General features: G+C 45.4%; 2 protein-coding genes and 2 long non-coding RNA genes across 5 annotated transcripts in view; 3 read left to right on the top strand and 1 right to left on the bottom strand.

Moving 5' to 3' along the window:
- Positions 1-18,814: 18,814 nt before the first annotated feature.
- On the top strand, positions 18,815-26,447 carry LOC132016162 (cytochrome c oxidase assembly factor 6 homolog). Its single transcript, XM_059397301.1, has 4 exons — positions 18,815-18,923; positions 19,487-19,622; positions 20,227-20,386; positions 26,106-26,447. Exons 3-4 carry the CDS (start codon positions 20,243-20,245, stop codon positions 26,199-26,201), a joined length of 240 nt encoding a protein of 79 aa, XP_059253284.1. The 5' UTR covers positions 18,815-18,923; positions 19,487-19,622; positions 20,227-20,242; the 3' UTR covers positions 26,202-26,447.
- A 6,571-nt stretch (positions 26,448-33,018) lies between these two features.
- TARBP1 (TAR (HIV-1) RNA binding protein 1) lies at positions 33,019-121,687 on the bottom strand. The gene is made up of 30 exons (XM_059397300.1): positions 120,005-121,687; positions 114,447-114,544; positions 113,003-113,072; positions 111,049-111,197; positions 110,210-110,262; positions 108,436-108,533; positions 105,512-105,647; positions 104,595-104,691; positions 103,375-103,464; positions 98,086-98,227; positions 92,977-93,076; positions 91,622-91,794; positions 76,697-76,794; positions 73,319-73,480; positions 72,123-72,310; positions 71,462-71,723; positions 71,183-71,371; positions 69,720-69,910; positions 69,468-69,539; positions 67,741-67,861; positions 61,419-61,529; positions 59,015-59,164; positions 53,185-53,271; positions 44,866-45,062; positions 40,372-40,453; positions 38,315-38,486; positions 34,927-35,118; positions 34,620-34,744; positions 33,705-33,841; positions 33,019-33,380 (listed from the first exon to the last, which is right to left on the bottom strand). Exons 1-30 carry the CDS (start codon positions 120,939-120,941, stop codon positions 33,212-33,214), a joined length of 4,848 nt encoding a protein of 1,615 aa, XP_059253283.1. The 5' UTR covers positions 120,942-121,687; the 3' UTR covers positions 33,019-33,211.
- LOC132016161 (uncharacterized) lies at positions 119,519-129,969 on the top strand. Its single transcript, XR_009403903.1, has 3 exons — positions 119,519-119,863; positions 125,688-125,849; positions 128,081-129,969. It is a non-coding gene; the product is annotated as an uncharacterized LOC132016161 (long non-coding RNA).
- An 8,310-nt stretch (positions 129,970-138,279) lies between these two features.
- LOC132015159 (uncharacterized) overlaps positions 138,280-144,179 on the top strand; it is a 7,734-nt gene continuing 1,834 nt past the window's right edge. The window contains exons 1-3 of one of the 2 annotated variants that reach the window (XR_009403569.1): positions 138,280-139,209; positions 142,464-142,699; positions 142,817-143,311. This is a non-coding gene — a long non-coding RNA (uncharacterized LOC132015159). Of the gene's footprint in view, positions 139,210-142,422; positions 142,700-142,816; positions 143,312-144,179 lie in introns of both variants that reach the window. The other variant, XR_009403568.1, reaches the window with a different exon arrangement.

The raw sequence follows: 144,179 nt of genomic DNA, 5'->3' as shown, positions 1-144,179 counted from the left end.
CACAGGGCTCAATCTCATGACCCTGAGATCACAACCTGATCTGAAACCAAGATGTGGGTACTCAACTGCCTGCACCACCTGGTGCCCCTACAGACTTCGTTTTAAAGTTTTTCTTGTCCTATAGGAGTATTGCTACCCCAGCTTTGCTTTGACATCCATGTGTATGATAGATGTTCTCCATCCGGTCACTTGCAATCTATAGGTGTCTTTAGGTCTGAAATGAATGTCTTTTTTTTTTTTTTTTTAAATGAATGTCTTTAAGCAGCATATAGACAGATCTTGTTTTCTTTATCCACTCTGTCACCCTATGCCTTCTGATTGGAGTATTTAGTCCATTACATTCAAAGTAATAGATAGATATGTACTTATTGCCATTTTGTTACTGGCTTTGTGCTTCTTTTCTTTGGTCCTTTCTTCTCTTCCTCTCATTCATGGTTTGCTGGTTTCCTTTAGAGATATACTTGAATCCTTTATTCTTTATTTTTTGCATATCTATTACTATTTTTTTGATTTGTGGTTACCATTTGTTTTCTATAGAACACCAGTCTCTATTAAACTGATGGTCGCTTCATTTTGAGTTCATGCTTCCCTCCTCTCCCTGCCATGTTTCAGATATTTGATATCCTACTTTACAGTCTTTAATTTTGTGCTTCTCTTGACTGGTTTTGATTGATATACTTTTTTTCCTGTGTTCCTTCCTGAAGGCAGATCCCAACCACTATTTCTGCTCTTCCTAACCTGTCAAGTGTGGCTTCCTCTCCACACCTAGGTATGGAGGTTGTCCTGGCAGGCTTCAGATTGCACTCTGGTTTATTTCCACAAATGAGTGATATCTAGTCATGGACGTGTGACATGGTGAGCTTAGGGTCTTTCTGCTCCACCATTTTCCTAAGCCCCTCCCTTTGGATTCTTGATATAGGTATTTATCACTATAAATTCCTCTTAGAATCCCCATAGGTTTGATATTGTATTTCCATTTTCAGATATCTCAAAGTACTTTTTGATTTCTCTTTTATCTGTTGGCCCATAGGTTATTCAGTAGTCTATTGCTCAAATTCCACATATCTGTGGATTTTTTCAGTCTCACTGTAATTGATTTCCAGTTTCATACCATTGTGCTTAGAAAAGATGTCTGGTGTGATTTCAGTCTTCTTATATTTATGAAGATTTATTTGGTAGTCTACCATGTAATGTAGCCTGGAAAATGTCAGATGTACTTGAGAAGATGTGTATTCTGTTGCTCTTGGATGGAATGTTCTGTATATATCTGTTAAGTCCATCTGTTTTAAGGTGTCATTTCTAGCTGATGTTTCCATACCAATTTTCTGTTGGATGAACTACCTCCAATGTAAGAGGAATTAAGGTCCCCTACTATTATTGTTTTGCTGTGTATTTCTCCCTTTATGTCTGTTAATATTTGTATTATATACTTAGGTGATCCTATGTTGGGTGCATAAACTACTCCATAGGTTAAATCCTCCTGTTTGATCTCTATATCATTATGCAATGCCTTTCTTTGTCTGTTATTAAGTCTTTGTTTTAAAGTCAACTTTGCGAGGATGTGAAGATGGGGAACCCTCCTACACTGTTCATGGGAATGTAAGCTGGTGCATCCATTCTGGAAAACAGTATGGAGGTTCCTCAAAAAGTAGAAAATAGAGCTACCCTATGACCCAGCAATTGCACTACTGGGTCTTTACACCAAAGATACAAATGTAGTGAGTCGAAGGGGCAACTGCATCCCAATGTTTCTAGAAACAACGTCCACAATAGCCAAACTATGGAAAGAGCCCAGGTTTCCAGATGTCCACTGACAGATGAATGGATAAAGAAGCTGTAATACACACACACACACACACACACACACACACACAGTGGAATACTACACAGTCATCAAAAATGAAATCTTGCGATCTTTGCAATGACATGGATGGAACTAGAGGGTATTACCTAAGTTAAATAAGTCAATCAGAGAAAGACAATTATATGATTTCACTGATATGTGGAATTTGAGAAGCAAAACAGAAGATCATAGGGGAAAAGAAGGAAAAATATGAAACGAGATGAAACTAGAGAGGGAGATAAACCATTAGAGACTCTTAATCATAGAAAACAAACTGAGAGTTGCTGGAGGGGTGGGTATTGGAGGGATGGGGTAAATGGGTGATGGACATTGGGGAGGGTATGTGTTCTAAGGAGCACTGGGTATTACATAAGACTGATGAGTCACAGATCTGTCTCCCTGAAACAAATAATATATTACATGTTAATTAATTGAATTTAAACTTGAAAAATTAAAAAATCAAAGTCAACTTTGATATAAATGTAGCTATTTCATCTTTCTTTAGGTGTCTTTTCCCATAACTTCCATAACTTTTCCGTAACTTCATAACTTCCATAACTTCACTTTCAGTCTGCATGTGTCTCTTATTGGCAGGATGTACATGTGTCTTGCTTTTTTAACCCATTCAGTTACTCATGTATTTTGATTAGAGAATTTAATCCATTTACATTTAAAGTAATTACTGATAGGTATAAACTTTTTTGCCATTTTGTTAATTGTTTTCTGGCTGCTTTAGAGTTACTTTCTTTCTTCATACTTCTCTTGCTCTCTTCCTTTGTGGTTTGATGCCTTTCTTTAGTGTTATGTAACAGTATAGTTATGTACTCTTAGATTCCATTTTCCTTCATGTATCTACTGTAAGTTTTTGGTTTGTGGTTATCATGAGTCTTCCATATAATAACTTATGTTGGGGCACCTGGGTGGCTCAGTGGGTTAAGCCTCTGCCTTTGGCTCAGGTCATGATCTCAGGGTCCTGGGATCGAGCCCCACATCAGGCTCTCTGCTTGGCAGTGAGCCTGCTTCCTCCTCTCTCTCTCTGCCTGCTTCTCTGCCTACTTGTGATTTCTGTCAAATAAATAAATAAAAATCTTTTAAAAAATAACAAAATTTGCTTTAAAAAATAACTTATGTTTATAACAGTCTGTATTCAATTGATAGCAGCCTAAGCTTAATGCATTCTAAAGCTCTACATTTTTATCCTCCTTCTCCCTACATTTTATATTTTTGATGTCACATTTTATATTTTTTATTTTGTGTATCCCTTAACTAATTATTGTAGTTAGCTATTTTTACTACTTTTATCTTTTAATCTTTATACTAGCTTTATAAGCGATCAGTCCACTCCTTATACTACATATTTACCTTTACCAGTGACTTTATTCTTTCATATGTTTTCTTATTACTAATTAACTCCCTTTCTTTTCAGCTTAAAGAAGTTCTCTTGACATTTCTTGTAAGACTGGTTTTGTGATGATAAGCTCCTTTCACTTTTGCTTGTCTGGAAAACTCCCTCTCCTTCATTTCTGAATGATAATTTTGCCTGGTCGAGTATTCTTGGTTGGAGGTTATTTTTCTTTCAGCATTTTGAATATCTCTCTTCTGTCTGCAAAGTTTCTGCTGAAAAATCTGCTCATAGCCTTCTAGGGGTTCCCTTTTATGTAGCAAGTTATTGTTCTCTTGCTGCTTTTAAGTAAGTTGAGTGATTCTTGTGCTGATGTGACCCATCATAAGAAGTGGTCAGGTCCAGCAGGCAGAAAATCAGTAAGGCCAGAGTTGAACTCAACAATACTATCAATCAACTGGCTAATTGACATTATAGGCTACTTCATCCAGCAGTAGAAAAATACATATTCTTCATAAGTTCATACAAAACATTAGCTAAGATGGGCACATTCTGGGCAATAAAACATACAAATTTAAAATACAATGTTATTATACAATGTCTGTACTTGGACCATAATAGAATTAAACTATAAATCAGTAACAGAAAGAAAATAGGGGGGAAAAAAGAAAATAGGAAAATCTCTAAATACCTGGAAATTAAACAATACAGTTTAAAATAACACATGGGTCAGAGAAGACATCACAAAAGAAATCTTATTTTATTTTAAAACATGTCATCTTGTCAATTAAAGTGGTTTTTATTTTTTAATTTTTTTTAAGATTTTACTTATTTTTTGAGAGAGAGTGAGAGAGAGAACATGAGATGGGAGAGGGTTAGAGGGAGAAGCTAACTCCCTACTGAGCCGGGAACCCTATGTGAGACTCAGTCCTGGGACTCCAGGATCATGACCTGAGCCAAAGGCAGTTAAACGACTGAGCTTAACCAAAAATGAGTCATTTTTCTCAAAATAAATGTTAGAATATTTTTGAACTAAATGAAAATGAAAACAGAACTTATTAAAGTTCATGGGATGTAGAATAAGCAGGGCTTAAAGAGAAAATATTGTATTGAATACATATATTGTATATAGTCAAGAGTAGAAGTTTCTGCCCTACACACCTCCGGAGAAATGCCACACTGAGGTCAGTATCACATAAGGGGGAGGTGCTGGGCCATGGCTCCTGATGCAAACAGCAAAGCCTAGGAAGGCAGGCAGTCATGGTGTGTGTCCCTAGAGGTAAGTAAGTCCCACAATGCCTGCTCACCCGAGGACTTACCTGCCAGGGAAGAGCTCTGTTCGCTCAAGATGGTGAAGGGAGCGGAGCTAAGCTGAGCTGACTGGGTGCCCTCGACCCAGAAAAGTTGAAGCGGGAAAAGCAATGATGTTGCTGATCCTGCCACATGGGTTACTCCCTGCAGACATTCTGACACGGGACACCTACCCATGGGCCTGGGAGAGCCCTGGCATGCAGAATCCCACTCAGCTATCATTACCATCCTTTCCCCTCAATCTAAAGGGGGTTCTGATTAAGACACATTGAGCAGGGATGAACATGAACAGACCAGCTACCAAGATTCACCAAGCATGGAAGCAAACCCAACACTGAATGAAGCGAGGTGACCCAGAGGTCAAAAGTACATCTACAGCAAAAGAATATATGAATGAACATAAGACATCTTTAAAATAAAGGGTGATTAATGTTTTTAGAGGATTGTCTAAAACAAGAACGGGTTGCCCAGTCCCTGGATCCAGTCTTCAGCTTGGGGTCTCGATCCTAAATATCAGCACTTGGGACTGGGTGTAGATCCTTGAAACAGACCTGAATATGATCTGAGACTGTATCCAAATGCTGTGAAAGTTTTGTGTCACTGTGTGGAGATCTGCAGACAGAAGTGCTGTTAAAGACAAATTCAATTAACTGCTCAGATCCTTCCTCTCGGGTACTGTGAATGCAACCAATTCTTGTATCACAAAATATTTTTTCCCAGGAATGGCAAGCCCCCGTTTGTGTTCCAATTAATGGTTTTGAAGATACTCACAGTTCAGTGTTATATTCATAACATTTGGAGACTAAAGAACATCATCAGTGTCAAGCAATTCACAAGCAAGATGTATGCATAGTGGTCAAGATTTAACACGGATGAAATGTGATGCCAATTTGTTACCCTGGCAATGGGATGACATTTGTACACTAAACTTGCAAATAGCTATAGTTTTATAAAAACGTTGGATAAATACTTAATTCAATTTTCAGAAAATTACATACAATTTAACTTTTAATGATATTTTTTGTTTGGTAGCCTTTGATTATTGTTTTGCCTCTTAAATATTAATAGATAAGTTTGAATATTTTAGAAGAAGCATACTATGTACGTAAAAATCTTCATTTTCAATTCTTTACATGGACTTCAATCTACACTGTTGTGAAAATATATTCAAATTTGTGTACTTTGAATAAATTACATCTACTTTTTCAAATTGAAGTATATTTGTTTCAGATGTACAAGTGACTGGACGATTCTGTATTTACACAGTGACCACCATCTGTCACCATATAAACTTGCCATCTATAATGTAGTTACCATCTGTCACCATACAACCTTATTAGAACATTACTGACTATGTTTCCTGTGTTGTACTTTTCATCCCCGTGACTTATGTGTTTTACAGCTGGAAGTTTGTCCCTCTTAAGCCCCTACACCTATTTCACCCATCCACCCTCCCCATCCCCTCCGGCAATCACTAGTTTTTTCCTTGTATGTATGAGTCTGTTTCCGGGTTTGTTTGTTCATTCAGTCGTTTTTTAAATTCCACATATGAGTGAAATCATACAGTCTTTTTCTTTCACTGTCCGACTTATTTCACGTAGCATATACCCTCCAGGTATTTTCATATTGTCACAAATAGCAAGATTTCATTCTTTTTTTATGGCTGAGTAATACTTGCCTCTGTGTGTGTGTATATGTGTGTGTGTGTGTGCACACGCGCGTGCCCGCCCACAACATCTCCCTTATCCGTTCATCTATCAGTGGACCTTAGGTTGCTCCACATCTTGGCTTTTGTAAATAATGCTGCAATAAATATGAGGATGCATATATCTTTTCAAATCATTATTTTTGTTTTCCAGCAATGAAATCACTAAATCATAGGGTAGTTCTATTTTTTAACTTTTTGAGGAGCCTCCATCCTGTTTTCTGTAGTGGCTGCCCTGATTTCCATCCCAGTGCATAAGGGTTCTGCTTTCCCTCCAACCTTGCCAATACTTGTTATTTTCTGTCTTTTTGAGACTAGTCATTCTGATTGATGATATCTCACTGTGGTTTTGATTTGCATTTCCCTGATGGTTTCCCTTGTAATGTTGAGCATCTTTTCATGTGCCGGTTGGCCATCTATAGAAAAATGCCTACCGGGATGCCTGGGTGGCTCAGTTGGTTAAGCAGCTACCTTCAGCTCAGGTCATGATCCCAGCGTCCTGGGATCCAGTCCCATATCGGGCTCCTTGCTCCGCAGGGAGCCTGCTTCTCCCTCTGCCTCTGCCTTCCACTCTGTCTGCCTGTGCTTGCTTTCACTCTCTCTCTCTGACAAATAAATAAATAAAATCTTGAAAAAAAAAAGAAAAAAAAAAGAAAAATGCCTACTGAGGTCTTCTGCCCATTTTTAATTGGACTATCTAAGAATTTTTTTGGTGTTGACTTGTATGAGTTCTTTATATATTTTGGATTGTAACCCCTTATCAAATAGATGGTTTGAAAATATTTGTCAAATGCTTCTTCTACTCAGTAGGTTGCCTTTTTGTTTTGTTGATGTTCTCCTTTGCCATTTTCAAAACTTTTCAGTTTGATTCAAACCCCAAATTTTATTTTAGCTTTTGTTTCCTTTGCCTAAAGTGACCTATCCAGAGTAATGTTGCTAAGGCTGGTGTCTAAAAGATTATTGCCTATGTTTTCTTATAGGAAGTCTATGGTTTCAGGTCTCACATTTAGGTCTTTGATTCATTTTGAATTTGTTTTTGTGTCTGGTGTAACAGAGTGGTCCTGCTGCATTCTTTTCTATGTGGCTGTCCGGGTTTTTCCAGCACTATTTATTGAAGGGACTGTCTTTTCCTCATTGTATTCTTGTCTCTTTTGTTGTAGATTAATTAATGTGGGTTAGTTTTTAATTTTTAATTTTTAACAAATGTGGATTTATTTTTAGGTTCTCTGTTCTTTTCCTTTGATTTATGTGCATTTGGGGTTGGTACAATACTGTTTACTATACAATTATTATAGCTACATAGTATTTCTTGAAATCTGGGATCATGATACCTCCAACTTTGTTGTTCCTTCTCCAGACTGCTTTAACTATTCTGGGTCTTTTGTGATTCCAAATCAATTTTAAGATTATTTGTTTCAGTTCTGTGAAAAATACTATTGGGACTCTGATGGGAATTGCATTGCTTTGGACACTCTGGACATTTTAACAATATTGTTATAATCCATGAACATAGACTACCTTTTCATTTGTGTTGTCTTAAATTTCTTTATTCAAGGTCTTAGTGTTTTCAGACTATAGGTCTTTCACTTCCTTGATTGAATTTATCCCTAGGTATTTTATTATTTTTGATGCCACCGTAGATAGGATTATTTTCTTAATCTCTCTCTCTCTCTGCTACCTCATTATTAGTGTATAGAAACACAACAGATTTTTATATTTTATTCTGTATCTTGCAACTTTATGGGATTCACTTATCATTTCTAACAGTTTTTAGTGGGAGTCTTCAGGATTTTCTATATATAGTATCATGTCATCTGCAAATAGTGGCAGTTTTCCTTCTTCCTTACCAGTCTGGATGTCTATTGTTTTTTTCTTGTCTGCTATGGTTAAGCCTTCAGTACTATGTTGAATAAAAGCAATGAGAGTGGCCATCCTTGTTTTGGCTCAGATCTTAAAGGAAAAGCTTTCCACTTTTCACAGTGGAGCATGATGTCAGCTGTGGGTTGTCATATATTACGTTGAGGTGTGTTAGCTCTAAATTCACTTTATTGGGAGTTTTTATCATGAACAGATGCTGAATTTTGTCAAATGCTTTTTCTGCGTCTCTTGAGAAGACCCACCCCACAACCAGTAAAAGGTTCAGCTGCTGGAACCGTAGATCCCCTGGTGTGGAGTTATCCCTGCCTCTCCCTCCAGCTTTGGAGTAGCGCTTGTCCCTGCAGGGAGTGGCAGGGCAGCACTGTTCTGGAGGGTTGCAGGCCTGCGTAGGTTGGATGGGGTGGGTCCATAGGGGAGTCCGGGCAAGTCGCATGGTGCTAGCAAGCCCAGTGGGGAGTGTTAGAGCTGGTGTCAACCAGTGTCTTGCTACCCAGGCTGGGGGAGGGGAAGAGAAAAGGCACCTACCAGCATTTTTGTTCTTGGAGAAGTCTCCTGATGATCCCTGTCCCTCCAGCACATGCCCTGAGATGAGTAGGTCAGTCTCCCTTAGGAATACCCAGGTGCTTGTCAAACTGCTGCTTCTGTTCTGTGTGTGAGGCCGGGTTATTTATTATGTTGGCTCTTAAGAGCATGGACCCTGAGGGTGCCTGTGTGGCTCAGTGGGTTAAAGCCTCTGCCTTTGGCTCAGGTCCTGATCTCAGGGTCCTGGGATTGAGTCCCACATCAGGCTCTCTGCTCAGCAGGGAGTCTGCTTCCCTCTCTCTCTCTGCCTGCCTCTCTGCCTACTTGTGATCTCTGTCTGTCAAATAAATAAATAAAATCTTAAAAAAAAAGAGCATGGACCCTGTTCCTACCTCACTCTGGCTCCCTTGGAGTTCAGCCTACTGATTTTTTTTTTTTTTTAAATACCCGGAGGTAAGCCCTGCCAATTTTAAAACTCCTGAAGTTAAGCCCCACTGGCTCCCAAAGACAGAGGTTATGGAGACCCATCTCCCCAGTGAGGCCCTTCGGGGCCTGGCATGCCCAGGGTGGGATCTGCTCCTCTTGCTTCTCTGCTTCTTGGCGCCTGTGGTGTCTCACCTGAGGGTTGGTTTCCAGTGGCAACTTCACCCCTGTGATGCTTTTCAATGTGGCCTCATCTCGATGACCACCCATGGAAGATCTGTTCTGCCAGAGCCTTCAGGCCATTTTCACAGTTTGTCGCTGTTCGCTCAGTGTGTCTGTGGAATGAGGCGAGCACAGGATTCCCCTCCTCTGTCCTCCTCTGCCCGTCTCTTGGGGAAATACTTATTTAGCAACATAATTTTGATGAGACGATGGCAAGGAAAAGGCATTTTGTAAAAATCAATATATACGTCTGTATAAATTAGTTAAAGATCACTGAAAGGTTTGCGTCCCCAACAAATTCATATGTTGAAATCCTAACCCCTCAGAAGTTGAGGCCTTTGGGAGGTGATTAGGTCACAAGGGTGGAGCCCTCATGAATATAATTGGTGCCCTTATAAAAGATCCCACAGAGCTCCTACCCCCTTCTGCCCCGTGGGGATACAGAAGCAGTCTGTGACCCAGAAGAGGACCCTTACCTGCCCTTGCTGCCACCCTAATCTCAGACTTACAGGCCCCACAATCATGGGAATAAATTCCCATTAAATTATTAGCCTGTGGTATTTTGTTATTGCGACCCAAACAGACACCCATCCACAGGCCCTCCAGATACGTACTAATGTAATTCAGCCACCTTTGACATTTTTGTGGCTTTTCGTCATATAAAAATGACAACTTTTAAATATATTTCGTAATGTTGCCCCTGCAAAGCTGCATCTGTCAAGGTAAAGAATAGAGCATATTTTGTTTTTAGCTTAATTCATAGCTTTTATGAGTCATATGGAACATGGGCTCCCATTTGTCCCGAATTACTAGAAACAGGCCAGGATAGGCTGGGATAATTTGAAATATACTCATAATCCTTATGAGTGAAAATATATTATAGTCACCCATTTAAAAAGGGATGCTCAGAGCTTTTAAAATGTCAGTGTATGCTGCGCACGGTAGGCAAAATGAGAACAAACGACAGGAAAAAGAAAGGTTTAAAGTGAAGGATTGAAAAACACATATACAGAGGAAATGTCACAAAAAAGGAGTAGAGAATATTAATATCAGATAACGTAACATAATTTGAGGCCAGAAGCTTTGAATGAATAAATAGGGACTTCATATTGGCAGGATATATAATTTTCTACACCTAACAAGACAGCTGTGAGCTATTATAATGGTTCTGAAGCCTAAAAAGAGAAATAGACAAATACATAACTATAGTGACATATTTTAATATGTTTCTCTGAGTAATCAAATAATTCAATAACAGAGGTGCATGGGGTTTGAGCGAATAACCCAGTATACGCTTAGCTGCCTAGATGAGTGTGATAGCTTTGTAGATACACAAACACATACATTAATGGGTAGGTAGCTAGATGGACGGACTGACTGATTTACCCAGGGAGGCTATAAATATTATAAACACCCATGGATTAATCTGAGATCTTCAATCAATTGAGCAAGAATGGAATGCTTGAGCTGGTCTTGGGAGAATGCAATGAAGAAGGTGGGGGAAGATTTCCATGTAAACAGGGAGATCTGAGTAGGATTTGGTGAGCAGTGACTAGGAAGGGAACAGGTGGTTGAGAGGAAACGTTCCAGGCAAAGGGACCCAAGGCACCAGCCGGCACAAAGGCTCTGAAGTAGGGAAGTGCTTAGTGAGTTTGAGGAACAGTAAGGCAGCCCCCAAGTCCCTTTGATGGAGCCAGGCCCTTCAGGTGTGTGTTCTTCTGCTTGAAACACCCCCTTCCCCCTTTGTAGCAGGAAAATGTCCATGCATCCTTCAAGGTGAGCTCAAAGTTCACCGTCAGTGGAGGTCCCGGGTTCTCCCAGGAAGAAAGTGTTTCTCTGTCCTTCATACTTATAGCACTTGGCCCATGGCTCAGTATTGGTGTTTATCATGTTGTGGCTTTTGGTTTTCATGCCTGACTCCTGCCACCCAGCTATGAACAAATGAAAGGCAAGGATTTAGCTCTGCTTCCCAGTGGGCCAGGCTCAATACTCAAAACATTCAGTAAGCGTTTGTGGATCCAAGGAGTGATGTCCTGTATTAAAAAGTGCGATTCCTCTTTTCACTACTTGTTTCCTGTCTTTCATGCTAATGTCCAGTGGGTTCCTAAGCGTCTTCCATGTGTCTGTACTATGGGGAATAATCGGGAAATTATCAACCCCTGCTCTGGGTAGATCTTGGAGGATCAGTACAGATGTGAAATGAGTGGAGAGGGTTAATTAAAGCTCTGTTAGGAAAGCACAAAATGGATGTGGTCTCCAATTCCCAAGGCTTCTAAAACGTTCTTGGTCAGCTAGGTCTGGCAGAAGGTACGGGATTTGCGGCTGAGAGGGGAGGAGGAAGGCATCAGGGTGAGGCAGAAGTGAGTAGTAAAGCCAGGGCAATGAGGGGGTGGGTGCAGGACCACGAGGGGTCTGACTGAAGGAGCAGAGAGGAGTCAGCCTGGCCAGGGCTGCTGGGGGTCCTATGGCAGAGGACCTCCCCCTCAAAGGGAGGCCCAGAGAGACCGTATAGCTGTTTGCTGTTGGCTGCACTCAGGCAGCTTCCTCAGGGGCTGCAGGGCCGCATGGGTGGGAGAGAAAACGAGGAGCCCAAACCACACAGGATCCATTACCCAAGGCCTGGGGTGCCGCAGGGCTTGACAGCACCCCCAGACAGGTGGCAGGGGCCACATAGATGTCTGTCCCTAGGTGAGTGAGCTGAACAAAAGGGTCAGAATTTAGAGGGCAAAAGAAGAGTTGAGATTGTTTCCAACCACAGGGCAGTAGGCTCCAGCAGTAGAGGGAACCAACCCCACACCTGAGGTCTCAACCAAGGTTAGCCATTTCCGGCTTTAAGAGACCTGCTCTGCCCCAACTCTGGACATTGCTATCACCTCTGCTCTGCCTGGAAGGTCCTTCCCTCATGTAGGGGACAGCCTAGGAGCACAAGCTTCTGGCAGGGTCTGAGCTGGAGTATCCACGCTGCCCTTCCACCCCCGGCCGGTTTCTGTCTGTTGTAGTACCTGCGCTGCACACTAGGGGAGCTGCTCACCGCGGGGGGGGGGGGGGGTGTTTCCAGTCCAAGCTTAAAAAAAAAAAAAAAAAAGTGGGTTTTCTTTCTTTTTTTCTTTTCTTTCTTTCTTCTTCTTCTTCTTTTTTTTTTTTTTTAATTTTTAAAAGTTTGTATTTATTTGTCAGAGAGAGAGCACACAAGCAGGGGAAGTGACAGGCTGAGGGAGAAGCAGGCTCCCCACTGAGCAAGGAGCCTGAGACGGGTCTCGATCTGATGACCTATGGATCACCACCCCAGCGGAAGGCAGACCCGCAACCAACTGAGCCACCCAGGCGCCCCAATGATAATATTTTAAATATATTGGGTTAAAGGAAATATATTACTACAGTTAGCTTCACCGAAGTTGTGCTTTGTTAATGTGGCTACTAGAAACTGCAAATTACATGTGTTCCTTGTCTAATACCTCGGTTGGATAACGCAGCTGTATACAATGCGGATGACAGGGTGCCCGCTCCATGGGTCCTTATAAAGACTAAATGTTTCGCCCCGTGCCTGACAAAGCACAAATGGTCAGAACAAAGAGGACTGCCAGGTTATGACTGCAGTATTTCATTGACTCTAACACTCCCATTTTTGTTCCCACACTTGTGCATCTTGGACACTAGGATGCATCCTGCAGTTGACAGTAGTCACCAGATCCCGGTTACAGAACATAGCCATCACTGCCTGTGTGCACAGACACACCCAGACTTGCAGGGTCTTAGGTGAAAATCCAGGTCATCAGAAGGGGGTGCTCTTCATGCCTAGGAAGCAAAGTACATTTGGGGGGAGCAGTGGGCAGAGGGCAACTGGAAAACGTTGAGCAACATCCCCAACATAGCAGTGAAAAGTCGGCTCCTTGTAGCTATTTACAAGGTTGGCTGCATTGCTCAACACCAATCCCTTTTGTGGGTCCAAAAAGTTTTGAAAGTCAAGAGTAGGGAAGGGGGAAAGAGGAAGACTTGGTTCAAAGTGCTTAATGACAGTAGATAAGACTGGTGGAGAACTGGTGACTGGATCAGAAAAGGATGCTGAGGACTAGAACTCTAAATATAAAGAAGCTTTAGGTACACCTTAATCAACTCCTGCTTTTTTTTTTCTTCTCTCTCTCTCCCTGTGTATACATATATATACACACACACACAATTTTTTTAAAAACTGATACTTAAATATGTCTAAATAAGTTTTATGACATTTCAGATCAGAGTCCTAGGCAAGAAAAAAGAATTCCATCATAGTTTAATTGAGAGTGCTTCTTTTCTTAGTAGAACATAAGAGTGCAGATTACTTATAATGTTTGATTTGATAAAACCATATTCTCTTTAGTGGACTTCTCTTCAAGTCCAAGATCAAAGGACATCTAAAATATAATATAACTAGCATTTATCTTTTTCCTTGTCCTGTAACTCTTCTCTGTCATACTACCTATAGAATTTCTTTGTTTGTTGCTTGTTGTCTGTTAGAATGTACATTCCATGAAGACAAGAGTGTTCATCTGGATGGTTCTCTGTGGTCTCTCAGGCTCCTAGAACAGTGCTTGACACACGTTGAATAATGAGCAAATGAATTAAATCCTTTCAAGTGCTAGGCACTGTTCCAAGTGCTTTGCAGGGATTATTTCATTTAACTTTTATAAGCAACCTGAGGTAGATACTATCAACCACATTCTTCATTGAGGAAACCAGTATGTGCAAAGTTCCAGGAACTTGCCCAAGGTCACACAGCTTCTCATTGCGGGAGGATGGAGTCAAGCCATTAGGCTCCAGAGCCCCTGCTTTTATCCACTCCACTTTGTTGCCCTCTCCTACAGTCTGTATTTCCCTTCTGGATTTCTTTGGGCAACCGCCTCTTCAAGCTCTCACTATACTTGGTGCATGGACCTATCATAGCTCTGAACTCCTGTTTGTTAAAGGACAACATGGCCTACGTCCTCCGCCAGACTGAGCTTCTCATCCATTGTTTTCCTCCACGGCCCAGCACTGTGCCTGGCAGACTAAGGATTTGTTAGGCCCATGAAAGGAGCACAGAACGGGAAGCTGTTCTGGAGAGAGGATGCTGTGGGTTCAGTTTTGAGCTTACTGGAGTAATGGAAGGACAGAGAAGTAGAGATGTCCAAGAGGCACTTGGAAAGAGAAAAGTGGGACAAAGTTTCCTTTAGGACAAGAACATAGATTTGTAGGTCTTTTCTGATAGAAGTGGCAGCTGAAGCTGGGAGAGTGAATCAGCTTGGCCATGGAAAACAGAGCAAAGGAAATGCAAGAGAAGAAAAAAATAAAGAAGGGAGAAGGACAGCTCCTTGGAACAGATCTGTAGTTCATGGGAAGAAAAAAGATCAGGGGCTGGCACCGAGATCTAAGGAAATTCAGAAGGATCTCTGTAGCAATGCTGAAGTTAGGGTATCTTTCTCCTGTTTTTGTACCCGCGTAGGTGTCTGTGCCACTGTTTTGTAAAACAGTACAGATTATAAATAAAAGTCTGTGGGCAGCAACAGAAAAACACCACCTACGTTTTTCGGTGCTCCCGGGTCTGTCTGGCCCCGCCCCGCAGTGGTTTGGGGATCTTCTCAGTTCAGACTGGAGATACACCCACAGGAAGTTTCCTCCAGCGGCACTCTTCCCACGTGTTCACACTGACTTCTCCCCGCCTCCTCTCTCCTCCAGACAGGCTGGGAGACTACGCTCACTGCCTTTGTGTCAAGACAACACATTGGAAATCATCTTTTGGCACCCCTTTCTTTTACTTGCCCACAGCCTTCTAGATTTCGTAAGGGGAATCTGGTCTTTGCAGTTCTTATCCTGCATTGTTTTTGGTTTGTTTGCCTTATTGACATCTTAAAATTTCCCTTTCCTTAGTTGCTTTTGCGCTGTTGGCTACATCTGTGTTTCTCAGTTGGTGAACACCGGACCTCCTTGGAGGTGAGGATGGGGACCGCTATTGCACTGTATTGACCCTCTTCGGTAATTCTTCACTGTCTACACCTTAGATGTATGGCTAACCTGCAGGAAGAGCTGGACTGCACAGGGGGACAGCATGAAGGACTACTGACTTTTGACCTAGAAAAGTGCACAAGATGCTAAATCTGTTAGTAATCGCCTTATAAATGGTCTGTATGATCATTATTTTTACCTTCCTGTATACTGAAGACTAAATAATTTCCAGACTAAACAACTACTCTCTTTAATAATTGTGACATATGGGGGTGTTTGGGGGTTCAGATGGTTGAGCATCAGACTCTTGGTTTCCACTCAGGTCGTGATCTCAGTGTTGTGGGATTGAGCCCCATGTTGCGGCGGTGGGGGGGGGGGGTCCGCATTCAGCAGGTGTCTGCTTAAGATTCTCTGTTCCTCTAACCCCTCTCCCAAGCTCGCTCACTCTCTCTCTCAAATAAATAAATCTTAAAAAAACTGTGACATATGTCATTCATACAGAAAACATTCATACACAAAACATTCTTGCACAGTTTATTTACAGAATAATTGTTTAACACCAAAGTCCAGAAATAAAATTTTATCAACAACTCAGAAGGTCCCTATTCACCTCTCCCCGATCACATCCCATTTTTGTTTTGTTAATACTTTAATACTATGGAGGAATGTATCCTAAACAGGACAGCTGAGTTTTGCCATGTATCTATTCTTTGGTTGATTTACTTCTTTTATTTAATACAGGATACATCATGTTATTGTGGATAGCTATAAATACTCCTTTCATTGCTGCAACCTATCTCCTAATGTGACCATGCCATAATTTATTCATTTATTGTTGGTGTAAGTTTAAGTGGTATGTTGTTTTTAGCTATAACAAAGACGCACATGCATAAGTGATTCTGTACAGTAGAATTCCGGAGTCATCCTGAATGTGTTGTATGGTTAACTTTACTAGATAATGCCACAAAGTGATAATCCAAAGTGATTGTATCAACTTATACTACCCTCTGTGTGTGAGGAAGCTTCTTGCTTCATCCTTCTCAAACTTGTTACTGACAGATTTTTTATAATTATTCTCGAGTCTTTTTGGTGTCTAATGGTGTTGCATTGGGATCTGATGGCTCATGTTCGTGGTTCCTAACAAGGACGTGGATATTTTCTTACACTGCTCATTTGTATCTCCTCTTTGGTGCTGTGCCTATTTAAGCCTTTTGCTTATTTTAAAAACTACATTGTCCTGTTCTTATTGATTCCTAAGTGTTCTTTATATACTCTGGGTACCAATTCTTTGTTTTACAAACTTCTCCCACATTGTGGTTTTGTCTTTTCTCCTCACCTTATGGTATTGTTTGGTAAACAAAAGTATTTTGTTTTGGTAAACAAAAATTTTATTTGGTAAAACAAAAATTTTAATGTAGTTGGATTCATTGATCATTTCCTTTATGGCTAAAAAAAAAAAAAAAAAAAAAAAGTTCTTGACCCCAAAGTCATAAAAACATTCTTCTGTAGGTCCACGCATTTTATATGAAATTCTTGCAGCCAGATGTATTTTGGAATACAGACTTTTTCAGACATTGGGAAGGCACAATGGAACACATACAGCATATTTTTGTAACACTCTCAACAAGAACTGGAAGAGCACCTCTACTCAAAAACCAATATTCATACATTATTATTTCTGCAGCAAAACATACATAGTCACCTAAGTAATATATAAATAATGACTATAAAGAACTTCATGACACTAAATCACATTTTCCACCTAATGAGTTCCAAAGAGTTTGGTGTTTCATAAGTGTGGGGTTTTTGTAATTAGTACAAAAGTTATGGAGGCCTCATACATAAGGACAGAATTATTTCAAAGGTTAGAGGAACTTACCTGTGGAGCCATGGACCTGGAATTTGTGTGGGAAGATTCTTTACTATTGACTTAAAATATGGTTTGAAAGATTCATATTTTCTATTCTTGAGTCTGCCAGTTGTGTTTTCCTTGAAATTTGTGCATTTACCTAAATTTTATTTGCACTGAACTGTTTGTAAGATGTCATAACTTTTTTGAAATATATAGTTTTGATTACTAATATAGGTTAACATCTCTCCTTGTATTGTTCAATACTAACAGATATTGATCAATTGTATTCATCTTTTCTTTAAAAAAAATCAACTTTTGGATTTTTAATCCATTGTATGCAGTGGTTCTCTAGTAGATTGGCTCCAAAGATAATAAAACACCAGCCTGTTTTTTTATTTCCATGGAGTGAATACTATCATCATGGACAATTTCAAGCCACTAATTTGAGATTAGTGGCCATGGAGTAGGGGAGAGGTATGCATAATCGTTCTCCTGTATCAGTACAGTCTCTGGCATATTACTTTTGATTCCCATTTCATTCATTCCTGCTCTTAATATTATTTCTGTCATTTTACTTCCTTTAATCTTGTTCTCCTTTTTCTGACTCTTGAAATGGATATTTAAGCTAAAGACTTTTTAGCCTCTTTCTTATATATTTTGGGCTATAATTTTTCCTCTAAGCCCTGTTTTAGCTGCATCACACAGGCATTGCTATTATATTTTATTGTTCAGCTCAACATATATTCTATCATTACGACTCCTCTGACAAGGGTTTATATGGATTTGTTATAATTCTTTATTGATTTTTAGCTTAATTGCATAATGGTCAAAAAACATGTGCTGAATGATTTCAATCTTTAAAATTTGTTGTGGGTTGCTTTACAGATAAGTCTGTGGTTGATTGCAGGATGATGCCATCTTTGCGCTCCAAAAAAATGTACATTCTAATTTTGGTAATGTTCTGTGTATGAGGTCAAGTTTATTAATCATGCTATTCACATTTTCTGTATCCTTATTGATTTTTCTTTTGTTTGTCTTAAAAATCACTGAGAAAGGCTTATTAAAGTAACCTGATAGGACTATAATTTTTTCTTTGTCATTCGGTCAAGTTTCACTTTATATATTTATCATTAGGTATGTATAAACTTAAAATTTTAATTGTATTTACTTTTTCAACTCTGAAGTCACCCAAGACTCTTTCCATCCTTTTACTATCTCATCGGTCATACTCAGGACATATTATCTTTATATAAACTGCCCTTGGTAGACACAGTGTAAAAGAAAGAATGAAGCATTCCATGCCTTACACAGTCCGCTGACCTCCAGGAGGACTGTCCATACTGTAGAACATATGTCTGGGGGAACTTGGCTTCACGCAGCTACTCTGGAAACCTGCATGTACTTAATTTGGACAGGAGCAAACACTGGCACTGACTGCAGAGCTGTAGGTCGCTCCGGGTGTTAGAAGCTCTTCAGCGGGACCAGACAGCGCATGTGGACTCTGTTGAGACCAAACCCCGGATGACTGACCTTTACCCATAAACGCGCTTTTACAGATTCGGCTCAGACACAAACTTGTTTGTTTGTGTATCAGAAATACCGTCTTTTCAGACCTACCCGAAGCAGCTCTTCTCATTCCTTTATCCCAATACCCTGGTGTTTGGGAAGTCACGAAAACCACGAGTAAGACTAAACAGAAAAGCAAGTATCTTCCTCCGTTCTCCTCGTCTGAACTACCCTCCGCAGATCTCAGAGCCAAGGGCACGGCGTCTGTCCGGGAACTCACCAGGCTCGCGTCTCCAGGGCCGCATCTCGGCCGAGCGGGCTCTGCTCCGCGATCTCACTGCGTCTCCCAGCACCCACCCAGGTGCGTCCACAAAGCCGCCAGGGCTAGCGGTCCCGACGCTGAGCGACGTGCGGGGACGAACCCTCGGCCGGGACCGGGAGCTCAAGGCCTCGGTTCACAGCCCGCTTCGCTTACTTTCCAGATCTCCCGGGTCCTCCAGCGCTTGCCCGCTCCGCCCGCCACCAGCCCTGCCCGCACTCACCTCCCCTCCCCCACCCCGCCCCCACTCCCCTCCCCTCCCCTCCCCTCCCCTGCCGCACCTTCCGACCATCTCCACCGGGAAGCCTGCAGCCAAGCTGTCACCCTTAGCGGGTTGTCTAGCGCTCATCCCTTGTCTGCAGATTTCCACCCCAAACCGCCTGGTCGGGCCGGGCTCGAAACTCAAGCCCTCCAGGCGGCGCGGGTGAGATGTGCACGGAAACAGAGAGTCACGAGAGGAGCGGGTCCCTTCTCGTGGCTGAAAGCCTCAGGGAAAGAGGCTCCGAGCCGCCCTCGAGGTTGAAGCCGCTCCAAGCTCCGACACAGCCCCGCCCACTCTCCCACCGCCACACCCCCAGGCCCCGCCTCCTCTCCCCTCCCCGCAGGTCCGGAAGGAAGTCGCTGCAACAGGTGAGAGAGCGGAGCCGGAAGTCCCGCCCTCCTCGAACAGTGAACGGGTTCCCGTAAGGGTCATTCCGAGCAGGAGGGCGGATTTGCCGCGGGACGTGCTTCCTTGGGGTGGTGAGTTCTCCGCTGCTCGAGCCCCTTCGGGCGAGGCGACCCTAAGGGTGCCAGGACTCGGCACCGGACCCCCCTTTCCCCCAGTTTGTTGAGTTTCATGACCCTTTCCTCCTGTCAGAGCCCAAGGGAACCGGGTCGCAGGCGGGCGAGAGGCCAGCTTGCGGGTGGGTCCCAGCGGGCGCGCGTGTTGGAGGCTGGACCCGGTGGTTCCGACTCTGCGCGTCTCAGGCTCCCCTTCGGCACGGCTGGTAGCTCCGCGGGCGCTGCCGGGTCCCGTCGACGCTTGCGCTTCCTTGTGGAGCGTCTGGTGTGCAGGCCGCCTTCTACATGGGCGCGGCTGCTCCCGTCTTACAGGTGGGGGGGACACGCGCTCGAGAGGCCCCAGGGACGGGACTGAGCGCGCCGCCCCCTGCGGGTCCCGTGTCATCACGTGGGGGATGAGCTCTGCCGGTGTCCGTTTAAAACTGGGTGACTTCGATGGCGCCATCAAAATCCCAAGGCGGAATTGTAGAAGGGGGCTGGGCGGGGAGGACGGACAGTGTCAGTGCCCTGCTGTCTCCGAAACGAGGTCGTGGTTCACACCCGGTGTTACTTTGGTCAACAGCCTGGGCCCACGAGGGATGGCAGCCCCGTCCATGAAAGAAAGACAGGCGTGCTGGGGAGCCCGGGACGAGTACTGGAAGTGCTTGGACGAGAAGGCAGAGGACGCGTCCCAGTGCGAGCAGTTGAGAAGCGCATTCGAATCCAGGTGTCCCCAGCAGTGGGTAAGGCACACTCGCCGGGTGTCGGTCACTGGGAGCCAGCACCGGGCTGAGAGGCTGTGCGGTGGGCTGAGGGGTGAAGCAGGCGGAGGCACGGAGGGATCCAGTTTGTAGAGCAGCAGAGAAGGCCCTGCCTGGTCATCCAGACTTGGTTTATGTTCTTAGGTCAGGCAGGCGTCTGGGAAAGGTCACTTGACCCTTTAAAGGTCACTGAAAACAAACCTGTAAATGAGGACCAGAAATTCCAACTCACTGAGTTGGTAGATGCCTCCAGGATCCTAAGAACACTCTTCAGTGTGGGGCAGGGGTTGGCAAATTCGCTGGCCTGGAGCCTCTCTCAGAAATGAAGCATTCTCTGTTGTGCTCCCCAAATCATGCGCTCATGTACCCAAACTATTATGAGCGGTTTAGGAAGTAGGAGGACGTTCCTATGATAGGTGCTGCCCCGGATGCGTCCCTGACCGCTGTCCTGCTGTGTGCTGCCTGCCCCTGATGTGGGGGTGGGCTGGAAAAGGGAGCTGACCGTGAGGGCTCCATGCTCGACACTCCTGCATCTGTGTCCTTTCAGAGGGTGGTTTGCTTTCGTTTTCTGGAAGAGTCAGGGCATTGAAGTAACTTGCTCAGCACTGGTCAGCAAGTGGCAGGATGGTAGTTCTAAGTCAGGCCTGGCTGGCTGGTATAAGATGGGAACCGGAATTTGTGCGTTTCCACTCTTCATGCTGCTGGGCAGAGTCTCTGTGAGAACAGCTTGTCTTAGGACGTGGCTTAGGGTCTCCCTGTCACACCTCACAGTTTCAGATGAGGAGCCGGAGGTGTGTGGGAGACCGCCAGGAGGGTGGGGGTCATGCTGGAGGGCTGGGCTGGAGGGCTGGGGTGCTCTAGGTGAACGTTTCATCTGTAAAACCAGCATAATGCAGCCTTCCTCACGGGATTCCTATGAAGACTCCACGTCAAACTTGACATATAAATAGAAACATGATCAATGTGGGGTTTTGTGATCAGATTGTTTAATGATTTAGGTGAAAACTGTTAGACATCCTGGTTTTCCCATTAGGGTTGATGCACTAAGAACAACTGGTTTACGGAGTAGGTGGAGAATGTGTAGCTTGGTCTGTCTCACACCTGAGTCCATGAGGGTTCTGGTTCCTTCACTATCTGTGCTGTCCCCTTCTCGCTGGGCTCTCCGGCCCTGCGGTCACTGAGAGCAGGGTGCAGCTGAGAACAGGGCAGGAGCTCTGGTGGCCGGGGTGTTGGTGGGTTCTCTTCTCATCCCACCCCTGGATTTTCTCAGGAGAATTTTGTCCCTGTGACACCTTTTGACAGCCTTGTCATGATTTTCCACTCAGGTGACACGTCATAATCATGTGGAGAGGTTTTTGAAGAGCTCTGTCCCAGACCTCCCCTCAGATTGACTGAAGGTCTGGAAATAGAACCCGAGCCTTTGACACAGCTCTGGTTCTACAGGTGATTCCAATAACCATGGTTGGGAATCCCGTCTTGGGCCCTTTGGAAAGTCACGCCTCTGTCCTGCTTTATCCTCCCTCTTTCCCTCTCCTCGAAGACCCACTACTTTCTCTCCAGTCTGGTGACTAGCAGACCCTCCCACTCCCCTTCTTTCACGCAGCTTCTGTTCTCTGCATCATAAAGGGTTTTTCTCTGTCCCTTCCACTCCCACCGGGACCCTGGCTGGATGCCACTCTCTCCAGGTTACTGTGTCCTGCTCACAGCTCATATACTGAGTATATGCTTGGAGCTCTTCAGACGTGCCCTCCACCTCCACTGTTCTCATGAGGGCTGTCACCTAGTTTTGCAGACAAAGACATGGGTGCACTGAAACAAAGTCACCTGTAAGGACAGAGCCAGGATTGGAGCTTGGGAGTGTGAGTCTGGACCCCATGCTTTGCCCTTCTCCACATCCTCCTTTCTCCTTCCATGAAAATAGCCTAGGGCGCCTGGGTGGCTCAGTGGGTTAAGCCGCTGCCTTCGGCTCAGGTCATGATCTCAGGGTCCTGGGATCGAGTCCCACATCGGGCTCTCTGCTCAGCAGGGAGCCTGTTTCCCTCTCTCTCTCTCTGCCTGCCTCTCCATCTACTTGTGATTTCTCTCTGTCAAATAAATAAATAAAATCTTTAAAAAAAAAAAAAAGAAAATAGCCTACACAAGTCTCATGGTGTTCTAGAAACTTAGTCATAACTGTAGTCTATTTCAATACAAAAGCCCCATCTCCTTGGGTGCCCGTATGACCCCCACGCCCCAGGCTGTCCTCCTGCTTGTCTAGCAGCCATGCCTGTTGGAGAGGTTTCCTGTGCGGCCATGAATGCCAGTGTGCTTCTAGGCTGTTCACTCTCCCAAGGCAGTCTGGTCTCAGGTGTGGATGCCTCATCCACAGCTCCAGCTTGGCCATTTCTCCAGCTCCAAAGGCACCCGATGAGCTGTTGCAATAGGTTTTAGATGGTCCCAGGACCAACCTTGACCTCTGCATGTGCAAGACTGAACTCTTCCCATGCTCCTAACCCCAGGGAAAGGCACCAACAGGAGCACAGCCCCAGAGCTTCAGCCTTCACTGTGGGACTCACTGGAGGAGCATCCTCAGGAGGGAAGTGGGACGGCACAGCAGCCCTGCAGTGGGGGCAGGTCCCGTGTGTTTAAGGATTAGCAAGGACAAAGCAGCGGACATTCAGGTCAGAGAGGTAATGGGAGCCTGGGGCAGTGGGCTTTACTGAGGGCTGCGGGAAGCCACTGGAGAGCTTGGAGTTCGGCAGGAAGGACAGCTGTGAAGGTACGAGAGGGAGTCTGAAAGGGTGGTGGGCTCAGTGGGTTTCAGCATTAGGGTCTTAGAAAGGGAAGAGGCAGGCGGGGGGTGCGGTGTTTGGAGAATGGGCTCTCAGAATTGGGATTATGGAAAGGGCATTCTGCTTTGATCCTGGGAGTAAGACTGGTTGGAGGACAAGCTCACTGAAGAGCTCAGGGAGCCACCCAAGCATCAGGAGAGGGGTCCTGGTGGAGAAGGGCACAGGCTACAGAGCTCCAGCCGACCCAGCAAAGGTGGTGGGGGGGGTGTAGTTGCAGAATATTCCAGTTGGCCTCTGTAGCATTTGACAGTGTTGTGCTAAGTGTTGACAACACTGTGTCCTTCTGCAGTGCCGTCCTTCAACCTGCCCCCTCCTCCTCACCTGTGCGCTTGGCTCAGAGACTGCATTTGAAGTCTTACCGTAGCCATCAACCAGGAACGGAAAGATTTTTCCAGAGCCATGTGAGAAGGTGGGGAGCTACATGGGGGAAGGGGGTCAGAAGAGGAGGTATCATCTGGGTCCATTTGTAGGAGGCATCTTTATTAGCTTTAATTTAGAGTTTTGGGAGTACTTGTGTGTCTGTTTTACACAGAGGGACCTAAGGCTCAGGTGAGATAATTTGTTCAGGATCAGCTGAGCAGTAAAGCAATAAATTCAGATTTGATATGTAATAAATATGCCACACAACTAAAATGCCAGGTGTCACCGGAATGAGTTACTTTTCTTGGCGCTTTGCTGCTTTTATGGTACCCAGCAGTACCCTGTGTGACGGGTCGACTGCAACAGTCTTCTGGCTCATGGCTGCGGAGGGCGTGGGGCTGAGAGCCATCCTTCATCCCAGAGTCATTCAAGAGACTGATCCCAGTATCAGTTTCAGAAGCTGTGTTTCGTATAAACCGTGGCAATGTTTCAGATCCCAGCGTTGTGGCATTTGCACTCCTGTCCTGCGTCTCCTGTAAGGGGGTGGAAGATGCTAGCACCCCAGTACAGTCCCCCTCAGTGAGTGCCCGTGGGCTTCTGAGCCTGGACAGGGAGAGCATGTGCCTCGTGCTGAGGATCCCCAACTGCTCCCCCAGGAGGGAAGGCTGGGCTGGGGCGCGGTTCAGGCAGAGGCCGGGAGGCACAGTGCTGGAGAACTAAGCATGTCCAGGACCCGGAGCAGCTCTCGACGGCCGGTATTTCAGGGGCCAGTGGCAGATTCAGAGAGGACAGACAAATGGGCAGAGATTAAGCCAAGAATGGCCTTGTTTGTCTCGCTGAGGAGTTTGGATGTTGACCTTACAGTCTATAGGGATGCCTGGAAAGATCTTCCAGCCAGGGACATGACCAGATTTGGGTTTTGGAAAGAGTATTTGGCTGCGGCATGACCGATAGATTGAGGGGAGAGAAGCCAGTTCCAGTCCTGGTGCAATAATTCAGGTGAGAACGGAGAGCTGTGGTGTAGTGGTGAAGAGGGAGTGGGACTGAAGTGGATAGGTGGACAGTGGTGCGGTCACGGAAGGAAGTATTAGACGAGAAAACAGTTGCAGAGGAGCTTGGTTTGGGTTTGCTAGTAGGACATCTACACCAAATTGTCAGGCAGGCAGGTGGAGATGTGACAGGGTCGGTCACAAAGATCTGGTAACACTGGGTATCTTTTATGCAGAGCACCCCCCCCACCAGGGGTAAATCTGTAGTCTGGTAACCATGGAGACCGTGACCCAGAGGAGCTGGGGTATCGCACCAGGTACAGGAAGGGAGTCATCTGAGGATTCGGGGCAGGGGGCAGGGTGGAAGTTAGGTAAAATGAAATCTCTCTGTGCTTGGCTGAGCTCAGAGCAGGGCTGCATATAAACAGATCGTCGTCGGCTCTGGACTGAGAGGGGACCCAGGGTCCGATTTTCAGAATGTCCCATTCAGAAATACGTTATTTGAGCTGCTGCTCCTGGGCTGGAAATCAAGGCTGCTGCTCTGTAAGATGCCTGAGATCCTCCAGGCAAAAAGGTAGGATGTTTCATTTTTATTGCTATAACCTCTTTAATAAAATTTCTGATAGTCTGTGGTTTTAGAGGACAAGGCTTCATGCTCAGTAAGACAGCTGCAGTCACTCGGGGGAACCAAGGACATTCCGTGGCTGTTGTATCCCTGGGAGAAGTGTTAATGCTGTCCTCTCACGCCAGCTGGAGACAGATGTGTACATTCTCGGTCTACTTTCCACTTAGGATTTAATTCTTAAGTTATGCAGTGGAGCCTAAAAAATCTTTTAACAAAAGAACTAGTTTTTTTTTATCCTGACCATGAAAATATGTGGGGTTCCGCCTTCACCTTGTCTGCAAAGCAGCTCAGATATCGACACTGTGACAGTTTTGTTTGTGACCTTGATTTTCTACTGTAATTTTATTGCTTCAGGATATGGGGCTTTACGATACTCAAATTCCTTATGGCAAGAGAAGGATATAAATAAGATGAAGTCTTTAATTGAAGTTTTATCATCCGCTCATTCATAGTTTTTAAATATAACTTTTAAACATCTGTTACAAATATGTATTTCTGGATGAGATAAACTTGATCATGGCTGATGAACTACAAAACTTACTGAATGTACAGTTGATAAGAAAAACTTGTACAGTGTCTTTCAAACATGAAGTTTTATGGCCTACGAACTCTGAGCCCACACGGCAAGATTCACATGTCCAATTCCAGGGACATTTCTCAAGGAGAAGGCTCATGGGTTACTTGAGTTCTCAACAGGATCTGTAACCCAGAGGGGGCTGGGGCTCACTGGTCTGCTCCTCTCTGGAGACTCTTACACGTCGTACGCCTTGACTCAGAGTGATTCTAGAATACAGTCACTTAGGCCACTTACTCAACTTACGTTGTTACCTTTAAATATGTGCTTTTGTTTAAGATGCAAAACTTGCCCTTATTTCAAACACTTTTTTTCTCAACAGATAAAATATTTTGATAAAAGAAGAGACTACTTAAAGTTCAAAGAAAAATTTGAAGCAGGACAGTTCCAGCCTTCGAAAACGACAGCACAGTCCTAGGCTGCTCCTGAACTTTCTAGAAGGTTTGACATTATTCTGTCTGAACTTGCAAAATGCTCCCCTGACTTTGGGACAGTAGTGGTTTGGATCATGTAAATAGCACAACTCGTTCCACATAAACGACTCTTTAAAATGATCACATAACAGAGATCTCAACATTCAGACTATGAAGAATCGAAATGCTTTGTTTTAATTTCGTAAGAAAGCTATATTTTAAGAAAAATTAAAGCCTATTATAAAAACCTATGGTTTTTTTTTTTGTTGTTCTGTTTTGTTTTGGTCGGAGCAACAGGTGACGATCTAACTACAGGCAGACCTTGGAGGCATTGTAGGTTCAGCTCCAGACTGCAGCGACACAGCAAACAGAACAATTAAGCGAGTCTGATTTCTCTTCGTATGTAAAAGTTACGTGTGCTATTCTGAAGTCTTAAGTGTGCAATAGCATTATGTCTAAAAATGATGTACATACCTTAAAACAAATGCTCCCCCTCATCTGTGCTTTCAGCGAGCCGGACTTGTGCTGGTGGAGGGTCTTGCCTTGATGTCGGGGGCTGTTCAGACTAGGTGCCTGTGGCCTTTCCTTAAAGTAATGACGTTTGCCATGGGTTGACTCTTCCTTTCCCAAGCGATTTCTCCTAATACCTTATGCTCGTTGACAGCATTCTGTCCACAGAACTTGTTTCAGAACTGGAGTCCGTCTTCTCACACCTGCTGCTGCTTTACCAACTAAGCTTATGTCATATTCTAAATCCTTTGCTGCCATTTCGGCGGTCTTTGCGATGTCCTCACCGGGTGTAGATTCCATCTCAAGAAACCGCTTTCTTTGCTCATCCGTGAGGAACAACAGCTCGTCCCTTCAGCTTTGTCATAAGATCACAGCAACCCAGTCCTATTGTCAGGCTCCACTTCTAGTTCCGGTTCTCTTGCTGTTCGCCACATCCACAGGGACCACCTCCGCTGAAGTCCCGAACTCCTCAAAGTCAGGCAGGGGGGCTGAATCCCCGGCTTGCAAAGTCCCGTTCGTGTTGATTATTTCCACTTCCCGTAAATCAGGCATGTTCTTCATGGCATCTACAGTGGCAAATCCTTTCCGGGCTTGCTTTGCCCAGATGCATCGGAGGCGTCACTGTCTCTGACAACTCTGGTTTTACAAGATGTATTTCTTTTTGTTCTTGAAAATATTATAATCCAGATTTACAAGATGTATTTCTTAAGGTCGAAATGTGTCCCTGATCCACGGGCTGCAGATCGATGTTGTGGTGGCAGGAATGAAAACAACAATCTGGCTGTCCATCTCCAGGGCTTGTGGCTAACCAGGTACATCGCCAACGAACAGTATTTTGAAAGGAAAAAAAATTTTTTTTGAAGAGTAGGGCTCAATTGTGGGCTTAAAATATTCTGTAAACCATGTTGTAAGATGTGCCATCACCCAGGCTTCATTGTTCCATTTCTACAGCAGAGGCTCTGATTTAAAGTCACCAGCTGCCTTGGCCCCTCAACAGACAGGCAGTCTGTCCTTTGAGGCCGCACAGGGACTTCTGTCTCTGGCTGTAAAAGTCTTAGATGGCGTCTTCTTCCAAGATAAGGCTGTTTCCTTCCTTTGCTACATTGAAAATCTGTTGAGTGTAGCCGCCCTCATTGACTAGCTTAGTAGATCTGGATAATTAGCTGCTTCACCTTCCACTTTGAGGTTAAGGAGATGACTTCTTTCCTTAAGCCTCATGAACCAATGCCTGCTAGCTTTAGACTTCTCTGCTGTAGCTTACCTCTTTCAGCCTTCATGAAATTGAAGAATTAGGGCCATACTCTGGATTAGGCTTTGGCTTCAGGGAATGTTGTAGCTGGTTTGATTTATCCAGACCACTAAAATTTTCTCCCTATCGGTAATAAGGCTGTTTTACTTTCTTATCATGCACGTGTTCAGAGGACTGGTATTTTTTTTTTTTTTAAGTTTTTATTAGAAAAAAAGCACAAGTGGAGGGAGGGAGAGGGCAAAGCATCTTCCCGCTAAGCAGGAGCCCAACATGGGGCAGATCCCAGGACCCTGGGATCATGACCTGAGCCGTAGGCAGATGCCTGACTGAGCCACCCGGGTGCCCCATGGGAGTAGCATTTTAAATTTCCTTCAAGAATTTTTCTTTGCATACAGAATTTGGCTGTGTGGCAAAAGAGACCTAGCTTTTGGCCTGTCTTGGCTTTTGATGTGTCTGCCTCACTAAACCCAATCATTTCTCATCTAAAGTGAGATGTAGGACTCTTCCTTTCACTTGGAGGCCACTGTAGGGTTATTACTTGGCCTAATTTTATTATTGTTTTGTCTCGGGGAATAGGGAGGTCAGAGGAGTGGGAGAGAGAGAAGGAACAGTACTGGTTAGTGGAAAAGTCTAGAAGACACACAGCATTTATCAGGCATGTTTGCCATCTATGTGGGCACAGTTCATGGTGCCCCAAAATGATCACAATAGTAACATTAAAGATCACAGATCACCATGAACCTACAAAATAATGTAGATGTTTGAAATATTGTTGAAAACTATGAGACAGACACACGGTGAGCCAGTGGTCCCAAAAAACCGAAAAGCTCCTAGAACTGAATCTTAGATGGCAAGAAATAAGGTCAGGATACAAAAGAAAATCCTATTCCTGTATTCTAGCAACAATAATTAGAACTTACAATAAGAAATGCACTAAATTTATAGTAGCACTAAAAAAATAAAATAAATATTTGGTGTAAGTCCATGTATAAGACCTATATCTGACAACTACAAAGCCAAAAATACTTAAAAGTCAGAGAGGATCTAATTAGATATACTGTAGTCGAGGATTCGAGAAATCACTTTTTTTTATAAAAAGATTTATTTATAATAAGCACAAGCAGGGGGAGAGGCAGAGGGAGAAGCAGGCTTCTCGCTCAGTGGGGAGCCTGATGCAGGCTGTGATCCCTAGACCCCAAGATTATCACCTGAGCCATGCAGATACCCCTTAATATTCTTAATAAACTGTTAAGTTCTCCCAGTTTGTTCAACACAACCCCCAAATCCCAACAAGCTTTTTTGTGTAGACACTATTGTCAGGCTGATTCTAAAATTTGCATGGAAAGGCAAAGGACCTATAATTGCCAAAACATTTTTTTTCTTTTTTTCTTTTAAAGAACAGACTTATACGATTTCAAGGCTTATTCTGAAAAAACAGTAATCAAAACTGTAGCACTGGCAAAAGGACTGATAGCTAATTCAGGGGAACAGAAAACAGAGTCCAGAAATACACCCACATGAATAGTCCACTGAGTTTGAACAAATGCAAAGGCAACTTAGTGAAGAAAGAATCCTCTTTTCAACCGTGGTGCATGGTGCTGGGAAGGGCACATGCATACGTGACAAAATGAAGCCCAACACACTGCACACCTTATTAAAGACAAACTCAAAATGGATCATAGAACAAAATAAAATATAAAACTGTAAAACTTCTGGAAAAATAATACAGAGGAGGTCTATATTTTAGGTTGGAAAATATTAACTTTTAGATCATGACATCAAAAGTGTAATCCATCAAAGGAAAAGTTTTGTAAAAGCTGAACTTCATAGAAACTAAAAATATTTTCTCTGTGAAAGATATCAAGAAAATGGAAAGATAAATTACAGACTGGGAGAAAATATTCACAAATTACTTATCATAAAGAACTTGTATCCAGAATAAAGAATTCTTACAACTCTAAAAAAGTACATCACCCCAGCTTTAAGAAAATGGATAAATTGGGGCACCTGGGTGGCTCAGTGGGTTAAGCCTCTGCCTTCAGGTCAGGTCGTGATCTCAGGGTCCTGGGATCAGGCCCCGCATCGGGCTCCCTGCTCAGTGGGGAGCCTGCTTCTCCCCCTCCTCCTGCCCCCTCGCCTGCTCACGCTCACACGTGCTTTCTCTCAAATAAAATCTTTAAAACCAAAATAGGCCAGCTTAATTTAAAAAGCTGGCAGTACCAAGTGCTGATGGGGCTGCAGAGCAGCAGAAACACATACTCACTGCTGGTGAGAATGCAGAACAAGAGGACTTGTTTTGGAACACGAACCAACCATCCACCCTGACCTCTTACAAAGTTAAGCTTATGCTTCCCATACGACCCAGCAGCCGCGTTCCCGGGCATCCCAGCAGATGAGCAGTGGACGAAGCCCGTGTGGATAGCTTCACTCACAATCACCAAAGACTGGAAACAACCCAGATTCCTATAACAGAGGAGGGAAAAGCAGGTCCATCTCTGCGACGGCATACCACTGAGCACTGAGAGGGGAATAACCTCATGAGTCCTGTGGCAGCACGGAGCAACCTTCTGTGCGCTTTTCTGCACGTAAGAAGCCAGACTCAAAAGGTGATGTATTCTGTGCTTCCATTTACAGGTTTCTGGGAAAGGCAAAATTAGTACAGAAAACAGGTCAGTGGTTGGCAATGGGGAAAGGTGTCAACCACGAAGGGGTCACACCAAGGGACTTTTAGGTGTTGAGATGGTCTGCTGTGGCAATGTGGTGGTGATTCATGAGTAAGCACTCCCCAAAACCCCAAAAACTGGACACGTGAGTGACGGGCTGTATGCACATTAAAGTCAGGTCAACGAGGATTTCGGAGGGATTCCTGTTTAGAATGTATACTGTGATAAATGAATCTAACTGTATTATAAATATAGGCCATTCTTCACTAGAAGGGGTGGATAAGAAAGGAGCTAACCTAGATAACTTTGAAAAATGGTGTTCTGACAGGATCCTGTCAGGCTGAAGACAAAAAGAACTTACAAAAATTGCTAAATTTCACATAGTTCTGGTTTAGCAGCTCTCAAAGTACACTAATGAGAAGCATGTTTAAGTCAGAAAAAGCAGTTAAAAATAAGAAGTGAGTGTCAGGATTAACTTTGCAGAGCCGACTGGTGCCCGAGGCCTCTAAGAACTCAATGTTCACCTTCACGTCTAGATACCGTGTGTGCACACACGCGGTGTAGACACTGAATTCCCTAGCTCCAGCCACTGAAAGGGCCACCGGTGCTCCCTGCAGAACTGTTGGCTTCCAGAACTGGAGTGGGGAAAATGAAAGCGCCTAGAGCACCCAGAGCTGCCAGAGAGAAAGGACGTTCTAAAAGAGAAATGGAAGAATGGGAGCAGGTCGGAAGGACACGAGCCAACCATCCACACTGATCTGAACAAATGAGTCAATCCGGGACTGGTGTTCCTTACAGAAGAATCCTGAGTCACAAATGGAGAAGTGAGGGAAACAGACCGTCACCATGAGCACACTGCCGAGGACTAGACTGAGTGGGCAACATGCTCAACAGAAAGTTCCCACAGAGCCTTCAAGTCGCTCTCCCACAATACTTAATAATTACCGTTGCAGTTTCAACAGCTGCCCCCCGTGTCTGGTCATCCTCCCTCCAAGAGGTGAAGCTTATATTCTACCTGGAGTGTGGGCAAGGCGTAGTGACCCAGCTTCTCACAGACAGAGCACGGAGAGCGAAAAGCAGAACTTCACTGAGAAGAACGAGGTGAACGGTGCCTTTGAGACAATCGGGAGGAGCTCACACTGAGATGTGATGACAAGGGCGCGCGTCAGCACTGTGGGGTCCTCCCAAAAATCCAGCTCTCATCCCGATCACGAGAAAACACCAGACAAACCCAGATCATGAGATGTTCACAAAATACCTATCCAGTACTTCCCAAAAGTGTCAAAGTCAGCAAAGACAAGGAAAGACTGAGACGCTGTCAGAGATCATAAGAGACTGAGGAGACCTGACCACCTAACGTGATGCAGCGTCCTGGAACAGAACGAGAAATCCCAGTGGAGGTCAGAGTGGTGGTCTGCAGCTTAGCGAACAGCACCGTTACCAATGTTCATTTCCTAGTTCTGCTATGGGTCCACGGTTCTGTAAGATCCTAACTGGAGGGGTTTGGGGGCAGACTATGCACTATCTTTGCAACTCTTCTGCAGAACAAAAACTATTAAAGCTACAGAAGAAAAAAAATACTGGCAACAGATTCTGAAATTCAAGTATTATTATCATTTTTTTTTAAGATTTCATTTATTCACTTGAGAGAGAGAACATGAGAAGGGAAGGGAGAGGGTCAGAGGGAGAAGCAGACTCCCTGCCAAGCAGGGAGCCTGATGCGGGACCAGATCCTGGGACTCCAGGATCATGACCTGAGCCGAAGGCAGTCACCCAACCAACTGAGCCACCCAGGCGCCCTTAAATTCAAGTATTATTAAAAAGGACCCACACATGATTGAAGTTCATTGCTAGAAGGGGATAAATGGTCCCCATTCAATACTGAAGTCTTCTCAATATCAAACAAAAACATCCTCAGGACAACAGAAATAGTAAATTAGACTGACTCGGCTCCATTCTTCCTCTTGGTGATGACACGTAAGAATAATTCACTGTCTTTGGGTTGATGTTGACGTCTTTCAGAATACAGACCATTACTAACCTTATCTGAACTCTCTGAGCAAAGGGAGTGTAGGGAAGTTTTCCAAAAAACTTCATATGAATGATAATGGCCTATTCCGTGGTTTTAAAAGGAAATTCAAACCTATTATTTGAGCATCATGGAAAGGGAAGCTCCCTCAACAGCTGGCCAGGTGGGTCTCCTCTCCCCTTGGGCAGGACCTCTGCTTCCACCCCACCACGGCTCCTGGAAAGGGAAGTGTGTGGTGTTGGCAGGTGACAGCTGCTGAAATTCTGCCTTACTCCTGTCACGGTCCACATTTCTGAAAGAAATTCTCTTCTTAAAATACACTGTTTTATTTCCACAACTGCTTAAAATATTTTATTAAAGAAGCAATGCAATTTAGCTAAAAATATTTATTTAAGGGGTAAACATAGTCATATATTTAAGGCACATGAAAAAGTTTTGGCATTAATTTGGCAAGAAAAAGGAATACAAATTATCCTGGTAAATTTTTGAGTTGATTTCATTAGTACAGTTTTTAAAACAAGGTTTCAAGAGCACCGATAACTGATCTCAGATAAGGCACAAAGTTCATGACTCGGCACCCCCATGCCGGAGCAGCTGCTGTCTGGTGTACTCCCAGATGAGCAGAGCCCCACTCACGTGGACGTTCAGCGAGCGGATAATGCCCTGCTGAGGAATTTCCACACAAACATCCAATTGTTGGATTAGATTTGCCGGAATTCCCTCACGTTCATTTCTGGTGAAGAAAAATGGAAAAAGAAAGGTTAGTTTTCTTGTAATAAACACATTTTTTCCTCTCCGATATCCTGAATGTCCCTCAGTCAGGTTAACAAAATAAAAAGTGAAGTCTGTGGCACCAGGGAAATAAGTAACACAGATTTATGGGTCAATCTGGGTTCACCCGATCATCCCAAAGAGGTGAAATAAAACAAAAACTAGGGGTTTTTCCATATACATTACAAGTCAAAACCCTTGAGGTGGGTGTAACATCAGGAGTGTTGGTGAACTGTTAGATTTCCTAAAGTTTTTTCTAGGCTGAGACTCAAACGAATCTTCTCACCCCAACAAGAGCAGAGATCTCTCCGGAAAGCTGTACTGAGTCAGGTCTACACTCTTCGCAGTTTGTTCTACACCAATGACAGTGTAACCTTCTGTTTTTTTCTGTTGCAGAAAATCGATGAGCTGAGGTGGTTTTACCTTAAAGTGAGTTTAACAAGAGCAGAATAATAAATTATTCATTTACAGCCTTACTTGGAGTAAAATCAGTTTCAAAAAAACTTCTATGAGACTAAGTCTTTTTACAAGGAATAGGAATTATAATTATAGTTGGGTGGCTCAGTCATTAAGCATCTGCCTTCAGCTCAGCTCATGATCTCAGGGTCCTGGGATCAAGCCCGACATCAGGCTCCCTGCTCAGCAGGAAGCCTGCTTCTCCCTTTCCCACTCCCCCTGCTTGTGTTACCTCCCTTGCTCTCTCTGTCAAGTAAATAAGTAAAATCTTTAAGAAATAAAAAATTTAAGAAGAAAAAACCTCCCCAACATCAAATATATTTATTAAAAGTATTCCTGAGTTGCAACAAGATATATTTTACAGAAAAGAATTCTGGGGGTGCCTGGGTGGCTCAGTCGGTTAAGCGTCTGCCTTCAGCTCAGGTCATGATCCCAGGGTCCTGGGATGGAGCCCCATTCTGGGCTTCCTGCTCAGTGAGGAGTCTGCTTCTCCCTCTCTTGCTCCCATTGGTTCTTTCAATCTCTCTCAAATAAATAAATAAAATCTTAAAAAAAAAAAAATTCCAAAAATACAACAAAGTGAAAGATAATAAAAGGAATGGGGGAACAGGGAGGGTATATTTTACTTTGAGTGTTAGTTTAAGCTACAATATAAAGTAGTGCAAAAGGACTAATACTTGAAGACAGAGAACCACAGAAGATTTCAGCAAATCAGCGTTTTACTAACAAATTACTTTCTACTCACCTCCACTAAAGGCAGCCACTGCTCTGCGGAGACGCTGAGGCCTTGGAACTGCTTGTCTCTGACGCACTGCAGGCTGCCCAGCACGAGGGCCGAGGCCCCGAACACCTCGCAGGTCCGGCACAGTCCTGCGCGCGAAGGATAATGGTTCCTGGTGGCAGTCCTCCCCCAGGCTCTCTTTGGCCACGGATCCCCCTGATGCTCCCCAGCAGGGTTAAACGAGCAAATTGGGCAAAATGGCAATGGACTCAATACAAGTTTTTAGGATCTAAAGATTTTAAGCAAGCCCCCTGGAAAACTGTAATTTTACCTCCTAAATTAGTTGGTTTATCAATGAGCGAGGCCACTACAATCAGTCTGCTAATTGACTTTCCAAGCTTGGCAACTCGATCCTGAAATACTAGCTCCAGATCTAAATCTGGAGCATTATTTTTCCAGGGGATAATCTTCTTCTGAACATCCGTCCACTCAGACTGGCTATCTGCTTCGCCCAAGTGAGAACCTGAGAAGGAAAAGGAAATAATCCCATATATGAAAATCTATTTATTTATTCACATACACACAGAGTTAAGAGTTAAAAATGATAGTTCAGAATGAGATTCATTAACAGAAAAACTGGACTTGAATTCAGACATGACTGCTATTTTCAAAAGTAATTAAAATGTTTTTTTAAAGATTTTATTTATTCACTTGACAGCGAGAGCATGAGCAGGGGGGAGCAGCAGGGAGAGGGAGAAGCAGGCTCCCCACTAAGCAAGGAGCCTGATGCAGAGCTTGATCCCAGGGCCCTGAAATCATGACCCGAGCTGAAGGCAGACACTCAACCGACTGAGCCATGCAAACGCCTCTTCAATAGTAATTTTAAATTTCCAAATTCAACTCTAACAACTAATATACTACAACATTTCATGAAAACAGAGTATGTGCTTTTGTCTGCATTTTAGCATATCCAAAACGGGAAGCATCTCAGACCTAGTTTGGTATGATTTTAGCATTTTTTTCTTAAAGGTCCATAAAGTAATGGTGTATCTTATACACAACAGTGTATTCCTGAAAACAAACATACACAGTCTTTATCCTAAATTATTTTACAGGTACTTAGGGGAATTTCCCTCAAATGAGTAATATGTGTAAGACTGATGAATCAGACTTGTGCCCCTGAAACAACACATTTTATGTTAAAAATAAAATGATCAACTGATAGAAAAATGATGATGCTCTCTGAGGCAATTATCCCTTAACCAATGCTACGAGTATGCAGAATGTTATTAACCTGTCTGATGCAGCATTCTGATCTGTAGCATAGGACCGAGACTACCCTTCCAGGCTGTTCCTCAACGGCTCTACCCCAGACTGCTGACTGAGCCGCTGGGGAGCACAGAGCTTACCTGGACAGACGAGACATGCAAATACCAGAACACGGGGCTGTAGCGAGGGATGCCATGTCTGTGGGAGGGAGGGACGGGCAGAGAGACCCAGGAAGGCTCAGGGAGGAGTGTGCAAACAGCTTGTGTGGGAGGGCAGTGCAGACCGTAGGGACAGGTGTGCATGTGCACAGGGCATAGGAGGACCATGACCCGGGCAGTGGCAGAACTCTGCTGTAGCTCACAGTGTGCCGTGGATGGAACGTGATGGTCCAGAACATAAAAAGATCATAAAAGACTTGTATGGAATGATAAAGAACTTACTCTGCAGGTAGGAGCCATTAAAGGGTTTTAAAAAGGAGGATAACAGTGCTGGTTTTGTGTTTTAGGAAAAACCCTCGTCAAAGTGAGGTGAGGATAAGTTGGGGCCTTTGTGCCAGTCCCAGCAAAGACAAAGACAGTCGAAATTAAGTCCAGGCAAGAGCAGAAGCAGCCAGATCTGGGAGGCAGAATCACCCCAATTTGGTGACATGAATACAGCACAGGAGAATGACTTCTCTGGTGACCGAGTGGCACCACTGACAGAAGGGGTTATAGAGGAGGCAAGTGTGGGCAGCAAGGGAAATCCAGTTCGAATATGTTGAATTTCAAGAGTTTCTGGGTATCTGTGCAATGTCCAGCAGGCTCAGGAAAGAGGCCAGAGAGAAAGATGAGAAGTTACATTATGTAGGTGGTGGTTTCAAGTTGGGGAAATGAACACAAAAGCTCAGGGACAGCACACAGAATGAGGAAACCAGGCCAGTGAAAACATCCAGGGGATACTAACGCTGAAGTCTTCCCATAAAGACAGCACTGCAACACTCCCTCCTTTTTCCACCAAACAAAACAGAGACCCCCTCAGCCTTTTCCCCACCCGAGAGACATCTGTTTCTCAGCTCCGCTCTGCAACCCAACGCAAACCAGCTGCCCATGTGTGCTGTCGTCCTCTCTCCTCTGTCTCTGCTCAGCCCGCCCCACTGGGGCCGTCCCCACCACACTGATGAAGCAGCTTGGTCATCACCTTCAGTCCCCGGATCTCCCTGTTTGAGGTCCTCTGTTTTGGGAAAGCTCTCCCTCCAGATATTCGCTCAACTGCTCTCGCTTCACCGAGGTCCTACTCAGTGTTGGCTCCTGAGAAAGTGCTCTTTGATCCTCTGTCACTACCTCCATCCCGCTTTGTGTCTATGGTACCTCCTGTGCAGAAATGAGTATAAGCTGCCTAAGGGCAGGGACTTGGCCTTCTGTCTGCACAGAGGAGGCAAGAAGTCTTGACTGAAGGAATAAATAAATTTAAGGTGATTATGTCTTAAAATGTATTAGTGAACCATCGGAGTATTTGATTTAAAAAAGGTACTTTTCCAGAACTTTCCTCTACACACACTGAATTAAAATCTAAGTATGTGTGGGGAGGGGGGGAACCAAGTATCTCTACTTTACACAAGTTGTCCAAAGAATTCTTGAAAACATTAAAATTTTAGAGCACTACAAGTATACAGGACAAAGACGAACTCCTAAAGAGGAGACAGGTCAGATGGAGGAGGAAAATCAGGACAGCAAAAGCTAGATCAATGTGCCATACAGGGCAGGTGTGCTTAGAGAAGAGCGCCCACTTAGGCTCTATGAAGGAGACAAAGACCGTTTCTGATTTTCTGAAAGATTCTCGGTGGTTCTGGGTCAGGGAGAGCCAGAACGAGGACCAAAGGAGTGGCCGCGGCGAGGAGAATGGGAGCCCGCTGCTCCACAACCATTAACACTCGTTGTGGTTTCCAGAACGGGCGGGAGACCCGGTCCTTGGTTTTCCAGGGGTCACTGGATTGTGCGGGGGATGGGGAGGAGGTGAGCAGCTGACGGAAATGTGGGTCCTTCAGAAAGGCGAAGGGGAGCAATGCCACAGAAGGTGCAGAAACAGGAGAAAGAAGGCCGAACAGACGAGCAGGTCCCACCAGACCCGCGGGGGACGAGAATCGAAAGCTCTGCTTTACTCCTAAATGGGCCAAGACATGAGATTTCATAATCGGACCCTTTTTAATTAACAGTAATATTTCAAGGAAAAGCAAAGTTACTAGCTTTATGTAATAAAGCAGATTAGGCTCTCCTTGGCTTTTTATAGTGAAGCCAAGCAATTAAAAATACCAAAGTTATAGCACCATTTTTCACAGTCTTTCCTCTAAGTGGAGGAGGAACAGACTTCAGCACATCAGTGAGAAGTGGTACGATCACCTCTCTGTTTTCAAGGACTGAAACGAGTAAGGCTAACCAAGTTAACAAGGGGAGAAAAAGGAAACACTTCTTTACCTACGTCCTGCTGAGCCCAGTCACCCGGCTTCAATTCACAGAGGTGAGTCGGTGAAAGGTACCACTGAAATCCTGCATCTGAGGGGATGTCTGTGAATCTGGTAAATTTACCAATGGCAATCCATTCTTCTTCAACCAGGCCTGAAAGGCGTGGAAGGTTGTAAAATATGGTCTGAAAAGAGAATTGTAAAATTTAAATTTTTTCCCCTTAAAAATAACAAAGAAATACATGGTAACATGTTTAAAGTACAACTTATTTACTCTTACTGATCTATTCTCCCCAACTATCACAGTGGCCATCTTATATACGTTCATTTATATCTGGGAGGAGCTGTCTGTCCACATTTCTCATCTTTTCTAAGCCATTGGGAGGTTAACTTAGGAAATGCTTGAGGGCAGGCAGATCTACTTGGGTGTTTCTCACCGTATGTAATAAACCACCGCACTCCTGAGAAAAACAAGAAGTGTTTTAGGACTGATCAATGTTAGCATCAGGCAACACTTATCAGTGCCCTTTGCTGAAAACCTGAACTCCTCCACAGACAATCAAGGTTCAGTTCTTCTGATGTCAAATCTTTCCTCTGGCTACCATTAGACAAATTTGAATCTGAACGTTGTCTCAACTGTGTATTAGCTGTGATGTCAGCTAGACCACTTAGCCTCCCTTGGCTTCAACCTCCTCATTGGTTAAGAGGATAGGATCAGGTTAAAGAGCCCCTTGAGGCTGTGTAAACCAGAGTGTGATGCCGCTGGGCATGGTAAACGCCCAGTTACTATGCAGGCAATCCTGGCCTTTTCTTACCTACAAACCAAAATGGAACCAGAGAGGAAGTCAGCGCAGGTGAAAAGGCGCTCACAGAACAGAAGCACAAGTAACAGGCGATTTAAAAACGACACAGAAAACGCGTGATGAGGCACATGTCCTCCCAATGGCCTCGGCAGTAAAGACTGGCTTTGTGCACACGGGCTCCACGTGACGACCGGCACGCGATGCGGACGGGGCCGGAACGGCCCGGTGCAAATGCAGAGCAAGGCAGGGTCCTCCCGGGCCGTCACGCTACCACCACGTGCAGCCACAGCTCCTGTCGCTGATGGAGGAGGAAACACCCCGAAGGGGGACGTGCGGCGTCGGGGACAGAGATGAAGCCAAAGGGGAAGAACGGACTTAGTTCTGCTGCAGGACGGAACAGGAGGGGCTGACCTGACCCTAGAGACCTATTCCGAGGCCTTCAGAAAGGTGCCCAACAATGCATTCCGGGTGCAGAAGAAGACAACTCTGCGCGTTAAAATACCTGAAAAATAAAATCCTGCATTTTTCCAGTAAAGCAGGACCTTCTGTAGCAAATACCTCACAATACAAGACTGATATTCTTTTAAAAGGCCAGTTTCTGAGTAACTGACCCCCCCGGATCGCGCCTGCACGGCAGGCTAAAGTTCCTGTGGAAAGGTCCCAGGTCATGTGTTTTAAATGCAAAGGCAGAACCTTACATTTAGAATCTAAAAAGAAAGAAAGTGATACGATTCACACAATCCTAATAATTGGTATATTAATTTTCATGCTAATTGTACTAAACATGTTTATGGTTCTTAAAATTACACGAACACCCTGGGCTATGAGGTGCTGGTGTGCCATGACCTACAAGATTTTCTCGTCGCCCAGAACCGAAACACTGCCAGTATCAAAAGACAAATCGTTTCGCTTTCGTTAGCAACGGGCTTCATTACGACAAAATCTACCCTGCACAAATGTTCTCATTCACTCCCTTTTAATGTCAGAACAGATTTCTGTTTAGAGTTAAATATCCCCCTTCCAGGGTTTACGAGCCAGACGGCCTGAGAAACAGAAAGTGACAATGACTCGCCCATTTCCACCCTTTATGAGGGAAACGCAAGTCGTCGCACGAAGGAACAAAATTAAACTTAGAACTTTACAACGTGAAGGTGATGTTGTAAGAGGAAAAAAAATCGCTTAATTGTAATTTTCCAAGAACTGTGGCAGAAAGGAGGCTCTGCGATTAAAGACAGAGTCAAGAATTTACAAAGGACGCTCCACTCACCTCCAGACAGTAATCCCGAACTGGGTGGAAACGGGCAAAAAAGAAATGCTCTTGGATGCGCTGCCAATTCTTCTTGGCGTTCCTGAGGGTGAAACGTATGGTATGAGGTACAGACAAGTGAGATGACGCGGAATCAACTAGATAATCACATAAAGGTACTGCAGAGTTTGGAAGGAATGGAAAATTTTGTGAATTTTATCTGAAGACTTATACACCCTTCCCTCCAAGATCAACATACTTTAAAAATGGACACTGAATTTGACATTTTGAATGCAAGTCCAAGACAATGAGAGGACTGTTTCACAGCTGGACAACGAGGAGCAAACCCTCCAGCAGACGGTGCAGAGGCCGGTGCTCTGTCAGAGGCGATGGGAAGCAGACAGGCCATCCGCGGGCACCGACGGCCTGTGGGACAGACGGCTTCCAGGCTCAGGGAGAAAGCATTCTGAAAGGGCACATGTAAGACATCTGGCATGGAGTCTTCAGGTCTCCATCCAGCAGTAAACACCTATCTTCTCCGAAGATCCATGACACACAGCCCAACTGAACCAGCATTCCCAAACCAGAGCAGGCTGTGAAGTCCCAACACACCTGCCACTAAAAAGCAAAGGCTGTAGGGATGAAAACTACAGAGCACCACTGGCAGGTGTCAGTTTAAAATCATGATCAACAGCCCAAAGCGAAGTAGCAATTTTGGGGCATTTTCCTACAAGACAGTTCTCCCATTGATGAGGGAGCAGGAGGCTGGCTGAGGACAAAGCAAAAGCTGGCGCCTTGCACCCCCCCCTTCCATCCGCTCCCCTCCATAGGTGTAGCATTCCTCAGGCACCCCTGACTGCCATAAAATGATAAATAGTTAACTTGCTGAGATCACAATCCTACAAGACAGGAGTCTCCCTTGGTTTGCAAATGTCCTTGAGATTACAACAAAGAAGTTACCTTATCAATAGCCCAATTTCCAAAGACACAGAACTCAGTTCCTCAAGCCTAATGTTACCCTCCCCTCCATAAAAACCGAAGGAGGTGGAGGTAGAAGGAAAAGTAAATAAAGTTAAATTTCTTCTAAACCTAAATCTCATTAACAAGGATGCTTGATAGCAGGAATGTAACATTCCACCAGACTCCCAATTGTCTTTAAACCTAAATCTCATTAACAGGGATGCTTGATAGCAGGAATGTAACATTCCACCAGGAGACTCTCAATTGTCTTTACTTGATAGTAACTAAGCCTTCAATATTCTGATAGTATTCTTTGCCCCAATAGCCCTTCTGAATACCCCTTTGTCCTCACCTACCCAACTCCTGTGTATATAACCAACCACTCCTAACAACCCGGGGCAGCCGCATCTCTGCCTGCCCACGGGTCCTGTCCCCGTGCTTTAATAAACTACCATTTTGCACCAAAGATGTCTCAAGAATTCTTTCTTGGTCATCGGCTCCGGACCTCAGCCCACCAAACCTCACCTAGGTTCTAGAACTTCATCACCATGATGGCCGCTGAGCCTCCCTTACCCGTCAGCGCCCCCCCACTCTGTGCCTGACCGTGGAGCCTCCGCAGCACTGTGGTGAGGAAGGGAGCCTTCACCTCTGGCGCCTCCTACCACCTACCCGCCTGTCCCCTTGCCGCAGGGGTCTCTGTTCAAGGGACACACCCGGTACCCAGCGTGTGCTCTGGATCCCGCTCCCTGAACTGTCCCGGCGCTGCTCCAGAGCCTGCTCAAAGGGCCATCTGTCCCATCTGACAAAGGAAGCCATGTGCAACAGTGCCCGACAGTGCCTTCGGGTCGGCGTGAGAGGGAGAGCAAGGGAGCAGCAGGCGGCTGCGGAAGAAAACCCCTCAGGAGAGAAACCCCTCTGGGCGCAGGAGGGATGGGGACCGGGGGCAGGAGATGGTCTGGCCTGGGTCTGACACCCTTCTGCGCCGCCCGACTTCCTAGCCGGGAACCCTGAGGGAAAACAACGGATGTGACCAAATGAAAGCAAAGCCTCCTCAGACAACACATCCACAACCTTCTTGCTGACCATCTCGGAGGAGGTTTGGAGGGAATTATCTATGACTTGCCTGTGTTTTACCTTCTTCATCAGCGTTTTTTTTTTTTTTTTAAACTAAAGACATGAAGTATTTCATAGATTCAGGTACAGAAAAGACATGAACAGACAGCAATGAGCCCATCCCCGGACTGAACAGTGGCATATCGTCCCACCACTTCTAAGCCACGTTAATTTGTGTTGGCCCCACCAGCGAGGCTGCTGACTGGGCTCTCGCTAAATCCAGTGGGTGCTTTTAGGCTCTCATTTCACTTCCTTAAACCCATCTGTTTCTCTGCACCCCACTCATGTAACACACGATTTTCTCCCATTATCTACGGCCAGCCTCTGATCTGCTCCTCTTACTTTAAAAAAATGGCAAAAGCAAACCAGGTGAGGTCATTCCTGAGTTTAAACCATTCGCTCCCCAGGAGCCTAAGCCCCCTGGTGTCCCACTGCCCACACTCATGGCTCTCGGGCCAGACCAGCCCCATTCAGTCGCACACGCCTGCCTCGGCGCTGCCCAGAGATCACCGTCCCCACGCCTTGTCTGCCTCCTTCCCACCATCCTTTATAGGGTACTCACAGGTTCTGTTACTTAGAAAAGAGTGTGCACTTTCTCACCACAATCTTTACTTTCCCACTGGAGGACCTGCCACGATCTAAGTTACTTTACTGGGGGACTTTTTACGTGCTGTCCTGTTCAAGCGATCGGGAGCCACACGAGGCCAGGGCATCCACGGGGCCTGCCGCCGAGGACCCAGGACTCAGCCTGCACAGAGCGATTCTGCCGTGTGTTCAAAGAGCAGCGATGGTCTAATGCCCGGGGTCCTTTTTTTTTTTTTTTTTTACTGGGTATGTCTCCTACCCGGTACTAGGATTTTAGAAGTAATGGTATTGCGTAAAAGGGTGTTTTACTGCTTAATAAAAAAGGAGCCAAACCAACTGTCTTCAGAAATCAACACAGAGCAACCAAGGAACTTTGAATAGCATCAACCACCAACCAAAACACTGCAACACCAAACAAATCACGGTTTTTGCACCGAGCAAACCATAAACTGACAACGCCTCTTCGTGTGTCAAATTGATTCAATTCCCCCATACGTCCTTCCACTGAGGGGCTGCAGTGTGTACACACCCACCCACCAAGGAGCAAGAGGTTGTTCAGGGTTGCCCGACAAGATCAGGAACTCCAGCTGCCGGAACATACCTGCAAGGGTGGGGATTCTAGGCACTGCCACGGTGAGCAACTAATTTTAATGATTAGCTGGGGCCAGAGCTTGGGTTGGCTTTCTAAACACCCAGCCGTGCACAATGTATCAGAGGCGTCCAGCCCCTTCCTCTGCACTTGTGTCCCTTCCCTGTAATCTATCCTATGTCCCCCACCTAACTCTCCTCTTTGATTTTTCTCTGTTGTAGCCCATGTAGTTATATTTTAGTATCTATATTTGCTGAATTGAGGCTCTTCCTCCTGAACCACCAAAACCTCTTCATTTAGGTGACTACCCAGTCACCTAAATGCCTCTTTTCAACTGATGTGTTCAAAGTAGAAGCAGGCAGAAGGGCTAGAAGGTAGTAGTTGTGGCCATGGAATCCTCCATCCCAACCCCACACAAAGCTTCATAAGGATTCACAGTCTCATTTACGCCACCTGTTACCTTGATGGTCAAGCAGAGACCCTCTAGGTTACTGGTTTCCCAAACACTATTTCGTACGCTTCATACACTGCTTCTCACCTTTATCTGTTTATAAAAATTAGTGAGTGCTTTGAGGGTCTGAAAGGAACCTCTTATATTGATGGGCAGTGTCTGGGTCTCTGAAAATTATAAAAATCTGGGCATTCCTGGATAGTGGTCATCAATAATAATAATAAAAAAGTAAAACAAGAGCAACCCCCTGACAGCCGGGGAAATCAGCTGATACCTGCAGATACTAGGAGATGCTGCCTGCCCTTGTGTGGCGGGAGCAGGGAGCCCAGCAGCCTTCCCTGCTCCGTCCGCAGCACAGCAGCGCACCTGCTCAACGGCGAGCATCTGTGTGGGACTCGCTCTGGGAAATAAAGACAGTCTCTAAGAAAAGGAAAAGAAAAAAGCTTCCGTCCTTAATTAGCCCAGCCGTGGGGCTGAGAGCATGTCTTTAAAGCCAGACCCTTCTGCTCCTCGGCACCTCTTTGACAAGAGAGGATGGTAACCGTCAGCCATATGAAGACAGCTATCTGAAGGTGTATACAAGATTATTTACAGAACAAGGACCAAGGATAAGAAAGCAAAGAAGGTGGTGAGGGAGCTGACCACATTAGAGCCGTCAGGAAACCACACAGCAAAGAGCGCCCTGCTCCCACGGGGCCTGGTCCGAGCTCTGCCGTCAGAGCACGACGGAATAATGGGAAGCTAACGAGGTCGAGGCCCCTGTCCATCCCCTCTGTGTGCTGCTGGAAGGAAGGGGAAGCGTGCGAGCTTTGCTTACCCTGTTCCGGGCATGTTTTCCACTTGGTTGAGACTGGATTCAATGACAGACGTCAACGCCTCAAGTTCTTCCACACGCAGCGCCTTACACATGCTCCAGACCTTCTTCAGGGCAGCCAAGGCATACAGTCGGATGCTGAAGTTGTGACTGAAACACCACTGCAGCACGGTGACAAGGGCTTGCTTCAGGACTGGTTTCTGGAAGGAAAGTGGGAAAAGTCTTCACATGGGCACGTGGACCATGCCACCAAGTGGACAGGAGCCCAGCTGCTCTCACGGGCTCTGCAGGAGCAGGGCTCCTCCTTCCTTCTCAGACCCAGGTGCGCTGGCATGAGCGATTTCCTCGAGGAAGAAAGATGCTCCCAGCTCCTTCGCTTCCATTTCCGAGGTGGCTGTGGTCCACGTTCCCCTCACAGCCGCGCCTGGGCTAGTGGACGGAGCCCCTCCATGCTAGCCGCCACGCAACCACAGTGTGCGAACAGCCCCCCAGGCTGTACACGTCACGAGTGTTCTCCCAGCCCCCACTTCTGGTGCACGTCCAACCGCTTCTAAAGCAGGGCCCTCCGACAGGGCTGTTTTCCTCCGGGTCTTTGTGGACAACAGTTTCCCTCATGATGCTCTTGGCCCCGCCGAGCGCTGAGCAGTGGCAGGAAAATTTAAAGTGGGGAGGAAAATAATAATAGTTTAAACTTCCCTGTGAATTCACAGGCTGTCCCATCTTCATAGCCTGCAGATTTCAGGCAGCAATGGTCTGACTTCCAGAACCACACAGGCCACAGACAGTGAAAGGCAAAGGAAGTGACACAGATCAACGTGCAAACCAGACAGATGGAAACTTAATAAAATGTCAGGAGCTCCCTTGATGTTCATGCCTAACGGCCCATCTGCAAACGTCTGAGGGGCTGCACCTCGCTGACAGTGCTGCGGTTTCCACTGACTAAAACCCACTGAGCTCATGGAAGACTTGACCAATACTCTGCACGCATTTCAATCTCCCCAAGCCTCTGTGAGGACAAAATACAGACATGCAGGATCCTATTTAGTTCTTTATTCAAAATACAGTCAATATTCATCCAAGGTCGCTGCACTGTCAGCATCCCAAGGACACCAGGGGGAGATACACGTGTCACCGTCACAAACGCACGACCATGCCCGCGTAAGGAGAACCTTGAACCAACACCGGAGCATGCGAAGCTCGGCCAGAGGCAGGAGCTAGGCAGGTGAGGGCCAGCAAAAAGGCTACGGAGGAAGAACAACTTTCAAGAAGGAAGCAAGGAAGGCTGAGGGGCATACCAGATGCGGAGCTGGGAAAATGTGGATTTACTTGGCCAGAAGGAAGACAGAAATGTCAGGTGGCGAAGGAAAGTGCAACTTCTGAGTGATACACGAGTAAGTATTTACTTGTATTTTAAAAGCTGGAAACCAAGACAGGTTATTCAGAACACCTGAAACACCATGAGAAGAGGATTTAAAAAGAGGAGGCAAAGAGTATTATTACTAATATTTTATAGTTTAATTTTATATTTTACAATTTTATGAGGCACATGTGAGAGCAGCTAAACATACATTCCATCGACAGTGTTAGTCACAGGCCACAAGTGCCGTGTAGGTTGTCTGTAATACACACAGCTCCACAAGGACTGGGTGAAGAGGAGGCAAACCAGACAGTGTCAGTGAAAGGATGGCCATCCCAAACATGACCCGTTCAAAACTGAACTCGCGAGTTTTCCTATAACCCCCAGGAGGGAGCGAAGGGTACTCACTCCCCTGACCCTCCCCCTGCCCTTACTCCGTGCCAGTTGCTGACTTCCAGGCAGGATGAGCCCACTCACCTGTGGCCCGCACCTGCTGTCCCTTGGCCTGGAAAGTGCCCTGGACCAATGTGTGGTCGCTCACTCCTCACTGCTTTCAGGTATGTGCTCAGGGTCACCTCCTGGAGAAGGTCTGCCCTGAACCTACCTCCCAAAATACCCATCCTGCCCTAAATACCCCGTTTCTAACTCCTTATTCTGCGTTTTCTACAAACCCTGTGTCACCACCTCGAATGCCTGGATGGCTTAGGCGACGAAGCATCTGCCTTCGACTCAGGTCATGATTCTGGGGTCCTGGGATCAAGTCACGTTGAGCTCCCTGCTCAGCGGGGAGCCTGCTTTTCCCTCTGCCCGCTTCTCCCGCTGCTTGTGCTCTCTAATAAATAAAAATCTTAAAAGAAAAACCTGCATCACCACCTAACAGTGTAATGTCTGCTTGTCATCTCTCCCCACACCAGAATGACGGTGGTGACGGTTTTGCTCACTGCAGAATTCCTAGGACCGGAACCATCCACCCAGACACACAGAAGGTGCAGGACTACACTGGAGGGAGGAGGAGGGACGACTGCTCAGACACCCCTCCAGTGGGGCCTGTGCTCAACCACCTGCACCCCACACCCCATCTCCCCAAGGACAAGTGCTTCCCTCTCTTCTGAGCAGCTCAGGCGGCTCTCCCTGCCTTTCTAAACCTTTCCACGGAGGCCTCAGAGCCCTCCTCCCAGGAGGGTCTCCAACCCCTAACCGTTCTCTCCCACCTGCGAAGCAAGGAGATGGTCTGCGCCCGTTCTGATCCCCAGCATGATTTGGGTCATCATTTCCCTGCCATCAGAGAGACGGCCGCATAGGTCTGCCAGAGCGCAGCCCTTGTCACAGAACCCGTAACTGTTCTTTCTAAAACCTTTGAAGCAGGTATTCCAACTTTTTAAAAAAGTTATCTACTTATTTTAGGGACGCCTGGGTGGCTTGGTCATCTGCCTTCAGCTAAGGGCATGATCTCCGAGTCCTGGGATCGAGCTCTGCATTGGGTTCCCTGCTCAGCGGGGAGCCTGCTTCTCCCTCACCCACTCCCCCTGCTTGTGTTCCCTCTCTGTCAAATAAATAAATAAATAAATAAAATCTTTAAAAAAAAGTAAAAAAATAAAGTTATCATTTGTTTTGGAGAGGGACGGGAAGGGGCAGAGGAAGAATCCCAAGCAGGCTGCCCACTGAGTGAGGAGCCTGACACACAGCTTGATCTCCCGACCCTGAGATCATGACCTGAGCTAAAGTCAAACGACTGAGTCACCGAGGTGCCCCCAGGTATTCCAACTTCTGACCCCAAGTGCCAACCTCAGTCTGTCTCCTCCCCCACCTGTCTCGCTCCTGTGCTCCTCATGGAGCTCGTCCCGGTCGCAGGCTCCCTGCTGCTGGAAACTATGGATAGAGCCCCTTTCCTGACCTCTACGGTCTCCTGGCCATTCTCTCCTTGAAAATATTCTTCCCACGACCTTCAGGAGACCCCGTTCTTCAGGTGGTCCCCTTCGCCCTCCTGCTTTCCTCCTCAATCTCCCCCTCTCCTGGGCCAGCGCTGCTCTGGGCTCTGTGCCCGGCTCCCTCTTCTGTCCGGCTGCGCTCCCTGCACAGGCTTTCACGGCTTCCGCCAGTCAGGGCCCCCGAGCGGGTGAGCCTCAGCTACTTCTCTTCTCCCAGCTGAGGTGCGGCCGCGTTTGCTGCAGACTTGCACAGCTGTAGGAGGTCATATCGAGGGTCCCTCCTGCTAGCATGGGGCAAATCACAGCAGGGCATCCCAACCGGGGCACGGTCACGGACACAACCTACGGGTGCAACTGGGGTTTCCCCAGCATTCCTTGACCCCATTTGAGCACAAGGTGTGTCTGTACGGAGTTCTAGACCATTCTATCACATGTGTGGGTTCACAGAGCCAGCATCGCCATCACGAAACTGGACAGTTCCCACACCCGAGGACCCTCCTGTTGTCCTTTCATAACCACCACCCCCCGCCTCCTTCCCACACTCCTCTCCCCGCAGCCACTTTTTATACAACTGGCAGTGCTGTGAAGCCGTCAGAGGTGAGCTGTGGGCATGGAACCCGGTGGGAGTGCAACAGAAATGGTCTTTATCACAGAGTCACCGGAAGCGCGAAGAGACGGGCTCTCGGCTCACGGCTGAGGGCTACACCGCGGAGCCCGCACCCACCACTCTTCTCCCCGACAGCATATGGAGCCTCCTCCATGCATGCCTCCCGTGGCTGGCACAAGCAGAGCGATGAGCTGCGCTCCCAGAGCCAGGACCCTGGGCCCGAGCCCACCTGGTCCCAGAGAAAACAAACAAGCCGGCTTGTCAGCAGAGGCCTGCTTCTGCTTCCAGGTCCGGAGCGAGTGCAGACACCCTGAGCCCCTGGCGACACGGTGTTTCCAAAATAGGCTTCTGTGCTCCAGGCTCGGCAGCAAGAAGGTGTGGTGAACCCTGCATCTCCAGGAGGAGACCAGAGCACCCCAGTTCATCCCATCCGCAGTCCCTCCACGCACCCTGAGCTACGCTAACAGCAGCAGCACTGACCCTCCACACCTGCCCCTTGAGGTTTCAGAGCCGTGGTCCCCAAACTGATGCCTACGTTCAAGTCATGTTTCCCGTCTGGCCCTCTTCCTGAGCCCTAGAGCCCTACGTGCACCTGCTGCCTCCCAGAGCCCTAGGGTTCCCCAAGGGTGACAAACCCACGACCCATCCACTCGTCACCACGCCCTCCGTCTGTTCCTCCCACTGCCTCCCGCCCAGTGAGAGGCGCCACGGACCCTGGCAGCCCAGGTCACTTCCCTGCTTCCCACCTTCTCGCCATCACTGCCATCCACCGAGCCCTGGCGGTCCTTGCTAGCGCACAGCTGTCACATCCGTCCCTCTGCCGCCTTCACACCACACGCCAGCACGGCTCATGGGACAGCACGGAGATCACCGCGAGAGGTCCCCAGCGGCTTCCAGTGCCCCATGACTGATCGTACACAGTACACTCACGGCACACAAATCGGACCACGTCACCCTCTGCAGCACCTCCCCCATGCCCTTTGGATAAAGTCCAAATTCCTCACACGGAGCATTTGCTATGTGTCTTTCCACTGTGGAGCTACTTGCCCAAGTTCACACAGCAAGCAAGAGGGGGCGCTTAGATGGGATCCCAGGTCCCTTAGAGCTAGGACCCCCGACTCACATACTGGGCTAAACCTGCTTTGTAAAGGCCCTTCTGCACTGGGCCCTGCCCGCCCTGCAGCTCCCGTCCATCTCCAGCGTCTCCCCGCTCCCACTGTGCCCTGTTCCTCTGCCTGAGGCTTCTGTGCTAAACCCGAAGTCCTCCCTGCGGGCCAAGGTTTGAGATCTCGCCGGTGCCCCGCAGCCCGCTGCACTTACCCCACTGCACACCCCCAGATGGAGCTGCGTCCTGCTTCCCTGATCTCTGCAGTCCAGGGCAGTGCTCAGTAGAGGAAGCACTAACACCAGCTCGAGTGAGTGACAGAGGGCTCGGTCCCTGAATGGCACAGGCATAGTGAAGGAAGAAGGATGCTTCTGAGCAGGAGAGAGTAACCTCTGTGTTATTCAGTCCTTACAATGATCCCGTGAGGCAGGTAGTACCCCGTCCGGTTTACAGCAGAGGAAAACCAGAGGAATCAAATCCAAACGCCCACCTTCCCTTTCAAATTTCTCGCCACTCTCGGATAACCTTAATCCTCTCTCCACGCTTTACTCAGACTTCCTTATTCTGTACAAATGTCCTTGTCCTGTTCCTAATCCAACCAGGACATGTTACCTCTAGTTCTCGAGTCCCCTCACCCTCCTCCTGGCTGTGACAGTTTCTCAGACTCGGCTTGTTTTCGATGACCTTGTCAGTTCTGAGGAGCAGTAGTCAGGTCGGCTGGGATCTGGGTGATGTTTTTCTCATGTCTAGACTGGGGTTACGGTGTCGGGGAGGGAAACCACGAGGCCATTTCCATCACGTCCTACCAAGGGCCCGGGCTATGGCATGACTAAGCGCTCTCAGGGGCTCCCCTTCCTTACTCTGCTCTGAGGAAGGACATCACTAGGGCAGCCCACATTTTAGGACTGTGTGGTTATGTGCCCCCTCCTTGAGGCCAGAGTGACCACATAAATTATTTGTAAGTGTGCACAGGTTTGTTGACTTTCCCATTGGTTTATTTAATCATTCACTTAGATCGGTATAAACTCATGAATATTTATTCCATTGGGTTGTAACCCAGTGTTACTGTATTGTGTTGCTTGTCTCAGCTTTAGCCACTAGGGGGACTCTCGGGGGCTCCTGTGCCCCTTGGCAGATCTGCCCCACGGTACCCTCCATCCTACCCCGCCCTGGCACTTCTTTTCTATTTACCTTGTGTAGTTTCTGCCCTATTTCTAGAATCAGCTGTTTTTTTCCAAGAAGCCCTGGTTCCTTTTATGAGAGAACAGTATTAGAAAACAGTATCTGGGAGCTAGGTACAGATTACTTGTAAGTACAAAAAATAAAAATAAAAAATCCAGTGTAATTCTCAACAGGAAATATGATTGTTTTATGAATCCTATAGTCAGATATGCTGGTGCTGCCTGCGCTCATAAGCTGTGGCCAGGACTGAGACACCCCGTTCGGGACTGAACCTGTGATGCCATCTCCTATCTGCTAACGAGGTCTAGACACACAGAACAAGATGACAGGACAATACACAACCATGAGCACACTAGAGAACAGTGTTTTCCCTCTGCTTTCAATCTCCATAGACATTTAGTGTTCTGCCCTCGGTCCTGTTTGGTGGTAGTTTTGAATCTTCTCTGACCACTTAGCACGGACCTGTACAAGTGCAAATATTTCCATACTTTGAGGAAAATGGAAAGTCTTGAGTGACTGTTTCCATAAAGTCTTTAAACAAAAACATATTTGTCAGGTAACAACAGACTTTCAGCAGACACTGTGAAGGACTTGGACAGACTAACGAAGTATACTAGTCTGGTCTGGTCTTAGATCTCTCCATTTAGATTTCTTTTTTTCAGAAGATATTGAAACTGAGATTATTCTATTCCACTAATCAGCATTCCTTCTTTTGGATGCTTTGAAAATAAATAAATCTAAAATGTATGATATACAGTGAGTATAAACAGGGCTGAATGGGAAAATAACCTGCTATTGGGGCACCTGGGTGGCTCAGTCAGTTAAGCGTCCCACTCTTGATTTTGGCTAAGGTCATGATCTCAGGGTTGTGGGATCAGCCCCATGTCGGGCTCTGCACTGAGTGTGGACCCTCCTTGGGATTCTGTCCCTCCCCTAGACCCCCAGAACACCTGTGCTCTCTCCCCATCTGATAAATAAATAAATGATAACCTGTTACTTATTCCGGATCTAGTAGAAGCATCTGCTAAGATAAGTTCATTTTCAGAACTTGTCTGAATGGTTGTGAGCTATTTCAGCCAGCCTGACAGAGGACAGTTCCTTATCTCCTTGCCTCTCTGCTCTCTGCAGATGGCAAGCAGATCTCTTTCCTGCACGTAATTAAGACAGGAAGGTAACACGTGATGTTACCTGAGGCTAGAGTTTGCCTGATTTCAGCAGAAGCTGTGAACTTACGCCTTCAGGGAACGGGAACTCTCACACTGCCATCTGGCTGACAGACGCTGTAAGGTGCCCTGTGACTTCAAAACCTCAAGATTTTAGGAGCTAAATTATGGTGGGGGAAAAAGATCTTGGTCTTAGAATTCATGAAATAGGTTAACAACTAAATTTGACTATTACCACCGTTTAAAGACAAGAACACTTGGACATACTCTAGGAAACCTCACTTCCCCTGTAGTTTTCTTTTACTTTCAACACCAAACAGCACTTCTTATCCCGTATATCCGGGTCTCTCCCAGAGTTCACAGCTCAGCACTCTCTCCCCTGTACACTCAGTAAGGAAGAAGCTTGCTCTAAACCTCATGGGCAGGTTTTCCTGAATTCTTAACAGCTCCGCCAAAGCGATTAAGCAGGATTAGCTACGCTCTCTACTTGCCTGTGGGGTAAACCACTAGGGAGATGGTTTGAAGCCCAAGAAAGAGGGCAGAACTGCGGCCCACAGCACATCAGCCTCCAATTACCCCGCATCTCTTAATACTCAGACCGTCAGCATCTTTGCGCGAGCCCGTGTTCAATAACTACGTCAGTCAAAGAGCAGTTAAACGAGACACAGGAGGTCTGACTTAGATCATCTTATGTAACTACTTATAGAGAATCAAGAATCTACCACTAGAAGTTGCCCACCGGTCTGTCCACAGATGCAGGATATGCTGAGGCACATGTACCTCGGTGTGTGGGGGGTGCTGTTCACGTGGGTTAGTGCCGGCCTGTGGATTTGTGTCTAAGTGCGTGTGCACAGTGAGTGAGTAGTAGGAGGGAAGAGAAGAAGAGGTAAAAATCGTAAGAAATACTCAACATTTTAAAAAAATTAGTACAAACATACAATTCTATTTTGTAGGTTTAAACTCTTCTCATTTGAACTCACCTTTTCTGGAATGTTTTGAGTGATGATGTCCAAATGTGACAAAACGGATAAAAATGTACAAATGCTTGTTTTAAGGTTTTCTTCACCCTGAAAAAAAAAATCAGATAAATCAAACAGTCACTCGAGGCTTCCTGTGCCGCTGTGAGGCCCATGACAGAGCCCCACGTGAGGCGGGCTGTGACACAGCCCCGGCCTGGGTGGGGACCTGGGATCGCAGACACAGAAGGGAAGTAACTTCCAGTGGCCAAACACCGACACCCCTGTCAGCAGACACCACAAGGCAGGATTAATTTAACTGTGGAGTAAGTGGTACAGCCAAGGGTGTGCTCACTCCGAGGAGGCACAGGTGGCCCAGGGGAGCCCGAAGGAAACAGAACAGGCGAAAAGGGAGTAAGATGCACAGAGAGGGGATGGGAGGGCAGAGACAGGCTCCGAAGTTAGACCGGACCTTGCAGACAACTTTAGAGCCAAGGACGTAAAGCTGTGTAGGTGTTCAGCTGGGATTCAGAGACCTTCCCAATTACAGGGATTTGGAAGAACACATCGTTCTAGTGACAATCAACTGAGGAGCCCCAGACAGACCAGAAAGGAAAGAGACTATAGACACTATCATCCGGAAACCAGTCCAAAGGCTGATCAGATGATTTATTCAGCTACTGAAGGTCTTCTACGTGCCAAGTACTGTGTCAGAAATCGTGGAAAACAAAATTAGATAAGGTTCCTGCCTCCAAGGAGCTTATTCTAGTGGGTTGCAACCAAATCCACAATAAGTTAAATTTCCAATTATACCAAGCACTATTATTCACATGCTACAAAAACCTCTAATAAGGGGATCCAAACCACCCTTCCTTTAAGAATTGACACAAAGGATGTGTGGACTGAGATCCAAAGGGAGGGAGACAATTCTGCAGATGAAGAAGATAAAGGCCATTTTAGGTACAGGGTATAGCATGTGCAAATGGCCTGAGCCAGAGGACATTAAAGGAATGTGAAGGCTCAGGAAAGGTCAGACAGCCACTGCGGCCTCTGTGCCTCGAGGGACCCCGGCCCCTCCCACCTTGGGAAGCTGGGTCACACCATCTGCTTTGGCCCATGAGACATCAGCACGCAGGACACAGCCAGAGGCTGAGGAAGCACGTGCATACCATGACGTGTCGTCCTGAGATGCTGTTGCTGGGGATCCTGAGGCACCAACACAGAGGTCAGCCGCCCTGCTGGGCACACGGGGAGAGAGCCCGGCCACCACTGCTCCTCCCCCAACTGCCGCTGGGGTGACCAACGCGGAAACCGTAGCCCCAGCAGGCTCCACGCAGTGCAGAACCACCCAGCGGGGCCCATGCAACCCAGAATCGTGAAAAACATTAGAACACCACTTTCTACACTCACGGGTTCTGGACTGTTTGAGCAACAGAAAGTGGAGCCTGGCACAAGAGAGATGTGCAGACAGGGATGGTGGCACACAGAGGGGCTGGTGAGGCCTACCATCACCCGAGACCGGCAGGCCATTCTGAAGACCCTGGGTCTTTATTCCAGAACAGTGTGTGAAGCAAGCGGATAACCTGACCAGCCGTTCACTCTGAAAACCCTGCTCTGGCTTCTGTGCGGGGAACGGACTGAGATGGAAGCAGGAGTGGAGGCAGGTAGCCCGAGGGAGAAGGCCACAGGGGGAGGCAGGGGCCGGAGAGAGCATGGGAAAAACCCTCAGACGTGGGGGTCATGTGAAGCACGAAAAGCCGTAGGATGTCCGGGCTGTGCGACTGTGAGGGAAACGGTGGGGCTCGCCACACGTGGGGCACCACGTCTGGGGAGACAAGAAGGCCCCTGGAGTTCTGGATGCTCTACAGCCATTCCAGGAGGAGGTATGCCGCAGGCCAGCTGGCTTCTGGAAAGTACCAACAGTAGATATAAACGTGGCTCTACAGGCTGCACAGTCTCCGTCGCAGCTGCTGAACTCGGCCGCTCGGCACACACTGGGCCAGACCCCAGGCGAGCAAGCCAGCCAGGCTCTGCTGTACCCAAACCACGAGGTCCAGTCTCGCCGCAGTTTGCCGGCTCCTGACTTCGCCCGCAGAGAGGATGTCCGGAATGGAAGCAGAAGTCGGGGAGCCACTGCTTCAGGGAGGACAGGAGTCCTGGTGATACGACAAGGACAGAGGAGGCCTCGCCGGGAGAAGCACAGACATTCACTAGCTGAGAAAAGGCTGGAAGGACACGGAGAAGAGGGGACAGAGGGACAAGAGGACCCCAGAGAGCACGTCACTGAACCGAGATAAAGCAGGTCGTCGAGACATCGAGAGTGTGGATGGGCCGAGAGAAGCAGCCTGACCACGGACCCCGGAGCGTGTCCTCCGCGAAGGACAGTGCGGACGGCAGGGTGGGTGGGAGGATGCGGAAGCCTCCAGCAGGAGGTCTGACCAGGGCCATGACGTGCGAGGCACGGGGCGGGGCGGGAAGCGCGGGGCACATGTCCAGCAGCAGCGGAGGAGACGTGGGCACGTGGAAGCCACAGGCTGAGGAGAGACGGGGCACAAGGGACGCTGAAAGCACAGGGTCCGAGAAGGCCGAGGCAGAGGAATCGGAGGAAGGCAGGAGAGCGCTCTTCGACACAGGACCTGGGTCTCTATGGCACATGGAGGGAGGAAGTCTCGGACGGATACGGACACGGGCAGACACGTGTGACCACTACGGAGGAGGTAGAGGTGTTCCTACATTTGTTTTCTTAGAAAAGTAGAAGTCGAGGTCATCTACTTCTGATAAAGGAAGAAAAGGGTGTAGTGTTTGCCATTTTTTGGGCATCCATCCTGAACCCCTTCCAAGTTCAGAGAATTCTCCCCCGCTTAGAGGTCTGTGGGAAGCTGAAGATACCGGGTACATCCCTGTTCCCAGTCTTTGTGCAGCTGAAGGGAAGGCACCAATGCTTGGATCAGAGGCATCTACCCTGAACCGCAAACTGTGAGGGGCAAAGCCCCCCGAGGCGGCAGGTGGACACGGATGGTGATGGTACCCCCCTCCCCCGTGAAGTAAAGCAGCATCCCTACCGGGCCAGCTCCACAGTAGGGCTGTAGCTGCAGCCCTGGGAGCCGCTGAACCTCCTTTATTTCCCAAGCCTGATTCTGCCCCGAATCTGGGCATTCTGCATGCCTCCCCATTCGCTCCTGCACTGCTTGCTTTAAGGATCCCTTTCTGATTCATTCAGAAGCTGTTTCATTTGTTTACAAGGAATACCCTTGAGAGGTGCCTACAGAAAGGATCTGAAGACAATACACAAGGTCTGAAAGCTCTTTAGGAGAGAGAGACTGAGCTAAGTAGAAAAGCTTCACAGAGTAGGGGCATTACTGGGGGATACAGGAGAGTCAGGACGTCTCAGAAGGACACCAGAGTCAACCTGCCGTTGCTGAGACATTCTGGGGCAGTACCCCCCACTGGGGAGCAGACAAAACAGATGACATTAGTGAAGGAACAGATAGGAGCAAGTCAAGGAAAAACAACAGGAGTATTTTTCTTAATTCCATGGACACGAGAAGGGGAAAGGGGTATCCGATAAGGAATCTTGGAATAGTGAAAAAGAACACAGCTGTGGGAATGACACGAATGTCATTTCTTACCACTGTGACGAATCACTCCCTGTCTCTGAACCTCAGTGTCTTCATAAGTAAATTATAAAACAAAACAAAAAACGGGCTGATCTGGCGTTCAGGATTACCAGGAGGTGGCTGGAGCCACGGCTTTACAGGGCAGCCAGGTTTCAAGCGTGGAGACTGGGAGAAAGGGCGACGGAAAGGAGCCCAGCGTCAGGGGAAGCTGCCCTCATCAGTCCGGCTGCGTGTGGGGATCTGCAGGGGTTGCATGCGAAAGCCGGGCTGCTGGCCAGGGGAGCAGGCAGCCCCGACAGGGTCCCCGAAGCAAGGGGACTGCAAAAAGAGAAGCACTGGGGCTAATGGGTGATTCTTCTTGTTTTCATACCGATAGAGATGAGTCTACTACAATACAGACAGAGGCATTCTTGGATAGATCTCTTTTTCATTAGAATTTTTCTTACTTGAGTACAGCTGACACACAACGTTGCACTAGTTTTAGGGATGCTAGTTTGTGGTACCACAACAAGTTTATATGCTGTGCTGTGCTCACCACAAGTGTAGAATGAGTCTTAAGATCAAACCCAGCATGAGGGTTGGGAAAGGAAAGGGAACCCCGTGAGAGGGACAGGGACGTCATCGACCTGACGGGGAGGGGGCCGCGAAGGGCATGGCAGCGTGCACCACATCAGCTGCCAGCGTGAAACGTCAGGAAGGGGAAGACCAAGAAAAAGGCTGTGTGTCGCTGCGATAACATCCTCACCAGCGACCACAGTGGGTTAAATAAAGTAAGAGAGGAAGGCAAAGACCACTCCTTGCGAAGTTTAATATCGACACACCTCAGAAATACAGTTCTGAACCGTCCAACAGCGAGTATTAAAAGTGAGTCAAAGGACTCTTGCCTTTATGATGGACATGAAAGTGACATTTACTAGACTGGAGGAGACCAGTAAGTGTTCAACAGAATTATGCCTTGAATGCAATGAGAAAAGCTAACCATCATCTGAGCTTTTGACAAATCATAATCACTGATCACAGACCACCATAACAAATAATGAAAGTGTTTGACATATTGTGAGAACTACCAAAATGTGACAGAGAGCCACATCGGGAGCACATGCTGTTGGAAAACTGGCACCAACAGACTTGCCTGACTCAGGGCTGCCCCGAACCTCCCACTGGTCAAGGACACAGGGTCTCCAGAACGCGGTCAGCAAACCATCACAAACGCTGTGGTGGCGCCAAGACACGGCTGGACAGAAGAAAAGTCAACAGAAGAGTAAAGAGCGGAGAGTAAAGTCCCCAAAAGAAAATACAAGTAAGGACACAAGGACAGAAGGGACAAAGACAACATCTTCTGATGAAACAGGAAGGAAGACATTCAAGAGGAGATACTTGGAGGAAGGAAGGGTCTTCATTCTCACAGCAGCAGAAGGCGAGGTCGTTGATGTGAAGAAAGGGAAGGGTGTGTCTGGGAACCAACAGAAGGCATTCAAGGCAAGTACGCAGAACACGTGTTTACAAACACTTCACCATTTGCCAGGAAGCTGCAACTGCAAACCCTATCGCTTATCTGTTCCTTAAAAATGATTTTCAGGATATAAGAAAAGTTGGGCAAAGGGCAATTAGGGGTGCGGATGAGGGTACAGACAAAGTGAGACAGGTTCTTAGCTGGTGATCCGAGCTCCCTTTGAGTCTCTCGCCTGTGCTTGTCTGAAACTTCCCTACTAAAAAGCTCTCTGAAATGTAAAGATTGTATTTAATTTGTCATCATTCTTATTTCTAAAATCAAACAAAGACATTGCTTGGTAAAAAAGGATAGAGAAGGCTCTCGTTTCTTTTTCTTTTTCTTTTTTTGAGGGAGCAAGCGAGCGAGCACACACACAGGGAGAGAGAGAATCCCAAGCAGGCGCCACGCTGGCTGTGAGGCCCAACATGGAGCTTGAGATCGTGATCATGACCTGAGCTGAAATCAAGAGTCAAACATGTAACCAACCAAGCCACCCAGGCTCCCCTCTTACTTTCTAACATAAGCCTTTCCATCTTTATTTTCTTGGAATAGAGGCTGATAACACAAGACGAATGCCAGGAATTTCTGCCTTTTAAATTAACTCGGATCTTGCACAACAGAACTTAGGAAGTCAATACATGGGAACAGGACAACTGCCAATCAAAAACCAACTATTAAAATGAAACCTCCCAGCATAACCAAAATATTTTAATTCCAAAAATTCCAAAAAATCTCTTTTACTTACATAAGAAAAGCAATCCCAGAACTTCAGCAGAAATTGAGGAAATTTATGAAGAATCAATATAATAATCCATTCTATGAAATATTTTATGGATGCTTGATTATTGATGAAACCAGCCTGGAAAATCTTGTCAATAATTCTATTCAAGAAATTCTGAGAAAAATAAAGTTCATAAATTAAACTGGTAGGTTAGGGTTAATAACTTCTATTTCATCAAGCTACAAATCATCATAGAACACTGTGTAAGTCTAAGCTGACCACCCTGTTGATCTGATACACTCACCCATCACAGGAGGATTCCCACCAAAGCATCCCCTGGGGCACATCACAAGATGATTTCTTTTTTATGGTGGGAACAATAAAGATCTAGTCTTGCAGCAACTTTGGAAAATAGTTCCTAATTATAACTTTCAAAAGTTTTGGGTTTTTTTTAACTTTTTGTTTTAGTTTTTTTTGTGTGTGTTTGTTTGTTTGCTTTTTTTTGTTTGTTTTTAGGGAGCTCTATGCCCAGCTTGGGGCTTGAACTCACAACCATGAGATCAAGAGTCACCTGCTCGACTGAGCCAGCCAGGTGCCCCAAGACAGATTAAAGTTTAATGTAAGTAATTATCAGATCTGTAACTCTCTCAACAACCCTAAAATCTGTTTACTGAAATACAATGGTGAGGTACTGGGTACTTTACACTTTCCTTGGACATTAATTCTATGAGGAGGGTTATTACTCTCTGTATTTTTACAGGGGAAAGATTCAGAAAAGTTAAGTATTTTCCTCAAAACCTAGCAGGTGGCAGAGTCCAGATTCTAACAACCATCTGCCAAAATGTCACGAGCTTAAACCTGGAAAAGGAGACTGCGAGGAGACCAGCGAGGCCCGGGAGAAGTGGGTGGTCGCCGCCCATACAGCCCCCAAGACCCGGGGCGCGCACGTCACCCTCCTTGCCCCAGGCTTCTGTTCTGGGGAACTGGACATATATCCAAGTACCACGTAAAACTACGTACATAAGATCTAAAAACAGTACCAGGTATACTCTTTATTTTCAAGAACAATCTATCTTTTAACAATTTCTAACTGGCAGAAAAGGAGCAGAGCAGCTCACCTACAGGCCTGGGCAGCGCGGTAAGAGGTGGCGCGGACTCAGGGAGGCCCGGTTTGTAACTCCAGCTGCGCGGGCCGTGTTAGGTCACAGGCAGGCCCCCAGCTCCCTGACTGCGGAGCCCGTGGACAAAAGAGCACCACCTGTGCCTGCCTTGAAAGGCCATGATGGAGGGGAAATGCAGACACCAGATATGACAAGGTTCTCAGCACCGGTGGCTTGGCCGGACAAGCCGGTGCTCAACTTCCTGACAAGGTGCCGCTGCCGCAGGCCCCCACCGGCCAACACGACGCTCTCCCCGGGGCCTCCCCAGTCCAGGACAAAACGTGCTGTCAGTCATTGAGCCAAACGTCCCTAAAGCACTGCTTTCAAATGCATTTCAGAGTCTGAGTGTGACATGTGCAGGATTTAAAAAATCAGATAGCATGACGAGGCGTCTGACAGAGATCAGCAGCCGCACACACTCACGAACACTCCTCCCCAGGAAGAGCGCGCTCCACCATTTCTTCTTACGTTTGCCGAAACAACTGATCTGGCTATACTTCTGTACTTGCAGTTATTGAACTGTTTCTCTCTTACAGATAAGGCCTCGTGAATTGTATTAAAAAAGAGTTTGATATGTTTTTAAAATTCTCTGAAACATTTCAAAGAGCAAGAAACTGAAGTCCACGGGGGAAATTTCTGTCGTCAAAAATGCTTTTTAAAATTGTGTGAAATTCACATAATGATCTATTTTCTTACCAGGAATATTAAGCAAACCTGGTTAGAGAAATCAGACAGTTCATTCCCCTGTTCCTTGGCTCCTCAGGGAGGAGAAAGGGGAACTCTGGGCAAAGACCCTGTTGTAAGAGATCAAGATCTCGGCCTTGGCTTAGCTGGTTCACACACCCACGGTACTCACAAATTTAAGGGGGCACAAACAGCTGCGGGAAATGACAACCTCACCTTTATTTCAAAAGCACTCTGAAATAACTCAGCTGTGCAAAATGAGCAGCTCATGTGTGGGTATTTTAACCAAACGGCACACTAGACATTCCACAGCTAAAATGTTACTTACATTACACAAAGAAAAGAAGAAAAAAAGGATTAAGTGGTGCCCTGTAAACCAGTTTCCAATTTATTTCTGCAACACCTAATTGCCTTAGGATTCTTTCTACTAAAAAAACACTCCTAGATAACTTCAATTTTAAGAGCGAAAGTATACATTTTAAGCAGATTACTTTCTCAGTTTTAAGACAGCATGTGCCAGTTTCTGCTCGTTTCTTCCGTAGAAAGCACGGTGCTCGGAGGGAGCAGCAGAGTCAGGGTGGTACCTGATCAAAGCTGGGGAAAAGCACCAGCAGCGTCTGCCACACCCGGTTCTTCAGCCGGTGCTGCTGGGAGTTCACATAGTACCGAGTCCTGGACTTGGACACCGACTCATCCTGGGGTGGGGAGAGAAGCAGCACTGAATTACCTATGGGATCTGTGATCCGTGAAAGCAAAACCAATGACAACCACAGATTTAAAAGCTTTAAGCCGAGTACAGGAGCTTATTACCCTCCCAAAGGCAGAACCCAGGATAAGAAAGACACGTTCTTATAAGCATGGACTGTCCTTTCAAAACAATGAATTCAGTTGCTTTTATCTACTCTATCTGCTTTTAAAATTAGTGCAGGAAACATAAAACTGTATTTGGTGCAAAAAGGATTTGGAAATGTCCGTCTCTATCTTGGTGACCACTTCAGGTGGAGACAAGAGATCACCAGGGCAAGAAGAGATGAGAAATGGGACAGCTTTTGCAAGGCACCAACGTGGGCATGTCTCACTCGCTGCCCCTGTGTCCCAGGAAAGGTGGCAGTGATGTCAGTTTGAGGTGAAGCCCACTCAGGCAAGAGCGTGGGAAACACTGTGATCAGCACCTTCACCAGACTCAGACAACGGCTGCACAGAGCCCTCCCCAGCAGCAGAGCTCCCTCTCTTGTGGTGATGGTCTGTCCCGTCTAAACTCAGCCAACTGCCAGGCTGACTTGTGTTCTCTGCTAGCGCTTAGCCACTAAGTTATGATAGCACCAAAGGGTGTATCATATTCAAAGTTCCTAAAGGCAGAAGAATAGGTCGTCCACCATCTCCAAAAATGCTGTCACCTAAGGTGGAGAGTCCTCATTACCTGGGAAATTCTATGATCTTTCTTCTGTGCTCCCATTCTAGGCACTTCCATGTGTGTAAAATTTTACAACAGCTAAATTAACGTCAGTTTTAATGAAGCCTCACCATGATTCAAGTCTCACAACCTCCTCTCTCCCGTTTATTTCTTCGGGGACATTTTCTTTTGACACAAGTGTTTCGGGTGTCCCCTCCTGCTCGGGCTCGATGCAGCTACCAACAGGATCCTCACAAGGGCAGCAGGCATGGGAAGCATCTGCACCCCGGTCCCCCGCCCTCAGGGCCTCAGCGGAGTCACTGTCCTGACCCCTCTGCAGCTCAAAATCCACTGTCCTCTTACTTGTCCTACCCACTGTGCTCTCTTGTTCAGAAAGATCTTTCTTCTCTCTACCTATCTACCTCACAGACCCAACCTGCATCCCAAGAATGTTCTCCACGATCTCATCCAGAGCACTTTCCATCCTTTTCACTACAGCCTCCAACCCAGTTGCAAATTCCCTTCTTCTGAATCAACCTTAAAGAATCGGATCCTCCTTTCAAGCTGTCAAGACCGCTGAAGAGAAACCACGGGGCCCCACGGACTTCATTAAAAGCACACATTCTAGCTTTAGCTGGCCCTCACCGCCGCTAGACCAGGGGTCTCCGACTCTGTAGTGCTCAGAATCAGCTTGAGGGCTCGTTAAAACAGACTGCTGACCCCCCCCCCAGAGTTTCTGATCCAGGAGAATTGGGGAGAGGGCCCAGGAACCTCCATTTCCAACACATTCCTGGGTGATACTGCAGCTGCTGGTCCAGAAAACGGAAGTTAAGAATAAGATTCCACTCGTAAATGGAATCTTAAAAAAAAATGAACAGGCAAACAAAGCAGAATCAGAACCATCGATACAGAGGGGAGGGGCAGGAGGACGGGAGAAATGGATGAAGGGGACGGAGGTGCAGGCCTCCGGTTAGGGAAGCAGCAAGCCCCAGGTTAAAAAGCAGAGCCCTGGGGAACACAGTCAGTGAACTAGGACAGCGAGGTAAGGGGACAGATGGCAGCTATGCCATGGTGAGCTGCCAATCCACTGTGTTGGACACCTCAAGCCAACGGAGCGTGTGTGTCAACTACACTCAAGAAAGAACAAGCTACTGTGCCAATCACTTTGCTCTTCTCGGTCTTGTCCCCTTCCTCTTTCCACAAGGAGAATCTGAAATCTTGACTATTCTTCTCATGGCTTTAACCCTGTCAGTCTCTTACTCTGGCCACACGATCCTCCCAACTTCAACAATCTTCCTTCACCTCTCTGATTCAACCTTCTGTCTTCAACCTCCATCTTCCCCTATGGGAGGAAGGTCCTATGTCCCTTTCGCATATCCATCAGATCAGTTTTTAAGAAGTCCCAACTCTTCCCTTGCACTTCTGCTGCCCCTTCGCTCTACTGCGCACTGGCCGGACCCTGACGTGCTGCTGAAAACCCAGAAATGCCTCACAGCTCCTGCCCCCCATGCCCAACCTGCTCTGGGCCACAGTGAACACCACTGCCAGCAGCCACTGAGACACAGCTTGTGGGGGAGGGGGCAAGAGCAGGCTCTGAGATCAAGCTTTATCATTATGGACAAATTCATAGAGGCTCCGCTGCTGAATTTTCACAGATAAGACTCTCCAGTGAGCTAAGTGATGGCCCAGAACAACACCAGTCCAGCACCATCCGATTCTGGGTCTAGTCTCGCTTCTCAAACCTTTTTCTCCTGATCTTCCTCTGGTTCTTTTTGCTACCGTTCTTTTTGTTCTTTTTTGGTGTTTCCTAAATCCCCATTCTCGGCCTCCCTCCAGAGTCCTGTCCACATTCATCACCGAGCATGGTGGCTTCCAGGTCTTTCCTAAATATATTCCAACTGCCATTCCTGGGCAATTCCACAATGATGCCCAACAGCAAGTCATGTTCTCAGATCTTCTCTTCCACCTGCCTAAAACCGGGGTAATTCAAACACTAATAATAACTACAATGGACTGAACCCCATACGTTTAACCTTAAAAAAAAAAAAAAAAAAAAAAAAAAAGAAGAACCACTGATCACCTTCAGAAGAAACTGGAGGATACTAGGAAGCCAATTCATTATTTTGAAAACTGAAAAATAACAGGAAAAGAAGCAAACACTGATCCTGTCTTTCCTACAGGAAACATATCCCGGGGTATATAAATACATCATATTTGGGTACAGACGAGTTTCAGCTAATAAATGAAAAAAGAGTACAAGAATTAGAGTATCACCATTCTGCTGCTCCCACAGAATTAACAGAATGAGGCAATTCCTCAGAGACAGCCAAATCTTCTACACTTCGTGACGGATGGATACTTTTGCCCTACCTCTGTCTCCAAAAAGGAAAAGCAAACCTACCTCTGATCAAGGCTCTAGATCTCAATACCATCTTGTCTAAAATCGGGGATCAGAGAAACATCTTAAAGGGCACCATGGAAATTCAAACAGCAAAATCCAGACTGAGGAAGTTCCTAAGATGAAAACAATCTGGTTTCTCCAAAAAATACATTTCAGGTTTAAAAAGAATGAGGGGAGTCTGTAGATTAAGAGAACTTAGGGACATCTCAACCAGCCAACGGCAGAGAATGGACCTTATCTGGGTCACATTTCAAACAAAGAAACTGAAAAAAATGTAAAACAATCAGGTAAACTTAAACATTGATGGGATATTTGATAATATGAAGGAATTACAAATTCAGGTGTGAAAGTTGTATTGTAGTTATGGTGGACAAAATAATTCTTATCTTTTTGAGATACCTACTGAAATATTTATAGATGAAAGTGATGTTGGGATTGGCTTCAAAATAATGTGGGTTGGGGGGAATGTCAGAGGTAGACCTCACAAGGTTGTCCGTCACTGGAAGCTGCTGAGGCTGGGCCAGGAATGGATTCCTTTTAAAGTTACTTCTATAAACAAGTTTCCGGTAAAAAGCAAACAAAAACCTATCCCTCCACCCCGTGCCTCACTAAAACCTAAAGAACAGAGAGTGGGGAAGACCCCATGCGCCTGGAGGTCCTTGAAGGTCGCTCCAGCTGGCCACCATCTCCACCTCCTCCTGGTTCACGCTGTCGACCCATGGACTCAAAACAGAACCTCCAAGGTGACACGTCAGACACACAGCACTGAAGCCATGACACAGCAGTGTGTAATCCCCACCCCCACAGCTTCTGCACTACGGTGGGAAAGAACGACTTCAAGCACTACCCGATACTAATTCTAACTGAGATCACTGCTACAACTTTAACCTTCCCCTCGGTCTTCAGTGCCAATGGTGTTCCTGCCTCTTCCCTCTAGAAACAACCCTGCTTCCTGGCTCAGAACACAAGGGTCCCCAGTGATCCCTCCCTCACACCAACTCGCCACCACCCACCTTGCTCTTTTCTAGCTCAGAGGATGAGGTCACTCCTGGCTACGGTGAGCCGGCCCATCCACTCTGGATGAGACCCTCTTCCATTTTCTCTAGGATTATTCTTTCATTTTTCTTTCTTTCTTTTTTTTTTCATTTTTCTTATTTTCAAATTACCCTTTCATTAGTTGCTCTGCTCGATTTTCTTCAACTTCTAAAAACAACTGCTTGGCCTGAGCCAGTGTCTAAAACATAACTTTTCTGTCTTTGCTTTTCTATCTTCTAATGAAAGCCAGAACTTCTATTGGACATTGGAGCCAATCTAGACTATTAAAAGATTTTTTAAAAAAATACAATTCACGTAGCATAAAAATCACCATTTCAAAGTGTCCTACTCAGTGGGTTTGGTATATTCACAGAGCTGTGCAAGCGTCGCCACTATCTATTCCAGAACATTCCCACACTCTGAGAAGGAAACCCTGTGCAATCGCATCCCGATCTCGCCTTGCCCCAGACCCAGCAGCACGAATCTATTCGATCTCTACAGATTTGCCTATCCTGGACACTTCCCACAAATCACACACCATGTGGCTCTTGAGGATGGCCGTCTTCTCACCTAGCATAATGACTTCAATGTTCACCAACGCTGGTTATCTTCAGCCTGTTTGCTGTAACAACCATCCCAGTGGATGTGAAGTGGTTACTCGAGGGTTTCACCTGTGTGACCACTGCCAGCCTCTCTAAAACCATCCCTTCTCCCTTCTGTTGGATCACTTCCTTCAACATACAAACATGTCCCCTGCAGACCCATCCCAGCCACTCCCTCTCATCCGAGTAAAGCCTGTTCTCATGGTCTCCCCTGGCTCCCCAGCCACACTCCTCTCAGCCCTTCCACTGAGGTCCTCATTCTCACCATCCCAGGAAAAGGTCTTTGTAGAGGTGACTACACACCACCTTCTTGCCAAATCTCAGGGCCAACGGGCAGCCTCATGTCCCTCCCCACCTCCAGACAGCACCTCCCTCATTTGCCTGGGGACACCAGCCTTTCCGGACATTCTCCAACCTCACTGGCAGTGCACTCAATGGCACTGGTTAGAGAGGCCCTCCCTGACCCTCTATATAGGTCTCCCTCCTTATTCTGCTTTACTTTGTTTCCAAACACTCATATTTTGTAACATGCATCGATATTCACTATAATACATCTTTGTATTCTAGCATTCATCCTTAGGGAATCCATAAGCACTATTTCCTGACATGTTTTTTTTCCCCTGACTCCAGTGGTGCAAAAGGTGGGGAGATTTTTACATTAAAAAAAAAAAAAACCAAAAAACCCAAAAACAACTTCCCAGATTGTTTATAACTGAAGCTGATCTGCTACCTTCAGAAAATAAATGCATGATGAACAGTTATTTCAATACAAGTGGCTTAAGTGGGGGCTATGGTCATTAGTTAACTTCCCAGTGGAGCCCAGAGGTGAGAAAGTAGACCAGAACTCCACCTGTCCCAGGTTCAAATTCAGAAAAGAGCAATGTATTTGACTTTACCACTTCCTAGCTTCTCCCCAGATTTATAAATGATTTGGTAGACCAAAAAAAAAAAAAAAAAAAAAAAAAATCAATTATTTACATTATGCCACTTCCTATGTCTTTTTATTCCATTTCTTACACAAAATAATGTATGGATATATCACTCTAAACACAACTGCTTTTGACTGGCCCTAGGATATACACCGAGCAAAGCTTAGAAAGCAGAGGGAAAACATTCTTCTCTAAAATCAAATGAGTTGGGTAATCACTAACCAAAACTTAACTAAAACTAGGGAACATAAACCTCATGTTTCTTCCTGATAAAAAAAACTGTTTAGGGTCCTGAGTGGCTCACTTGGTAAAGCATCTACCTTCGGCTCAGGTCAGGATCCCATAGTCCTGGGATTGAGCCCCACATCAGGCTCCCTGTTCAGTGGGAGGCCTGCTTCTCCCTCTCCTCTCCACTTGTGCTCTCTCTCTGTCAAATAAATCTTTAAAAAAATATGTTTAGATTACATAATGTGTCAACATACAGAGCAAATGTTGGATTCTGACTTGTTAGTTGCACAGAAACAAAGTAATATAAGGCATATTTACTTTATCTAATAGCTTGATTGCAAGATCTTCCATAAACAACTTATGAGACATATTTGAGCCATGTAATAAACACAGGAATTTGACAGCACAAATTCTCACATAGTGGTCTTCTCTTTTAGTACTAAAAAAATGTAAAATGACATACTATGTTAATATTTTCAAAACAGAAAAATATGTCAAGCATTTGTTTCAAAATATCAAAACCCTCCAAGGATTTCAAAACTTAAAAGCAGTTCCCTCCTTAATGACAGTAGCTTTTTCAATTCAGAATGACTGAGGATAACAAAAGAATATCTTAAAAGGAGAGCCTTACAGAGTCAGAGTAAATTCCCCTGGACTTCTGCCAGACCCAGGCCAGTGAGTGCTTCTCTGTAGGCAACAATGATCGTAGCTCAGGAACAATTCCTTACAGAAGAGCACAGACACCTGACACCTTAGGTCTCTGCTGTGCAAGACACCGGCACCTTCTCCAGGTGCAGGGCAGACCTGGGAGCACCACGGGCTCTGAGCCTCCCGGTACGCTCTGTGTCCAAATGTGGGAAGATCAATTCAGTGAAACTTAGTATTCCCAAAGTTCATGCCAGCTGCTAAAATGTGAATAACAGTCTAACAACAAAATGTGTGTCTAGTAGAAATCAAAGTATTTTGGAACCATCAACTAAAAATGTTCACTTTTATTGCTATACTAAATCTGCCAAGAAAACAAAAAATCAAAACAGTTAACAATGAAAAATGTATAAAGGTAATGAACAGTGGCAAATGATTTAAAACACAACTATGACTCTCAGATGAACATAGCTATATAGAATTATCACTTATATATCTTTTTTATAAACATCTAAACACAAAAATTTTAAAAAATTACATGGAAAAATAAAAAGAAAACTAGCTACTCCACAAGCTCCGAAAATATTAATTTAGAGGTTACATAAGAACAGTCTTATCCTAGAAATGAAAACGTTAATGTAAGATCCTGAAAGAGCCTTTAAAAGCATGGTAGGGGTAATTTTGCTTCTGTGTGTGGTATACGGACTTGTCGAGTGGTGAAATGTGACACCCCCGAAAGAATGACCTGTGTGTGCTGACCCTCAGCCCCCACCTAAATGAAAGAGAAGAAAGGGGTTTTATTTTCCCCAAAGTCATTTTATCTTTTTTTCTTTTTAAAGATTTTATTTGCTTGACAGTGGGGACAGAGAGTAAGAGGGGGAAACAGCATGAAGGGGAGTAGCAGAGGGGGAGGGAGAAGCAGACTCTCTGCTGAGCAGGGAGCCTGATGTAGGACTCGATCCCAGGACCCTGGGACCATGACCTGAGAGGAAGGCAGACGCATAACCGACTGAGCCACCCAGGTGCCCCTGTCATTCTCTTATTTATACTGGACTTGGCACTAAAACTTCTTCCCCCAGAAAATTTTCACTTATTTCCATCAAGGAGGTAGTAACAATGTAAAAAAAAAAAAAAATTCTTCCAATGTCCTGTTAGAATTTCTTCTCACTTTTTTCATCTTTAAGGAATTATTTAAGGTTATCAAATTTTAGCAAGGAGTTTTATATCAAACATTAGCACGGGAATAGGATTTCTAACATGCTTTTTGAAGGTTCTTTCAATATCTTATAGAGATCACTAGTAAACATATATTAAATTTAAACAAATATAGGACATCTCTCATCTGAAGTTAAATTTTGAATATTCCATTTATATCGATATGGAAAATCTACCATACTTACTTTTCAATAACCGTGTTTGCTGCACAATCGTGTCCAAGATTTTCTATGTAGGTCTGCACATCCTGAGTAAGTCTTCCCATAAAAAATATTTGACAAAGAACAGGTTTTAGATGGGAAAAAATTAAAGTCCCAAACTTAAAATTAATTAACATTTTATATGCTTCTAATTGAAAGCCTAAAAATAAAGACTTAATTCTACCGAGTAGATACTTAATATGAATTATGACAAGTTGAAATAATGGCATCTTTTACCTTTGATCACGCCTAAACACAGTTCCAAATACACAACCCTCGAGGATAAGTTCGGTATAATTTTTAGCACTTGACAAAGACACTTGGGACACATCTGAAGCAGAAACTATCCAAGATTTGCAGCAATAACTTATCAGTGTATTGAAGACTCCGGTTTTTATAGCAGACATTTCAATCATCTTGTACATAATCTGGAATGAAGTACAATGGTCATTTTATTCTTTGGCCCATTTAGTTAAGGAAAAAAAAAGTGTTGCTGAAAACTTACTTGAATGGCTTCAAATGACAATTTCGACACAACCACATAGTATAAAAAATTAAAAATCTTGATTGTTAAAATTTTGTGAGATGGTCAATAATCACAGAATGCTACTTTTTCATTTTTCAATAATAAAACTAAATAAAATTTTACTGATAGTGATATCCCTCCAGGACTTTGCAAGAGAAACGACTGCCCAAAGTAATAGAACGAAAGGGAGGAAAAACATTCCCCCTTGACATTTTCAGTCCTCTCTGCATTTTGCCCGTGCTCTCCACCGCCCCTGCCTTCCCCGAGGCAGCCAAGACCCTGGGTCTCTCGCGTGCCCTGTGCACAGGGTCAGCGGTGCAGTAAAAGGACTCTACCTTCCATTCTCCCTTTGGGTAACGAGGCATACAGAATTCCTAGCCATGACGCCATCCACCGCGCCAGGCTCCCTACTATCAGCGGTTGCAAATGCAAACGCCACCAGGAACCAGGAGGACCTTTTGATAAGGTTATGTTCGGAGAAATATTTCTCTATACAAGAAAAGCAACAGCACAAATGTGGGGGGCAAACGGCACCTGCCGTCTGCCTTTGGTATCCGCGAGTCAAGGACCTACTTGCCCTTGAGCGAGGAACTAGGAGGGGCATGCCCTCTCTGGACAGGGTGGCCAAGGCATCCAATTCTCCAACATTCCGAGAGAAGGGGAAATACAGATTCGCTTGCAAATTTCCCAATTCTTAAAAGTTGGCAATTAATTTTAAAATGCTTAAGCATCATGTGCATCCAGTGAGTCCGTGTGGCCCCCAGCTGCTCACTCATCAGACAGAGCTTATTGTCATTCACAGCCCTGAAGAAGGTTCAAAGTGTTTGTGGACTAAAAGAATGAATACACAATAACAAATCTAATACATAATTACAAATGTAACTCTCTTCTTCCTCCTGGGCTACAGATCACACAAATTAAAAAGAAGACAAAAAGTGATCTCCTTTTAATCTCAAGCAGGCAAATTCATAGAAACAGAAAGAGAATCGTGATTACCAGGGGCTGTGGGAGGGGGGCAAGGGAAGTTGTTTAATGGGGATGGAGTTTTAGTTCAAGTTAATTAAGTTCTGGAGACCTGTTACAACAATATGAACATTCTCAACTCTACTGAATCACACACTTACAGATGATAAGATGGCAAATTTACATTTTACCCCACTGTGAAAAAAGTTACCTCTTTTATCTTGAAGTACGCCTGGCCCTTGATTTTTGCAGCGATGGTAAGAACTTTGGTATCAAAAACAAACTGAACAAAAGCTTTTAAATTAGACCAGAATATCAGCTGAGTGTTGCTTAAAGCAGATATAATCTTCCAAGCCATGTCAATAGACTCTACACAGAGTGATTCAGAGGAGGTCAAAAGCTGGAAGGAAATATGAAAGAAGGACTTCATTTCAGAAACTGATCTCTGGTCCTACAGTTACCCCTCAGTTCCTGTCTCACCGAAACGTACCTTGGGAACCAGAACTTTCATGCAGTGGAACACAGGCAAGACTTGGTCTGAAGGCAGGACTGTGAGGGCTCCCAGCGCGGACTGCAGGGTCCTCGCTGGCATCTGAACAGCAGGCAGGACGGGATCCGGAACGTCACCTTCCAATGACGGGATATGGGTGTGGTATTTTCTCAACAAGAAAGAGAGGCAGACCCACTGATCATGAATATATTGTGCGACTACTTTCCCCCATCCTTGGGAAGCTGCCGAGTCTTCAGAAAAACTGAAACAAAACAGACAGTTATCATCCCTTGCTCCCTGAAGTCGGGCTCTGTCCCCTGTGCATGGAATAACGATCCTTACAAGGAAAAAAGTCACAGTTGCTCTTAAAGATCCTGTCCCACAAAAAGCAAGGAGACCACACGATCTCAACTTCCTAACTACTCTCAATGTAGGCACTTCCCTTCCCTGTAAGTGGTTAACTGAGAACGGCACGCGGTAAAGTCTGCAGCTGTCCAGCCAACAGAGATGCTGGAGTACATTATCACCTTCAACTTCCCAACATCCTGTGAACACGACCGGGCAGTCACTCATCATCTCAATGATGAAAACAAAAATGAAATTTTGAACGTCAGCAAACAGGTGCCGTTCCCACGTGTGCAGCCCACCGGGGCGGACACACCTGCTGTGCTCCTCCGGGTGCGGCTTCTGCAGCATGTGATTGAGCGGGAGGGAGGCGAGGAACCTTTCCGTGGGTCCCGGCTCCAGGGAGTCGAGCTGCAGTTCCGGCTTTTGGTCAACAGCCTCACACACCATGGCCAAGGCAGCCATGCTAACGACCCTCTGGATCTGCCCGGCAAGGGTCGGCTCCTGCGGGGGAAACGCACCAGTCTCTTACTTCATGCGAGCCAGTCTTAACCATGGGGACCCAAGTGCCCTGGTGAAGAACACCTCCGGCCTGCCTTCCCCTCTCCCTGCCTGCTACCGAACGTCAAAGGCAACAAAAGGAAACCCCATACTCCAAGCCCATCAGCGTCACCACCTCACGTGGCAGTGACCAAGTTTAAAGTGGCAATAAAAATTCAGCTGTTCCGACTAAGAAGACCGCCTGAGCGTGTCAGTGGGGCAGGTGCGCTCCTGGAAGCGGTCTGTGACACAACAGCTGCCTACTGGACCTCCGCGTATACGGGAATCTGTACATCTCAGCCTTTTTCTTGCTCACATGCACATTTGGATACATTTCTATGAATGAGCCTTAACTGTTTGGTGAAGTTTTGTTAAGAAAAAACAAACAAGGCTCAGGCATCTCGTATATAACTCCTTTGCCAGCTGTACGCCATGTCTGGAGAGGTGACAGAGCCCAGCAGCTCGGAGCCCCTCACGAGCCTCAGGGACGAGGCTGTGCCCCGGCTCTGCATTTACAACAGTCTGGCTGGGGACACACTGCAGCACAGTGGCACTGCAGGGAGGAAAGGGAGAAGAGAAGAGGCAGCAGAAGACCAGGGCAGATAGCAAGGTCAAGGATATGGGTTGCTGGATGTATTAATACACACCATGTGTTACATATTGCATATGTGTTATATGTCACATATCACATGCATGTTAGGGGTCATACATGTATTTAGACATGTTAAAGTGTCCCTTACTGGTATTTGGGCAAAGACTCAGTTCAGTGCAAATCCACTAACTGTATCTGAACAGTTTTAAGACTTAAGTCACCATACCTTTGTCATATCCCATAGGAGTCCGAATCTTCAAATATTATGAACAAAGAACACTATCTTAAATTTCAGCTGATGCTTTTCATATCAGAATGTTAATAAATCCAATCTGTATTCTATGTATGCCTTATTCATTATGCCTTGAATAAAGGATTACCTGTCCACTGTCTGTATCTTGAAGATGCCGGATGGATGCATTTTTCAGAGGAGAAATAACTCTCCAAATGGGGTTGCCTCTTTTCCACCCAACCTTCAAATGGATATTTATAAGCTCAGTTAATACCATCAGGTATAAATGGCAACGATCCAGATCCAAAACCTAAAGACAAACAATAACACTTAACATGCAGGGTCTGTAATTTTTACTGAACTATGAGAGTTCAGATAGGAAATAAATAACCTTATTTAAAAGTACTAAAATAAGAATTGAGAGAAAAAGTCATTTCCTCCAAGAAGCCCTCCCTGACCTCCCCACGCAGAGCTAAGAACCCCTTCTCAGAGCAACCCTGCATTCAGTGTAATGGCAGCACACGTCAGATCACTCATCTGACTCACACTCTGACCAGGAGACCCGGGATGTCAGAAACTATGTCCTACCAACTCTTACATCCCAGGGCCAACAGATCCTCAGTAACAATGAGCGCAAAGACAACTGCCTTTGCTTTAGTCATTCTCCATTTTACTAGGAAGGTTATGGCCCTATTTTCCCAAAACGACGACTAGGTTTGGGAGAGGTCCAACAGCTCTGCCAGCATCTCAGGGCTGGTAAGTGGGAGAGACGGAATTAAACACAGGTCTTTGTGAGTTGGACTTGACGTGGGGTTCAGTCCAGCACTACCACCCGCCAGCTCTGTGACCCAGCCTCTGCAGGCCTCAGATCCCTCATCCACAAAACGGAGAGGGTAACAGCCACCCACTATGGGGTTTTTCAAAGACCTGAGACGAAGTATGGTCAGCAGACTAGCCTTGAGTGGTGGTGCAGGGGATTATCAGTAAACCAACTACTGTATCCTCGATAGGCTTTCAGGACACCAGGAGGCACATGACTCCTGCATTTAATCGGTGTTTACTGAGCGATCACAACATGTTCGGCACGTAGCCAGGTGTCAGGACACAGCGCAGATGGGGAGTAACAACCGCGGGGCCTGGTGAAGACGGACCGCCAGCGGTGCAGGCGAGGATTGAGTGCAAGAGAAGACTCCTAAATGTGGGGCTGGACGGTGGCAGAGTCCAGAGAAGGGGACGGTAAGAGGGTCAGTTCTGAACGGCTTCAGTGTGAGAAATGCAACTGGAGTTGTCCAAGAGCACCTGGCTGATGGGATGGTGAGCTCAGGAGAGATGCCTGCGGTGGAGACAGATGCGGAGTCCCCGGCACAGCTGAAGCTGGGGGTACAGCCAGACTGTCTCGCACGGGAAGAACAGTAAAGAGGAAGGGCCCAGGCCATGCTTTCTACAGTTCTGTTGTCTGGGGCTCTCCAGTGGAGAATGCACATTTGAAGGGAAGGTGGGGGTCATGGCAGAGAGATGAGGCCACCCAGGGACACTCGGGCTGGCTGGTGTTTTGAGGGCAAAGCAGCTGGTGTGTCCACTAGGGTTGAGGAGTCACAAAAACCATGGTTTGAGGGGCGTGTGACTGACTCAGTGGGTTAAGCTCAGGTCATGATCCCAAGGTCCTGGGATCGAGCCCTGCATCGGGCCCCCTGCTCAGTGGGGAGCCGGCTTCTCCCTCTGCCTCTGCCCCTCTCCCTGCTCATGTTCTCGTTCTAGCTCTCTCTCTCACCAAAAAAAAGAAAGAAAGAAAGAAAGAAAGAAAGAAAGAAAGAAAGAAAACAAACCACGGTTTGAAAAGTATCCATCAGGTTTATAACAAAGGAGTCATGGACAGCTTCAGAGAGAGCCACTTCCAGGCTTGACCAGAGGCAGAAACCAGATGAGAACGGAGCTGGGGGTGTGTTTATAGATTCAGCTTACAGGGAGAAGGAAATGAGAAGCTGGAGGGCCCAGGGAATAAGAGAGTGGGTTCCTCGAGATAAGGGACTGTCAAAGCTGTTTTGGGGCTCACGAAAAGAATCCAGGAGACACGGAAAGGCTGAGAACATGAGAGAGAAAGCGGGGGTGGGGGGGGGAGGCAACGAAACTGGCAACAGTCAGTCCTGGAGAGATGGAAGAGAACACAGGCCACACCCCGCAGCACCCAAGGAGGCCAGGAGACAGGTTCAGAGTGTGGCAGCTGCCACTCCCTGGGGGGCCGGGGACAGGTGCCCCCAGAGTAGCCTGCAGCAAGCACCAGGGCCCGTCCTCGCTCCCCGATGCTGGGGCCTCATGTCTGTAGCTTGAAATCAGCCATGGAAATGGACAGAAACCACAAGCCAGGTCTTTCCTCCCTGAGAGCAGTTATTAAACAAAATCACATGAACCCTTCCCCTTTTCAAAGCTATTCTTAGCATCAAATTCCAAACAAAAACAGTTATGTTCTATAATGGGTATATGGAGGTTCATTATACTTCTGTGTGTGTCTGAAAATTTCCCTAAAAAGGAGGTAAGATAATACTGATGATAATAAAGTGATGTTGAAGCAAAACAAACCAGAAGAGTTATTTATTAAACGACTTCTTGGAAATGTAGGGGTAGCGAAGCCATGATCAACAACTGTTACAGCTGACACTCCCCACGCCAGAGGACCGTTTCTTCATAGGCTCCTGCCTTCCTACCGCCACAGCTCAAGGCCTTCAGTACAGAACTTGCCTTTTTTGTGTTTTCACACCTGCTCACAAGCCTATCAAACACTTGTACTTAACTGAGTAGTCTAATAAAAATTAAAGTAAGTGTATTTTCATACCTTATTAACAATCTACTGATTTCTAAAGTTTCAACATTTGCCCCTAGAGATTTCAACCAAAAAAAAAAAAAAATTAAGAATAAGTTTTTCTATAATGATCAGCATTTTGAAAATATTCTTGAGAAAAAGGAAAATTCTTTTTTTTTTTTTTTTTTTAACTTCCAGGGCAGTTAACATGCAGTGCTCTATTAGTTTTGAGTGTTCTCAGCTGTCCTAGAGGGAACTAAGCACATGGAGAGTGCAGACGACAGAAAGATGACAGACGACAGAAAGGGACACTCCCTGCAGACCGACTACTATCTACTCTGTGTTTCGGAATCGCTTACGGAGCTTTAGAAACAGACCCGAGCTGACACCTGGTCCCATCTCAACCCTGCCAAATCCCACTCTCTGGACGCCAGGACCAAATGCCTGAATGCCTGAAGCACCCCAGTGAGGTCAGACCCCGCAGACCTCTTGGCGCCTGCGGAGTGCATGTATTACCTCCACTTTGTGGACGAGAAAGCTGAGACTCAGAAAAGCTGCCTGACTCTCCCAAGGCCTCGGCGTGACCCGGGGGAATGGAACGAGGAGACTCCTAAGGCGGCTTCTCCAGAAAGTATCACATTGATTTTCTCAATTTCATACAGTGCCTGCCAGTAGGTAATCCCTCAAATACGGATGAGAAGAAGGGAAAGTGACTCCATCAGTACTTACACTACTGAGTTCATTCATGGTAAGCCGTCGGAGGATAAAATCAGAAACGCTCTCGGTAGCAGACATGGCAAAGCTCTGGAGAAGCGTGAACACCTCATCTGTATGGGGGGAAAAAGTGTATAACTGAAATGACAGAAATTTAAGTTACCTGGTACAAAATATGCCGGATTTTTTGGTAAAAGTAGAACTCTGTGAGGCATATGCCGTGAATCACTTACCAAAAATGAATCCCAATAATGAACAGTCATTAGTACCATAGGGCAATCTATAATCCACCTTAAAAATCATTTAGGAGTTTTAGTTCTGGCTAAAATGGCACAGGGGCAGCCAGCCTCTCCCTATAAAACTAGACAGAAGATCCGAGTGTCTACGCGGAGACCATAAAAGGTACAAAGCAGCCGACAGGTTCAGAGAGCGTAACACCCAACAGCAGCGCATCCGCCCGGCCCTCCACAGACTGACACCCGGCACAGGGCAGTGTGGAAGTGGGCAGCACAATGGGCCCCAACTTTCTGATCAGACACTGGAAAAGGAGGAACCCCAGAAAAGCAGACAATGAGCTTTTAAGAGGTTCTGGAGGGGCAGACACTTGGGAAAAGGGCCCCAGAGCGTGGTTTGTCAAGCACCTGGCTCCCTGCAAGCCGCTATGCCTGGACCTGCCCCAAAGACTTTCCAAACTGATCGAAGGGAGACAGCGGCCCAGGCTGCACACTGGCCCCCAGAGGGATGACGGGTGGTGTGGGTCAAGACAGCCCCGCACACTGAGGGCGGAAGCAACATGCACAGGAGCTGGGACCTCGGGGATGAAGACCTAACCCTAAGCTGAGCATCTGTTACACTAGAGAATCAACTTCTCCACGGGATTTAAACACAACCCAGAGTCTCATGACATAGAATTCAAAATATCTAGGATCCAATCCAAAATAACCGGGCACGTGGAGCATCAGAAAATTCCTAGCTCACAAGGGGAAAGACAGCCGGCCAATGCCAACAGTGAGATGATGCCCACCCCAGGAAAACCCGATTCCAAAGAGCTAATGGTGAAAACGTGTCAGCAATCAATCAACACACCCTCTCGGAACATAGAGGAAAACAAAGAAACGTAAGATACACACAAAAACCAAATGGGAATTTTGTAACTAAAAACTATAAGGACTGAAATTTTAAAAACTCACCAAATCGAAAGTGCAACAGAAAGGAGAAGCAGGAAAGGAGTCAGTGAACTTAAAAACAGATCAACAAAATAAAATAAATTATATGCAGCATGACATAGTGTAACCAAACCGCTGAAAACTAAACACAAGACACAGTCTTGGAAGCAGAGGAAAACAGCATATCACGTAGGTGGAGAACACACTGAATGACTACACAATTCTAATGAGAAACCACGGCAGCCAGAAGCGAATGGAATAGATTTGAATTGCTGAAAGAAAAGACCCATCAAACCAGAATTTTATATCCAGTGAAAATACTCCTCAGGGGAAATAAAGGCATTCTCAGATGAAGGAAAACTAAGAAAATTCACTGTCAGCAAACCTGTTCCAAAAGAAATGGTAAAAGCTGCTCTTCAAATGTAAGGCATAGGTGTCCCAGGAAAGCAGGGCGTGTCCGGGATGAAAGAAAAGCAAAAGAAACTGCAAACATCTAGGCAAATACAATAGGCTCTTCTCTTGTGATTTTTTTTTTTTCACTGTATCAATATTTATTTTTTTTTTTAATTTTTTATTTTTTATAAACATATATTTTTATCCCCAGGGGTACAGGTCTGTGAATCACCAGGTTTACACACTTCACAGCACTCACCAAATCACATACCCTCCCCAATGTCCATAATCCCACCCCCTTCTCCCAAACCCCCTCCCCCCGGCAACCCTCAGTTTGTTTTGTGAGATTAAGAGTCACTTATGGTTTGTCTCCCTCCCAATCCCATCTTATTTCATTTATTCTTCTACCCACTTAATCCTCCATGTTGCATCACCACTTCCTCATATCAGGGAGATCATATGATAGTTGTCTTTCTCTGCTTGACTTATTTCGCTAAGCATGATACGCTCTAGTTCCATCCATGTTGTTGCAAATGGCAAGATTTCATTTCTTTTGATGGCTGCATAGTATTCCATTGTGTATATATACCACATCTTCTTGATCCATTCATCTGTTGATGGACATCTAGGTTCTTTCCATAGTTTGGCTATTGTGGACATTGCTGCTATAAACATTCGGGTGCATGTGTCCCTTTGGATCACTACATTTGTATCTTTAGGGTAAATACCCAATAGTGCAATTGCTGGGTCATAGGGCAGTTCTATTTTCAACATTTTGAGGAACCTCCATGCTGTTTTCCAGAGTGGCTGCACCAGCTTGCATTCCCACCAACAGTGTAGGAGGGTTCCCCTTTCTCCGCATCCTCGCCAGCATCTGTCATTTCCTGACTTGTTGATTTTAGCCATTCTGACTGGTGTGAGGTGATATCTCATTGTGGTTTTGATTTGTATTTCCCTGATGCCGAGTGATATGGAGCACTTTTTCATGTGTCTGTTGGCCATCTGGATGTCTTCTTTGCAGAAATGTCTGTTCATGTCCTCTGCCCATTTCTTGATTGGATTATTTGTTCTTTGGGTGTTGAGTTTGCTAAGTTCTTTATAGATTCTGGACACTAGTCCTTTATCTGATATGTCGTTTGCAAATATCTTCTCCCATTCTGTCAGTTGTCTTTTGATTTTGTTAACTGTTTCCTTTGCTGTGCAAAAGCTTTTGATCTTGATGAAATCCCAATAGTTCATTTTTGCCCTTGCTTCCCTTGCCTTTTGCGTTGTTCCTAGGAAGATGTTGCTGCGGCAGAGGTCGAAGAGGTTGCTGCCCGTGTTCTCCTCAAGGATTTTGATGGATTCCTTTCGTACATTGAGATCCTTCATCCATTTTGAGTCTATTTTTGTGTGTGGTGTAAGGAAATGGTCCAATTTCATTTTTCTGCATGTGGCTGTCCAATTTTCCCAGCACCCTTTATTGAAAAGGCTGTCTTTTTTCCATTGGACATTCTTTCCTGCTTTGTCGAAGATTAGTTGACCATAGATTTGAGGGTCTATTTCTGGGCTCTCTATTCTGTTCCATTGATCTATGTGTCTGTTTTTGTGCCAGTACCATGCTGTCTTGATGATGACAGCTTTGTAATAGAGCTTGAAGTCCGGAATTGTGATGCCACCAACGTTGGCTTTCTTTTTCAATATCCCTTTGGCTATTCGAGGTCTTTTCTGGTTCCATATAAATTTTAGAATTATTTGTTCCATTTCTTTGAAAAAGATGGATGGTACTTTGATAGGAATTGCATTAAATGTGTAGATTGCTTTAGGTAGCATAGACATTTTCACAATATTTATTCTTCCAATCCAGGAGCATGGAACATTTTTCCATTTCTTTGTGTCTTCCTCAATTTCTTTCATGAGTACTTTATAGTTTTCTGAGTATAGATTCTGTGTCTCTTTGGTTAGGTTTATTCCTAGGTATCTTATGGTTTTGGATGCAATTGTAAATGGGATTGACTCCTTAATATCTCTTTCTTCTGTCTTGCTGTTGGTGTAGAGAAATGCAACTGATTTCTGTGCATTGATTTTATATCCTGACACTTTACTGAATTCCTGTATAAGTTCTAGCAGTTTTGGAGTGGAGTCTTTTGGGTTTTCCACATATAGTATCATATCATCTGCGAAGAGTGATAATTTGACTTCTTCTTTGCCGATTTGGATGCCTTTAATTTCCTTTTGTTGTCTGATTGCTGACGCTAGGACCTCTAGTACGATGTTGAATAGCAGTGGTGATAATGGACATCCCTGCCGTGTTCCTGACCTTAGCGGAAAAGCTTTCAGTTTTTCTCCATTGAGAATGATATTTGCGGTGGGTTTTTCATAGATGGCTTTGATGATATTGAGGTATGTGCCCTCTATCCCTACACTTTGAAGAGTTTTGATCAGGAAGGGATGTTGTACTTTGTCAAATGCTTTTTCAGCATCTATTGAGAGTATCATATGGTTCTTGTTCTTACTTTTATTGATGTGTTGTATCACACTGACTGATTTGCGGATGTTGAACCAACCTTGCAGCCCTGGAATAAATCCCACTTGGTCGTGGTGAATAATCTTTTTAATGTACTGTTGAATCCTATTGGCTAGTATTTTGTTGAGTATTTTCGCATCTGTGTTCATCAAGGATATCGGTCTATAGCTCTCTTTTTTGGTGGGATCCTTGTCTGGTTTTGGGATCAAGGTGATGCTGGCCTCATAAAATGAGTTTGGAAGTTTTCCTTCCATTTCTATTTTTTGGAACAGTTTCAGGAGAATAGGAATTAGTTCTTCTTTAAATGTTTGGTAGAATTCCCCCGGGAAGCCGTCTGGCCCTGGGCTTTTGTTTGTTTGGAGATTTTTAATGACTGTTTCAATCTCCTTACTGGTTATGGGTCTGTTCAGGCTTTCTGTTTCTTCCTGGTTCAGTTGTGGTAGTTTATATGTTTCTAGGAATGCATCCATTTCTTCCAGATTGTCAAATTTATTGCCGTAGAGTTGCTCATAGTATGTTCTTATAATAGTTTGTATTTCTTTGGTGTTAGTTGTGATCTCTCCTCTTTCATTCATGATTTTATTTATTTGGGTCCTTTCTCTTTTCTTTTTGATAAGTCGGGCCAGGGGTTTATCAATTTTATTAATTCTTTCAAAGAACCAGCTCCTAGTTTCGTTGATTTGTTCTATTGTTTTTTTGGTTTCTATTTCATTGATTTCTGCTCTGATCTTTATGATTTCTCTTCTCCTGCTGGGCTTAGGGTTTCTTTCTTGTTCTTTCTCCAGCTCCTTTAGGTGTAGGGTTAGGTTGTGTACCTGAGACCTTTCTTGTTTCTTGAGAAAGGCTTGTAGCGCTATATATTTTCCTCTCAGGACTGCCTTTGTTGTGTCCCACAGATTTTGAACCGTTGTGTTTTCATTATCATTTGTTTCCATGATTTTTTTCAATTCTTCTTTAATTTCCCGGTTGACCCATTCATTCTTTAGAAGGATACTGTTTAGTCTCCATGTATTTGGGTTCTTTCCAAACTTCCTTTTGTGGTTGAGTTCTAGCTTTAGAGCATTGTGGTCTGAAAATATGCAGGGAATGATCCCAATCTTTTGATACCGGTTGAGTCCTGATTTAGGACCGAGGATGTGATCTATTCTGGAGAATGTTCCATGTGCACTAGAGAAGAATGTGTATTCTGTTGCTTTGGGATGAAATATTCTGAATATATCTGTGATGTCCATCTGGTCCAGTGTGTCATTTAAGGCCTTTATATCCTTGCTGATCTTTTGCTTGGATGACCTGTCCATTTCAGTGAGGGGAGTGTTAAAGTCCCCTACTATCATTGTATTATTGTTGATGTGTTTCTTTGATTTTGTTATTAATTGGTTTATATAGTTGGCTGCTCCCACATTGGGGGCATAGATATTTAAAATTGTTAAATCTTCTTGTTGGACAGACCCTTTGAGTATGATATAGTGTCCTTCCTCATCTCTTATTATAGTCTTTGGCTTAAAATCTAATTGATCTGATATAAGGATTGCCACTCCTGCTTTCTTCTGATGTCCATTAGCATGGTAAATTCTTTTCCACCCCCTCACTTTAAATCTGGAGGTGTCTTCGGGCTTAAAATGTGTTTCTTGGAGGCAACATATAGATGGGTTTTGTTTTTTTATCCATTCTGATACCCTGTGTCTTTTGACAGGGGCATTTAGCCCATTCACATTCAGGGTAACTATTGAGAGATATGAATTTAGTGCCATTGTATTGCCTGTAAGGTGACTGTTACTGTATATGGTCTCTGTTCCTTTCTGATCTACCACTTGTAGGCTCTCTCTTTGCTTAGAGGACCCCTTTCAAGATTTCCTGTAGAGCTGGTTTGGTATTTGCAAATTCTTTCAGTTGTTGTTTGTCCTGGAAGCTTTTAATCTCTCCTTCTATTTTCAATGATAGCCTAGCTGGATATAGTATTCTTGGCTGCATGTTTTTCTCGTTTAGTGCTCTGAAAATATCATGCCAGCTCTTTCTGGCCTGCCAGGTCTCTGTGGATAAGTCAGCTGCCAATCTAATATTTTTACCATTGTATGTTACAGACTTCTTTTCCCGGGCTGCTTTCAGGATTTTCTCTTTGTCATTGAGACTTGTAAATTTTACTATTAGGTGACGGGGTGTGGGCCTATTCTTATTGATTTTGAGGGGCATTCTCTGAACCTCCTGAATTTTGATGCTCGTTCCCTTTGCCATATTGGGGAAATTCTCCCCAATAATTCTCTCCAGTATACCTTCTGCTCCCCTCTCACTTTCTTCTTCTTCTGGAATCCCAATTATTCTAATGTTGTTTCGTCTTATGGTGTCACTTATCTCTCGAATTCTCCCCTCGTGGTCCAGTAGCTGTTTGTCCCTCTTTTGATCAGCTTCTTTATTCTCTGTCATTTGGTCTTCTATATCACTAATTCTTTCTTCTGCCTCATTTATCCTAGCAGTGAGAGCCTCCATTTTTGATTGCACCTCATTAATAGCTTTTTTGATTTCAACTTGGTTAGATTTTAGTTCTTTTATTTCTCCAGAAAGGGCTTTTATATCTCTCGAGAGGGTTTCTCTAATATCTTCCATGCCTTTTTCGAGCCCGGCTAGAACCTTGAGAATTGTCATTCTGAACTCTAGATCTGACATATTACCGATGTCTGTATTGATTAGGTCCCTAGCCTTCGGTACTGCCTCTTGTTCTTTTTTTTGTGTTGAATTTTTACGTCTTGTCATTTTGTCCAGATAAGAGTAAATGAAAGGGCAAGTAAAATACTAAAAGGGTGGCAACAACCCCAGGAAAATATGCTTTAACCAAATTAGAAGAGATCCAAAATCGTGAGTGGGGAGAAAGGGGATAAAAAGAGGTTCAAAAAGGAAGAGAGAAAAAAGAAAAAAAAAAAAAAAAAAAGAAAAGAAAAGAAAAGAATTTTAAAAAAAGAAAACACCTTTCAGAAAGTGGTTGATTTTCTGTTTCCAGAATTGCTGTTCTTCTTCTCTTCGATCTGCCGATGGATTTTCAGGTGTTTGCAATCTTTAGATAAGCTATCTAGCTGATCTCCGGCTAGCTGAAGCAGTCTCAGCTTGCTACTTCTCCGCCATCTTGACTCCTCCCTCTCTTGTGATTTTTAAAATCTCTTTGATGATAGTAAAACTTGTAACATTGCTAGTTTTCAACAAATGTAGATTTAAGACAACTGTAATACAGGGGGTAAAGGGTAAAGGAGTCCATACAGTGGTAAAGTTTCTACGTTCATTTCAAGAGGTAAAACATTAATTCCAAACAGATTGAAAAGTTAGGTGTGCATACTGTAGTCCCTAAGGCAATCACACATGCGCGCACCCACACACACACACACACACACACACAGTATTAGATATTTAGTAAAAAACACAATAGGTAAATTTAAATGGAATGCAGCTGGGGCTCCTGGGTGGCTCAGTGGGTTGGGCCTCTGCCTTTGGCTCAGATCAGGGTCCCAGGGTCAAGCCCCTCACCGGGCTCTCTGCTCAGCAGGGAGCCTGTTCCCCACCCCCCCATCTCCGCCCGCCTCTCTACTTGTGATCTCTGTCTCTGTCTCTCTCTCTCTCTGAAAAATAAATAAGTAAATAAATCTTTATTTGAAGAAAATGGGATACAAAATAATGTTGAAACTGCCCAAAACAAGCCAAGAGAGGGAAAGACAGAAATGAAAAACGGAATAAAAAAAAAAAAAAAAAAAAAAAAGACTGGAATCAAAACATATATGTAATTATATTAAATGCAAATAGTAAAAAATCATGACCCAGTTACATGCTATCAGAAATTTGCTTCAAATACAACAATCTAAATAGAATAAAAGTAAAAAGCTAGGAAATACTACTATGCAAACTCTAATCAAAACAAAGTGAGAGTAGTTATGTTACTACCAGACAAACCAGACTTCAGAATAGAAGAATAACCCGGAATAAAAAAGGATACTGCATAAAAAGGAAAGACAACAAGAAAACGCACTATCCTAAACACACAGGCACCTAACAATAGAACTGCAGGACAGGAAGCCAAATAATAAAAATAGAAAGAGAAAGAGATAAACCCAAACTCAAAGCTAGAGACTTCAACACTCCTCTCTTAGTAACAGAGTAAACAAAAGACAGCAAGGACATAAAACTGAAAAATACCATGAAAATCTTGGATCTGGTATTTATAGGACACTCCACCCAACCACAGAGTACAAGGTGTTTCCGAATACACATGGAACAGTATACACTTGATCATAAATAACTCTTAATGAAGTTTCAAAACCGGATACTCTACAAAGTATGCTGACTAGAGTTGAATGAAAAATAACAGAAAGATAAGGAAATCTCTAAACACACTTCTAAGCAATTCGAGAGTAAAAGCGAGTATCTCAAGAAAAGTTAGAAAATACTTTGAACTGAAATACAACATACCAAAAGTTTAGGATTAAATTAAAGCAAAACTTGAAAAAATGTATAGCACTACAGGTCATTTTCAAAAAGAAGATCTGAAATCAACAACCTAAACTTCCCCCTTAACTTCTTCCTTAGAAAGGCAAAATAAACCAAAAGCAAGCAGACAGAAGCAAACAAAGACAAAAATCAATGAAACTGAAAAAAAAAAAAATCAATGAAAACCAAAAGCTGGTGTTTTGAAAAGGTCAGTAAAATTCATAAACCACTAGCTGGTCTTAAGAGAGGCAGAGATAGAGAGGATACGAATTATCACAGACCCCCGACGCTGCACACATTAAAAGGAGAAGGGATTACCGTGGACAATTCTAGAAATCTAAATATTCCATCTATAAAGAAAGACCCCAAGGATTCTATTTAAAACAAACGAACAATAAACAAACAAAACAAAAAACCCCTCATAACAAGAGCTTCAGTGAGGTCAGAGGATACAAGGTCAACACACGAAAATCAATCACATTTCTGTATACTGGCCATACAGAACTGAAAACCAAAAATTTTTAAAAATGTATCACTTCCAGTGGTTTCCCCCAAAAGACATACTTGGGCACAAATCTAACAAAACCTGACAGGATCTATATGCTGAAAACTAAAAAGCTCTGATGAAAAAAATCAAAGACACCCTACATAAACTGAGAGACACATAATGTTCATGATCAATTGTTAAAATGTCTATACTGCCTAGCGCAATCTATACTTTCAATGCTATTCTGATCAAAATTCCACCGGTATTCTTCAAAGAGCTGGAGCAAATAATCCTAAAATTTGTATGGAATCAGAAGAGACCCCGAACTGCTAAGGAAATGTTGAAAAACAAAAATAAAACTAGGGGCATCACGTTACCTGATTTCAAGCTTTACTACAAAGCTGTGATCACCAAGACAGCATTGTACTGGCATAAAAACAGACACATAGACCAGTGGAACAGAGTAGAGAGCCCAGATATGAACTCTCAACTCTACGGGCAAATAATCTTCGACAAAACAGGAAAAAATACACAGTGGAACAGCAGGGGCTGTTCCCGTCCTCCTCGCTCTCACGGTGCTTCCTGTCAGCCGCCCCATCCAGAAGACTCCCCCAGGCCTGCAGTCACTGCCACCTCCCCTGACTGAGCAGCTCCTCATAACACACAGACTGTGCAGACAGCTTCAACCAGAAGCAGGTATATGTTTTTGCTTCCTACCCTCTGCCTCCCATAAGCAACCGTAGCAACCAGAATCCCGAAAGTGGTACCAGAATTGGTCAAAAGCTGTCTCCTCAGTCAAAACCACAACGAGATCCCGCCTTGCACCATCAGGATGGCCACGACCAACAGACGGACAAGCGAGTGAGCACGCGGAGGACCTGGACCCGCGCACTGACTGGACGCTGACTGGAACGTGGAAGCACACAGCCGCTAAGGAGACAGTATGGCGATTCTTCAAAACGCTAAACACAGAATTACCACAGGATCCAGCCACTCCACTTCTAGGTACACAACCAAAAGGAGAACTAAAGGCAGGGATGTGAGGAGCTATTTGTACATTCAATGTTCAAAAGCAGCCTTATTGGGGTGCCTGGGTGGCTCAGTGGGTTAAAGCCTCTGTCTTCGGCTCAGGTCATGATCCCAGGGTCATGATCCCCGCATCAGGCTCTCTGCTCAGTGGGGAGCCTGCTTCCTCCTCTCTCTTTGCCTGCCTCTCTGCCTCCTTGTGATCTGTGTCAAATGAGTAAAAAATAAATACTTAAAAAAAAAAAAAAAAAAGGCAGCCTTACTCACTCGGCCAAAAAGTGGAAGCAGCCCGAGTCCCCCACGGTGACTGCACAAACTTGCACGTACCATGGGCTATTCACCTCCAAAAGGAAGCCAAGTCTGACCACGCAGTGCGGATGAACCGTGAAGACATGACAGTTTGTGACGTAAGCCCAGTGTGAGGCGACAAACACACATGATCACACGGATCTGAGGTCCCTGGAACAGTCGATTCACAGCGACAGAAAGTTCAAAGCGGTTGCCAGAGGCTAGGGAAGCGGGGGATGAGGACCCAGCCAGCGCCCGGCAGGTACAGAGGCTCAGTCTGGCACGACAAGAAGTTCTGGGGACCGATGGCGGCGATGTGAATGTACAACGGGAACGGCACCAACTAGACACTGAGAAACGGGACAAGTGTCTATTTCAGGTTACGTGTATTTTGCCACAATTAAAAAGAATAAAAGCTACCTCGGGAAGGAAAGGCCAAGTGGACACGGTAAGGCCACCAGAGGAGCATTACCACAAACGTAAAAATAAGCAGCACACAGTTACCCCGAGGTTTGGAAAAAGGACAGCTAGCACAGCATTTCACGACAGCTCCTCGGCTCATGCGTCTCATGGATGCACCAAAAGGAGCATCTCAACCTGAGTCCGATCCGATTAGATTGACAGATCAGGCTGGAGGTGAACGGCCACAGGCCCGTTCTCACCCCGGCTCCCTGCGCACCCTCGGGCTCCCCCACAAGCCTGCAACAGCTCCGCAGTCTGCCCACTAATCGTCCTTCCCAGGCAAATGTGCTCCCCCGTCCCTTGGCTCCCTCTTTTGCTCAGAAAACACCAGTTAGGAAGGGACGGTCGCCGTGCCGGCCTCTGCTCACCCACCCACATGTGGCCCCCCTCAGCGCCCCATCGAAGTCCAGACCCTCCGCTGGTACCCCGGACCCCAAGCACTTTCGCCTCCTCTCAGCCACTGGAAGCAGACGTCCCCTCCTCATATCTTCAAAACTCCCCTCTACCGAATTTGTTTATATCAGCACAAAACACCGCTATTTTCTCCCCCAAAGGAAATAAAACTTCTCCCATTCCACAGCAGCAGTCCCCTGTCTCTGCTCCCCCACACACAATACCCCTTGAAAGACGTGCCCAGACTCCAAATCTCCTTGCCACCCCTGAGCTGCCCCCCACCATGCAAAACGTTCTGTCAAGGTGACCCCCCATTTCCATGTTGCCAAAACCACCCTCGGCTCACCAGTAGTGTCTGGTGCCGTTACCACTCCTTCCTTCTGGCTTCCAGACTAGCATATTCTCCTGGTTTTTCTCTTCTCATGCTGTAGTGAATTCCTCCCAAGTGTCCTCCACCAGTTCCTACCCAACCCCCTAGACACAGGTGCTCCCCACGCACCTGGACCTCTTCTCCGTCTACACTGGCCCCCTTGGTGTTCTCATCCAGAGTCGTGGCTTTAAATACCACTGCTAGGCTAGGACCCGCAAATCTGTATTTCCAACCCACGCTTCTCCCCGAGTTCCAGACTCAGAGGCCCAAACCAGCTCACCGGTTCTACCAGGACACCTAACGGTGCCCCGCACTTAATCTCCCGGAAGCTGAACTGCCTATCTTTACCCCAAAACCTTCTCTGACTCCAGTCTTTCTCGTCTCCATTAAAGGCAACTCCCACCTGTCCACCTTCTCCAAAAGCTGAGTGACCTCTGGGTTCTCTCTTGTCCTCAAAGCCCACATCCAAACCCATCAGCAAGTCTTGCTGGCCGAACGGTCCAAACACAAAGTCCTAGTAACATTCAGCGCACCCACAGCTAGTAGTCGTGCAGGCCTAGGAGCACGTCTCCGCAGCCCGGCCCCCGCCCGGCTGGTACTCTCTCAACACCAGGGCCCGGGGACTGTCCTCAACGTAACTCAGAGATCAGCAACCCCCAGCTCCAATGCCTAGTAAGAGCCGCACCTTAAACTGGCCCAGGGAGGGAGTCCTATGTAACTGACCCCGCTTCCCTCTCAAAGTTCAAGTCCCAGTATTCTTCCCTTGATGCCTCCTGACTCCTGCCCAGCAGCCAGCTCCCCCGAGGGCACTGCCTCACTAGCCGGGAGCTCTCCCGGGGGTGTGCGCAGGGCTCTGTCCCTCAGCAGTTACAGTCTTTGCTTGACGGGCTGTTCCCTTCATAGCGAAGTCTTCCTCCACCAGTCAGTGGACCTGTAACCCTCCACCTCCATCCCACCCAGCACGTCCTGCCCCTTCCCTACCTTGTTTTCCCCCAACACCTGTCCGACTACCATATACTGTACAGTCCCTGCTCAGCAACCCTCTGCCCACCACACGCCTGTCCTCCCTAGTACAGGCGATCTCGACAAGGACAGGGATCTCCTCTATCTTTCCACGCAGACACCCTAGTGCTCAACACAGTGCCTGACATACAGACCATCTGCACTTCTTCACTGAATGCATTCCCCAGCCTCAGCTTAAAAGCTCTCCACAGTCGCCCCCCATTAAGAAGGAAATAAGTTCAAACCTTGAGGATCAGCACAGTAACTGGTGCAGGCTAAGGGGAAGAGAAGGGGAAAAGGCTTCTGGACAGACAGTCCGCATACCCAGCCTCTTCCTCCCACAGCTCTTCTCCCCACGTGCCCACACGCCGTTCCAAGGTTAATAGGTTAAGGAAAAAAAGGAGGACAAATGGAAATGACAACAGTTGTACTCTCTCAGCACAACACAGGAAAGACCGAGGTTGAAGCTGCTGTGGGAACGGGGGATTTATTATGATCTCTCCATTTTTCTATATATTTAATGATTTCCATAATAAAATACCGAAAATTAAAAGAATTTCAAACACAACAAGGCAAAGTTGCCCTAAACAGCTGCATACTGCCGAACCTCAATGTATTTCTGACTTTACCTGGTACGTCTTCACTGACCTTGGAACTGGTAATTAATTCCCAGACAGCTTCCTCATTTATAACAGGGAAATAACTAGTTGCTATTTTCCTCTTCTCTCATCAAAGACATCTTTCAGGATGGAGAACTCTTACAGATAATTAAGCGTGACATGGTTTACCAGTCACACCGACACCAACGGCTGTCAAAATTCAACAGGTCTGCCCTTGGCTCTTATCTGGGGACATGAAAAGGCCTGCGTGAGGTGCTAGAGGAACTCTTGGGTTTTGCTGCTGCTAAGAATAACATGTGTACATACTTTGGAACTGAAAGATGGAAAAACAATTTTCATTACCTTATAAAACTGAATGCGCGCAGACCCTAGGAACCAACACACGTGCTGGACACCTGGGCCCAGAAGACATGCAGACAAGTGTTCGTGGCAGCACGCTCCGTCACAGTAATTAATGACAATCCCAAGTCCAGCACCAGGGAAAATGTGGTGTCTTCATGCAAAGGAAGATTATACAACAGGGAAAATAAGTCGAAGAAAGGACGTGCATGAATCTTAGAAACACGTGACAGTGAGAAAAGCAGAAATCCCACAGTGAAGTAAGTTTTCTACAGAGCTCAAGAGCAGGAAAACAAGACTCTACGTTGTTGAGGAATATCAACAGATAAAGCAAAACCATTATTTAAAGTGCACAGACATGAAAAAGACAAAAGTCAAAATAAGGAAGCAAAAGGAGGGAACTGAGGAGTAACAGGTAATTTGCTCTTAGGCTGCATAATATGTTCATGGGTATTTGATTATTTGGCATCATAACGTATGTATAACCATCACACACTGGTGTGTGTGTGTCAAATATCACAATTTTCCAAAGGGCACCAATGACCCAGTACTGCTCCTGAAAGCACTAACCCTAGTGAAAATAGTCAAAACATGTCAAATGAACCCATATTTGTGCCCTTAAGGAGATGAAAACCTTATGAAAAGTGACTGTTACATGTATAGCATTGGGTTCCATTGCCATTTTTAAAAATATCAGAATCTGGAAACTGGCTTGAACATTTCCTAAGCCTATATTAAAATCGAATCCCATCAGTGTTATCCTCAGGGTGAGCCTAATACTGATGCTTCCCTAGGGTTCTCAAACAGCAGCTTTCTAGAATTCCAAGTGGAAGCGGGGGGACGGGATTGGGAGTCAAGTCTCTTCACTGAAGAGTGTCTTTAGTGTCCATGGTTTCCCACTATTGTCGCACAAGAGTCTCGGTTTAAGGAGAGAACAAAGAGCTCAATGCTTCCACCACTCCACTTTCTGCAGGAAGTACATGCCACTTAAGAGGGGCTCAGAGACGAACGTATTCGAAAACAAGTCATTGGGAAATGACACCATCGTGTTTGAGCTTACGCTCTGCCACGTCTAGCAGGGTGGTCATTAGAAACGGATCCTGCTTAACCATACATGAAACAGGGAGCAGCTTCATGTCTGGAAATTAATGAGCGAGCATAAATGGAAAAAAAAAAAAGAAGAAGAAGAAGAAACAAACAAAAGGAAATAAAATCACAATCCACAACAGTAACCAGCACTAGTGCACACTAGATGCCAGTTCCGTGAGCCTGTACCGCGATCTCCCCAGCACCACCGGGGGACACCTGGTCAATGTTTGCAGAATGCGTGGGGGAATCCTTTGTTTTAAAAGGTCAGGAATTTCCTCATTCTAACCACCAACCATGCACCAAGCAAGACACCGACAGAAACTGCGTGTCCTCACCATCTCGGGCACCGGAACCTGTCAACATGCAAGTGTGCAGTAGCTTCAACAGCAACTGGAGGCATCTGTCCGCTCTCAGCACGGGCATGTAGGCATTGGTGCCCAACTTCAGAAGGGAGTCCAGGAGAGGGTCTAAGAATATCCTTAATACATTCTGTGTTCTCCTCTTTTCACTAGGTATTAAAAGACATGCCCAAATCAAGCATTGCAAAAGCATGAAGAAATTACTTTCCATCTCTAACTCGTGGAACTGGGGAGCTACTGGATGCGACTGGACAGACTCGGTAGCACAGACGCTGCGGACACCTGGTGCCTACTGGGACTGATCTGCCCTCCAGCTCTTCGCTGACCTCACAGTCTAGGCTTTCTCGGTAGATTCTCCGTGCGCTCGCGAAGGAAGCACAGGGAAGAACATATCACACTCGACTCCAGGCACAAGTAGGAAGGAAATCCGATACCCAATTTATTTGTAAATTAAAGTGCTGAGACCCTGATATCATAATTCAAAACAAAAAGAGAAACAAACCAAAACGTGTACTAGTCAAGGAAATGAGATGCTAATAAAAAATAAAAAGAAATTAAGGGTTTATAAAAAACCAACATAACCAACTTTCATACTAAAATTCTGTCTACAGAAGAGATTTGATATTAATCAAACCAACCACATATGCAAATAGACCAGTAAATGATGCTGCTTCTTGCAACAATTATACTCTGGTGAGAACTGATCTGTGCACATTCTTGAAATATGAATGAATTTTATCTTTATTACATTAAAAAAACTATACATTTTACAAATGGGTCAAATTCCTGAATTTCTTTACCTAATCTTATGCTAGAATCTTATAACCTATTCTTTTAATATTCTTTTATAAGGGGCACGGCGCCTGGGTGGCTCAGTGGGTTAAGCCTCTGCCTTCGACTCAGGTCATGATCTCAGGGTCCTGGGATGGAGCCCCACATCGGGCTCTCTGCTCAGCAAGGAGCCTGCTTCCCTTCCTCTCTCTCTCTCTGCCTGCCTCTCTGCCTACTTGTGATCTCTGTCTGTCAAATAAATAAATGAAATCTTTAAAAAATATATATATATTCTTTTATAAAACCAGTGATTAGTATATATAGTTTTTCTCTAACAGTTGAGCCTTCCTCAAAAGATTAACAAGTCCCTATTCTTACCAATTTATTATTAATTTTAGACATTTCTCTAGCCTACCACCACCAGTGCTCTGGTTTCTCCCTTTCATATACTGTGTCAATTCCACACCCATCATAGAAAAGTCTGAACAGGGACCATACATCTGATTAGGCTTTTTTTAAAAAAAAAAAAAAGATTTCTTTCCAAGTTTGGAAACACTTACCTGTACTGTGTCTTCATTCCTTCCACATCTATAGCCAGCAAGACCATCATAGCAACGAGCTTGGCTTCAAACCAGTCAGGCATAAAGCAGTCTTCTCCTGCTTAAATAACAAGAGTTGAGGTTTATAAGGCATTAACAAAATCCTTCAAAGATGATGTTTCAAGAAGGAAACAGCTACATGGGTATGCCTTATCAATATCAAATTAGAAGCATGGAGGTGTGCAGAAGCACGCTCCCGGGCATAGCTTACTGTTCCGATTGCTGCGGTAGTGAGCGGTATAAAATGGCACAACGGGGGGTGCGCACTAGGAGGCCATGCCCTCATCTGTCTGGGGAATAAGAGAAAGTCCCCTGAGGAAGGACAACTGGGCTGAGCACGAAGGCTGGCAAGGAGTACAGCAGGTGCAGGGCCGCAAGGCTTCCCCAAGGAAGGCAGAACACACCGAAGGTCCTCTAGAGAACGGGGCATGCCACATTCCAGGGGACAGAAGGATGCCCGTGCAGCAGGGCACGGGAGTGGGAGGGAGTGCCAGAGTCGAGGTGACACAGACACCCAGGGAAGAGACCAGGGGACTCAGCGGGCCATGCAGAGAATTCCTGTCTGACCCTGCAGGCTGGGGGAAGCCACTTCAGGTTAAAGTGAAGGCTCAGCGAAGAAAAGGAAACATCTGTAGATCAAATTAGTAGTTTAAAAAGACTTCTCCGGGTACAATGCAGAAGAGGGACTGTACAGGAAGTAAGAGGAGATTCGAGGTGAGGTATTAAGAGGCAAGTCTAGTTATTTCAGCTGAGAAAGGAAAATTGCCTAAAATGTAAGCAGCAGGAGGATGGAATGGGTATGGGCCCAAAGGCTCTGGAGCCTCGGACCTGTGTCTGAGCCCCAGTCCTGTGCTCCTTTGCTGTGGGACCCTGCGACAATAGTTTATCCTCTCAGGTCTGCACTGTAACTAACATAACACTATGCAGCAGCTACACTCAAAGAAATAAAACAGAACAAAAACCTCAAAAACAACAAAAAAAGAAAGTTTAGCTCATCTTCTGTGAAATAAAACTAATAAAACCTATAACTTGGGTTTATTATAAAAATTAAATTTGCTCAAAAGTTTCTAGAATAAGTTTTGGAAAACAGAACATGGTTAAAAGATAGAATGAGTATTTTACCATCTCTAAAAGCCAATTAAACAAAAATAAGCCATGAACGGATTTTTCATTCATGGTGTATTATTATAGCAAGATGACACTTCTCACCTCAATTCCCAAGAAAAATTTAGGCAAGAGATCTAGTTTTCCAGCTCAGTAGTTTAAATACTTGAACCATTTTCTTAAATATGCTAATATATTTTGGGGGTAATTTCATATATTTTAACATAAATTTAATGGAATACTACAGAAGACAAACCCAGTTAAAAAACACAACAAAAGGATGTTTTATATTATTTTTTAAATGCTATAAAAGCCACTTTGTTGCCATCAGTAAAAAAAATCTGCTCATATATTTTTTTTTAAATCCCAGTGTCGGTCTTATCCCGGAAAATGGAGTAGGCTAAATCTGTAAGCGTCGTAAAGACGAGTTATTGAAACTTGTTCTTGGAAACATTTTTCCTCACATTACCGCTTCCTACCACACACTTATACGATGTCCTTCATAGGCACAGACTAAGATGCTGTCATTCGCGGGCTGTCCTGCAAGCAGACACCCTGGACATCGCAGGAGCTGGGGGTGGGAGGCGCGTGCCACTCCGGTCGCGTTCCCACAGCATGGCAGCAGGGAGCCCCAGCCTCAAGTACAACGCGTGTGTGAATGACCAGCACACACAGCGGGTCCTCAACGCGGCTAACGCGACGGTTCTCACTTCCTTCAGCAAAGCACAGCAGCATTCTAGAAACACGGAGCCTGCTTGACATCCTAGGCTACTGCTCACCTTGGATACTGCAAGGGAAGGTTATTGATCTGAAGTGGAGTGGAGTTTTAATGGAATTTTAATGACTTCTGATGTCAAGGGATGCCACGGGTCCAGACCAGAACAACAGAGCACCTTGCTCCTCCAGTGTAAGCCACGCTCCGGCAGGTGCACCTGCCACAGGGCGCTCCCTGAGGACCTGGCCACCACATGAAGCAAGTCCATTTTACAGAGTGTGGCTCTCAAACCTGCGCCTGGTGCGGAATCCTCTGGAGGCTTCGCCAGTACAGAGGGTAAACGCCACCCGCCTCCCTGAGTCTGATTCAACAGGCCTGGCACAGAGTTGGAGAATTTGTTTTCCAAAGAGTATGCAGGTGATGCTTGTGTTGCTGGTCTGGAAACCATACTCTGCAAACCACTGAGGGAGAATTCCCCATTTCACTCACTGAAGCTAGAGAAGTGGAGGCAACAATGGTTTTAAAAGAGACAAAAGAATCATTGGCTATGACTGATCACCTGAATGAATTTTAGCCCCAAATCATGGTCAAATCTTGCTACCATGAAGTTCAAACACTGAGAGTAATTCTGGAAAATGCAAACTAGTCTGTGATGTTAGAGAACATACAGGGCTTGTCTGGGGTGTGGAGGAAAGGTGAAGTGGAGGGAAGGATTAGAAAAGTCATGAGAACACTTTTGAGCCTGACAGGATAGGCGCGTTACGTCACCATGCTGGTGGGTTTCGACAGACGTAGGTCCAAACCCATCACACGTTCAGCTTAAACATGTACAGTGTGATGCAAGTCAATCACACCTCAACGCTGTTTTTAAAACGTGTTGTACAACTGCAACATACTATTTCCGGGCTAGTCTGTATCTCTTAAAAAAAAAATGTAACCAAGAAATCTAAAGATTTTATTTATTCATTTGACACACAGAGAGAGATCACAAATAGGCAGAGAGAGAGGAGGAAGCAGGCCCCCTGCTGAACAGAGAGCCTGATGAGGGGCTTAATCCCAGGACCCTGAGATCATGACCTGAGCCAAAGGCAGAGGCTTTAACCCACTGCACCACCCAGGCACCCTCTTGGTTACATTTTAAGTAGGCATATCATTTAACTACAAATGTCCTTTCCATGGGACCGCTTGATTTAAGTATACATTTCTTCAAATGTATTTCCCTTTCTGGTTAATCTTAGCACGTCCAAGGTCTGACCAGCCTTCAGGGCTACTTCCAAACTGTGTTTCACTTTCCGTGATTCAGAAAGCCTGCCCCGAAAGGTCTTCGGCATCTGTTTGTTCACAGGTGATGCTGGTTGTGTTGTGGGTTTTGCTGCTATTCATTTGTTCTGTTGTCTTTGGTACCAGGTGTCCAACAGGTTGTGTGTATGCACGTTTATGTGTGTGTATGTGCCCCATATCCCCCTTTCCACCTACCATTCCTTCTTGGGCTCCATGCAACAGACAGAGGACAGATACATAAATACACAGACAGACGCCTCCCTACTTTCAGCTCCCTGGATGCAAGTTCATGGAAGCCTTGTGGGACACTCCTTCCCACTTTTCACCTTCATTTCTACCCAGCGGTCAGATGTCACTCATTGGGTGACCTCCCTCTACTTCTGCTGGTCTACCCATGTCAAGCAGGCACTGCTTACAGAGGTTCCCCAGCCTGGTGCTTATTACATCTTTTGAGGCATTGTGCTAAGATTATCTGCTTACCCATCAACCTCCTTGCTAGATGACGCTCTCTCTGAGGGCAGGGGATACAGTTTTTATCTCTGTGACTCCGTGCCCAGCTCTTAGAAAATACTCGATATATGTCTGCGGAATCGACAGTGCAAAATCTATCTGCACCAACTATGCCAAAACCCAGAGAAAAAGCTACTTTAGATGTAGAAGCTGACTGAAAATAGTGTTTTGGCCACTAAGTCCCTATATAAAAACAAAACTGAATAGTACTTTTATGTTCAGAAACTCAAGCTGAATTTTGTTTGCTTTGGAACTTATTAACTTGCTCTGAAAACTGCCCCAGTAATTGGTAATTAAACTTTATAAAGGCACTCGGCCAAGGGCATTAAAAGTCAAACAAAAATATTAAAACACACACAAACACCTCTTTTGCACCGAAAATCAAGTTTTAATTTTTTAAAAAATTTAGAATAGCCTATTAAACCATGTATTTTAAGCCCTAGAAATATTACAGAAAAATTCTAAAAATATTGTTTCATATGATTTTGAATATTTACTCAGCTCTGATGCTGATATACTCTAAATTACAAAACAAGTTCTGAAGACATTTTAGGGACTTTATGTTTAGTCTAGCAGGGATGAAAATTTATTTACTTTTATAGGCCTAACAAAAGAATCCTCCCAAGTAACAGCACAGAGAATTCATTACAGGGGAATAAAACAAGAAAGAGAAATGTTCTAAGAAAGAAAAACAGATAAACTCATGTATTTCAGAAGAATAATTATCTGATCATTTAAAGCCTATTCTAGGATCAGGTTAGAGAAATCAGTACATGAAAATGACTCGGTCTGAGACAAAGCTGGGAAATTTAAGACATGTTAAATTCAAAGATGCAAATTATCAACTAAAGGCTTTAATGAAGAAGCAGCATTAGAAATGTAAAAAGAACCCTAATTAATGAATCTGCTAATAGTTCTTCCCTCAGTGCAGTCTTACCCATTTCCCTAAAGAAGCTGGAAAATGGATCTTGACTGAGTATCTGGTAAAAAGAAAAAAACAAAACCATCCTTTCAAATGTAATTTTTCTCTAAAACTACTTTTCACATGAGTTTATACTACATGTGATGTTCTGAAAACAAACACACAAAAGATGCAGTGATTTATCTACAAATACTTCCACTTACAGAGGCTTTAAGAACACATCCACGGTATCTAGCCCGTGAAGATTCAATAATCATAGAATCAGTTTGTCTCTGTCCAATTCCTATTCTGGCAACTTACTGGTTTCTTAAAACATACAGAAGTAGTTTAACATCTCAAGTCCTAGACCAGATAAAGTACAAGGTAGGAAACGTGTTTTTACATTCCGTTTCTTTACATTATTTGGCCGAAAGTACGAGTTTGGGATCAGTAAGTCGGCACATGTTTGGTTAAGCTTATATCTGGATTGGAAAAACTAGTTAAAAGTCCTTTGGAAGTAATTTGGTGATGTGAATCATATAAATGACTTCAGACTTACTTTCCCCAGCAGGTGACGTAATATACTCTTGAACTAGGTTCTTCACGTAAGCATTTAAAGATGGTGTCTCTGGAAGTCCAGTGGGATTACAGGCTGAGGCTCGCCCAAAACAGCTTTCATTAACACGCAGCCAATCACAGAGCTAGGAAAGAAAAGAGTCATTACTTTATTTTAAGAACCTAACTGAGCAAAGGGTTTCTGATTTCCCTAAGCCAAGTTTCTTTCCTCCATGATAAACTGAATTTAAATATGTGAACACAACAGGGGCGCCTGCTGGGCTCAGTCACATAAGCATCTGACTTCAGCTCAGGTCATGGTCTCAAGGTCCTGGGGTAGAGTCCCTGGTCAGGCTTCCCGCTCAGTGAGGAGTGTGCTTTTCCCTCTGTCCCTCCCCCTGCTCATGCCCCGCCCCCTCAAATAAATAAAATCTTTAAAAAAAAAAAAAAAGCTCAACACAACAAAGTAATAGAACATTTAGTCATGACAATTCTACAGAAAGTGCAGACAGAAAAAATAATGTGTATCCGTATATATACGTGTGTGCGTATCTATACATGAATATATAAACTTCATTTAAAGGGAAGAATTTTTAAAATACCTAATATATAGTGCACATTTTGGTAAGATTTTCTAAAGAACATCTCTGTGAAAAATGACACATTATGTAAACCAAATTACAACTGTAAATTAAAATAAAATTGAAATTTATTCCTGCTTCCTGTACTAAAACAAGGTATGTTTGCTTTTGTATTAGTTATAATTAAAGTTTCTACCCTCCTCACAAGTGTACTTTCTATCACATGTGCATTTTTTAAAAACATATTAACTTAAAAGAGGAATACTAGTCCTTCTTCGTTCTTTTTTTAGAAGATTTGCAAATCTAAAAGTCACAGAATTCATCTTTGATCACAATTGTGAATTTTGTTTTGAAATCGAATTATGTTCACAGTTTTCTTTTCTTTTTTTTTTTTTTTTTAAAGATTTTGTTTATTTATTTGACATAGATCACAAGTAGGCAGAGAGGCAGGCAGAGAGAGATGGAGAAGCAGGTTCCCTGCTGAGCAGAGAGCCCGATGCGGGACTTGATCCCAGCACCCTGAGATCATGACCTGAGCCGAAGGCAGAGGCTTTAACCCACTGAGCCACCCAGGCGCCCCCTCAGTTTTCTTTTTATAGCATATCTCTTACTTTACAAATTCAACATATGAATTTAAATATGAAGCAAATAACTATGAAGTAAGTCTTTCTAAAAAGTAAGAATTTTTTTAAAAAGTATCCCTTGCATTGGGGTTCACCAAAATTACATTCAAGGAGACAATAATGCATCACTTGACCAGAGACAAACCTGACGAACAAACGAATCCGTTAAGACTAAAACTGACATCCCATCACTGCCAACGAACGAGTAGTTCAGTAACAGTAAAGAAACTGCTCCGCGTTGGTCTTTACCGAGTTGTAAAATCTAACAGTGAGGTCAGCCAGGAGACTGACAGAATAGACCTTTTCGACAGAATAGACCTTTTCTTTGTTGTTTCTGTCAAACTGGCCACACTACATTTCTTAACTATTGCTATGAAACGCATGAGGTTTTACAAATCCTGCATTTCTCACAAGCACCGTCCTATTATACCAAAACTGACAAGTAAACTCAAATTCATACTTGCTGCTTCTATCAAATCTGTCCCAGGATTCAGAATGTTTTCTCTCCAAAGAGTTTTCATGTCAGAATTATGGTTTAAAATGGCATTTACCTCGCAGCCTCTGGGAGACAGGTTCCCTTGATTTCCCATTAAAATGCAAATCTCAAAAGTTTATTTGCATTCTGCCAAGACAATGAGAAGATGCCACAGACTGGGGGGAACTATTTGTAAAAGACACATATCTGGAAAAGGATTGGTCTCCTAAATATACAAAAAACTCTTAAAACTTAACATTAAGAAAACATTCAATCTGATTTTTAAAAATGGGCAAAAGATAAAAACAGACACCTCACCAAAGAACATATACAAAGAGAAAACAGCATATGAAAAGATGCTCAATGTCACAGGTCCCTAAGAATTGCAAATTAAAACAAGCTACCACTACACACCTCACAGGATGGCTAAAGTCCACACCACGGACAGCACCAAAAGCTGACAAGGACATGGGGCAACAGGAACACTCCTTCAGTGCTGTGGGAATGCAAAATGGTCCTCCTACTTTGGAAGACAATTTGGTAGCTCCTTAAAAAACTGAAAATTTTCTTAATATCTAATCCAGGAACTGTGCCCCTTAGTATTTATTCAAATGAGTTGAAAGTTTATGTCCATACAAGAATCCACATGTGCATGTTTATAGCAGCCTTATTCATAATTGATAGAATTTAAAAACAACCAAGATGTCCTTCAGGAAGTAAATGAAGAAACAGTGGTGCATCAGAAAACAGGATGTTATTCAAGGATAAAAAGACATGAGCTATCAGGCCATGAAAAGCCATGGGAGAACCTTAAATGTGGAAGAACCTTAAATGTATATTTCTTAGTGAAAGAAGTTAATCCAAAAACGCTTCATAGTGTAAGATTCCAACTATACCACATCCTGGAAAAGGCAAAACCATGGACACAGAGAAAACATCAGGGGTTGCCAAGGGTTGGGGGGCGGGTGTGGCATGTGAGAAGAGACTGACAAAATGGTGGAACACAGGGGATTTTTAGGGCAGTGAAACTAACCAGTGTGATATTATAATGGTGAGTACATGTTATTATATGTTTGTCAAAGTCCATCGAATATACAACAAAAAGAGCGAACTCGAATGTAAACTATGGACATTACTTATCATGTATCAATATCGGCTCATCAATCATTAGTACAAAATTTTAGTAACAGAGGCGGTGAGGAGGTGTGTGGGAACTCTCTGTACTTCCTGTTCAATTTTTCTGTGAACCTAAAACTGCTCTGAAAAATAAAGTCTGTTAATTTAAAAACCTACTTAGGTGGAGCTAGATGAAATTGCCATTTCCTTGGGTTAAAAGGGACTGAATATCAGTGATCTTACATGATTCAACATATAGAGATTTACACAATAATGAGAACACTACTACATTGCAAGTTAGACTCTATAGCCAAGTCCACACTAGGGGATATATATATTTGCTTCTATTTTTAAACCAAAGAATTAAAGTTTGGGTTCAGCTATGAACCACTAGACATAAACTTCCTGAAGACGGCAACCATGTTTATCTCACTGACCTTCTATTCCCAAAACTCAGCTCAGAGACTGTGGTGTATAAGGCGTCCAATAAATAGTTTTCAAACGAGGAAGACAAAAAGAGATAAGCAAACATACCAAGAGAAAGTTAAAAAGAAGGAAAAAGATGAAGACAAGTTACTGAATTAGAGAAGAGAGAAAATCAGAGCAAATTAGGAAATCTAAGTGGGCTGCCTGCTGACCAACAAGAAGACAACATCTGGCTGGTCGAGGGGGCAAGACCGTAATGGCAGAGCGTGCTTACACTTGGTGGGGACCAACCATCGTCTGAAACATCGCCACATGCACTTTCTCAATGATACCTCACAGCTTGTGCCACACACCAGATTAACCACAATTTGCAAACTAGACCTATCAATGCAATGACAGACCTCATCTGAATACTTAAAGCCAAATATATGAACAAAATGCAAAGAACAAACACATATACTGAACATCTGGAGCAAGTTAAACACCAAATATTTGAAACTGAGAAATGATCGTTAACATTTGTAGGTGTGATAAGAGCCTATTTAGGCCCTTTCAAAGTCTTTATCTTTTAGCAGCACGTATTTCCAGATGAAATGTTAAGATCTGAGACAAATGTCCAACAAAAGGAACTGATTAAATAAATTCTAAAATGTTTCATCGACTGAATTTTTAAATATTACATAGTGGAGAGTTAGCAACACGTTAAAATGTTCAAACGTATGTGAAAATGAAAAATAAAATTCCGAACAGTATAACTAATGGTTGCTTTGTTTAGAAAATCATACATGTTAATCTATCACTTTAAATGTAAGCCTATATAGTGAGAAAGCAAGACTGAGAATATGTATACCGAAAAACTTAATAATTAAGCCAAAAAAATCTGGATCTAGTTTGATTGTAGATATCACAGGTGATTTTTATTTTCTTTATATGATTCTCTATTTTTCAGACTCCACCTAATTGACACATTATGATTAAGAAATTAAAATTCTCATTTTTAAAGACCCCGATTTTCTTTGTCTTCATTCCCTCCATTACCCTACTACTCTATGCCCTTATGATTTCCCACCTGAATTATCTTAATACGGTTCAAGCTGATTTCTCGTTTCCCTCTGTGCATCCAAACAGACTTGCCTTCTGGGTTTTTTTACTTTGTTTTGTTTTTTTAAAGATTTTATTTATTTATTTGACAGACAGCGATCACAGGCAGGCAGAAAGGCAGGCAGAGAGAGAGAGAGAGGGAAGCAGGCTCCCCACTGAGCAGAAAGCCCGATTCGGGGCTCGATCCCAGGACCAGGCAGAGGCCCTGACCCACTGAGCCACACAGCGGCCCCGGACTTGCCTTCGAAAAGAAATAATCACATCTATGCCCTCTGTGATCTCTTAAGCAGTGGAGAAATAGAATTCTTTTTTTAAAAGCTCCCTGTCCTCAAAAACCACAGAACCTGCAATGGACACAGACTGGGATCCAACCAGCTCTGCGAGGGGTAAGAGCCAACAGAAATAGCGTGACCAGAGCTCCAGAGGGAAGGACACAGACCCCTGATGACCCCACATGACCCCACACAGAAGAGCAGCCCTGTGAGGCCAGGGGCCTGCAGAGCCATCGCAGGGTTACCACTCTCCAGAAGAGGAAGGACGTGTAGGATTTCATGATGGGTTTGATGAAGGAAGTTGGGAAGAATCAGCAATTACCAAAATGTCAGACTCAGGCAACTGGGTGATAAAGTGCCATGGACAGACAGAAAAAAAAAACAGCAAGAGGAGGTCCGTGTCGTTGCTTTTGAGTCTAATGTCTTCCTCACTTCTGATCTATCTCATCCAGAATTGCAATCTGCCCACGAGCGCTTCCTTTCTCTTCTAAGTCTGTCTCTATCCCAAACACTGTCCAGTCTCCCTGTAAGAGTCTCAGCAGCATGATTACTTAGGTTCACTCAAAGCAAATATACAATATTTAAAAACCTCTGTTGGTAGGTAACAAAGGTTATATTTTACATAAGTGACTAGTGAGTTCAGTTAGAAAACAACTTTTTATGACTTTTCAAAGACATTATTATTATTTTCCATCTCACCTCTGTCCACAATGAGGTTCCTCGTCCTAAGGACTCTTCTTGTCTCAGAGACATGAGAAAAGTTGAAACATCTGAAAGGGTCACCTTCTCCTATAAGGGAGGAAGAGAGGGACGGTGTCAGGGCAGTTTAAAAAATGACTCCTTTAAAAATTTTTAATAAAATGAAATCACTGTGAAAGCAAGTTAACATACCACTTAAAGTAGAATATTATTAGTTAAATCAAAAGAAAGCTTTTTTTAAAAAAATTTGACTTTAGAAAAGATATTGACTACAAGCAATCAATATGTTAGTATATAAAGTGAAAGATTATTTTCTAAGTCTATCTTCCTTATGATCAAGATTACTGTCTTAGGGGCGCCTGGGTGGCTCAGTGGGTTGGAGCCACTGCCTTTGGCTCAGTTCGTGATCCCCAAGTTCTGGGATTGAGCCCCGAGTTCAGTTCTCTGCTCAGCAGGGAGCCTGCTTCCTCCTCTCTCTCTGCCTGCCTCTCTGACTACTTGTGATCTCTCTGTCAAATAGATAAATGAAATCTTATTAAAAAAAAAAAAAAGATTACTGTCTTAGAGAGAAGATGGTCAGAGTCTAAAAGCAAAAACAAAACACATTCGATAAGAAGTTACTTAAGTCGAAAAGTGAAGCTTACTTTCAAAGCCATGAAAACAACCCCCAGCCTTCTGAAAACCACAGAAGTCTTTTCATTCCCTTAAGGCTGTACATCTTGACTTAAGATACCTTGCTCTAGGCCAGGTGTCAGCAAAACCACTCAGCTCTTTTGTAAATAAAGTTTTAACTTATTTTAGCCACTTTATTTATAAACTGTCCATGGCAGCTTTTAAGTAATTATAACAAATACCACGAACTTAAAAAGGACTTTTCTGGCCCTTCACAGAAGTTTGCTGACCCCTATTCCCAGCAATAGTAGCAAAGGGGCTCTGTAAAAAACAAAAGATACTACAGACTTCTTGAAGATCAATTTTTGGGAAGATGTGCAGAAAAAGTATAGAGGAAATCAGGCAAAAGCTTCCATGGGTCCTGTCCCAGGGGAGTCACTCACCCAAGACAGGTTTAATTCCGCCAGCAATAAGCTGTCCCTACGTGTGAACTGTTGTCTACCAGGGAAGTTGGTTACAGACCCACGGCTCCATTGACACGTTTTTGCACACTTATTCACGGAGAAAGACTCATAAACTGAAGTATCCTGAGTAAAAGACCAACTTACCACATCTACTAAATTCATGGCTGTCTGAAGAAGATAGCACTGCGCGGCCCCTCTCAGCAGGATCTGGTGGGTGATCATTGTGCACTGCAGAACGTCCCTGACGTCAGAAAACAGAAACGTGCATTTCCATGTTCCCAAAGACAGTTCTGGTAACCTGTAAATACTGACAAGCTCATCTAGAGTTTCTACAACTCCGAATGTAGAGAGTCACTGTCAGTACACTTTCAAAGCTATTATTTCCTTAAGGTCTCTCTGGTAGAGCTTGATTTTAATATGAAATACATCTCTTCCAAAAAACTGTAAATAAAGATACTATTAAAATAAGAGTTTTAGGGCGCCTGGGTGGCTCAGTGGGTTAAGCCGCTGCCTTCGGCTCAGGTCATGATCTCAGGGTCCTGGGATCGAGTCCCACATCGGGCTCTCTGCTCAGCAGGGAGCCTGCTTCCCTTCCTCTCTCTCTGCCTGCCTCTCTGCCTGCTTGTGATCTCTCTCTCTGTCAAATAAATAAATAAATCTTTAAAAAAAAAAAAAAAATAAGAGTTTTACATTTTTTGAAAATCTTTGCAATCATTATTACTGATTGATATTTTCATCTCTAGTTTTCTGCATATTAATGTAATGTAAGAAAACCTTATTGGCCGGGTCTTAAAATTATCAAAATCCAATAGCATGTATTGTGGCACATATTTAAATTAGTAATTCATAAAACAAAATAAGTCCAACCGTGTAAGTTAACTTTTTACTTCTCAATACCAAATTACGAGCTCAAAAGAGCAAGCTCACATCCCAATGCCAATATTAACTAAAACGACTCGCTATAGGCTAACGCAGAGGGGAAAACAAAATTTACTGACGGAAAGTTACTGCAGACGACCCTATGTGAACATACGAATGTGTGTGAACACAGAGTAGATTACCTGAGAGCAAGAAGCCCTTCTATACCCAGGGCTTTACATCTTGGGACATTTGCCAAAGCCTTAGACAGAAACAAAATGGGAATGGCACACCAATGTCTGCTTGTCATCTTCTGAATAAACTTTAGTAGGAAACTACCTGAAAGAGAAGGTTTTAAAATGTCACTCTCGCCAAGAATCTCATGGAAAGCTGCTGGGCACCGTCAGCAGGTATGAAATGCAAATCAAAAACCATGCGTGGAACCTAAGAAACAGCGCAGAGGATCGTCGGGGAAGGGAGGGAAATCGGAAAGGGAAGAAATCAGAGAGGGAGACAAACCAGGAGAAACTCTGGGCTCCGGGAAACAAACTGGGTTGCTGGAGGGGAGGTGGGTGGAGGAATGGGGTAACCGGGTGATGGGCATTAAGAAGGGCAGGTGTGGCGATGAGTGCTGGGTGTCACATACTACTAATGAATCACTGAACACTACACCAAAAACTAATGAGGCGAACTCATGCTGGCCAACTGAATTTAAATTAAAAAAAAAAAAAAAAAAGAGATAGAACTTCACATCCATGAGGACAGCTCTCGCCAAAAGCACAGACACTAACAAGTGCTGGCATGGAAAGAGAAACTAGACTCTCGTACACTGCTCGTGGAACGCAAGACGACACGGCCAGTGTAGAAAATGGTTACACCAAGACAGTTACACTGAGTTACACCGAGAACTACCATCGGAGCCAACAACTGCACTCCTAGGCATACACTCAAGAGAACAGAAAGCACGTGTTCGTACAAAAACTTGTGCGTGAATATTCACAGTGTAGTATTTTCCAGATGTCTAACTGATAAATAAAATGTGTGATATCTGTACAGTAGGGTATTACTTGGCCATAAAAAAGAATGAAATACTGAAACATGGGTCCTTACTGGATGACTCGTTCACGGCTGATGAACCAGACATAAATTAAAAGGCCACATATCCTAGGATTCCACTTACAGGAAATGTCTAGAATCAGTAAATCTGTAGAGGAAGGAGATTAGTAGCTGACAGAAGCTGTTGGGAAAGAACAGAAAGGGATCAGTGATGAGTGGTAAAAGTATTCTTTCTGGGAGTGATGAAAATATTCTAGAATTAGTGGTGATGGTCACAGAACTTAGTGAATGCACGGAAAACCAATGAAAGAAACACTTTAAAAGGAGGAGTTTTGTGGTCTGTGAATTCTAGCTCAACAAACCTGTTGGGGGAAAAAAAATCAGTGCTATTTCAATCTCAGCCCCATAAAATACATACTCTACTATATTGCAGAGATTCTTATAACCACACAGCTATGAAAAAAAGAAAAAGTTTAAAGTGTAAGAGCAATTTTTTCTAGTGTTAGAAACCAGTCCTCTGTTGGGAGAGGTTAAAAAAAAAAAACAGGGTAAGAATTACTGATGATAGATGGCCTCTCATATCTGCGTACAGTAACATTAGATCACATATGCCATTTCTTACTCACCCTGGATCTGGTCACTAATTTTCCATCTTGAGATACCAAGGTAAGGTTCTCTGTTCTGCCTTCTCTGCTAGTAAGTGACTTCTTAAAGACCCTCAAGTCACATAATTAGTGAAATGTCTGTTTCCTCTGATCATCACTGTAGAATGACCCAAGAAATCCTTGGAAGCTCCTGAAAGGAGCTTGTGTTTTATTTTATGTATAGTTATAAAACAATACTTTATATTATCTAATTATATTTTATATATAAAATATATTTTATATCTTCCAAATACCTAGCACAAAACATTTAAGATACTCACTGGAAACTGCTGACTGAAAAATCTACTAAGTAAAAAACTGAATAAACACTGTACTTGCCTTCTCTTCTGTTGGACTAATTAAGTTCCACTTTGCCTAACGCCTCACTCACGGCACAGGGAAGATGGGGATGGCCATGCTTCCATTTCACATTTGTTCAACATACTTACAAGCGTCCACTGCATGCTGGCCATGGCCAAGGACAGCAGGCACCCATACCCTCGGGGCGCTCCCAGCACCCTCCCTCTTTCCGCACTGCTGACCTGGGATGGGCCAACATGCTCAGCAAAGCAATCCCCAGACTGCATACGCTTCTGTCTTCTGGCAAACTACAGAATTTCTGAGAGAATCTTCTCCACGAACTAATTTTTTAAAAAAAGTAATCGAATGAGCCAATTTTCTAGAAACCTAAAGTTGGGATACGCAGATCATCTTTTTGCTTTTTTTATCCCTGACTTCTGAGCAGACATTACTGTTGGTCATTGTTTCACCCTGTTTGCAGACGAAATACAAAAGGAAATGTGTGTCTGTTTCATACCCAGTGTCGCTTTATGAGCCACAAAGCCACAAGTGAAGAAAGGACCCAGGAAGTAGAGTTAAGTCCTTTTGCTGCTCAACTAACAAAGTAACACTGGTGTTGCTCTCTGCTTACCAACTTAACTCACCAGAAAGGAAGATAAATCACCAACCAATCCAAAGAAGTGGGTATTTCTAAGATAAAAGCTCTACATAAAGCAGGAGTATTTTTCTTCTACCTGTCAAGTTCCTGTCTATAGTGGGGCAGTTTTGCCACAATGGATATTCTGTTTCCAACTTTTTCCTGAACCCAGGTCGCTCTTTCTTCAACCAGTTTTACTAGTTTTGGGGAAGCGAACAGGGAAAACTAGAAAAGATGGCCAACAGCACCACACGTTCTAAAATGACGTCCGCGCTCCTCGAGCCAAGACTGGCAATATGTGTTATGTGTCAAGGCAAAAGTTGTACCCAACTACAATGAACACCTGTAGGATTCTGAAAAAAATAGGTATATTCCAGAAAAAGAAAACTATTTTGAAGTACTGATTATAATAGTCATAGGATAGTGCTTATCACCAATATACTAAAATTTTTAAAGCTAATAAATTAAAAAATTTTTTACTGACACATACTCTTTATTTCTTCTGGAAGAAGAGAAACATAAGTGACTAAAAACTTCTGTAATTTCAATCCCAGTGGAGAACCACTTCCTATCAGCTGGCCTGGGGACCTATAGACAAATGAGGGGAAAAAAAAAAAGTTTTTAAATTTACAAGTAAGCATACCGAAACTAAGTAAACTATGGCTCAAAAGTCTTTCAACAACAATCAGATCATCTTTTTCTAAACCTGCATTTTATTTATCAGTGAAATTCTGAAGATCCTTCTGAATACAAAAACATCAGAATCTTCTAGGAAAACAGACATGAGTTAATATCATAACATACTAAGTAGACGCGGATTTCCTTTTTATGATACTTTCCCTGACACACACTGTGAATCTTGCTAAAATAGCATCATCTTAAAAAAGTCTAAGTGATCATTTTCAGACGTATTTTATTGTTTGCAACACATAATCCAACGATTTAAAATCTTTAAGTATTAAATAAAGGAAATCTCATTCATAGAAAAACATATCTGAGTAATTAATGAATTCTGCAAAAACATTTAATTGTCAACGTCTATCAAGTCATATTTTCTCCTGCTATATGTTCCACCAGGAACATTATCTGTTAATTGAATACATTAGAGTGTGAGGAAACTAAAGGCATTTCATAATAAATGTGTCTGTCGCCTCCTTGAGAGGCACCGAGTAGGTTTTACGGTCTAACTGCTTCACAGAACTCTTCGATAGTAATGAGCTATTTGAAAACTAATTGGTGAATCAAGTGTTGCTATGCTCTTTTGATATTTATTATATAGGATTAAATATTAGTAAAACGTAGCACAAACTAATTTAAAAAGTTTTAAAGGAACTGGCAGTGGGGGGAGAGGGGCTGGTCTGTTTAGAGATACTGAACCGAAGACTTGGCACGTACACATTTAGTTCATCAGGGTCCAAAAGATCCCTGAAGTTCAGAGACAGGGGACCATCCTGAAGGGGTAATTCGAGAGCATGGAGAAGGCTCAGAAAACGAGGCTGTGGCACAACCATCCTCACTGTCTAACTGCCTGCAGAGAAGGGGCAGGAAGTGACATATTTACAATCACGGCAGCCCCTGTCAGTGGGGAAACCGCGAGGTCAGTGAGCTCTGCAGCACTGGACTGGAATCGGACCCACAGAGGTGAACCTGTGGGTTTTCACGTGGATGGAGGTGGATGATGGACAGACAGACCCTGCAGCAGACACAGGTGGGTAAGTCTGTTCAGCAGACAGAACTGGGAAACCAACGTCCACCCACAGGGAGAGGAAGAGCGATTAAACAGACACGATGACACGGCGACATCGGGGGAACGTGGATGAAATACATGTGAGGAATATTATCCTCACAAGTTTTAAGTCAAAACAAAAAGTTTATTAAAAAAAAAAAAAGAAAGAAAGAAAAAACGCTTAGAGCGTTGGTCAGCCAAAGTCACCACAATTTCTAAGAGAGTGTGAATCAGAGCAAGAGGAAGAGGAAAGCATACCATGGCGAGGTATGCCTTCCATAAACCCCAAGCGTGTAAGCATTCAAGGTGAGAAAGAAAACCAGAACAAAAAAAGAAGGAACATGTGATACAAGCAATAGAAGGAGAGCAAGAAGACGAACACACACACACAAGGGACTTCATAGTAAGAAAAAGCTGAATGTCTGCTCAGTACACGTGTCGTGTACCAAATGCATTAACAGCCTGTCATGAACACATGACATTTCTGTATCGAGGACATATTACTACATGGCTGCTGGATAACACAATGTTTGCTTACCTGCTATACAGAGAGCTCTCCGAAAGTGAATCCATTAATGGTCCAATAATAAACTAAAACAAAAAAAAATGTGATTGACGTTCAGTTACAGCTGCAACTCTGGGAAGTCGGCTTGCTTTAGCTGCATATCAACAGGACTGCAGACGAGCTATTCTGAGCAAAGCTGATCTCTTCCACTGTAGGCTAACTCGGGGCTCATCGTGGAGGGGACCTTAATTCCACTGCCACAACCAAGTAACCACCTGATGGACACTGAGGAAGAGAGATCAGAGAGGGCCAGCAAGGAGAAAGGAGCCCAAAGGAGAAATACACAGAAGAACATAGGCATAGTGACACAGAAAAACAAGAGATAGTCAAGAGAAAACGTAAGCCCCTGTGTCTGGAAAACAAAACGGGAAAAAATTCTATCCTCAAAAATATGACAAGGTATTGGGTCAAAAAAGCAAGTGAAAAGCGCTGGGAAAACAGCATCATTATGCTCATCTATAAAAGCTCACTTGCTCTGAGAGCGCCCTCGTAGAGAGGCAACAAATGTCTTTACCTCCCATCTTTTTTTTTTTTTTTTTTTAATATAGATCATGTGTTTTTTGTTTTTTTAAAGATTCCATTTATTTACCTGACCGAAAGAGATCACAAGTAGGCAGAGAGGCAGGAAGAAAGAGAGGGGGAGGAAAGCAGGCTCCCCACTGAGCAGAGAGCCCGATGCGGGGCTCAATCCCAGGACCCTGGGATCATGACCTGAGCTGAAGGCAGAGGCTTAACCCACTGAGCCACCCAGGTGCCCCCACCTCTCATCTCTTGACACAGGGAGCAAGGGGGAAGAAAAAGGCTGTCATTACCTCAGAAAACTCTGGTGCAAAAGGAAGACTCCTTGTTTCATACAGCTCCAAAAAATGGATGACACCTTCTCTGGTCAGGATTTTATTCTCACTTTCGAACATTCTTTTATAAATGCACATGTGCCAGGAGGGGTGAAAGAGCCAGCACCCTGTGGAGACACATCACGTGGGAATCTGAAACTGTCGCTCCTCTGCTTAATACCCTTGACTGGCTCCTCATACTCTCAGAACAAAAATCTGAATGAGGCATGAAGCGACTTGAGAACGAGGCCGATGCCACCACCCTGGGCCACGCTGGGCCTTCGGGTCCTCGGCCTCGCCCAGCTGTCCCAGCTCAGGGCTCCCTCACACGCTGCAGTCTCAGCTCCGCGCTCCCTCCTGAGGTGCGCCTGCCCCAACAGCCCCGCTCCCCATATATCCATTTCCATCCCTCATTCGGTACCTTCCTAAAACTTATCATTACCACTTTTTTTTTTTCATGGAAAAGAGACAAAAATTACTGAAAAACTATCTCACCCCTTATCCCTAGCACTTAGCATATCTTGGACCCTAAGTGAATCTCACTAAATATATAAATGAGTGGGGAAAAACCCAAAAGGGAATAAATATGTACCCCAGAGGTATTTTTTTTAACGCTTTTGAAATATCTTTTAATTCTTCTAGAAAAAATTGACTCAGCATTTTTAACTCACGGCATTCTAGAAATGAACTGGTCCTTTATTTGTCATTCACACCAACATGCTTGCTTGTTCAATGCTTTGGCAATGGCAGTTTTTCCAAACCTGTCACTGTTATTTGATTTGGTTTGCCAAGAGCCCTGGGCAATACGTGGTAATAAGAGAATCATTTTACTAGTAAATGCATAAGTGAAGTCACAACAGGATTCAATTAAATTCTAGCCCCAGGGGATGACAGAGTCTATGAAAAATCCCACTGTATCAGAAAACAACTACAGGACTTACTGGGGAAAGCTCAGCTCCTGAGGGGTCAAACTATTAAAGCTGTAATTATCTGGAGTCGGCACTAAAATCCATTTACCCAGGTTAATTCTCGTGGGTAAACACGATAGTGCAGCAGCTCATCATTCATATGCAAACCAAACACACAAAACTACATTTAGCTGTTTTGTTGATACAAGCCCAGTCTCATGAAATAATGTTAGGAAGCTCCAGTTTCTTTCTATTTCTCTCAAGAAGCTCCCAAAACACAGTACTGATTAAAGGCTTAACAGCCACACTTAAAATTGTATCTTGGAATCTTCCTAAAAGTCCAAGATCTAGAATAATAACTGAAATCCCAAGAAAGTAATGAACAATGAAACAGAGAGAGAGTAAGAATGGAGAGCAGTTAATATATAATACCAAAGAGCCATCACGAAAAATGTAGAATATACCTTCATCAAAACATTCCTAAAGAGCCCTCATCTGTGAAGGGTGCACACTCAAATGACTTCAGACAACAGAGTCTGCTGTGAGGGTTGGGGTGTGCTTCAGGTTCCATGGCGGGCAGAGGGGGTGGGGGAGGGTACAGAGGGTGGAGGCACAGGCCGGCCATGGGCTGGTCCCTGCTGAAGCTGGGCGGTGGGGCTTGCTTTACTTATTCCTCCCCTTCTGTAAGTGTTTCAAATGCTCCATGATTAGAAGTTTACAAAATTAACCATATCGCTAAATTACGGCAAACTGCGCATTTATAGATATGTTCTCAAAGCCTACTTCAGGATACAGGTAAACGCATCTGGACACACTGCTCGATAAGCCAGAACGTTAGGAACCATCAGTCCGGAAGGCATGAATCTGGAATGTGAACAGCTGTTCTCTGGGTGGCGGCAGATGCATATCTCCTGTTACACTTTGAAGGTTCTTCCAGATTCTCTATAATGCACTGAATTAATTACAAAATCAAGGAGGAAAAAAGCTATAAACGTTATACAAATCAAAATACAAGTAGCCATTACCATTTTCCTCCGACACTGCATATTCAAACAGACTGTTTAGCTTTGGTAAAACTGGCTTTATAACGTGGATCTGAAAACAAAAACAACAACAACAAAAAACATATGAAATAAAAACCTTTAAAAATTAAGATAAACTTCAAAAATTCAGATGAAACTTATTTTCATCTACTGTACAACAGTAGCCCTACTACACAGAAGGTGCCTGATTTTTCCGCTTTTTATATCCTATGAATTCCGGCTACGAGGCTGTGTGTGGCAAAGCTAATGAGCAGGACCTAGAATATGGTGACAGTAACGTCACATTTGTACAGTGTTATCATAAAGCGTTATGTCATGTAATCCTCAACTGCCCTGGGAAATTGGCAGGCCTGATAATACCAACACATTACAAAGAGGGCAAAAATTCTCTGGACGCACTCAAAGGATGGTCAAGGTCACATGTATAGAGTAGGGCCAATGTAGGTAAATTAGAGTTTCTAATAAATTATGGAGTCTTATGTATCTACTGATAAAGGAAAACTATAAAAATGTATTTGAATTTGGAAATGCTTTCTTTATTCCTCATGTACATTTAGCAAGTGAGTAATTCTTTCAGTCCATGAACAAGGCCCAGTGCACACTTGGGGTGATAGCTAACAATGAGTACTGGGACAGCAAGACCCTCAGAGGTCTGCAGCTGACAGACGGGAGGCCCTGCACCACCCTGGGTCTCCAGGAGTGATTGCCCCAGTGGCAGAGGCATCATCTGGGAACTGGAGAAACACCTGACTTCCTGGCCCCGCCCCCAGACCAACTGAATCAGAAACTCTGGAGACCAGACCCAGCGATTTGTACTTTAACAAGCCATCTAGGTAATTCTAAGGAATGTTGAAGGTTGAGAACCACTGTACTAGCTTAGTCATCTTAAGAGACTGAACTCAACTTAAACATTCTACAAAAACTAATTCAAAGTTAACTGAAAATGATTTTTCAGGTTCCCACTTGTAGGACTAGTACATGCAGCTCTAAGAACTAAAACAGGAAGGAGGAAAGAAGGAGGAAAGGAAGGCAGGCAGGCCTACAAAATTAAAGGGCAATTATTTACTTAAGGATCTACCTCAAGTTGCCTTAAGTAACATTTTCCTAAGTCTGTATTTCTTTGAAGATTACTCATAATTTTCAAAGTTTATGTTTAGTTTGAGAAACTAAAAACTTCACTTCAGAAGTAAATGTCGAGGGCAGAACAAGTAAGACTAAAACTCTTCAAGTGACAATTTAAGTCAATTAAAAGTATGCTTTAATTCCTGAGTTAACATTCAGCTTTAAATTTAAGCCAGTAAACAAAGTACATTTGTATCTTATTATGCTTTATCCAAATTAGCCTTTCTGCATTGCTTTTACAGACTGTTTGAAAAAAATTAAAACTCCATCTACACAGGATCTGATAAAATATGAAAACTCTTACCTGATTTCCTTCTAGAGTTTCCAAAATTAAAATATAGTTTTCCCAAAACTTTAGCAGCTCATCTTTCTTCTTCTCAGACCACCAAAACAGACTTGGGCCTGATAGGGTTTAAAGAGGAAAATTAGTTCCTTCTTTTTGTAGATTTCATAGGTTTCTTAAAGACATTTTTAAAATAATGCCACCATTAGCCAATACTGTATCCTCTAATAATGGAGGGCATCCCTGTATCAAAGCCTAGATAGTAGGCTTGGGCTAGTAAGAATCTCAAAAGGTTTTTGTTTTTTGTTTTCGTTTTAACTAAGATTACCGTTTCAGAGTTCTCAGCAAGAGTCACAGATTTGAACACTTAAACCCCACTTCCTCTCCTGAAGAACCTCCAATAATAGTCAAGGATTTTTCAAAGGCAAAAACCCAAAAGAATGGCAAAAACCCAGAAGCCAACACCAGTGAAACTAAGTTTGAAGATCAGAGAAAAACCAAGCGTACTCAGGAAAAGTGAACGTAAGGTGGCACATGGAAAGCCAAAAAGAAACCCAATTTACACTTGAACTCAGCTCTCCCGACCGAAGGAACAAAAGTTGCTCCATAAGTGGAGGGGAAAAGCAAGGCTAAACTAAAAAGAATTTTGTTTGGTGTGTTAAGAAACAGATCCTCAGTGCCCTTTCCTGTGCTCGGAGCATGAAAAAGCCTGGAATTTATTCTCTGGAGAAGGTAAACTTGTGGGTCTCTAGATTGAGATGCATTGGACCCTACTAGGGTCGAGAGTAAGGGAACATGTACGCACCTTGGATGCTGAGACCCCCACCCCTTCTACCTGCCCCTTCCACCACCAGGGCCCCTCAGGTCCCAGGATGCTGGTCTGGCCTTCACTATGCAGCAACAGACTGGAAGGTATCCGTGGAATCTGGCCAGTCCAAGAGGGAAGACGTGAAAATACTACTGTCAGAGATTACCCAGTACGGTGGGGCTCGGCCAGATCACCTTGCCATGAAGTTCACGGTCAGCAAGAATCACTTATGTGTTCGGATTTGAGGTTCCTTATTCATTTTCTTTATTAAAGATTTATTTATTTGAGAGAAAGAGAAAGAGCTCACGAGTGAGCAGGAGGAAGGGCAGAGGGAGAAGAATAGAAATCCTCAAGCCAACTCCTGGCCAAGTATGGAGCCTAAAGCAGTGTCCAAACCCACGACTCTGAGATCATGACCTGAGCAGAAACCAAGAGATGAAGCTCAACCGATTGAGCCACACAGGCCCCCCACTGGTTCCTTATTCTTAAGTATAAGCAGGTATCTAAGATCACCAGCCATCTGGGGAAACACCCACATAAAGATCAAGACCAAAACAAACAGAGGAAATTTGGAGAGAACAAAAATATGCCAAAGGAAGAAGACCTCATGTTGTCATAAGAACAGGATACGAATAATAAGGGGATATTATAAGAACAAAAAAGATCACATGAGAATAAAAATTTGATAGGAAAAACCCAGAAACTCAAAGAAAGGACTGGAAATAAAGTCGCGGGGGTCACCCAGGGACTAGAACCAAGAGACAAAATCATAGGAAACAGGACAGAAAAGATGCTTTGATAACCAGTCCAGGAGCTTCAATATCCAACAAGAGAACCGAAAGCAGAAAGGAAGGGAGCAAAGAAAGTAATTCAGGAAAAGTTCTCAGAACTGAAGATCACGATTTCCGGACTGACCAGGTCCACCGAGTGCCCAGGGCAAGGACGAAAACTGACAGGTACCAAAACTGTGACACTTGAGAAGGAAGGCGCCCGGGACTAACTTCCATGCAGAAGAAATGGAACATGTACAAACAAACACGATTCGGAACGTTTCAGACAGCTCGACAGCAACACCGGAAGCTCGAGCTCCTAAGATAATAGATCGGTGCCTTCGAAATTCTGAATGGAAATGTTTTTTAAGCTAGAATTCCACCCCCACCTCCATCGAACCATAAATAAATGTGATGGGAAAACAAAGGCAGTTAGACAAGCTTGGTCTCAGTTTCCACTTACAGAAGAACATTCCTGCCATACGGACAAAGAGAAAAGATTAGACACACAGTCCTAAACCCTGACACCTGAGATGGCAATGCTTCCAGGGGATCAGAACTGCACAGGGCAGAAGGCCTCTCTCTAAGAATACACAAGACACTCTAACTCAATCTATCTCTGGCCAAGAGCAGGAAGAAGAGGTGGTCACCAAAAATGTTTAGAAAAAAACAACAAGCAGGGGCACCTGGGTGGCGCAGTTGGTTAAGTGTCTATCTCTTGGGTTCCGCTCAGACCATGACCTCAGGGTCGTGGGATCGAGCCCCACATGCTCAGTGCGAAGTCTGATTCTCTCCCTCTCCCCCTGCTCAAGCTCTTTCTCAATCTAAAAATCTTTTTTTTTTTTAAAAGAAAAAAAGAACCCAATGAAGGTTTGTTGAGTTTTTTCCAAGGCGTGGTGTGGGCTAGTTTGACAGCCTAGAACCCCGGGAACCCCAAGGGAGTCCGCGACCACTCACCAGCTCTCTTCCTTAGGCATCCCCCCAAGTGATCTGAGGAAGACGGCAGGAAAGGCAAGAGACTGGAGCACAGGCGTGCAGGGCAGGAGCAGGTCTGAGAGGACCACAGGACTAACCGAAACACGCCAGCCCAGCCCTACACCAGTACAAGGTGGTGGTCAAGGGCTGAGGCCCGTCTGCCCCCAGGATCCTCCTCAAACGGGAGACCAAAGCCGTCTGCCCCCAAGATCCTCCTCAAACGGGAGACCAAAGCTGTCTGCCCCTGGAGGAAACCCTGCCACATCCCCACGCCTGTCCCTGTCCCGACACCAGGCAAACACTGGCTGCCCTGGGAGATGGAGAGAAAACCTGCTTGCCCAACCCTGCACCGACAGGAGGAAACCCCTCATGCGCAGAATCCCTGGGGCGGGGGGGGGGGGGGGGGGGGGGGAGGGGGGGATACGAAGCAGGTCTGCTGCCGCGGGGGATGGCAAGGAACCAGCGGTCAAGTCCTACTACAGGCAGAAGCAGAATGCAGCCACCATGGGAGAGAGTGAGGGAACTCTACACCCTTCACCAAGTAGGACACAAGATTATATGCCACCGAGGAGGGAGCTGGATGGAAGCCTGAGGTTCAGGCACACCAGGCCTAAGTAGAGGATGGAGCGGAAGAGATGAAAAGTACCACCCCCTCGACCATCTCAAGCCTTGTACCAAGTAACGGACATCAGCCGTCTACCCTTGAGGGAAGGACCCCAACTGTGTTGTTAGCATCAAAGACTTCAGAAGACAAGAAAACAGAGGAAAATCCTTTAGGGACTCCTGGCTTCCCACTAAACCCAAGGGAGCAACACCCCACGGCCATGGCAGCAAGACCCAAACCCAGCTTCACCATAAACTCGCGTGACCCAATCCCCAACACTAATGGCCTCAGAGAAGAGGGCGCCCATCCCTAGACACAGAGATCCATTTCACTCTACAGATAAGAGTGACAGATAAGAGATAAAAGAAAAAACAAAACAAAACTCAGAGATGGCTCGTGCAGAGGACTCATACAGGATTAGGACTCACATGTTAAAGGATCTAGGGGAGAAGGTAGACAACCTGTGTGAACAGCTGGGGATTTTCAGGGAATGGAAATTAAGTGTCAGATGGAAATAAAAGAAAGAAAAACACATCAGGGGCGCCTGCGTGACTTGGAAGGTTAAGCATCTGACTCTTGGTTTAGGCTCTGGTCATAATCTCTCGGGGTCCTGGAATGGAGCCCCATGTCAGGTCAGGTGGGGGGAGGGGCACACTCAGCAGGGAGTCTGCTTATCCTTCTCCCAACCTCAGCTCTCATGCTCTCTCGCTCTCTAAAATAAATAATCTTCAAAAACATATCAGACATGCTCTGATAAAAATTTTTACCTCTGGATGATGCCTACACCAAAACGAGTGAGAAAAACCAAAAAAGATAGAAGTTTGAACTCCAGGAAACAAGAATTCCAAGCCAGGCATCAGGTGAGGGCAGAGATGAGAACTGGCAGCTACACACCAGGCTGAGCTTATAAGGGGAATCTAGGATAGACGTCTTGGAGAAAATGACTGGACTTTGTATAAGAAAGATTTAGAGGATGAGCTAACACTTCAAGGCTGAATTCATGATAAATATAGAGAGAACCAAACTAATCTGTAAATGACCTAATTCCAGAAAAAAAAAAAAACCTGCAGGAAGGGGAAAAAAATCATAATTTACTACATGGGTCATCTGTGAACATCTTCAGTCATAACTTTGTAAACGTTGAACTTACATTTAACTGAAGTGTAACTGTGGCAAATGATATTGATTTACCCAGATTACGGGAAGACAGAGGTAAGTCCAAAATAATCAGCTAAAAGAGGTACAAATGGTCGCTTTCTGAGGGGGCAAGAAGCAGAGACCACTGCTCATCTTTAAAACTCTGTAGAACGACTCTTTAAAATAAATGACTTCAATTTTGGTCATTTAAAAAGTGTTCTCCGGTGAAAACTCTCCTGGGATGATCACTACTTTGTGGACTGCCAAAATATTTACTAACGTTGTAGACAAACATGAAGATCTACTCCCAACTTCAACCAAACAAAAAACCCCTTACCAGTAAGAGGGGGTACAGTTAAACAGGCAGAAATTATCTATGGGGACAACTTTTTTTCTTTTCCTTTTTTAAAGATTTTATTTGACAGACAGAGATCACAAGTAGGCAGAGAGGCAGGCAGAGAGAGGGGGCAAGCAGGATCCCCAGCGAGCAGAGAGCCCAATGCGGGGCTCGATCCCAGGACCCTGAGATCATGACCTGAGCCGAAGGCAGAGACTCAACCCACTGAGCCACCCAGGCGCCCCTCTATGGGGACAATTTTGAATCATTCTATCTTGGTTTTGGACAGCTCAGAAAGATGCCTGAAGGGCACTTTACCACATTTCGGCGAACAAACCAATCCACAGTACCGCACTGAAGGAAGTCCTTGGTAGCTGGGCCACTCTCGTTTTGTCATCAAGGAGTAGGAAGCAGTCTCAAAAGATTTTTAAAAATTACTTAAAACTGGACTCACCCTATTAAATCAATAGCAAAAACACCCTCCAAAGGACTACTTAAGGACCAAACATTTTTCAAAGAGAACTACCAAGGGAAAGTTCCGGAGTGTGATGATTCCTAGGGCAGAATTGCACCGTGCACAACCCAACCCACTGGTCTTTCAACTTGATGGACACGAGCCCTTCCTTCCTGTGAGCAGGGACCTACCCGGAGATGGCTCAGATTGGGGCTGTCAAGCCCTGCTCGGACTCAGCCACGTTCCTCACCATTCCCCGGCTCAGGGCCGCGCCCCGCTCTGGGTCAGAAAGGTGAGGAAGCGCGGACTGTTCGCAGCTGCCGAGATTCGTGCTGCTTGGAGACCACCCCGAGGTGAGGTTCCCAAGGTTTCCAGGCTTTGGGGTTACCGGACACACACAGGCACGGAGGGCGGAGAGCTGGTTTCGGAAGCAGGAGCCCCCCCACCTCCCCAGAAGGCCAAAGGGGATGGGACGGAAGCGGGGAGGGCAGTACCGGTTCCTTCCCGGGGGCCGCAGGCGCAGGGCGCGCCGCGCTCCGCCGACACCTCCACCGCCCTCTGCAGCAGGTAGCGCGCCCGTTTGCGCGTCAGCGCGTCGGGGGCCTGCGTCAGCCCCGCCTGCACGGTCCTCCAGAAGCGCCAGCAGCGCCGCGCGTCGGGGTCCTCCTCGCCCGCTCGGGGGCCGCGGTCGGCGCCGGGCTCGGGCAGCAGCCTCTCGGCCAGGGCGCTCAGCACCAGCAGCCGCGGCCCGACGCGCCCCGGCCCCGAAGGCGCTCCGGCCGCGACCAGCCCGGCCCAGACGGCCCGCAGCGCCGCCCCGCCGCACTGGCCCAGCGCCGGCAGCAGCCTCCCGGCCGCCAGCGCCGCCGCGTCCTCCGCCGGCCCGGCCTCGTCCCGCTCCCCGCCGGCGCCCAGCGCCAAGGCGAGGGCGGCCTGCGCCACCCGCTCCAGGAGCGGCCCGTCCTCGTGGGGCCGCAGGCAGGGCCCGACCGCCGCCAGCACCTCCACCGCCGCCTCCGCGCCGGCCGCGGGCCCCCCGGCCACAAGGTCGCGCAGCGCCTCCTCCGCCAGGGCGGCCGCCAGCTGCGGGCCCCCGGCGAGACGGGCGCACGAGCGCAAGGCGGCGGTCGCGGCCCTCAGCACGCGCCGGCGGTCCCGGGCCGGCAGGTCGGGGTCCGGGGCGCCCGCAGGGCGCCCGCGCAGGCCCCGCAGCAGCGGCACCAGAAACCCGGCGGCGACTTCGCGCGCCGCCTCCGGGAGCGCGCCCGCACCCCCGCCGCCACCGCGCTCCTCCGCGTCCTCGAGGCGCTGCAGCAGGAAGCGCAGCGTCTCCACGCGCTCCGCGGACGCCTCCCCGCGGCACAGCGCTCCGAGCAGGCCCCGAGGGTCCCGGCTCTGCGACAGCAGCGTTTCTGCGAGGACCCGCTCCATTTGCCGCGCGCGCCCCGCCGCGGCCACCCGGCGCCCAAACGACGGGCGTGCGCGAGTGCGTGCGCGTGCGCGGTGCCCGGGCGCCCGCTGGGAGGGGTCTGCAGCCCCGCCCCATCCCGCTCCGCGCGCGCCCTGGGCACGTGTCAGCTACACCGCCTGCAGCGCGTCCCCCTCACTGTTTTTTTAGAAGGTGCCCCTTGTTAAAAGATGCTGTAGTGCGCCCTCCAGCTCCACCGGTTACTAATTGAAGATTGGTCTGCCGGGACCCTAAATCAAGCAGGTGTTCCTGAGAGCTCAGGCCAGAGGTACACCTGAGGCAGCTCTCAGCCACTTAAGAGCTTATTTTCCAAAAAGGCACAGGTTGCCCCGCCCCGCCCCTCCAAAGAGATTGACACAATGGGTCTGGCCCTGAAAAGTACTTTAGCTATGTGTTAGGGACAGGCAGGGCTGAAAAAAAAAAGGCCCGCGGCCTTTGCAGTCAGTGTCCAAAGCTGACTGTAGAATGCAGATGTTTCTACACAGTGCTTGTGTTCCCCTGTGCAATCCCAAAAACTGACCACCCATGTATTTTCTGTGTTTGTGACAGCATCCACTGCTACAGACAAAAAGTCTCAGGTTAGCATGGATCTTACTGGTTTGGTTCCCAGGCAAACTGAACCTGTGACTTGGGTTTTCTTTGCCTTCTAACCATAGAGATCTCTCCCATAGTGAATGGAGAAAATAATACCCCACCTTCAAAAAGTTTGACATGTAATAAACATAATTGATAAGGTGTAATTTAAAGCTACTTAAAGTTAAGGTTACTTTTACATAAAATCATTTTATATTTTGGATTTTATGTTACTTAAAGTTATCTAAATTTAAAGTTACTAAACACCATGGATGCAAGATTTTTTCCCATCTTTCTGTCCATTTTCTTCATTGACAGAATGCACAAATGCTTTTATTGTAAACTCACTCAGAATAAATATCAATTGCCTTCAAGATACAATTCTCATATGCCTAATAAACAAAAATGGACAAAACTATCAAATGAAGACATGCAAATGCAGACCTCTGAAAAGGTGTTCAGTATTCGTTGTTAGAGAAATGCAAATTAAACCATCAAAAAGATACCTTTCCACACCCTTTGAATAGCTAAAACTTCAAAGATTGAAAGAGCCAAGGACTCACTTTGGGAAGTTGTCTTTAATGACGTTTATACCTCCACCCCTGGAGATTTGCTTAAAATAAATGAAAACATATTACGACAGAAATGTTTGTACAGGAATGTTGTTGCCAACATTAGTCATTATAACCAAAAGTTTATCACAACTGAAACGTCCCTTGATGGAGGAACAGATAAGTTGTGATCTGCCCATATAATAATGTTTGCTGTTCAGCCATAGCAAATTACTAATGCGTGCAAGAACATGGGTAAATCTCAAAAACATTATGTTGAACAAAAGAAGCCAGAGAACAAGGTTTACATACTGCATGATTCCATGTATGTGAAGTTCAAGAATAGACACAAGTAATCTTTTGGGTAGAAATGAGAATGGTACTTGCCTACAGGAAGTGGAGATTAAAATAGAACAGGGCACCAGGGAACTTTCTGAGGTAATGGAAATATTTTTCTCGATTAGGGTGTCGGTCACACAGGTTTCACACTTGTCAAAACTCCTTGAAATGAATCCTTGAGATCTAGGCATTTCAGGGCATGTAAGCTTTACCTCCGTTTTTCAAAATGACTTATTAGAAACATATTCATAAGTTGGCCTATGTTTCATGCCCTGTTACCTACAGAATAAAGCCTGGCTCCAGAACGTGCACTGAAGGCTTCTCAGCCTCTGTTGAAAGCCAACCAGCCTCCTACCGAATTCCCCCTACTGTGCCCCGTGTCCCAGCCACACGGAACATGGTGGGCAAGTGGTCTCCTAACAACAGAGCTGCCTTTTCCGTCCTTGATGGTTGAGGATTTCCTGTTCCTGAAGCGCTGTCTTCCTCCAGGTCTCATTTTCTCATGACGTAACTTCTTCCTGTTTTCTTTTCTCCCCCTCTTTGAAGGAAGACTCCTCTTCCCCCTCCTGACGTGTTTCCACAGTTACATCTCCAGGCCCCTGTTCTTCTCACTTTATAAATTTTACTGGAGTAACTTCATTAAAACTAGAGATTGGGCTACTATTTACGTGCTAATGATCAGAAAAAAATCTGTATCTCCTGCCCAGATCTCTCTCCTGAGCCCTCAACCTATCTACCCACCTCCCTGCCAGACGTCTCCATTGGCATACCCAGGCATCAGTCTGACTCTACACTTTTACAAACTTAAGCCATTGCCTTCATCCCCCCAGCATCCTTACTTCTTCCCAAGTATTTCTAAAATTCTAGTGTCCCCACTCCTTTGTCCCCAACCAATACCTTCGTTTTCGACTGTTCTCTTTTCTTACTAAGATAACAGCAGCAGCCTCCCGCCTAAATCACTCTCCACTCCAATACACGCTCCATGCTGCTACCAAGATGCTCTTCCTGAAACCAAACCACTGGTGGCCACAGCCCTCAGAATCATGTTTCACTATTTTAATGTGACATCCAAGATGCCTTGTGAGGTGGCCCTTTCCAACTTCTCCAGCCCCATCTCCCACATACCTCATATACACCTGGATTTGGAAGTCCCTAAAACAGGTCACGTGCTCTCACTTTGCCCTTTCAAAAGCCCTTCCATCATCCAGAGAGCCCTTACCTCTACTCCACATGACTGACACAGTTCCTTTCGGGACACTGTTCAAATGTCACCTCTCCCAACAGTCGTTTCTTAACACCTCACTCCCACCACCAACACCCACCCCCAACTTAGGCAGGTGACCCTCTTCCAAATTCCCAGAGCAGCCTCCCATATCACTAACACTGCTTTTGTCATGTCGTGATGTAATTGCAGGTTTATGTTTCCAGCCACCTCCCACCGTGAGAGATTTGAGGGCCAGGGGTGGTGGGGAGGAGGTATGATGTTATTGTCTTTAATCACACTAATCCCAGCATGTGCTCTTCTACCTACTTCACGCTCAAGAAACGCTATTGAGGGGCAGCTGGGTGGCTCAATTAAGGGCACAACTCCTGATTTCAGCTCTGGTCATGATATCATGGGTCATGAGATCGATCCCCAAGTAGGGCTGCACGCTGGCCAGAGAATCTGCTTACAATTCTCTCTCTCCCTCTGCTCCCCCCACCCCAACTCGCACGCATGCACTCTCACTCCCTCTCTCTCAAATAAATAAATCCTTAAGAAAAGAGAGAAATGCTTACTAACAGGCTGACCATCTCTAATTCCTCCATGAAGACCCAAATCACAGGGCATTTCCAATAAGCCCCTCCCAATGCCCCGAATTATACCAGCTTCTACTTGTGTATTCTCCAAACCTTCCACTGTAGCAATAATAGTGGCTAACAGTTACCCATCATATTTACTATAAAGAAGACGTGGTAATATTTTTCTATATGTATTAATACATTTAACCCTCAAGACAACTCATAAATGATGTGCTATTATTTTTCTCATTTTAAGAAAGAGGAAACCAAGAATGGGGGAGGTTAAGGAATTTGCCCCAAAGTCACATGACAAGAAAAGCAGCCGAGCTGGCTCAAAGCCACGCACACTGCTCTAAAACATCAAGAGAGAAAAGTACACAATGAACGTGTCAGGTTAACTGTCTCACAGCCCCTGCTAGTGTCTGAAGCAACTGTGTGAATGGATGAACGTGTTTGTTTCTGCCATAGCCTATGCACACCTTAAGAATAGGGCTGCGTTTTAATTCATTTTGTATCCTACACACCAAACAAAGTACCAGAAACATAGTAACCCTGCAGTGAGTGCTCAAACCTGGCTGGATAAGTAAGAATTCAGTATTTTGTGGTGAAAGTCGGATAAATCCAATGGTCAGAAAATTCGCAGTGACACAATTACTCTTGAAACATGAGCCTCAGCGAGCTGACGTCCTTGTCGCTTGGATCAACGTGTAATAAATCGCTGCTCTGGTAGAGTAGACCCAGAATCTCTAGCTACCCACCCCTCCTCATCCTTGCAAAGGTGAATGGTCGGTTGCGAGTGATAGAATGGGGTTTAGAATCCTTTGCTGTCCCTAATCCTTGCCATTTCCCTGCTTTATCCGTAAGTGAATAGAGCTTATGACTAGCAGCTATCTTAAGAACAAAAGCAGGTGCCAGTGGAGGCAAGTGTCACAGTCTCTCCTGCTTTCTTAGCTACTTAGCTCAAAGATTCACGTATTCAGCATTCTGTTTTGCATCCTTTACACCCAAAGCTTGCCACCTGCTGTTTCCTCAAGTGATGAACGTGTCTGCTTCTGAGAAAGAGACTCTGCCTCTGCTTTGTCTGGTGGATGCAAGCGTCTGGCGATGGCCCCGGGATGTGCTCCCTGCTCACAGCCCAATGACCCCCTTGCTTATGCGCTCACGAAACGGGCTGCAACACACAAATCATTCAGATTTAGGCATTAGTTGCCGATGCCATGTATTTTAAATCTTCCCATGAGCTCTCTAAAGATGGATATCCTGGATTCCCTTCTAAGCTGAAATAGTGCCCTTATAAATGGGATGGTTTGGCAGTTCCTCTGAGTTTTAATCCTGACTCTTCTCCTGTTTCCAATTTAATGAATACCGCTTCCTCTTTAGAAAGAAACGAAGAGAGGTGAATGGGAAAGTGCCCGTTAGGAAAAGTCATCCAGGTCAATGTTTTCTTAAATGTCTCTTCCTTAGAGGAGTGTTGGTGCCAACTCCCTGTTTGCTGCTGCTGAAGTTCCTGCAGGTACTTAACTGGGTCTTTCCGGGTGTTTCCTGGACCCAGTGAGCCAGAGCTCCCCAATCCTGTGCGTGACAGACAGCCACGGAAAACAGAGAAAGATGAACAGCCTTCCAGAGGTAGGTACACAGGGCTCACAACACACTGAAAAAGTCTTTTTTTAAATGCCTGCATCTCATATGCACGCACACTCTGGGATGGATGGGCAGATCTGGTTAGAAGCTGATGTTTCTCCGGTAGAAGACGGTCCTGTTGTCAAGGCGGTGTGCTTTTGCATCCTTGATGTTTACAGTTGCAAAGTGGAAGACACATCTAGAAGGAAAGGAGAACCACCACTGGCAAGATGTCAGCTGGAGTCTTTAGCCGTTTACCTCGGAGAGTCTCAGAATGGGAGGGAGCTTCTTGAGAGGTTCTGTCTCAGATTTTTTTACTTTTTTGCCTTGTGATGTGTCCCATGAAAGTCCTCAGAGAATCGCCATGGAGAAAATTGCTGTAGCTGGACCAGGAGTAGGATTATGTGAAGGGGGATTTCCAGAAGCCTCGAATTCCCTTTGGGGATCTGTGGCAGATACCATTAGCTGTTTATATAATATCTATCCTCCCTTCTTCCTCGCTCACAAAACCCTGGTTTTGTTCTGGATGATGGTGTGTTAACCTCCCCCTGCCCACCCCTTAAGCTTATGCTTAAGGAAACCAGCAGTGCAATCTTGTTCCCTACTTTTCTTTCCTTAGAGTTAGGGAATGGGGAATGGCTTGTGTCCTTGTCCTTGAAAAAGAGACCTCAGCAGAAGTCCACTAGCTATATGTCTGGGAAAGCATTTGCTTTCTTTGAAGATTATATTAATTTATTTGTCAGAGAAAGAGAGAGAGAAAGAGAACACACAAGCAGAGGGAGCGGTGGGCAGAGGGAGAAGCAGACTCCCCGCTGAGCAAGGAGCCCCATGCGGGACTTGATCCCAGGACCCCGGGACCATGACCTGAGCTGAAGGAAGATGCTTCACTGACTGAGCCACCCAGGAGTCCCAAAGGTTTTGCTTTCTGATAAAAAAAGAAAGACTGTCACTGCCCTAGCCTGCCTCTACTGCTTCTCGCCTGAACACAGTGTGCGCCCGGGACCACTGGAGCCCTGTCAAGCCCATCAGAGAACAGGTGCGAGGTGACAAACCCCACATTAAAGGTGGCAGGGGAGAAAGCTTGGGAAGAACCTGGCTTCCTCAGAGCTGTTCAGTCACTGCTGGAAAGTAACTATTTCAACTTACTGTTATATGAGAATAATGAGCCCTGTCTGCTTGAGCATCTCTCATTGAGTTCTCCATCCTCGCAGTCAAACACTCGTACCTGCAGCAGAGCTCCCGCCCGGCTGCATGTTATTTCCTGTCATTGCCTCTATCAGTTCCGAGCCTCTCGCTCTTTCAGGGCTGAGACTTTCTGACCAAGTGCCACAGTCATTTCTTCCTCCAACCACACATTTACTGTGCTAAGCCCTGGGACTCATGGCCCCATTCAAAAGGAGATGACACGGTCATCCTGGGCATCATTCTCCCTTGTTCTCAGCTCATACTCAAGTGCATGGTCCAGGCGAAGTTCAGGAGGGGCCTGCCCTGGGCGTCCCATGAAGACATACCTTCCAGCTCTGCCTTTCTCGGAAGTAAGTGTGGGCCTAGTGTGGGTCTCCCCCAGAATCTGTTGGCTTTCAGCTTGATGCCAAGGAGAATCACCAGGCGTCTTGGACCCCAAGAGCAGCCTGCTTACACAGGACGCCTGGCCTCACTCTGGAGCAATCAAACCAGAAACTCAGAGCATGGGGCACAGGGTCCATATTTTTTCTGGAAAGCTCCACAAGCTGGCTGAGAATGGCTCCCTCATGCACTTCCTACCTCCCATGGTAGATATTCACAGGAAATTAGGGGAAGAAGGGAGACAAAGAAAACTTCACTATCTGGGGACAAGCCATCCTTTGGACACTTAGCAAATCAACCGATGAGAGACAGACCTTGTCTTGCCTCTGCCGTAGGCTGCCTCGCTCATTTGAAGATGCAGAGAAGGAAAAGCATGAAGAACCAAGAGAAAGAGAGAGAGAGAGAGAGAGAGTCATTGGCCTCACTGAGGGGAGGGAAGGAGATGTGACCGTATTCACAGCAGTCCCCAGGATGAATACGTTCACTTCCAGTATGCCATGTGTTGTCTGTCTCCCCTTAGGTCCCAATGGAACATTGGGATGCTATGAGGGCCGTGAAATTTTCCATCAGTTTATCTTTTAAACACAATCTAAGAGCTTTATAAAAAAGAGAAAAACAATTGTCTTTGCTCCTACTGCTAGATCCTTTCCTTTTTGGTTTTCTGCAAACAGAAGGCGTTCTACAGAAGCACCCTTCCCTGCTCTCCTGAGTGCCCAACGCCCCACTGAGGCTGCGCTTCTCCCCGGCCGGCATCCCTAGGAGTTCCGCAGGCGCAGGGAGCAGGACAAAGTGTGCTCACCCCTTTTCCAAGGCAAAAGTCAGAATTCTCGGGGCACCTGGGTGGCTCAGTGGGTTAAAGCCTCTGCCTTCGCTCGGGTCATGATCTCAGGGTCCTGGGATCGAGCCCCGCATCGGGCCCTCTGCTCAGCAGGGAGCCTGCTTTCCTTCCTCTCTCTGCCTGCCTCTCTGCCTACTTGTGATCTCTGTCAAATAAATAAAATCTTAAAAAAAAAAAAAAAAGTCAGAATTCTCAAGCTTGGCTCTTGCTGTCAGCATCTCTCCCTCTGTTGCTGCTGTGCCCCGGGGAGGCGGTGGCAGGGTCTACCGTCACCTGAGGATCCTGTTATAGGAGGATTTGCAGCACGTCACTGCAGGGAGACTGAGGCAGAGAGAGTTCTGGCCAACGTCAAGGCCAACGCCAACATGAGAGCGTGGGAGGGGCTTTCACCGCTGAGTGTGCAATAAGGAAGGAGGTGAGATCCCCTGATGGACTGACTTTATTTTGCTGCTTGGTGATAAGCATCGAAAGGCTGCATTCAGCTGAACCTGCACATACCAGGCCAATCGAATTCTCCTCAGTAGTAGCTGCTACCCAAGGAGCTTTTTCTCAAAACGCTGGGAATTTCCTTTCCCTGATAGATAAGTAGGTGTCCTTAGAGAGGGTTTCGCATATGGATTTAAATGCTGGTGCCTGGGCTCAGAGCCAGAGGCCATTAAGCAGATACTGCTGATTCCTCATTGGGGGTGGGACAAAGCTTTTAAGGTGAGCTACGGAGACAGTCCTCAAGATTTCAGGCAAGGATATTGTGGGGTTTATTTTTCCTGTTTGGTTAGGGCAGGAATGGTTTACAGCCCATGAAACAGATGCCAGAGATGTCACTCACCTCCACGTTGCAGGTCCCAGCTTTGGTCCTAGTTCTTGGGCAGTGGGGCACCTACTTTTTTTTTCTTTCACTGAAATATGTCCTCTGCTGGGTTCTCTTTCTTTGTCAGTGTGCACATACAACTTGTGATGGTTAATTTGATGTGTCAGCATGAAAGTTGTTTTTGGTTGAGATTAATATGAGGTGGACGAACTTGGAGTAAAGCAGATTGTGGGTGGGCCTCATCCAATCAGTTGATGGCCTGACTAGAACAAAAAGACTGGTCTCCCTAAGCAGGAAGAAACACTGGAGCAGACAGCCTTCAGACTATGTCTGCACCACCGGCCCTCTTGTCTCCCACCTTCTGACCCACACTGCAGACTTGGACTTGTCAGCTTCCAGAATCACGTGAAAGAACTTACAAGTCTCTTTCTCTGGGGTCGCCTGGGTGGCTCCATCAGTTAAGTGTCTGCCTTCAGCTCAGGTCATGATCCCGGGGTCCTGGGGTCACGTCCCACATCGGGCTCCCTGTTTGTCAGGGAAACCGCTTCTCCCTCTGCCCTGCTTGTGCTCTTACTCTCTCGCTCTCTGTCAAATAAATAAACAAAATCTTTTAAAAATTCCTTTCTCTCTATATATTCTACATATATCCTGTTGGTTCTGTTTCTCTGGAGACCCCCGATGGATACACAAGTGTTCCCAAACACTCAAGTACTTCTGGAAACATCGTCTACTAAATGCAATGCTAAGTTTAAAAAAAAAAAAAAAAGTATTTGCTGAATGTTAGAATTTCATTTTAAAGATTGTTGTGTATTTAAGTTGATAATCTCATGTCTTCCTAATGATCGGTAGTTTTATTTTTTAAGTTCTGCATTGCTCTCATTGGCCAATAAATACTACAGTGTTTCTGAGTCTATAAGAAATAGGTGTTATGTAACTTATTTTTCTCAATCAGCCATTCAATTGAGATAAGTTTATCCAGCATCCATCCACTATATACTCCTTTAAACAGTTTATAAAAGTCAGTGTGGTTTCTCTCTCAGGTGTGTCTTCCCCTCTTTTCTCTGTGGCTACAAGAGCAGAGTGTTTGTAAGACAAGGGACCGGTGGAGGGGGATGGGCAGCCACTTAACACAAGAGTATATGGGAGAGATGTTAGCAGGAGGGGTGATCTTTTCGGCGTGAAAGATTGAATTGTTTTTAAGATGCTCTACCCAGAGACCTGACTTTGGAGGCTGTCTTCCTGTTTCTTTCCTCATCCTCAAAACTGAAGACCAGCGGTGCCTGGGTGGCTCAGTCGTTAAGCGTCTGCCTTTGGCTCAGATCATGATCCCAGAGTCTGGGGATCAAGCCCCGTGTCCGGCTTCCTGCTCTGTGGAAAGCCTGCTTCTCCCTCTCCCACTCTCCTGCTTGTGCTCCCTCTCCTGCTGTGTCTCTCTCTGTCAAATAAATAAATAAAATATTTTTTAAAAAATTGAAGACCACTCTACCCTTCACACGCACACATGCATGCGCGCGCGCACACACACACGCACGCACACAGCATTCCACCCCTTATCCAGCAGCAGATGGTGAGAACAGAAAAAGACTGAATGTTCTAACTTCAGGAAGCCTGATCCAAGAGGAAGAAAACTTTGGGAGCAGGTGGAGTGGGGCGGAAGGGAGAGGAGAGGTGTGAGCCAGAGTGGTAAAAAGGACAAAGAAATAGTGGGAACAAAACAATAGTAAGTTGTTCCAGAACGTTCCACCCCATCACAAACACCCAGTTCCTTTTGGGAAGAAGAGCAGGTGCCGGGGTTGCCTGGGGGGTGGGGGGAGGGGGAAGACACAGTCCTTGAGCTTGTTTGCCATCAGTGCGAATATCTAGGTATTGGCAAACCTACACACCTAGTTCTTTTTATATCGAGAGCCGACATTGTGAACAGTATTCACGTCCATGTGAGTAAGCAGGGCCGAGCCCTGAGCACCTGACGACAGTTGTTTGTCTGTAAACTTCAATCCCCTTTGGTTAGGAATGATGGCAGAGCTCGCTATCACTTGTGACTTTGACCGTTTTTGCATTAGGGGATGACCCGAGGGCTGCACGTGACATGAATTTACTTTGCCTGGGGTCTTAGCATGTGTCATACCCCTGATGACGGGGCTGGCAGAAAGTCTCCACCTCACAAAGGACAACATGACCTCAGGCTCGTTCATCCTGCAAATGTCTGGGTGCCTGCGATGGGCCGCGGGGACAGGCCGCAGGGGCAGTCCATATCTCTGTCCTCGTGGTGCTTACAGTCTGAATGATTTTACCAGCAATTAACAATGGGTAGGATAAGTAGGATACAAGACCAAGCCAAAAGTACACAGAAAGCCCAGAGGCAGAGGCCCCAGCTGGCCTGGGGAGTAGGACTGGCTTCCCTGATAAAGGGCATGTCAGCCCATACTGAAAGAATGAGGGGAATTAGCCAGGGAGGAGCTGATGGAAGCTTCCCCCAGGGGAAACGACAGGGAAACCGTGGGACCACAGAGAGCAGGAGCAAAGACAGAAGGATGAGGGCCGCCTGTGTGCCATGAGGCAGGCCAGGAAGACCAGGCCTGGCCAGGCGGCCCAAAAGGTTGTGCTCAGAATTTCAGACTTGATTCCAGGTGGGAAGCTATGGTAGGGCTTTTTGCGGGGAGGAGGGAGTGTCGAATGATTTGCACGTTGCGTGAGTGTGATGCTGTTGAGACAGCTGGACCGCACAGGTGCCGCAGAAGTCATGAGCTCGCTAATTCGACATTTAACAGTCAAAGTATTTCTTTTCCTGTTTTAATCGGGGCAAAACCCACATACATAAAATGGACCATCTTCACCCTTGCTCAGTGTCCATTTCACTGGCATGAAGCGCATTCCCTCTGTGGTGCAAAAAATCACCGCCAGGACCCTTTCCATCTTGCAAAACCAAAACTCTGTCGCCATTGAACAATAACTCACCTTTCAGCCCCCAGCCCCTGGTGGCCACCATTCCACCTTCTGTCTCTCTGAATTTGAAGTCGGAACCTCCTAGGAGTGAAATCATAGAGCGTATGTCCTCGTGACTGGCTTATTTCCCTCTGCAGAATAGTCCCAGGGTCCTTCCAGGTTGTAGCCTGGTCAGGATTTCCTTCCTCTTTAAGGCTGATTCGTATTCCATTGTATGGATAGACCACATTTATGTGTCCATTCGTCTGTCAACGAACACTCCAACTGCTCCCTCCCCTTGGCCATTGTGAACAACGCTGTTGTGAACATGGCTATGGGGACAGCTCTTTGAGTCCCTGCTTTTAAGGGACTACATGCCCTCAAATATTCTTCTGAGGATATATACCCTCAAAGTCTATTTCTTGAATCCCCTTTCCAGGAATGACACTACACTAAACACATGGAGATTTAGACAAATGAATATACCGTGGCCTTGGCCATCCTGATGCAGACAGGAAATTTTAAAAACAGAACAATCTGATCTAAACGGCCTACAGAAGAAGGACCGTGGAGTCCATTAAGTAAGAAGCACTGCCGTGGGCAAAACTAGATCCATAGGACCCAGATATGGTGATAACCCAGATAAGAGAAATCCTTGTCTTTTTTTTTTTTTTTTTAAAAAGATTATTTATTTATTTGTAAGAGAGAAAGGAGCGAGAGTGAGCACAGGCAGACAGAGTGGCAGGCAGAGGCAGAGGGAGAAGCAGGCTCCCTGCCAAGCAGGGAGCCCGATGTGGGACTCGATCCTAGGACGCTGGGATCATGACCTGAGCTGAAGGCAGCTGCTTAACCAACTGAGCCACCCAGGGGAACTTTACGTTTTCAGTGGGGATAGAAAAGAAAAGGCGGTTTTCTTCACCGTGAGTGTCGGTCACGGCCAAAGCCCATTCCCTCTTGTGGATTTCATGGTGGTCGGGTCTCTGAGCCCACACCATGCCTCTCCCTCAAGGACCATCAGCATTTGACAGAGATGGAAAGTCTCCTCCCCAAGGGCTCCTTCGATTACAGAGCATCTCTGTCCACTCCAGCCCCTGCTTCCTTGTGGGCGGATGAAAGGCAGCCAGGAGAACCCCATCGTGGCTCACACACCCTCTCGGGGCTGTTGGAAGCAGCAGCTTTGAAGGACAGATTCCCGGAGCAGGAACTCCCACCGGGCAGCTCCATCCCGTGAGCTATTTTTAGTGTGCCTTTTAGATTTAGAAACAGACAGCATTCTGCAAAAACTCATTTTTTCTGCTTCCCTCAGGCAGAAAATTTCAATCCCAAACCTTCATGCTAAATGACACAATGTTTGAGAATGCCGCTTACATTCTTTCCTCATTGTAACCTGGCCGTTCAGAGCTCTAAGTATGCGAGACGCTCCAAATTTCACAGTCCCGACTCAAGCAGCGGACACAGGACAATAAATGGGGTCCCTAACTGTGTTAAGGCCATGATGTCATTCCTGAGGGGGGTGGCTCATACAATTTCTGTGCAGTAATTGAAAGACAAAAACCTCAACTCCCACCCCCCAAAAGTTGTACCCAAAGCTTGAACTTGAATGTCCTCTAAGTGGTCCTCAGATCCTGAGCTCATCTGAAAATATTTATTTGTTTGTTTGTTTACTTAGAGAGAAAGAGAGAGAGCACAGAGGCAGAGGGGCAAAAGTAGACTCCCTGCTGAGCAGAGACCCCCCACCCCCACCCCATGCAGGACTCAATCCCAGGACCCCAAGATCATGACCCAAGCTGAAGGCAGACGCTTAACCGACTGAGCCACCCAGGTGCCCTAATACTTATTTATTTTAAAGGAATTCTTTGGCAATGTGAGAAACCTAGGTATAAAACTCTACCTTAGTATCTTGTTCATTTGGTACCATTAGGACTCTAAAGAAACCCTGCCCTGTGACAACTGAAATATCGATGTTTCCTTTGCTTATTCTTTGTGGCTCAGACACCAAAGAGTCAGAGAGGTAAGAAAGGTCCAGACCCGGCTGCTCTCAGAAGAACTGGAGAAACACCCGCAGGTATAGGACGTGAGCTTGACTCCATGCTGAGCTGAGAATGTGACATAATCTTATCCCTCCAATTTTTTGTTTTGAAAATTGTCAAATCTACAGAAGAGTTAAATGAGTAGTATACCATTCTAGCGTATGATGTGGCTTTCCCTTAGCTGTTAATATTTTATCATAACTTCTTCCTCTTCCTCTCTGTCCTCCCCTCCATACACCTTATACATGTGTAAGCATGTACATACACACATGTATCTATCCATACATATATGCGGAAACATTTGAAAGTAAATTGTGGGTGCCATAAACCCCCCCAAATGTTTCAGTATGCATCTTCTGAGAACAAAACCATCATCCTTCATAATTCTAATGCTATTATCACAGCCAAGCGTAATCACATTGACATGTTAAAGGAAAATTTTCAAAAAGGTAAAATTATGATGCTCATTCAGATATAAATGGCCATATATTAAAATTTTATTTAACTCATGATTAATGAGGGCACTGCAAGATGTCACAACTAGATCAAAAGAGAATCCAAAGAACCATCACTTTTATAGGTGAGGGATGTTGAAGGGAATGAGCAAGGGGAGGCAGAACTGGCTTGTTTGTGTCCAAAAGCAAAGATTATTTTGCATTGCTACCTATTATCTACAACTTACTGAGTTGTTAAATAGCTCAGGAGCAAGGAAAGAGGGAGAGCCCCTACAGAATTAGAATTAGATAGCCCCGAGAAATGTGTTCTAGACCAGGCGTTGGTAAGTGTTTTCTGTAAAAGGCCAGATAGTCAATATTGTTGGGTTTTGCAAGCCATATGGTATTTGAACATGAAAGTAACCATATACAATTTGTGAAGGAATGAGCATAGCCTTGTGCCAATAAAACTTTATTTATAAAGATGGGTGGCAGTCCCTATCTGGCCACCTAGCTTTAGTTTGCTGTCTCTGCTCCAAATGCATAATTTTCCATCAATATACAAATTTTCTCCAATAGATATAAAACTAAGATGCTATCATGAGTTGAACTGTGTCCTCCTTCAAAATTCATATACTAAAGGCCTAACCTTAGTATCTCAGAATATGACTGTATTTGGAGATAGGATCTTTAAAGAAAAGTAATTAAGTTAGAATGAGGTTGTGAAGCTGGACCCTAATCCAATAGGACTTGTGTCCTTCTAAGAAGTGGAGAATAGGACGCAGACACACCCTCAAGGAAGACCACGTGAAGACACACAGGGAAGATGGCTGTCCACAAGCCAAAGAGAGAGGCCTTTAGGAGAAACCAACCCTTCCCACACCTTGATCTCAGACTTCCAGCCTTTGGGACGGTGAGAAAATAAATTTCTGTGGTGTGAGCCCCCACCCCACCCCTGTGTGTGGTACTTTTGTTATGACAGCTGGAGGAGACTCACACAGATGTCTTTTAGTTGTGAAAGGATGGGTATCTAATCAAGTGAGTAGGTTAGACCATTTCCTCCCTGAAGTTATTGTGTCAAATGCAGGATGTCAAGAAGCACTTCAAGGGTGGAGGCAGGGAAATGGTTTTGATATCAAAAAAGTTTAGCAACTATAGCAAACGGTAGTTCCTTCTTAAAAATCTGCCAAGATCTCAGAATGTTGAAGTTCTTGAGATGTCCAGATGTCCACAATAACATCTTTTTAAACTTGGTATAATAGTTGGAAAATCACTTGGTTTCCCAAGGTGGATGCCTTTTTTTTTTTTTTAAGGGTATGATTCCTTTTTTTTTTTAAGTTTATTTATTTATTTATTTGTTTATTTATTTATTTTTTATTTTCAGCATAACAGTATTCATTATTTTTGCACCACACCCAGTGCTCCATGCAATCCGTGCCCTCTATAATACCCACCACCTGGTACCCCGACCTCCCACCCCCGCCCCTTCTAAACCCTCAGGTTGTTTTTCAGAGTCCATAGTCTCTCATGGTTCACCTCCCCTTCCAATTTCCCCCAACTCCCTTCTTCTCTCTATCTCCCCATGTCCTCCATGCTATTTGTTATGCTCCACAAATAAGTGAAACCATATGATCATTGACTCTCTCTGCTTGACTTATTTCACTCAGCATAATCTCTTCCAGTCCCGTCCATGTTGCTACAAAAGTTGGGTATTCATCCTTTCTGATGGAGGCATAATACTCCATAGTGTTATATGGACCACATCTTCCTTATCCATTCGTCCGTTGAAGGGCATCTTGGTTCTTTCCACAGTTTGGCAACCGTGGCCATTGCTGCTATAAACATTGGGGTACAGATGGCCCTTCTTTTCACTACATCTGTATCTTTGGGGTAAATACCCAGTAGTGCAATGGCAGGGTCATAGGGAAGAAGAATGAAACTCGACCATTCTCTTACACTGTACACAAAGATAAACTCAAAATGGATAAAAGACCTCAATGTGAGACAGGAATCCATCAGAATCCTAGAGGAGAACATAGGCAGTAATCTCTTCGATATCAGCCACAGCAACTTCTTTCAAGATATGTCTCCAAAGGCAAAGGAAACAAAAGCGAAGATGAACTTTTGGGACTTCATCAAAATCAAAAGATTCTGCACAGCAAAGGAAACAGTCAAGAAAACAAAGAAGCAACCCACGGAATGGGAGAAGATATTTGCAAATGACAGTACAGACAAAAGGTTGATATCCAGGATCTATAATGAACTCCTCAAACTCAACACACACAAAACAGGCAATCATATCAAAAAATGGGCAGAAGATATGAACAGACACTTCTCCAATGAAGACATACAAATGGCTATCAGACACATGACAAAATGTTCATCATCACTAGCCATCAGGGAGATTCAAATTAAAACCACATTGAGATATCACCTTACACCAGTCAGAATGGCCAAAATTAGCAAGACAGGAAACAACATGTGCTGGAGGGGATGTGGAGAAAGGGGAACCCTCTTACACTGTTGGTGGGAATGCAAATTGATACAGCCTCTTTGGAGAACAGTATGGAGATTCCTCAAGAAATTAAAAATAGAACTTCCCTATGACCCTGCCATTGCACTACTGGGTATTTATTTATTTTTTAAGTAATCTTTACAACCATCACGGGCTCGAACTCACAACCCCAAGATCAAGAGTCACATGGTTTTCCGACTGAACCAGCCAGGCACTCCAAAGCTGCAGTTCTTGATATAAGTCCAGAATTCTTGGACTATGCTTTGGAAACATTAGGGTGAGCAAAAACTGAGACAGGTCTTCTGAGAATGTAAAGATGCTTGTGGACCGAGTCTTGGAAAGTGCGAGATCCAGAAGGCCAGGGATGAGGACATATGTGTGTTCCGGGCAGGGGCAAGTGGGGACTCCTGTGCCCAGACCTGGGTGATCATGACATAGGAAGGAGAACGTGAAGGGCCGGATGGCTCAGAGGGGACGGCTGTTTTCCAGAAGAACCCGGGGCCTCCGTGTCCTGTTGTGGAATAAAGAATGGAATTCAGAACACCTGGCCCTTGGTGTCTTCCTTTGGGGCCCAGGTGATCACCTCCCAACAGAACCTGGAAACCTGCTTAAGGGCTCCTTGTGTAAGTGAAGCCTCAGTGGGGCACAAGCCCGGACGGTACTTGCAATGTCAGCACGGAGCCACCAGATGGCGCGCGGGATCCACAGTGCAGGTGCGTCGTCTCTGGTCTGTTCCAGCCCTGGCCCGAGGCCCATAGGAAATGTGTTACTGTGTCTCCTTTCACGAGTGTCCTGCAAGGTTTTTACCCTTTCAAAAGCTCATCTACAGAGGAGCCTGTGAAACACCATACCACACAGCTGTGCTCTTCCTGTCCTTTCACTCCTGGGGACATGTCAGCAGCATTTCCCCAGTCCAATGAGTTTCAGAGCCCGCGCTCTTCCTGCCTTGTTTCTTCTTGCTGGACCTACAAGTAGGGAGGATTTAGCTTCCATTTTGAAATCCACAATCCTGATGAAATGTGATCGCTGGGAAAAAATATCTCAGGGACTGTTTATTAGGGCCACCACATTTCTGGCATGAGAAACAGACTGCAAACACTTTGTTACTCTGGTATTCCGGCTGCTAACACAGCAGGGTGTAAGGTCTTTACGTAATCCCAAACCTCAGCCTCGAAGAGTTAATGATGTTACTCATGCCACTGGGGCATGAAAGAAAAGCTTGCATTTTTGGGTGGTTATTGCCTGCCCAGAGCAGTGGAATGAGCCAAAAGGCTGAAGGCCAAGGGACGTGGGCCACCCATGCAGCGAAATAATCCCCAAGAAATGCACTGCCTGGAATGGAAATGAGAGGAAAGTGAACAGTCATTCCAGGGCATCTACTGAACGTTACCGACAGTCATTCAGTCTAAAGTCTGCCTGATTCTCAACACTGCAAATCTTAGATCTGGGATATATTACATAGATCACAGGAAACGATTGAAATCAAGCGGTCGGGGCCTGTTCCTGTCAAGCTCTGGGTCGTAGGCAGTGAGCTCCGTTCTTATTTCGGTTCCAACAGGAATGAATAATTAATAACCTAGTTTTGAATGGAAAGTACATTTCAATGGATGGGTAATGCTTTCAGCAAGGCCTCTGAGGGTTATTGTTTATTTCCTTCTTTCCTTCTTTCCGAAGTGGGACCCTGGATGAGAAGAAAGAAACAATATTCAAATGTACGGTGGCCTACATTTTTGACCCATCAGAGACGCATGTGAATAAAGAAAAGCAGAATTGAACGTTGACATTGGCATCCACCATACACTAGACACACTGTTCTGTGTCTTGTAAGCACTTTAATGATCTTCGTGGCAACAGTTTGGTACTTGGCATTGGCCCAGTTTTTCAGATGAGGACACTGGGCTCAGAGAGGTTAAGCAACTTGCCTGAAGTCACACAGCTTGCAGCTTCGAGAGCCAAGAGCTGGGACCGGGTATGCCCGCCTTCAAAGCCTGGGTTCGTGCTCTTTCCACCATGACATTTCGTAGACTCGCAGACCCCCCGTGTTGGGAATGATCTGGGGGGTCATTTAGGTGAGCCCTCGAAATGAAGGACGCATGATTCTGTTCATCTCCATGACGCTGAAGGACAAACAAGTAGAAGTTGTGCCTGAAATCCAAGCTGCGGCCTAGAAGAAATGAGACCAAAGCTTCGGGCTGCAGACAGAGGGCAACGGACAAGTACCGGTGTGGGCAGGATGGTCACAACGTCCCTAAGGTGGGTGTGTTCATGTAAGTAAGACTCAGATGGGGAGCTCCTACCCCCGAGTCCTCTGCACTGTGTCGCCCACAGGTCCCAGAAGAAGTCGAGTGAACAGCACCCTCTCACTTCGAGAGAAAGTTACCTAAGGGGAGTGAGGGTGGGGGACGGGCCTCAGGCCACACACATTGGTGGCAGAGCCTGAAATAGAACTTGAGGCCCTGCGACTCGGTCGAGCCCCAGGGCTGCTTGTCCTTGCTGCTTCACATGCCTCTCGCCATGACCAGCTCTGTGTGAATTTGGGGAGGAAACCCAAAACCAGGTTTCGGTTTTCATTACATACCGGAAACTTGGCCTCAGATCGCTTAGAAGTTCACGGTGGCTTGTGAACCTTTGAAGCAGAGGGAGCCAGGTTCCTGCCATGCTCCTGCCCCTCAGCTGAGGCCGGTGGGGATTTATGGGTGTGAGCGGAAAGTGGGCACCGGGCGCCCGTCCAGCCGTGCTCCAGGTCCACGCTGGCCCAGCGGCACGCAGGGCTCCCGGGAACCTCTGCGAAGTGCGCCCGGCGTGGGGTTCCTCCCAGTTCCCATCAGGAACAGCCTTCTTCCTTCTTCGGGAGAGAAAAGGAGGGGATGATTTAGGAGGTGTGCGCATTCATTTGCAAATGAAGTTATGGAAGTTGCTAGTGAGATTTATATTGGTAATTAAGTGATAATGGCTGGGTAAGGCTGCTGGAGTTGGATTTCCCGTAAAATAACTAAGGGACCCAGGCCCTGTGAAGCAATGTCTTATTGTTTAGCATTTGGGGAAACAATTTCGGTTTCTGGGGTACTGTAGACCCACTAACTAGGAACTCCTTAAAGCCCCCCCTGGAGGACAGGCCACTAGCTGGCTCCTTTGCCTAGTCCCCAAAGATTGCTGGTCTCTGGGCAGGGCGTGTGGTAGATGAGCCCCGCTCTGGGCCCGGGGCTGGAAGAGGAAGGACGTGAGACCGTGTCTTTCGTGGGCACAGCCAAGCAGACAGTGCTTTGTTATGTTTTGTTTTCAATCATCAAAAGCCTCTGAATAACGAGTCTGAAGCCATCCAGTCTGACCAAGGGCACCAAGGAAACAATGAAAACAACCAGGTACAAACACCACGCAAGGGTCCTGCAGGAATTCAGTCCAGACTACGATGTCGAAGCGCAATGGCTGAAGCTGGCTGTCCACGAGGATGGGGGAGAAAAACAAAAGTCTTGGTCAAATCCAGACGGGGTAGTCAGTCCTCGATGAATTAATAGTTGCCTCTTTTCTCTATATATTATTTTATATTCTGAAAGAAAGACTCACTAATGTACCTAGGTGTGCTGGAAGGAGGTACGTCTCTTAGAAAGGAAGGGGCTGTGGTTTTCTGATTTCTTATTTTCTCCTTTCCTTTAGTGGAAGTCAAAATAAATATTCCGTCTGAGGACTCGGCGTGTAGAAAACACTTTAGGAAATAATTGAGTGTTTTGAACGTTCAAGGTGCCGCCTGCTTCATGGGAAGTGCTGAAAAGCTCCGCTTCGTTTCATGGTTGTCCTCTTTCGGGGTTTTAAAACACTCTTTCAGCTCTTTCGGTTAGCGGAGAGAGGGCTAGAGGGCTTGAGCGCCGGCAAGCTGAGAGACAGGTTTTTAAAATCCCGGTGCACCTTGATTCAGTGAAAGAAGGTAAGTGCTGACTTTTCCCTGCGCGTCTTTGGGCTTGGGTATCCGCAGCTATAAATAAACGTCATGGCAGGAGATTCAGCGAGGCACAAAAGCGCGGCGGTGGTCCAGATCAGAGGCTCGCTCCATACCCATCTAGTTGGAATAGAAAAGAAAGTGCCAAACCAGAGGCACCCTCAGAGTTCAGAGGGGGGCTCTTTCGGAGGCTGGAGCAGGATGAGGGAAGTTCAAAGAGAAGAGGACGTGGTCCTGCTGGGTCCTGAAGCAAACCTGCGGCGAAGGTCACAGGAGAGAGAAGAAAGGGGGATCCAGGAATCAAAGCTCAGCTGGGTCTGCGATGCCCCCTCGGTACTGAGAGGTCGCTGGGAGAGGCGAGTCAGAGGGGTGAACGCCAAATACGGAATTCCAGACCGGCTCGTTTACTCCAGAGGAGACTTGATTGTCCTCAGAATCTGGAAAGAAAAGAAGCTAAATTGATAACTGGATGGGGGGTATTTGAACACGCCTGGTGTAATGGGGGCAGGGGCACCTCCAAAAGCAAGAGTGTCTGGGCTGCAGACCTGGGCTACGAGGGTGGAGAACGGGAAGTACCACGACACTGGTGTCAGAAACCGGGGAGAAAATTGGGGGACTGGGAAGACATTTTGTGGGAAGCACCCAACTGTGCTTCATACAGAACGCTACAACACACACCTCCTCTTTCTGGGGGGTTCCCCTCGATTCTGCTCCCTACAAATATCATTGGTCTCCTAAACCCAGATGGTGTAATAGTCTATGTTCCCAGGGCATTTCCTGGTTATCATGTTGTTGTCTTGAGACTAAAGTGACATTGGAGATCTTGAAGGTGACGGACATTTAACCAAGGCCTGTTAATTAGAACCTGAAGTGTATATAGAAGTATGTATATAGTACGTGTGTATTTACACGCACACCCAATGTTGTAAATAAATTCACACACATATACCATTCTATACGTATATAAGTACACACACATACTTAGGGCCGATATACACACCCACACACACACAGACACACACACACACACACACACACACACACAAATACATACTTAGAACCTACTGGGAGCTTGGGTGGCTCAGCTGGTTAATCAACTGCCTTCAGCTCATCATGATCCTGGAGTCCCAGGATCAAGTCCCTCATTGGGCTCCAAGCTCTGTGGGGAGTCTGCTTCTGCCTCTGACCTTCTCTCCTCTCATGGTCTCTCTCACTTTCTCTCTCTCTCTCAAATAAATAGATTAAATTTTAAAAAGCTTAAAAAAAAAAAAAGAACCTACATACACACACACATTTAAAGATACACACACACATACATTCGCACATACACACATACCGAGGGCCTTTGGTGTATATAATATTATATCTCTATATAAAGAATAAGATCTTAGTGCAGAATACTATTTGAAGTCCATTTCAAAGATACTATTTACTAGGGCTTTCCAGAAATGAACTGAATTGTCATATCACGTTTAGCCTAATTCGTCACGTTTTTCTTCTCTTGCTTGGTTAATTCTGGTTCTTCCCAAAAGACGTTGGTCTTAATAACGTACTGCCCATCTCCAAACCCAAGGAGCAGGCCAAAAATCTTGGTTCTTGAATGACTGTAAAGCACAGTGATCCTCCAGACGATCTACCTGAAGACATGTAACGGAAGACAGGAGGAAACCACGGCAGGCAGGAGTCTGAGGGCTCAGACGCATTTGAGCGCGGAGCCTCCCCTCAAAAGCAGACGGTGTGGCAGACGCGTCCTCGTGCACCGCACACACATGAGCCCCTTAGTACGGAACAAACGAGCCGTCCCGCCAGGTGGGTCGCTGTGATCTCATTGCCAGCCCCTCTTTTCTCCTTACCTCTGGCCCCCACTCACCTTCTCACTTTATCATCGAGGATTTAAACATCTGCTTTTGGCTCCTTCCTCCCCAGCTTACATGATCTTCTGTGTCTTTTCTTCTGTGGCCACAAGAACAGCTTTACCCGTGACATGAAAGAGGGGAGAGAGAGTTCCCAGCACCGGCCCCTGCAGCCCGACGGCCGGTCGCCTGGGTCAGTCCCTGCATCTCTTGGTCTCGGCTCCCTCACCAGCGATGACGTCTCATCCTCTGGAGGAAGGTTATGGGGTAGAACTGTGTCCCTGAAGATGTGCCAAATGGGACTTGAGGTGCAAATAGGGTCTTTGATGACGTAGTCAAGTCAAGACGAGCTCCTGCTGGACAAGGGTGGGCCTTGGATCCAGTAGGACTGGAGTCCTTCGAAGGGACAGAGAAACACCCACCAAGAAGTATGGCCGTCATGTAGCGAGGGTTGCACCCATTACCAGAAGCCCCACGAGGTGAGGAAGAATTCTCCACAGGCTACAGAGAGAGCAGGGTGCTGGCAACATCTTGATTTCAGACATGGAGCTTCCAGAACCACAAGACGGTAAGTTTCCATTGTCAAAGTCACCGAGTCTGTAGAACTTCGTTAGAAAGTCCTAGATGACTAACAAAGGACGCTCTGGGGGGCGCGAGTAAGGACCCTGGGCTTTGGAATCAGACAGATCTGAGTCCGAGTCCAGGTTTCATGACTTCCTGGTCGATGATTCAGGGCAAATTTCTCACTGAGCCTCATTCTTTCCTGAGACCTAAGTGGCTTAGGAAGGGGAACCATAGGCCCGCTCCCCCTGAATGTGTTCACCAGCTTCTTCCACTCACCCGCCCCTGCTTCAGACCCACTGCCTCTTCTCTCCCAGTCTTCCAAACATTGCCTCTTACAGCTTCAGCCACTGGGGAAAAACTCATGGGAACCACTCTGGGTTTCCAAATCCAAAAGTCCAACCTGGGGTCCGGTGCCCCTGCCCCCACCCCAATCAGCTGTGCTCAGAGAACAGGGCCATATTTCCCTGAACGTGTCAAGAAAGCTTGACACATTGTGGTATGTGGTGAGGTCACAGGACACACAAGACACAGAGTTACTCTGAGACCTGTGATAAATGTAGGTGGCACGGTTCCTTGCTGTGACCCGTCCCATCCTGGTGAGGACTAGCACGGTCCCTTGTGACCATCCCATCCTGGTGAGGACTTCCTATCCTTCCGGCTCTTCTACCCTCAGCTCTGCCCTCGCCCTCCCGTGTCCGCCTCCCCCACTCTCCACCCGGATCCGTCCCAGACCTTCCTCAGGCCCCTCCTCGTGCCGGAAGCTGCTCCTGCTACCCGCGTCCACACCTGTCTCTCCCTTTTTAAAATCTCTACTGTCCTTATCGTTATTGACACCTAGCTTAGCCCCTCCGTGTCTTCTCATTTGTCCCTGG

The sequence above is a fragment of the Mustela nigripes genome, chromosome 4, assembly GCF_022355385.1.
Source record: "Mustela nigripes isolate SB6536 chromosome 4, MUSNIG.SB6536, whole genome shotgun sequence".
Classification (NCBI taxonomy): domain Eukaryota; kingdom Metazoa; phylum Chordata; class Mammalia; order Carnivora; family Mustelidae; genus Mustela; species Mustela nigripes.
Note: the sequence above shows the minus strand (reverse complement) of the source record. Positions and strands in the feature narration are given on the sequence as shown.

What these genes read in the sequence shown, in the direction of transcription:
- LOC132016162 (XM_059397301.1), top strand. Translation starts at nt 20,243, where the DNA reads ATGGCAGCCCCGTCCATGAAAGAAAGACAGGCGTGCTGGGGAGCCCGG. An exon ending in CCAGGTGTCCCCAGCAGTGG is followed by an intron (nt 20,387 to 26,105) that starts GTAAGGCACACT and finishes TTTTCTCAACAG; the next exon opens with ATAAAATATTTTGATAAAAG.
- TARBP1 (XM_059397300.1), bottom strand. Translation starts at nt 120,941, where the DNA reads ATGGAGCGGGTCCTCGCAGAAACGCTGCTGTCGCAGAGCCGGGACCCT. An exon ending in AAGATACAGACAGTGGACAG is followed by an intron (nt 72,311 to 73,318) that starts GTAATCCTTTAT and finishes TTTCCCCCGCAG; the next exon opens with GAGCCGACCCTTGCCGGGCA. An exon ending in GTGTTTAGGCGTGATCAAAG is followed by an intron (nt 69,540 to 69,719) that starts GTAAAAGATGCC and finishes TTTTATGGGAAG; the next exon opens with ACTTACTCAGGATGTGCAGA.